Raw genomic sequence first — 131,020 nt, 5'->3', positions numbered from 1 at the left:
AGTGTGTGATGGGACGGTGTAGAGGGAGCTTCACTCTGTGTCTGACCCATGTCGTCCGTGCAACACTACAGATGTTGCTCCTAGCCTTGGAACACGTGGGTGTCTGTCTCCTCGGATTGGACAGAGGCACTCTTGCCGAGGATCGGACTGAATGTTGAATCCGTATTGCTGACACTGATCGGAAGGGAGAGTTTTTTTGTGGTCTCTCTTGTTGCCTTGCTTGTCTCACTGCTGCAGGTCACAGTTACTCTTGGTGCCGGGAATCCTGGCCTCCCTCCCACAGGGCACACGAACTCTGTTGCTTGAATCACATTTAAATAAACCATCAGTCTTTGGAAGAAGCTTCCTCAATGATCTGCTGTTTATTAACCACCAGTGGGACCTGGGCAGGCTTGAACCTTCACGTCAAAAGGCTTCTCATTGCTGTAGGAGGGACTGCGATTGGTTTCTGGGTGTTCGTGGCAAGTTTACCCACCTCACACTTGGCCACCACCTCGGTCTGGCACAGTGGCCCGGCGGGCAGAGCCGCTGCCTCACAGCCCCAGATTCGACCCCGGCTTCTGGCGCAGTGTGTGTGGAGTTTGCACGCTCCCCCTCTGACCGCGGGGGTTTCCCCCGGGGTGCTCCGGTTTCCACTGCCCGCATCCCAACGACTTGCGGGATCGGTGGGTTAATTGAGGCCGCTGTAAATTGCCCCCCCCCCCCGCTAGTGTGTGGGTGAGGGGTAGGATGTGGGGGGCGGAGTTGATGGGAATGTGCGGGGAATGGATGGGAGAGATGGGATTTCTCTGGGAGAACAATGACTAAATCTCTTCTGCCCGCACATGATCCGCATCCCTCCATTCCCTGCACATTCATGTGTCTATTTAAGACTCTTAAACGCCACTATCATATCTCCTTCCACCACCTCCCTTGGCAGCTTGTTCCAGGCACCCACCACTCTGTGTTTTCAAGAAAAAACTCGGCCCACACATCTCCTTTGAACTTACCCCCCTCTAGTTTTAGACATTTCGACCCTGAGAAATAGATTCTTGTCTACCCTATCTATGCCTCTCATAATTTAATTTATAAACCTCTATCGGGTCTCCCCTCAGCCCTCCGCCGCTCCAGAGGAAACAACCCAAGTTTGTCCGACCTCTCCTTATAGCTCGTGCTCTCCAATCCAGGCAGCGTCCTGGTGAACCTCTTCTGCACCCTCTCCAAAGCCTCCACATCCTTCCTGTAATGGGGCGACCAGAACTGCATGCAATACTCCAAAAGTGCGGCCTGAGCAAAGTTTTATACAGCTGCAACGTGACTTCATGACTCTTGTACTCACTACCCTGAGCAATGAAGGCAAGCACGCTGCACGCCTTCTTTACCACCCTATCTACTTGTGTGGCCACATTCAGTGAGCGATGGACTTGGACCCCAAGATCATTCTGTACATCAATCCTGCTAAGGGTCCTGCCAATGACTTTCCCCTTGCATTTGACCTTCAACTCCCCTCCACCACAATGTCCCTTTTCCAGACCACAGGCACCAGTATGACCATCCCAACATCTCCATTGGACCAGCTTGCCCGATCCACTGCAGTCCCCATCCACAGTCTCTCCCCACCCCAACACCCTTTTCCCTGTTGCACCAACTCACACCCCCACTCCCCCCACCCCCTGTCCGTACGCTCCCTCCCACAGCTCAGCACAGTGACGGTGGGGGGAGGGTGTATAGGGCAAAGAGCTGACCCCGACCTAGGGGAGAAGGTTGCACTGCAATGATGTAGATGTGGTCGGTGAGAGGGGATTGACGACATGGACCTTCTGTGACTGGGGAACGTGTCCAGGGGCTCTGGGAGGAAGGTATTGGTATTGGTTTATTATTGTCACTTGTACCGAGGTCCGGTGAAAAACTTGTCTTGCATACTGATCGTACAGGTCAATTCATTACACAGTGCAGTTACATTGAGTTAGTACAGAATGCATTGAGGTAGTACAGGTAAAACAATAAAAGTACAGTGTAAGGTGTCACAGCTACAGAGAAAGTGCAGTGCAATAAGGTGCAAGGTCAAAACAAAGTAGATCGTGAGGTCAGAGTCCATCTCATTGTATAAGGGAACCGTTCAATAGTCTTATCACAGTGGGATAGAAGCTGTCCTTGAGCCTGGTGGTACGTGCCCTCAGGCTCCTGTATCTTCTACCTGATGGGAGTGGAGAGAAGAGAGAATGGCCCGGGTGGGTGGGGTCTTTGGTTATGCTGGCTGCTTCACCAAGGCAGCGAGAGGTAAAGACCAAGGAGGGGAGGCTGGTGTCCGTGATGCGCTGGGCTGTGTCCATAACTCTCTGCAGTTTCTTGAGGTCCTGGGCAGAGCAGTTGCCGTACCAAGCCGTGATGCATCCAGATAGGATGCTTTCTATGGTGCATCGATAAAAGTTGGTGAGTGTCAAAGGGGACATGAGGAATTTCTTTAGCCTCCTGCGGAAGTAGAGGTGCTGGTGAGCTTTCTTGGCCGTGGCATCTGTGTGATTTGACCAGGACAGGCTATTGGTGATGTTCACTCCCAGGAACTTGAAGCTCTCAACCCTCTCGACCTCAGCACCGTTGATGTAGACAGGTGCATGTACACTGCAGCTGACTATGTGGCTTGGCTGCATTTTACAGTGTTGGAGACGATTAAATGTCGTGATCAGTTGGAGAGACTGGCAGAGAAATGGCAGATAGAGTTTAATCCGGCCAAGTGTGAGGTGTTGCACTTTGGGAGATCAAAAGTAAAGGGACGGTACACAGTTAATGGCAGGACCCTTAACAGTATTGATGTGCAGAGGGATCTTGGACTCCAAGTCCATAGCTCACTGAAAGTGGCCGCACAGGTTGATAGGGTGGTAAGGAAGGCGTACGACGCGCTTGCCTTCATTAGTCGAGGCACCGAGTTCAAGAGTCAGGAAGTTATGTTGCAGCTTTATAAAACTCTGGTCAGACCGCATCTGGAGTATTGCATTCAATTCTGGTCGCCCCCATTACAGGAAGGATGTAGAGGCTTTGGAGCGGGTGCAGAAGAGGGTCACCAGGACGCTGCCTGGATCAGAGGGTACGTGTTTATAAGGAGAGGTCGGACAAACTTGGGTTGTTTTCTCTGGAGCGGCAGAGGCTGAGGGGAGACCTGATAGAAGTTTAAGATTATGAGAGGCATAGATAGAGTAGACAGCCCAGGGTTGAAATGTCCTATACTCGAGGACAAACATTTAAGATGAGAGGGGGTAAGTTCAAAGGAGATGTGCGGGGCAAGTTTTTTCACACAAAGAGTAGTGGGTGCCTGGAATGTGCTGCCAGGGGTGGTGGTGGAGGCAGATACGACAGAGGTGTTTAAGAGACTCTTAGATAGGCGGGTGAACGTGCAGAGAGTGGAGGGATATGAACACTGTGTAAGCAGAAGGGATTAGTTTGGTTGGGTATTTAATTACTAGTCTAATTAGTTTAACACAACATCGTGGGCTGAAGGGCCTGTTCCTGTGTTGTACTGTTCTGTGCTCTACGATTAAATGCAGTGTCCGGGCCCACACAGAGCGCACTGGGAATTATTACAGAGAGAGCACTGGCATCAGTTACCCAGTGCGCACAGGATGAGGGAGTGGTTGGTGTCGCCGTCTCACCGCTCCAGAGACCTGGGTTCGATCCCGACCTCCGGGGCCGACCGTGTGCGTGTGGAGTTGGCGCATTCTCCCCGTGACCGTGTGGGTTCCCCCCGGGTGCTCCGGTTCCCTCCCACATCCCAACGACGTGCGGGGTCGGTGGGTTAATTGGCCGCAGTGAATTGTTTCCCTCCCCTGCCCCCGAGTGTGTGGGCGGGTATGGGGAGGGGAGGTGATGGGTGGTTGATGATCAGTGTGGACGGGTCTGTTTCTGTGCTGTATGACTCTGTGCCTGCTGTCCTGTCAGCTAATGGGGAGAGGAGGGGAGGGAGGGGAGGGGGAGAGGAGGGGAGGGAGGGGAGGGGGAGAGGAGGGGAGGGAAGGGGGTGGGGGAGAGGAGGGGAGGGAAGGGGGTGGGGGGAGAGACCAATCCCTATCCTCGGTGACTGACTGCTGGAGATGAAGCTGAAGAACTCATCCTGAAGGGCTGAGCGGAGAATCCGTCTCTGCTCCCTGCGGAGATCCCCACCCTCACCCACCCCGGTCTCCAGTCACGTCGATCGGCTCCCCGTCATATCTGGAGAACCCCGGACTCAGCAAAGGTCCCGGGACCAGACACACCCCGGCTGTAGTACTGAGGAGCTGAGCTCCGGAACTGGCTGTGCCTCTGGCCGAGCTGTTCTAGTCCAGTTACAGCAACCCCCCCCCCCCCCATCCCCCGGGCATCTACCCCACAATGGGGAAAATTGCCCAGGTATGTCCCATCCATGAAACGCAGGGCAGATCCCACCTGGCTAATTACGACCCGGTCAGTCTACCCTCGGTCACCGGCAGAGTGAGGGGAGGTGAGGTCGACAGCGCGATCACCTGGCACCCACTCCCCGGTGAGCTGCTCACCGATGGCCAGTCTGGGCTCTCACCGGGCTCCGGACCCCATCACAGCCCGGGTCCACGCACGGACCGACGAGCTGGACTCCGGAGGTGAGGCGGGAGTGACCGCCCTCAAGCGTTTGACCGAGTGAGGCATCTGGTAAACCCGAGGTCAGTGGGCATTGGGGTGGGGGGGAACGACTCCAGTGGTCAGAGTCAGACCCCACACAGAGGAAGGTGGGTGTGGGTGTTGGAGGTGAGCCATCACAGTCCCGGGACATCGCTGCAGGTGTTCATCAGGGCAGTGTCCTGGCCCAACCATCTTCAGCTGCTTCATCAATGGCCTTCCTCCCATCGTAAGGTCCGGCGTGGGGATGGTTGCTTACCATTCCACAATGGTCAGTTCTGTCCACAGCTCCTCAGACAACGAAGTAGCCCGTGGCTGCGTCCAGAGACCTGGACAACATTCAGGTATGGGCTGACCACCTACCCTTGACGTTCAGTAGCATTGCCATCAGAATGTCCCCCAACACCACTATCCTGGGGATCTCCATTGACCAGAAACTCAACCGGACCAGCCACACAGATCCCCCTGGCCACAGGAGCAGGTCAGGGGGTAGGGATCCCGCGGTGAGGGACTCACCTGTTGCCCCAAGGCCTTTCCCTCGTCAACAAGTCAGGAGTGTGACGGGACACTCCCCACTGGCCTGGGTGAGTGTGGATCCAACTACTCTGGAGGAGCTCGACACTGCCCAGGACAAGGCAGCCCTCTCGATCGGCACCCCACCCCCCAACACTCCCTCCCTCCACCACCGGCGCACGGTGGCCGCAGTGCACACTGTCTACACAACACCCCAAGGTTACTCACCCGGGCTACTCTGACAGCCCCTCCCGAACCCGCCACCTCTCCCACCGAGGGCAGTGGGGGCAGGGGGACACCACCACCCGCAGGTTCCCCTCCCCCTCACACACCGTCCTGACTCAGAAATAGTTCCTTCGCTGTCACTGAGCCGCCTCCCCAACAGCACCGAGGGAGCACCTTCCCCAGAAGGACTGCAGCGGTTCAAGGGGGCGGCTCACTCCCCCACCGTCTCACGGGGGCAGTTAGGGATGGGCGATAAATGCTGGCCTCCATGATCAATGATGATGCTGAGGCCTCAGTTTAGGAGAGCCAATGACAAGGCAGAATCTTTCTTCATGGGGGAGACAAGGAGATGAGACAGAAGCCATGACGGTGGGGAGCCAATGAGATGGCACGGGGATGGCATATGATTAGGAGAGCCAATTATAGTATAGAGGCTGTGTTCAGTGAGAGCAGATAATGGGGCACTGCCCACAGTCAAACTGAGCCAATGATAGGGCAGGGCCATGATTAAGAGCCAATGATAGGGCAGAGCCATGATTGAGGAGAGCCAATGATAGGGCAGAGCCCTGATTGAGGAGAGCCAATGATAGGGCAGAGCCATGACTGAGAAGAGCCAATGATAGGGCAGAGCCATGACTGAGAAGAGCCAATGATAGGGCAGAGCCATGACTGAGGAGAGCCAATGATAGGGCAGAGCCATGACTGAGGAGAGCCAATGATAGGGCAGAGCCATGACTGAGGAGAGCCAATGATAGGGCAGAGCCATGACTGAGAAGAGCCGATGATAGGGCAGAGCCATGACTGAGAAGAGCCAATGATAGGGCAGAGCCATGATTGGGAAGAGCCAATAATAGGGCCGAGTGTAGGATTCCAGAGAGCCAATGACAGCAAAGTGCCCAGGATAAAGGAGAGTCAATGCTGGGAGAGAACATATGATGGAGGTAAGAACGAAGGGGTAGTGATAGGAGCATTTCCATGGAAGTGGGGAACTAAAGGCAGCAGAGAGTCTGTGATTCTGGAGAACCAATGACAGGATAGAGTCCGCAATAGAGGAGAGCCAATGAGAGGGAAATATCCATGATAAACCAGGCCAATGAGTGAAGGGGCCAAGATATAAAGGGGCCAATGAGAGAGAAGAATCTAGGATAGAGAAGGGCCAGTGGGAGAGCAGAGGCCATGTTCATGGAGAGCCAATGATATGGCAGTGTCTCTCCTCACGGTGAACCAATAATAGAGCAGTGTCCATGTTCGTGAGAGCCAATGGGAGGGCAGCGTTCATGTTCGTGAGAGCCAATTGGAGCACAGTGTCCATGTTCGTGAGAGCCAATGGGAGGGCAGCGTTCATGTTCATGAGAGCCAATGGGAGGGCAGCGTTCATGTTCATGAGAGCCAATTGGAGCGCAGTGTTCATGTTCATGAGAGCCAATTGGAGCGCAGTGTTCATGTTCATGAGAGCCAATGGGAGGGCAGCATTCATGTTCATGAGAGCCAATGGGAGGGCAGTGTTTCTGAGAGAGAAAGGCCAATAATATGTCAGTGACCATTCTGAGCCGGGTCACGGGAGACACCACATAGGCAGGCGTACTCAACGAGGTTCAGCAGGATGGGGGATCTCATTGAAACCTACCGGATACTGAAAGGCCTGGATAGAGCGGACGTGGGGAGGATGTTCCCATCAGTGGGAGAGTCCGGGATCCGAGGGCACAGCCTCAGAATGAAGGGACGTCCCTTTAGGACTGAGACGAGGAGGAATTTCTTCAGCCAGAGGGCGGTGAATCTGTGGAATTCGTTGCCACAGAGGGCTGCGGAGGCCAAGTCATTGGGTGTATTTAAGGCCGAGGTTGATAGGTTCTTGAATGGTAAGGGGGTTAAGAGAGAAGGGGGGAGAATGAGGTTGAGAAAAATATCAGCCATGATTGAATGGCGGAGCAGACTCGATGGGCTGAATGGCCTAATTCTGCTCCTATATCTTATGGTGTTATGGAATCCGTGTACTGGGAGCACCACAAAGGCCCTGTGGAAGTGTTAGTAGACACACACCACCTCTCAAACTGACCACCCAACCAGCTCGTCAAGCGACCGCTGTCCCTTCTGTGGAAAAGCCCAAGGAATCCACATCGACCTCATTGTCCACCCCAGGACCCAAAACACCAGCGGGGTCAGCGAGTCGCCCTCGGTCCCGAGGTGTTGGCCTCAGGGCAAGGGGTGTCGGTGAGCAACCAATAGAGAGAGGGTCAGAGAGGGGCAAATGAGACTGTGGTGGGGGAGACAGAGAGAGGGAGGGGGGGAATGAGACAGAGAGGGGGAGAGGGGGAATGAGACAGTGGTGGGGGAGACGGAGAGAGGGAATGAGACAGTGGCGGGGAGACGGAGAGAGGATGGGATTGAGAGGGAGACAAGGACGCACACCACGCCAGGGCTTGGGTGACTGGTGTGGACTAGAGTCTTGGGTACACAGGGATTATACAGCAGGATGGGGATTATTTGGTTCATTTGTGTTGAGGAGAGATGTGTGCCTGGGACGTGTTTGGAGACACAGGAGACGGCAGACGCTGGAACCTGCAGCAACACACAATCTGCTGGAGGAACTCAGCGGGTCGAGCAGCGTCTGTGGGGGGAAATCAACAGTCGACGTCCCCATCAGATTCTACTGTCTGTCACCTCCACCTATCACCTCCCGGCCTCCTTCGCCACTCCCACTCTCCCCTCGTCTATCTGCCCATCGCCCCCTCCTCACCTGGACCCACCCATCACCTGCCAGCTCTTGCTCCATCCCTTCCCCCTCACCTCTGGTATAAGGGGGATGTCAGGGGTAAGTTTTTTACACAGAGAGCGGTGGGTGCGTGGAACGCACTGCCGGCAGAGGTTCTGGGGGCAGGTACATTAGGGACATTTAAGAGACTCTTAGATAGACACATGAATGATAGAGAAATGGGGGGCTATGTGGGAGGGAAGGGTTAGATAGATCTTAGAGCAGGATAAAATGTCGGCACAACATTGTGGGCCGAAGGGCCTGTACTAGCTGTAGTGTTCTATGTTCTATACATTGGCCACCTCCCCTCTTTCAGTCCAGATGAAGGGACTCGACCTGAAACGTCAACTGTCTATCTCCCTCCACAGATGCTGCCCGACCCGCTGAGTTCCTCCAACAGTTCTGTGTGTTGGCTATCATTGGCTCACCACTATCACAGGCACTGCCCTGCCATTGACTCAGGGTCTCTATTCCTACCACAGACTGTGTCTCTGATTGGTTCTCCCTGGGCATGGACTCTGTAGTATCATTGGCTCATGTCATTGGCAGCCCTGGACACTCCCCCATTCATTGGCTGTCTTCTAGGACTCTCTCCTATCATTGGCCCGTGCCTTGCTTCTTGTTCTGTCATTGGCTTGGCTTTACAGCACGGACGGTGGCCTTTCATTGGGTGTGCTCCACCATCGACCCTGGTCTGCCACCGACTCTCCTTCCTGCGAAGCTGTCCCTCAGGATCGAGGGGGACTTGCTTCCAAGCTGGTGTTGTGGGTTAACAGGTAGATTTAGATATCATTATCGTTATTAGTCACGTGTACATCGAAACACACAGTGAAATGCATCTTTTGCGTAGAGTGTTCTAGGGGCAGCCCGTAAGTGTCGCCACGCTCCCGGCGCCAACATAGCATGCCCACAGCTTCCTAACCCGTACGTCTTTGGAATGCGGGAGGAAACCGGAGCACCCTGAGGAAACCCACGCAGACACACGAGGAGAACGTACAAACTCCTTACAGACAGCGGTCGGAATTGAACCCAGGTCGCTGGCGCTGTAATAGCGTCACGCTAACCACTACACGACCGTGCCTGCCCCTAAGGGGTGGATAATGAGGAGGATGTGGGGATCGCTTTCCAGGAGGGGAGGTGTTCTTCTCCGCCCCGAAGAATGGGTCTCACTGGGGGACTGAGGCAGCGACGGTAGTGAGGATGAGTGAGGTTCAGTGTGTGTCTGCTGCACGCCCTCAGTGCTGCCCCTCCCACAGCGCAGGGCTCCCCCCTCACCGCCCCTCCCACAGCGCTCCCTCCTCACTACCCCTCCCACGGCGCAGCTCTCCCTCCTCACTGCCCCTCCCACAGCATGGCACACCCCCCCTCACCGCCCCTCCCACGGCGCAGCTCTCCCTCCTCACTGCCCCTCCCACAGCGCGGGTCTCCCTCCTCACCGCGCCTCCCGCGGCACTCCCTCCTCACCGCCCCTCCCACAGTGAGGTGCTCCCTCCTCACTGCCCCTCCCACAGCGCGGCGCTCCCTCCTCACTGCCCCTCCCACAGCGCGGCGCTCCCTCCTCACTGCCCCTCCCACAGCATGGCACACCCCCCTCACCGCCCCTCCCACGGCGCAGCTCTCCCTCCTCACTGCTCCTCCCACAGCGCGGGGCTCCCTCCTCACCGCGCCTCCCGCGGCGCTCCCTCCTCACCGCCCCTCCCACAGTGAGGTGCTCCCTCCTCACTGCCCTTCCATTCCCCCGTCTCCTCTCTAGTCCCCCCACCCGTTCACTGCAGCCCGTGCCCCCAGTTACTGCCCCCTCTGCCAAGGGAGATCGGCCCTTCCTGTCCCCCCTATCCCGTCCTCTCAGGGTCTGACCCACCTCAGTTCAACCCCTTCGACCCAAGGAAGACTCCCCACCACCACCACCCAGCCCGGCTTAGCTCGGCTATTCGACTCTTGGAGGCTGCACACCCACTCCCCGGCTGCGCTGGTTGGATTGCTTCAGCCCCTGGTCACTGTCTAACCCCACCAGCGCCCCCCCCAAAGATCACACCACCATGACCCCCCCACAGGACCCAGGCTGGGGTCTGACCCCCACGGGCAGTGGGAGTGAGACGGGCTGGGAGAGGGAGAACCTCTGCAGGAGGTGGTCACTGAGGGCAGTTCCAGCCTCTTCCCCACCTCCCTCTCTCTCCCTCTATCCCCCACCCTCGATTCTCTCCCCCTCCCTCTTTCCCCCTCCCTCTTTCCCCCTCCCTCTCTCCCACTCCCTCTCTCCCACTCCCTCTCTCCCCCTCCCTCTCTCCCCCTCCCTCTCTCCCCCTCCCTCTCTCCCTCCCTTTCTCCCCCCTCTCCCCCTCCCTCTCTCCCTCCCTTTCTCCCCCTCTCCCCCTCCCTCTCTCCCATCCTCTCTCCCCCCCTTTCTCCCCCCTCTCCCCCTCCCTCTCTCCCCCTCCCCCTCTCTCACCCTCTCTCCCTCCCTCTCTCCCTCCCTCTCTCCCCCTCCCTTTCTCCCCCTCCCCCTCCTCCGTCCCTCCCTCCCTCCCCCTCTCCCTTCTCCCCCCTCTCCCCCTCCCTCTCCCCCTCCCTCTCTCCCCCTCCCCCCTCCCCCTCCCCTTTCTCCCCCTCTCTCCCCCTCCATCTCTCTCCCCCTTCTACCTCCTCCCTCTCTCCCCCTCCATCGCTCTCCCCTTTCTCCCCCCTCCATCTCTCCCCCCTCAACCTCTCCCCCTTTCTCCCTCCTTTTCTCCCCCCTCCATCTCCCCCCTCCTACCCCGCTCCTCCCCCCTCCTTCTCTACCCCCCCTTTCTCTCTTTCCCTGTGATCCTCTCTCTTCTCTTTCTCCCTCTGTGACTTTCTCTCTCTCTCTCTCTCTCTCTCTCAGCTCTTCATCCCTCCCTCTCTCCCATCCTCCCCCACACTCCCTCTCCCATGTACTTCCTCCTCTCCGTGTCGGGAGGGAACACCCAGCAGCTCCAACAGCCCCAAACCCGGGACCCGGTCGGTGTGCCCACCGCAGGCTGTGGTCTCTGCCTCCCTCTGGTGGCCCGGGGAACCAACACGACGAGGGGTCAGAGCCTGGCAGTGATGGGAGTCTGTCTCTGCTGGACGGTAGCATAGATGGGCAGTGCCAGTCCAACTTGTGTGTGTGTGTGTGTGTGTTATAGACTCACAGAATCATACAACATGGAACCAGGCCCTTCGGCCCATCATATCCATGCTGGACATCAACCTATCCACACCAACCCCATTCACCGGCACCTGCTCCACTGTACCTCAGTGATTCAAGTGCTCCCCAAATACCGTGAGGGTCTCTGCCTCCACCACCCCCTCAGGCAGTGCGTCCCCGATTCCACCCACCCTCTGGGGGAAAGAAGTCCCCCCTCAGATCCCTCAAAATCCCTCACCCCCGCCCCATGCCCTCTTGTTTCAGACAGCTCTGCCAATGGGAAAAATATTACTATTTCCTACCCTATCTCTGGCACTTATAATTTTGTGTACTTCAGCCGGATTTTGTGTGGGAGCACGTGTGTGTGTGTGTGTGTGTGTGTTTGAGTAATGCTGTGTGTGTGTGTGTGTTTGAGTAATGCTCTGTGTGTGTGTGTGTGTGTGTGTCTGTGTGTGTTTGAGTAATGCTCTGTGTGTGTGTGTGTGTGTGTGTGTCTGTGTGTGTTTGAGTAATGCTGTGTGTGTGTGTGTGTGTCTGTGTGTGTGTGTTTGAGTAATGCTGTGTGTGTGTCTGTGTGTGTGTGTATTTGTGTGTGTGAGATGCTGTGTGTGTGTGTAATGCTCTGTGTGTGTGTACAAATATTTCTGGGTGTGAGGCTCTGTGTATGTATATGTGCACAAATATTTCTCTCTGTGTCTGGGACTGTACATGTGTGCAGACAAATATTTCTGTGTGTGTGTGTAACACTGTGTGTGTGTGTGTAATTGTGTGTGTGCACAAATATTTCTGTGTGTGTGTCTGTGACTGTGTGTATGTGTGTGCAAATATTTCTGTGTGACTGTGTGTACTGTGTGTGTGTGGCTGTGTGAGTGTGTGTGTGTGTGTGTGCGCGCACAAATATTTCTGTGTGTGTGTGTCTGTGACTGTGTGTATGTGTGCAAATATTTGTGTGTGTGTGTGTGTGTGTGTGTGTGTGTGTGTGAGTGTGACACAGGGAGATGTAGAGCGAGGGTGGTAGTGTTGTGTTACTCCTGTGGTTCAGCCTAGGTCACTGAGCCACCCCTGAATGTCAAGCTGCCAACGCCACCTCAGGGAGCCGGGTGAGCTTTTGTAAATGAAGAACGTTAACAGGAACTGGCAGAGGGTTCTGATCCGGAGCCGGCTGTCCGAGGGAAGCGGAGTCGGGAGGAGAGGGGAATTGGATGTGTGGTGGGAGGGGAGAGGAATTTAAAGGCAGCTCTGTGTGGGACTAGTTGGTGGAGATTTCAAAGAGTCAACACAGGCAGAAGGGCTGAATGGCCTCCTGTTGGACTGTGAGGTCTGAGGTGTGAGGGCAGGGAATGGAGGAGGGGGAGGGGTGGTCCGGCCCGGGACTGGAAGGGGGAACGTCTCCCTCCCCGACTCCCACCTGCACCGGTCCTTGAGCGGACCATCCCCTGACCCCGCTCCCTGGCCCCCGCACTCTGACCCTGCCCCCAACCCCGTGCCCTGACCCTGTTCCCTTGGGAGGACAGAGGCTCTGTCCGGAGGTTCCCGGGTCAGGATCAGAACTAAGGGGGGGGTGGGGGATGTTCAGATGCCGGGAGTCTGCGGGGAGATTTCTGGGCAGGGATCGGGGGAGTGAACCTTGACCAGGATGTCTGTCCCGGCACTGACCGCAGGTCACTGGGAGGATGTGTTACCCAGGCCCCTGTCTCCACGGGCACTGCCTGACCTGGTTACCTCCTCCCTGACCTGGTTACCACCTCCAACACCCACACCCACCTTCCTCTGTGTGGGGTCTGACTGCAACCACTGGAGTGGATCCCTCCCACGCCCCCCCCCCCCACCCCGATGCTCACTGACCTCTGGTTTACCAGATGCCTCACTCGGTCAAACGCTCGAGGGCGGTCACTCCCGCCTCACCTCCGGAGTCCAGCTCGTCGGTCCGTGCGTGGACCCAGACTGTGATGGGGTCCGAAGCCCGGTGGTCCCAGTGAGACCCAGACCGGACATCGGTGAGCAGCTCACTGGGGAGTGAGTGCCAGGTGATCGCGCTGTCGACCTCACCTCCCTTCACTCTGCCGGTGACCGAGGGTAGACCGACCGGGCCGTAATTAGCCAGGTGGGATCTGCCCTGCGTTTCGTGGACGGGACATACCTGGGCAATTTGCCCCATTGTGGGGTAGATGCCTGGGGGAGGGGGGGCTGTAACTGGACTGGAACAGCTCGGCCAGAGGCATAGAAAATGCGGGGAGGTGTCACAGCCCTGGTGGACCCTGCAGCGGGGTGGATCCGTTGGTCAGGGTCAGAGCTTGCGGTCGGCGGAACCCAAGGAGAGTGCTCCGCAGTCTGACAATCCCACGGGGTGTGGCTATTCTGAAACACTAATGGGGAACTGGTCCTCCTGTTTCCCATGACCCAGATCACCCGAAGTTCAGGGGTCGTGCTACAGAGTGAGAGGTCTACGATAATAACCGGGGGGAAGCTGCACCAATTGGACGTTAGCACATCTGTTTCCCCCTCAGCACGGCCGTCATCTTCCTCATGATGTCACGAGCCGCGTACTGCACGTCTCCTCCTTATATCGGGGTAAATTGGATCTCCTGGGCGCAGCCTACTACCTGCGTTGAATACTCACACAAAAAAAAACAGGAGTGCATCACACTGTAGCTGCCCAATGAGACATCAGTTAAAGAGTCCGCACTATGCCCACCGCAGCTGTAGTCTCAACACTCGGGATATCTTCCCCCTCCCCCGCCTCGTCACTGGAGATTCCCACGTCCTCCTCGACTCCAGACTGTCCACTTATGATGAGAACTGCTATGTAAACGGTCACACTGCAGTTACACCCACCGGCCAGCGGTGGCGCCAGAGGTGAAATCGGCGTGACGCGTTTACATTGAATTTTCCACTTACTTTGGATTCAGGAACTGACGTTTGAAAACGATCCACCTCAGCGCCTCAGAGACAGGAATCCGTGACTGACTTTAAGAGACACATTTTGAGAAATTTCCGATGTTATTTCTCAGCTCCCTCTGGAAGTCATCTGCTGAAACAAAAATAAAACAGAAGGTGCGGATTTTAACAACTGAGCTGTCTTCACTCGATATTTGCGTACATTCTGATAGTAATCTAGGTGCCTGGATTTTTTTTAACAATTAACAACCCAATAGGGCTTTGAGCATGCATTCACCTTTAAAGGTATTGACCTACAGACTTTATGTAAACATCACTTTAAGGCCTTGGATTACAGTCATACAGCACGGAAACAGGCCCTTCGGCCCAACTGGTCCATGCCCATCTCAGCCATTTACCCACGTTTGGCCCATATCCCTCTAGAACATAGAACGGTACAGCACAGGAACAGGCCCTTCAGTCCACCAGGTTGGGCCGAACTAATTAAACTAGTAATTAAATGCCTAACTAAATTAATCATTTCTGCCTACACAATGTCTTCTTTACCACCCTATCGACCTGTGTTAGCCACATTCAGTGAGCTACGGACTTGGATCCCTCCGTACCTCAACGCTGCTAAGGATCTAAACCTTTCTTATCCATGTACTTATCGAAATATCTCTTAAATGTTAAGTGCTTCCACTACTTCCTCTGGCAGCTCGTTCCACATACCCACTCCCCTCTGTGTGAAGAACTTGCCCCTCAAGTCCCGATTAAATCTCTCCCCTCTCAACTTAAACCTCTAGTGTTTGATTCCCTTTCTCTGGGAAAAAGACCGTGCGCATTCACCCGATCTATGCCCCTCGTTATTAAAAATAAAGCCAAACAGGGTGACACGGTAGTGTGGCGGTTAGCGTGACGCTACTACAGCGCCGGCGACCCTGGTTCAATTCCCGCCGCTGTCTGTAAGGAGGTTGTACGATCTCCCCGTGTCTGCGTGGGTTTCCTCCGGGTGCTCCGGTTTCCTCCCACATTCCAAAGACGTACGGGTTAGGGTACTTTTTCCCAGGGCGACAATGGCTAACACGAGGGGACATAATTTTAAGGTGATTGGAGGAAGGTATAAGGGGGATGTCAGGGGTAAGTTTTTTACACAGAGAGTGGTGGGTGCGTGGAACGCACTGCCGGCAGAGGTTGTGGGGGCAGATACATTAGGGACATTTAAGACTCTTAGATAGACACATGAATGATAGAGAAATGGAGGGCTATGTGGGAGGGAAGGGTTAGATAGATCTTAGAGCAGGATAAAATGTCGGCACAACATTGTGGGCCGAAGGGCCTGTACTGTGCTGTAGTGTTCTATGTTCTATGTTAGGAAGTTGTGGGCATGCTATGTTGGCGCCAGGAGCGTGGCGACACTTGCGGGCTGCCCCCCCCAGAACACTCTGCGCAAAAAGATGTATTTCACTGTGTGTTTCGATGTACATGTGACCAATAAAGAAATATTATTATTGAAAACAGAATTGCCTTTAGGGTGGAGGACCTGCCCTTGGTGTACTCCACTCCCACACCAGCCTTCTGAGGTGCTCTTCGAACGGACAAGGCCAACCTGATGATCAGAAGGAAAATACACTTTGAAAAAAAAAGAACGAGACGGAAACTCGTTAACTGACGAGCCGATTTAGATTAAGCTCAGGGAACAACTCGAAGGTGGGAAATCAGACCAGGGACTTCATCGAAGGGAGGCAAAGAGATTATGGCTGGATCCACTTGGAAGGAGCCCTGCTAACCGCTGATAAGAGGACAGCCCTCCCTTCTTCGGAGATTTGCAGGGAATCCGTCACAATGTATGAGGGATGGGGTGGGTCCTCCCCCTTTACATCGGGGACCTGGGGTGGAGGGTGCTGCACTGGGCGGTGGCGTGCAACCATTTTCTGAGCCGGTTCACCAACACCCCAGCTGCCTGTCACTTCTGCAGCCGGGAGGAGACGGTGTACCACGTGTACGCGGAGTACAAGAGCTTGCAGCCCCTCTTCGCGTATCTGAAGGGGCTGCTGCTCAGGTTCTGGCCGATGCTGCTGATCTACGGTAACCCGGTGCGACGCGGGGCGGGTCGCGCTGGGAATCTCCTGGTGGGTCTCCTGCTGGGCCTGGCCAAGCTGGCCATCCACGGGTCCCGGCGGCGGGCGGCCGAGGGTTCCGGCCGGTCCGCCCGCCTGCCCGTCTTCCGGGCTTACGTCCGCGCGCGGGTGTCCTTGGAGAGGGAGCGCGTGGTCTCCACGGACACCCTGGTTGAGTTCCGCGCTGGGTGGGGCCCCCCATGGGATCGTGTGTGTCGTGGACGGTGAGAATGCGATTCTTCCCTGAAGTGTTGCTTGGTGCATTTAGCGAGTGTTTAGTTCACGTTATTTTGCTGTAGTTATGTAGATACTTAGTTTGCTTTCTTCTCTTGTAGTGTTTTGACACTGGTTGTCCTTCTGTAGGGCTTTTAGTTAATAAACATTTATATTAAAAAAAAGGACAAGGTGGGAAAAGATTTCTTTATTAGTAACATGTACATCGAAACACACAGTGAAATACACAAAAATAGAGTGTTCTGGGGGCAGCCCGCAAGTGTCGCCGCGCTTCTGGCGCCAACACAGCACGCCCACAACTTCCTAACCCGTACGTCTTTGGAACGTGGGAGGAAACCGGAGCACCCGGAGGAAACCCACGCCGACACGGGGAGAACGTACAAACTCCTTACAGGCGGCGGCCGGATATGAACCCGGGTCGCTGGCGCTGTAATACCACCGCGCTAACCGGACTTGCTCAGCCTGACGGGAGCAGGAAGAGTCCATTTAAGCCCTTCGAGCCCGCTCTCTCGTTCAATGAGACCTGTCCCGCAACAATTAACCCCGCCCTCACCCCCCCTCCTCTAATCCTTGACCGTGAGTATATCCATTGACTGACCCACCCAAGATATTCCTCCTCCTTTCCACACCAAATCTTCTGCCCAAGTTGTGGCCGCGCTGGAGAGAGTGGGGAGGGGATGCTTCAGTTGGAGGACTTTAGTTCGGGGAGAGATTGGATGGGCCGGGATTGTTTTCCCCCGGAGCGTTGGAGGCTGAGGGGAGACCTGATAGGGTAAATGTTCAGAATCTTTCTCCCGCAGCAGGGGCATCAAAAACGAGGGGGTGGGAGGGGGGATGGCAGAAGTTTAAGGTGAGAGGAAGGAGTTTTAAAGGGGTAAGTTTTTTGTGGGTGATATCTGGAACTTGCTGCCGGAGGAGGAGGTGGAATCAGATACAATCGCTGCGTTTAAGAGACATTTAGACGTACGCTTGAATAGGCAAGGTATAGAGGGATATGGTCCTAATGCGGGCAAACGTAGGCCACTCCCTGAAGTGGCCACACAGGTCAGCAGGGTGGTAAAGAAGGCGTACTCATGCTTGCCTTCATCAGTCGAGGCACTGAGTTCAAGAGCCGGGAAGTTACGTTGCAGCTTTATAAAACTCTGGTTAGGCCGGATCTGGAGTATTACATTCGGTTCTGGTCGCCCCGTTACAGGAAGGATGTGGAGGCTTTGGAGAGGGTGCAGAAGAAGTTCACCAGGATGCTGCCTGGATTAGAGGGGATGAGCTATAAGGAGAGGTTGGACAAACTTCGGTTGTTTTCTCTGGAGCGTCGGAGGCTGAGGGGAGACCTGATAGAGGTTTATAAGATTATGAGAGGCACAGATAGACAGCCAGTATCTTTTTCCCCAGGGTCGAAATGTCTAATACTAGAGGGCGTGCATTTAAGGTGAGAGAGGGGTAAGTTCAAAGGGGATGTGCGGGGCAAGTTTTTTTACACAGAGAGCGGTGGGTGCCTGGAATGTGCTGCCAGGGGTGGGGGTGGAGGCAGATACGATAGAGGCGTCTTAAGAGGCTCTTAGACACAGGGATGTGCAGGGGATGGAGGGATAGGGACATTGTGTGGGCAAGGAGCGATTAGTTAGGCATCTAATTACTAGTTTAATTAGTTCAGCACAACATTGTGGGCCAAGGCGCCTGTTCCTCTGCCATACCGTTCTGTATTCTACATCGGGTTAGTGTAGATGGGTGAAAGGGTCAGCATAGACAGGGTGGGCCGAAGGGCCTGTTCCTGTGCTGTATGACTATGACAATTCTAGATATCCCCACTGGGGTAACACCCTCTCGGTGTCTAACCCTGTGAGTCTGATATCTTTCAATAAGATCTCCCGTTTGTCTAAACTCCCATAACTCCAGGTCCAAGCCTGAGGAGATCAGGAGACTCCTCAAAGGAATTATAGTATTAATGGTAGGACTCTTGGCGGTGTGGAGGATCAGAGGGATCTTGGGGTCCGAGTCCATAAGACGCTCAAAGCGGCTGCACAGGTTGACTCTGTGGTTAATACGGTGTATTGTCCTTCATCAATCGTGGAATTGAATTTAGGAGCCGGGAAGTATTGTTGCAGCTATATAGGACCCTGGTCAGACTCCACTTGGAGTACTGTGCTCATTTCTGGTCGCCTCACTACGGGAAGGTGGGGAAGCCATAGAGAGGGTGCAGAGGAGATTTGCCTGGATTGAGGAGCATGCCTTATGAAAGCAGGTTGAGGGAACTCGGCCTTTTCTCCTTGGAGCGACGGAGGATGAGGGGGGACCTGATAGAGGTGTATAAGATGATGAGAGACGCTGACCATGTGGATAGTCAGAGGCTTTTCCCCAGGGCTGAAATGGTGGCCACAAGAGGACATAGGTTTAAGGTGCTGGGGAGCAGGTACAGAGGAGATGTCAGGGGTAAGTTTTTTACTCAGAGAGTGGTGAGTGCGTGGAACGGGCTGCCGGCAACGGTGGTGGAGGCGGATACGATAGGGTCTTTTAAGAGACTTCTGGATAGATACATGGAGCTTAGAAAAAAATACAGGGCTATGGGTAAACCTAGTAATCTCTAAGGTAGGGACATGTTCGGCACAGCTTTGTGGGCCGAAGGGCCTGAATTGTGCTGTAGGTTTTCTATGTTTCTATGACTGCCTCCCACCCTCCGCACAGGAAACCCTCCCTCCCCAGAATCGGCTGAGCCGACCTTGCCTGGACTGCTTTCAAGGCAGTGAAGAGACCGAAATGGTGCACAGTGACCCCCGTGTGGTGTCGCCAGCTCCCTGCACACGAGGAACAAGATTTCACCAGAGTGCACACCTTGCACCGAAGCTGACCCTCCACGTCTCTTCCTTGTTCAGTAGGCAGTAACGGGGCAAAAGTGTGGAGAGCAAGGGAGGGGCATCGATTTGGAGGGGCAGTGTGGGAACCCAGGCTGGCTCGATGACGTCTCTGCCTCAGCCAGGCCGAGAATTTCTAGCCTGTCCCAACCGAGATCTGGATGTCCTGTGCTGGGATTGACCCTCCAAACTTCAGACACAGACCCGGTACGTCCTAGTCTTCTCTGGGTGGAGGTGGGCTGGGGGGGTGGGTTGGTGGGGGGAGAGAGGGCCCGCAGTTGTAGGCCCAGTTGGGACCTCACTTGGCAGTTGGGCTGGGGATGAGGAGGCCGTGGGCTCCATCAGGATCGTTGGGAGGTCGGTGGGGAGCTTGATGGGATGTCCCGTAGTCATCCCAAGACCAGTGTTGAGTCGCCGGGAGGAGGAACATTCAACCGATCCTCAAGGAAACTCATCCCGCTCTCTGCATGATGCACCTCCCCTCCCAGGAATCAGTCCGGCAATGGGTGAACGAGGTCTAATATCACACCCGCCCCCCCACACGCCCCTTGAACACTGACACTGTGCCACTGTGCAGGCTGTGGGGAACACATGGAGATGTGGAGGGCAAGATCAGCTCAGACGTGATGTTATTTTATGCAAATCTAAGGGGCCAACTTCTGCTTCTCTTAACCTGGTGATCTGTTCCCCTAAAATGGGGGGTGGATTCACCGTCCCTTTGTTATCCCTCTGCTGGCCGTTCTGATGATGGTCTGTCAGTGGTTTGTGCTGGGGTGCAGAGAGTACTGGACTCAGCCCCAACACATCACGGGCACATCCCTCCCCACCATCGGGAGTATCTACAGGAGCCGCTGCCTCAAGAAGGCAACATCCGTCATCAAGGATCCCCACCATCCGGGCCGCGCTGTCTTCCCGCAGCTCCCATCGGGCGGGAGTTGCAGAAGCCTGAAGTCCCCACACCACCAGGTTCAGGAACAGCGACTTCCCTTCAACCATTCGGTTCTTGAACCGACCGGCACAACCCTGATCACTGCCTCAGTACAGCAGCACTGGGACCACTTTGCAATGCAATGGACCTTGTTTTTTTTTGTTCTAATTGTGTTCTTTCTTGTAAAAATTGTGTATAATTTATACTTAATTTGTTTTTCTTGTGAATGTTGTGTATCTGACGCTCTGTGCCCGTGATGCTGCTGCAAGTAAGTTTTTCATTGCACCCGTGCACACACGGACTTGTGGGTGTGACAATAAACTCAACTTTGACTTTTGAATCTGACTTTGCCATTGGTCGGCATGGATGAGTTGGGCCGAAGGGCCTGAATTACTTAGAGCCATTGAGTCCCACAGCACGTCGACAGGCCCTTCAGCCCATCTTGTCCATGCCGACCTTTTTCCCCATGTACAGGCTGTTCCCAGGTAACAAGCAGGTTCTGTTTTTACAGCTATCTATGAGTCGATTTGGTCCAGAAGTACACAAGGATCGCTCACATGGTAACTACACCTCTACACTCGTGACTGTGTGACCAAGCACAGCTCAAGTGTCATCTATAAATTCGCCAATGACACCACTGCTGTTGGCAGAGTCTCAGCTGGCGACGAGGAGGCATACAGGAGTGAGATCGGCTGGTTGAGTGATGTCACAACAACCTCGCACTCAACGTCAGCAAGACCAAGGAACTGATTGTGGACTTCAGGAAGGGGAAGTCGGGAGGACACACACCAGTCCTCATTGAGGGGTCAGCGGTGGAAGGGGTGAGCAGCTTCGAGTTCCTGGGCGTCAGCATCTCAGAGGATCTGTCCTGGGCCCAACACGTTGATGCAATCACGAAGAAGGCACGCCAGTGGCTCTACTTCATTAGGAGTTTGAGGAGATTTGGTACATCACCAAAGACTCTTACAAATTTCTACAGATGTACGGTGGAGAGCATTCTGACTGGCTGCATCACCGCCTGGTACGGAGGCTCCAATGCGCAGGATCGAAAGAGGCTGCAGCTGGTTGTAGACTCAGCCAGCTCCATCACGGGGCACAACCCTCCCCACCATCGAGGACGTCTTCGAGAGGTGGTGCCTCAAGAAGGCGGCATCCGTCACTAAGGACCCTCACCACCCGGGACAGGCTCTCTCCTCGTTACTACCATCGGGGAGTCTGAAGACCCACACTCAACGATTCAGGAACAGCTTCTTCCCCTCCGCCATCAGATTTCTGAACGGTCCATGAACACTACCTCATTATTCCTCTTTTGCTCTATTTATTTTTTTAACTTATAGTAATCTTTAAGCCTTGCACTGTACTGCTGCCTCAAAACAACAAATTTCACGACACGTCAGTGGTAATAAACCTAACTCTGATTCTAAAACTGATTAGAAAGAACGATTACTAACCTGGAGAGAGAGGAAACTGGTTCTGCCATTTGGAGGAACGAACGCGTGTATGTACGTCGGACTTTTGAACAATAATATTACGGGAGCTCGTCCGTACGTACAGGGTGCGCAGAAGTCGTGTGTTTGTAACTCGGGGACAGCTTGTACATTAATACCAGTTGCCTGCATCGAGACTGTATCCTCCTACACCCTGACAGAACCAGTCCCCTTCCACTAACACGCTCCTCCACCTGGCTGAACGTGTCCCCGCCCTAAACAACTTCACTTTCGATTCCTCGCTCTTTCTACAGACCAAGGGCGTAGCTCTGGGCACTCGCATGGGCCCCAGCTATGCCTGCCTCTTCCTTGGCTACGTTGATCAATCTCTGTTCCAAGCCTACTCCGGCCCCATTCCTCAACCCTTCTTCCGCTGTATTGACGATTGCGTTGGTGTCACCCCGTTGCACCCGTGCAGAACTCGACAGTTTCATAAATTTCACCACTAATTTTCACCCTGCTCTGCAATTCACTTGGACTATCTCTGACACCTCCCTCTCTCCTTCCTTGATCTTCGCATCTCCGCCTCAGGAGATTCCTTATCTACCCACATCTTCTACAAACCCACTGACGCCCACAGCTACCTCGGTGACAGCTCCTCCCACCCTGTCCGTCGCAAGGACGCGATCCCTTTCTCTAAATTTCTCCGCCTCCGCCGCATCTGCTCCCATGATGAGGCTTTCCTCTCCAGGACATCCGAGATGTCCGACTTCTTTTGTAACCGGGGCCTCTCCCCCCCCCCCCCCCGACTGTGGTCGAGAGAGCTCGCACCACATCTCTGCCATTTCCTGCACCTCTGCTCTCACCCCCACCTCTCCCAGACCCAACAGGGATAGGGTCCCCCTTGTCCTCACATTTCATCCCACCAGCCTACGTATCCAACACTGCCGCCATCTCCAACGGGACCCCACCACCGAGCATATCTTCCCCTCCCCGCCCCTTTTTACCTTTTGCAGGGACCGCGCTCTCCGCGATTCCCTCATTCATTTCCCCCCCCCCCACCGGCCAACCCATCCCGCTCCCACCCCGGGAACTTTCCACTGCCCCCCCCCCCGGCATAGGTGCAACACCTGCCCCTACACCACCTCCATCCAGGGACCCAACCAGTCCTTTCAGGTGTGACAGAGACTCAGCTGCACCTCCCTTAATACCATCGATTGCATTCGGTGCTCCAAGTGTAGCTTCCTCTACATCGGTGAGACCAAACGCAGACTAGGTGATCGTTTTGCAGAACGCCTGCGCTCTGTCCGTAACCGTGATCTGCATCTCCCCATTACCAGTCACTTCAAATCCCCCTCCCACACTATCACTGATATGTCAGCCCTCGGCCTCCTCCACTGCCAGGAGAATCCCAAGCGCAGACTGGAGGAACAGCACCTCATTTTCCGTCTCGGAACCTTGCAGCCTAACGGCACGAACATTGAATTCTCCCACTTCAGGTAACCCCCCACCCCCCTTCCCCACAACACTCCCACCATGATTCTGACTGCCCTCTCTAAGTCTTTCAAATTCATGGATACAGCTATCCAAACACCTAATGCCAGGGAGACCCCGTTAGGTGGATTCAAAATCGGCTCGGAGGTAGGAAGCAGAGGGCGGTGGTTGAAGGTTGTTTCTTGGAATGGAGGCTGGTGACTAATGGTGTGCCGCAGGGGTCAGTGTCGGGACCCTTGTTATTCGTTATTTATGTAAATGATTTTGATGTGAATGCACGAGGCTTGATCAGTAAGTTTGCAGATGACGCAAAATTAGGAGGTGTTGTTGATAGTGAGGAAGGTTATCGCAGATCACAGGGGATCTTGATCAGTTAGGGAAGTGGGCCGAGGAGTGACAAATGGAGTTCAATACAGATGTGAGGTGATGCATTTTGGACAATCAAACCAGCATAGGACTTGTACTATGAATGGTAGAGCACTCGGGAGTGCAATGGAACAGAGGGACCTAGGAGTACAAGTGCATAGTTTGTTGAAAGCAGCGTCACAGGTAGACAGGGTGGTGAGAAAGGCGTTTAGAACGCTGGCCTTCATCAGTCAGGGCACTGAGTTGGGACATTATGTTGCAGTTGTATAAGTCGTTGGTGAGGTCACACTGTGTACGGTTTTGGTCACCCTGTTATACGAAAGACGTGGTTACACTGGAAAGAGTACAGGAAAGATTTACGAGGATGTTGCCAGGACTAGAGGGCCTGAGTTATAGGGAGAGGTTGGCCAGGCTGGGTCTTTGTTCCTTGGAACGGAGGGGAATGAGGGGCGACCTTATAGAGGTGTTTAAAATTATGAGAGGCAGAGATAAGGTGGACGGTAACAGTCTTTTCCTCAGGGTAGGGGAGTCCAAAACTAGGGGGCATAGATTTAGGGTGAGAGGAGAAAGATTTAAAGAGACCTGAGGGGCAACTTTTTCCACACCGAGGGTGGTGAGTAGATGGAACGAGGAGATGGGAGAGGTAGGTACAACATTTTCAGTTAAGAAACACTTGGACAGGTACATGGAGGGGTGGGGCTTAGAGGGATATGGGCTGAATGCAGGAAATTGGGACTAGCTGGGCAGGCACCGTGGTCAGCATGGACTGGTTGGGCAGAAGGGCCTGTATCCGTGCTGTGTTGCTCGATGACTCTCACTTCGTAAGGTCACCTCTCAGCCTCCTTCGCTCCAGGGAAAACAAGCCCAGCGGTCCAGTCTTCTCTCCATAACTAAAGTCCTCCAATCCGGGCAACACCCTGGTGAGTCCCCTCTGCACCCTCTCCAGAGCAACACATCCTTCCTGTTAGTGCGGTGACCAGAACTTCACACAGTGCTCCAAGTGCGGCCTGACCGGTGTGTAGTACAACATCAGACTTGCTTCAACTCTGGTTCTGGGGGCCCCGAGGTGATTGATGAGGTCAGTGTGGGACTTACTGTCTGATGGGACAGGAGGTGGTGACCGGGTGGGTGGGCAGTTTGTGAGGGGGTGAGCTCCTCCTACCTTGGACCTGAGCTTCTCAACACCATCCCAAGCGCTCCGGACCCTCTTTTCCAAGCTCTTGTCTCGGGAAGGGATCGCCGGGAGGACAGAGGAGAAGACTCAAAGTTGAGCTCGAAGCTTCCTTGAGGAAGTGCCCTGTCCCCACTGACTTCTGAAAATCTCTGTCCCACCGCAAAGGAGCGTTGGGATTGGGATTGAGAACCTCGAGTCCGTGCGCCGGGACCTCACAGAGACCCAGTGTGAATGATAGGAGGGCACCACCCTGCCACCACCTCCAGTGGAAGAGACAGTAAACCCCACACTGACCTCATCAGCCACCTCAGGATGGTTGGGGGGGAGGTGGGGGGGGGGGTGGTCCCAACTTGACCTCATCTGCACCAGAGTGGGAAGGAAATCACCCTTGATCCCGAGGGGAAGGAAGGGTCCGGAGAACAAACGTAGAACATAGAACAGTACAGCACAATACAGGCCCTTCGGCCCACAATGTTGTGCCGACCTTTAAACCTCACCTAAGACTATCTAACCCCTTCCTCCCACATATCCCTCTGTTTTAAATTCCTCCACATGCTTATCTAGCAATCTCTTGAATTTGACCAACGTACCTGCCTCCACCACCACCCCAGGCAGCACATTCCACACCCCAACCACTCTCTGGGTAAAAAACCTTCCTCTGATATCTCCCTTGAACTTCCCCCCCATTACTTTAAAGCCACGCCCTCTTGTATTGAGCATTGGTGCCCTGGGAAAGAGGCGCTGGCTGTCCACTCTATCTATTCCTCTTAATATTTTGTACACCTCTATCATGTCTCCTCTCATCATCCTCCTCTCCAGAGAGTAAAGCCCTAGCTCCCTTAGTCTCTCCTCATAATCCATACTCTCCAATCCAGGCAGCATCCTGGTAAATCTCCTCCGCACCCTCTCCAACGCCTCCACATCCTTCCTATAATGAGGCGACCAGAACTGGACACAGTAAGTGTGGTCTAACCAGAGTTTTGTAGAGCTGCATCATTACCTCGCGGCTCTTAAACTCGATCCCACGACTTATGAGATCTAACATCCCACAAGCTTTCTTAACTACCCTATCCACCTGTGAGGCAACTTTCAGGGATCTGTGGATATGAAGCCCCAGATGCCTCTGCTCCTCCACACTGCCCAGAAGAAAGGCATCAGGCACCAGGAGGGAGAAGGGAGCGAGGGGCACTGAAATCAGGTGGGGGAATTCGGGAATGTGCTGGGGGTGTCCGTGGGGAGGCAGGAGGCACGTGAGGGGACGAGGTTGGTGGGTTCCCAGAGAAAGGACGATGTTATGTTGACAAGAGGGGCCTGTGGAGGCAGGGTCCGCTGGTGAGCTACTGACAAGAGCACCCACCCTTCCCTGAGGACTCAGGCTGACGGACCGCTCTCCACCACGGACACAGTGACCCATCCATCAGATCCCCTAGTACATCCCACCCGGAGACTCCGGACCTGACAAGCAGTAAAGGGAGAACACGATCCCTCAGGATAAAAACCCCTTCCCATGCACAGAGGTCAGCGTGTCCCCCCCTTGACCCTCCCCGCAACCCCCCCCCCAACAACGGGCCAGAGAAGGTCCCAACGCCACATGCACGCCCACGGACGTCCCGACATTCTGGTCCTTTCCCCAGCCAGGAGACATCGGCCGCAGTCCGACCCCCCCCCCCGGCTGGATCCCCAGATACCACAACCCCCATCGGAAATAAAAAGCACAGGCAAGTCTTCCTCATCTACACTGGGCAAACTCTGATAATCCGGGCATGCTCCAAGCTCCGGTGGTGACAGGCGGTCAGATTTTCCGGACCGTTGGATGTTTGAGCACACGCTCAAAGTAAGTTTTCCAGTGAAACCAGTGAGTTTAAAGGGAATGTGTGGGAATGGGGTCTCATTGAGTTTAAAGGGAGCGGGAAATGGGGTCCCGGTGAGCTTAAAGGAAATGTGTGGGAAATGGCTGCGCAGGTTGACCCTGTGGTTAAGAAGGCATATGGTGTATTGTCCTTCATCGATCGGGGAATTGAATTTAGGAGCCGTGAGGTATTGTTGCAGCTATATAGGTCCCTGGTCAGACCCCACTTGGAGTATTGTGCTCAGTTCTGGTCGCCTCACTACGGGAAGGATGTGGAAGCCATAGAGAGGGTGCAGAGGAGATTTACAAGGATGCTGCCTGGAATGCGGAGCATGCCTTATGAAAGCAGGTTGAGGGAACTCGGCCTTTTCTCCTTGGAGAGACGGAGGATGAGGGGGGACCTGATAGAGGTGTATGAGAGACATTCATCGGGTGGATAGTCAGAGGCTTTTCCCCAGGGCTGAGTTGGTGGCCACAAGAGGACACAGGTTTAAGGTGCTGGGGAGTAGGTAGAGAGGAGATGTCAGGGATAAGTTTTTCACTCAGAGAGTGGTGAGTGTGTGGAATGGGCTGCCGGCAACGGTGGTGGAGGCGGATACGATAGGGTCTTTCAAGAGACTGTTAGATAGGTACATGGAGCTGAGTAAAATAGAGGGCTATGGGTAAGCCTAGTAATTTCTAGGGCAGGGACATGTTCGGCACAGCTTTGTGGGCCGAAGGGCCTGAATTGTGCTGTAATTGTTCTATGTTCTGTGGGGTCCCGGTGAGTTTAAAGGAAGCAGGAAACTGGGTCCCGATGAGTTTAAAGGGAGCGGGAAAAGCAGTCCCATCGAGTTTAAAGGAATTCAGAAGAACGAGAGGGGATCTTATAGAAACATATAAAGTTATGAAAGGGATATTCAGATAGAGGCAGGGAGGTTGTTTCCACTGGTAGGTGAGACTAGAACCAGGGGACATAGCCTCAAGATTCAGGGGAACAGATTCAGGATGGAGATGAGGAGAAACTGTTTTTCCCAGAGAGTAGTGAATCTGTGGAATTCTCTGCCCAGGGAAGCAGTAGAGGCTACCTCATTACCTCATATAATATATTTAAGACACAGTTAGATAGATTTTTGCACAGTAGGGGAATTAAGGGTCATGGGGAAAAGGCAGGAAGGTGGACCTGAGTCCACGGCCAGATCAGCCATGATCTTATTGAATGGCGGAGCAGGTTCGACGGGCCAGATGCCCTCCTCCTGCTCCGATCTCTTATGTTCTTATGAGTGGGAGACAGGGTCACGGCAAATTTAAAGGTAGCACAGGGAACAGCATCTGTCTCACCAGATGTTGGACCATCCGAACAGCTGGATAGCGGATTATCGGAGTCAACACCTCAGGCCGAGGAAGTTACCTTCCTGATGCCCCTGGTGGGACCGGGATCCCTGTCGACAGCAGCGCCACAGAAGGAAAGGTTGCAAAGGGGCTTGGCACAGTTGAACAATTAAGGACCGCTTGACGTTTAGGAACTGTGGCTCTTGGACAGTATCTACGATGTGCCCCTGCAGTACTGGATGTAGACAATGACCACCATATTGGGGAGGGCAGGAGGTGGGGGAGGAGGAGGCATCAGAGCAGTGATAATAGGGGACTTGAATTTCCCCAACAGGGCTGATGTTAAGAACAAAGGGGGGGGGGGGGAGAGAAGTTTCCTGAAATATGAATAAGAATTTTCTCCCAGGAAGGAGAAACACTAGATCTGGTTCTGACCAATGTACCAACAATGTGACCTATAAAGGGCTGGTTCTGACCAATGTACTTAAGTAAAGGGTGCACGTCCAGTGGGGAGCATCTGGGTAACAGCAATCATATTGCATAGAACATCGAACAGCACAGCGCACGAACAGGACCTTCAGCCCACCGTGCCTGTGCCAACCCTGATGCCAATCTAACTAATCCCACCTGCCTACACAAGGGTCCCTAATCCCTCCATTCTTGGCCTGTCCATGTGCCAGTCTAAATGTCTCTTAACCAGCACTGTCATATTTGCTTCCACCATCTCCCCTGACAGCCTGTTCTAGGCACCCACCACTCTCTGTGTAAAAAAAAACGAGGTCTTAACCTTTACCCCTTAGCTCCAACCTTTATCCCTAACCTGAAATTTAAATCTAATCCCTAACCCTAAAATTAGTCTTAACCCTTAACCCAACCCTAACTTTGCTTCTCTTTAAGTATATATTAACCTTGCCATCTGCAAACTGACACCCCCTCTGGTAACCCTCAACCCCGAAGACAAGATCCCTTAACCCAACCTGATCTAAGTACAGGCTCAATTCTAAATGTTTTACCCTGACTCCAACCCCTAATTCCCACCTCTTCCCCCCCCCCACCCTTCTGCCAACACCTTTGGAGAGGAGGAGGATGAGAAGTGACTTGATAGGGGTGTATAAGGTGATAAGAGGCATAGATCGAGTGGACAGTCAGAGACTTTTTCCCTGGGCTACAATGGCTAACACGAGGGGACATAATTTTAAGGTGATTGGAGGAAGGTATAAGGGGGATGTCTGGGGTAAGTTTTTTTACACAGAGAGTGGTGGGTGTGTGAAACGACTGCCGGCAGAGGTTGTGGGGGCAGATACATTAGGGACATTTAAGAGACTCTTAGACACATGAATGATAGAGAAATGGGGGACTATGTGGGAGGGAAGGGTTAGATAGATATCAGAGCAGGATAAAATGTCGGCACAACATTGTGGGCCGAAGGGCCTGTACTGTGCTGTAGTGTTCTATGTTCTATGTTCTAACCTCAGACCGAAACACCACTAGGGTCCTGACTGTAAGCCCAAATCTGCTCCTTCATCATTATACCCCCTCTTTTTGATATCTGGATAGTTACCCTGAACCCCACAATGTTAACCCCAGCTGGGGGTGGATAAGGGCAAGTATGGGCCAGATCAGAGAAGTGGTTACCAGGGAATTAAACCTCAGGAAATGAATGTATCTAAGAAGAGGATTGTTGTCCTCAAAGTCTAACCCTAAGCCCTCAGGGTACACTGGAATTCCCAGCCAGATGTTCATACACATCTGGGAGCCCTCCGAGCAGGGAAGCCAGGGCTTGTGGGGCAGTTGTTGGGATGATATATTTCCCAGTCGGGATGGTGCGTGGGGAAGGGAATGGGTAGGGTGTGAGGCGTGGGAGGCGACAAATAATGTCATTGCATCCTCCAGTCTGTCCCGCATCAGTTAACCAGAGCCATAGACAGATACAGCACAGAAACAGGCTCTTCAGCCCATTGAGTCCATGCTGACCATCAACCACCTGTTTACAGTAATCCTATATTAATTCCACCCACCCATTCTCCCTCCCACCCCCACCCACACCCCCTCCATCCCACCCCCAATCCCCCCCACCCCCCCCCCACACTCCCCCTCCATCCCACCCCCAATCCCCCCCACCCCCCCACACTCCCCCTCCATCCCACACCCAATCCCCCCACCCTCCCCCTCCGTCCCACACCCAATCCCCCCACCCCCCCCCCACACTCCCACTCCGTCCCACACCATCCCCCTCCCACCCCCCACCCACTCCTCCTCCGTCCCACACCCAATCCCCCCACCCCCCCCACACTCCCACTCCGTCCCACACCATCCCCCTCCCACCCCCCACCCACACCCCCTCCATCCCACCCCCAATCCCCCCCACCCCCCCCACACTCCCCCTCCATCCCACACCCAATCCCCCCCACCCCCCCACACTCCCCCTCCATCCCACACCCAATCCCCCCACCCCCCCCCACACTCCCCCTCCGTCCCACACCATCCCCCTCCCACCCCCCCCACACTCCCCCTCCATCCCACACCCAATCCCCCCCACCCCCCCACACTCCCCCTCCATCCCACACCCAATCCCCCCACCCCCCCCCACACTCCCCCTCCGTCCCACACCATCCCCCTCCCACCCCCCACCCACTCCTCCTCCGTCCCACACCCAATCCCCCCCCACCCCCCCACACCTCCTCCATCCCACACCCAATCCCCCCCCACCCCCCCCCATCCGTCCCACACCATCCCCCTCCCACCCCCCACCCACTCCTCCTCCATCCCACACCCAATCCCCCCCCACCCCCCCACACTCCCCCTCCGTCCCACACCATCCCCCCCACCCCCCCACACTCCCCCTCCATCCCACACCCAATCCCCCCACCCCCACTTCACTCCCCCTCCGTCCCACACCGTCCCCCTCCATCCCACACCCGATCCCCTCCCACTCCCCCTCCGTCCCACACCAGCCCCCTCCCACCCCCCACCCACTCCCCCTCCGTCCCACACCCGATTCCCCCTCCCACCCCCCACCCACTCCCCCTCCATCCAACACCTGATCCCCCCTCACCCCTCTCACCCCCACCCAATCCCCCTCCCAACCCCACCCACTCCCCCTCCGTCCCACACCCGAATCCCCCTCCCATCCCCCCCACTCACTGTCCCACACCCGATACCCCCTCCCTCCTACCAATCCACCTAGTCCCCACCCACCTCCCACTCAATCAGCCCCTCCCACCAACCGTCCATCTATTTTTCCTCCCTCCCCTCCAGCCCATTCTCCCTCCTTCCTCTTCCCCCCAACCTCCTCTCCCACTCTCCCTCTTTCCGGCCAATCCCCCACCCACTCTCCTTTCCTCCCTCCCACACCCCAGCCAACTGTAGATGAGACAAACTCGGAAACATACGAAGCAGTGAGGAGGCCGTGAACGAAACACGCACTGATTGGTGAGATGGGCAGTCGAGGGGCAGATGCAGTTTAACAGAGAGCGGTGCTCTGGTAAGAAGACATGAGCAGTCTGAAAGCAGGGAGACCCAGCACACTGTGCGTACTCTAGTCTTTGAAGATAGCAGGAGACGGCAGTGGAGAAAAAAAGATGGGATCTCAGGATTTCTTGGTAGAGGAGACAGGGAACAAATGCAAGGAGGTTTTGCTTAAATCTTTCCAAGTCACTGCTTGGCTGCAGAAGAAATGAGATCCATCTTGGCCTTCACAAGGACACAGGGCAGAGAATTAGCGGAACTGTCCCAGGGATGAAGAGTTCAGTGCTGCAGAGAGACGAGAAGATTGGGGATACAGCAGAGAGATTAAGGGGCCAGCAAGAGTGGTTCCTTTATTCAAGAAGGGCTGCGGGGATAAGCCGGGGTTATTACAGGTCAGTGAGTCTAACGTCAGTGGTAGGAAAGTTATAAAATATTCTGAGGGGCAGGGTTTATGCACACTTGGAAAGGCAGAGATTAGTCGAAGGTAGTCAGCAAGGCTTCCTGTGTGAGAGATGCTGTCCTACCCTTTTGGTTGAAGGTTTTTTTGAAGGGCAGTGCGGTTGATATAATCCACATGGTCTTCAGTAAGACCTGTGCCAAGGTCCCACATGGGAGACTGGCCCAAAAGCTTAGAGCCCATGGAATCTCGGGCAAGTTGGATCTAAACTTGGCTTCCTGATGGGATGAAGCCGATCTTGGACGAAAGCCCTGGATCCAGTGGACGTGGACAGGATGTTTCAAGTAGTGGGAGAGTCTGGGACCGGGGGGGGGGGGCAGCTTCAGAATAGAAAGACGTCCCTTCAGAACGAGGATGAGGAGGAATTTCTTCAGCCAGAGGGCGGTGAATCTGTGCAATTCGTTGCCACAGACGGCTGTGGAGGCCAAGTCGTTGGGTGTATTTAGAGGTTGGTGGTGTCAAAGATTACAGGGAGAATGGGGTTGAGAGGGAAAAATAAATCAGCCATGGTGGGCCGAAGGGCCTGTTTTGTGCTGTATGGTTCTATTGGATGGCGGAGCAGACTCGATGGGCCAAATGGCCCAATCCTGTTCCTATGTCTCATGGTCTTGACGGAGGGTTGACTTTGGTATTGGGAGCCTGTAACCAGTGGGGTACCTCACGGGTCGACGCTGGGACCCTTGCTGGTTGTTACAGTCTATCAACAATTTGGATACGGATGCAGGAGGTATAACGTTGCAGTTGACACAAGGATAGACGGTGGCGCAGGAAGTGACAAGGACAAGTCTGAGGTTCCAGGGAGGCGTTGAGCAGCTGGTAAAATGGGCAGGGCAACGGTAGATGGAATTTAACCCTTACGTGCAAGGTGAGGGAGGACTATTAGGTGCAGGACACACACAATGAACGGTAGTGCCCCAGGGAGTATTCAGGAACAAAGGGACTGTGGTGTACAAGTCCCTGAAGACGGTGGAGAAGGTGTACAGGATGCTTGCCTACAGGATGCAGAATATAACAGCAGGAAGGTTATGGTACAACGTTATAAAACACTGGCCAGACCACAGCTGGAGTATTGCGTGCAGTTCCGGTCACCAGACTATAGGAAGGAGGTGACTGCACTGGAGAGGGTGCAGAGGAGGTTCACCAGGATGTTGCGTCTCAGTTATGTGGAGAGGCTGGGTCTGGAGTGCAGGAGGCTGGGGGGGGGGGGGGGGGGGGGTGGTGTGGTGGGGAACATCCACCTATCACTGGTCTGCTTTTCCCTCCTATATATCGGGCTTCCCCCTTTTCCTATCTTCAGTCCTGAAGAAGGGTCCTGATGCCGAAACGTTGACCGCCTGCTTTTCTCCACGGATGCTGCCCGGCCTGCTGAGTTCCTCCGGCATCGTGTTTTTCCAGCATCTGCAGTCCTTTGTACACGTCCTACCAGATCCGTAGAGAAACAAAATTACGAGGGGCAGGGAGAGGGTGGGAAGGTGAGAAACTTTTCCCCAGAGCAGAGACATCCGGAACTGGATCCCAATCCCCAGCCTCTCCCACTGAAGGCGGGGGTGGGGGGTGGGGACACCATCTCCTGCAGGACCCTCTCCGGTCAACAAAACAAAAGAGCTGGTCATTGACTTCAGGAAAGGGGGCGGTGTACATACTCCTGTCTACATCAACGGTGCTGAGGTCAAGAGGGTTGAGAGCTTCAAGTTCCTAAGAGTGAACATCACCAATAACCTGTCCTGGTCCAACCACGTAGACGCCAAAGCCAAGAAAGCTCACCAGTGCCTCTACTTCCGCAGGAGGCTAAAGAAATTCCTCATGTCCCCTTTGACACTCACCATCTTTTATCGATGCACCATAGAAAGCATCCTATCTGGATGCATCACAGCTTGATATGGCAAATGCTCTGCCCAGGACCGCAAGAAACTGCAGAGAGTTGTGGACACAGCCCAGCGCATCACGGAAACCAGCCTCCCCTCCGTGGACTCTGTCTACACTTCTCGCTGCCTCGGTGAAGCGGCCGACATAATCAAAGACCCCACCCACCTGGGTCGTTCGTTCTTCTCTCCTCTTCTATCAGGTAGAAGGTACAGGAGCCTGAGGGCACGTACCACCAGGCTCAAGGACAGCTTCTATCCCACGGTGATAAGACTATTGAACGGTTCCCTTATATGATGAGATGGACTCTGACCTCACGATCTACCTTGTTGTGACCTTGCACCTTATTGCGCTGCACTTTCTCTGTAGCTGTGATACTTTACTCTGTACTGTTATTGTTTTTACCTGTACTGCCTCAACGCACTCTGTACTAAGGCAATGTAACTGCACTGTGTATTGAATTGACCTGTACCTCACTGTACCTCGGTACAAGTGACAATAATAAACCAATACCAAGTCACACACCGCCCCGACTCAGGAATACATCGCCGTTCCTTCACCGTCACTGGGTCCCCTGGAACTCCCTCCCCAACAACACCGTGGGAGTACCCTCCCCAGAAAGACTGCAGTGATTCAAGGGGGTGGCTCACGCCACCCCCCCCCGCCCCCACCCACCTTCTCAAGGGGCATTCAGGGATGGGCAATAAATGCTGGTCTTGCCAGCCTCTAGCAGATCCTGAAAAATGAATTAATAGACTGGAGGTTGGGGCTGTTCTCCTTGGAGCAGAGGAGGTTGAATAGAGATGGACTTTTTTCCCTGGAGCGTAGGAGCCTGAGGGTTAATCTTATAGAGGTTTATAAAATCATGAGGTGTATCGATAAGGTGAACAGCCACAGTCTTCTCCCCAGGGTAGGGGAGTCCAAGTCTAGAGGGCATAGGTTTGAGAGGGGAAAGATTGATGAGGACCTTAGAGGTCCCCATAAATCTTACAATGCCAGTAAATGAAAAACAAATAGCAAAATCCTTTGCAGAGACACATATCAGACATCAGTCAGAGATCACCTTTGATTAAACGCAGGAAGCCATCCAGACGTTTACCTGAGGCTCCAGTGGGAACAGGAGAGGCGTGGACAAGTCCAGCAAGGGTTGAGCCTGGTTGGGTCATCGCTCCGATGGGCGCAGTGGATGCTGGTGGATTTGCCGTCTTCCGGGACAGCCTGGGGAATTAACGTTCCCATCTGGGGCTGGAGAGAGCGGGATTTGGCGACAAAGCCAAGGCCACCAAAGGAAAGTGTGTGGAGATGGTGGGGGGCAGGGAACGTGGATGTGTTTGAGGGGGGGGCAGGGGGGTCCGGTCATCTGGATTGGGCAAGGAAGAGCCCAGAGACCTTCCGATTGGCTGCGGGGACACGGGATTCACTGGGTACGAGGGGTGTAGGTCGAAGATCACGTGTCAACCCCTCCAGCGCCAACGGCCCGCCCCTTCCCGCTCCCTGCCCCACAGGAGTCTGACGTCAAGATGGAGGTGACGGTACCAGCAGCAGCAGCCCCGGCGCAGCGGGTACAGCCGCTGCCTTGCAGTGCCAGAGACCCGGGTTCAATCCCGACCTCCGCCGCTGTGTGTGTGTGTGTGTGTGTGTGTGTGTGTGTGTGTGTGTGTGTGTGTGTGTGTGTGCGCGCGCGCGTGCGTGCGTGTACGGAGTCTGCACATTCTCCCTGTGATCACGTGGGTTCCCCCGGGGTGCAGGGGTCGGTGGGTTAATTGGTGTGTAGGTTTGGGATACAAACTGGGGGGGGGGGCAGTTGATGGGATGGGGGCAGAGGGGAAATAAAATAGGTTTGGGTAGGATTAGTGCAAAAACGAGTGCATGACGGTCAGTACAGACTCAGTGGGCCGAAGGGCCTGTTTCCGTGCCGTATCTCGCTACCGCTACCTTTGACCCGATCCCAATGCGGGGCTTTCTGGCGGTTCCCATGGCAACGCTTCCCGCTCCAGCTCAGGCCTCCTTTCCAGGATAGCGGAAATCCCATTAGCCTATCAGTTGACGGCCCATCTGGGGATCTGCTTGACCTGAGTGAGGCCGGGTCTTTAATGAAAAGAGGTGCGGGAAGGAACCAAGTACAAATCAGGTACAATCCACATTTTAAAATAAAAAAACAATTGGCAATCTCTACAGTTAACCTGCTAAACATCCACTGTTAACTAGTTATAGCAATAGTTAAGAGGTCCATAAATGGGGCCAGGAATTGCAGCACTCTGGTGCCCTCTCCAACGCTGGCATGTTCTTGGTGACGTCGCTGCCGTTGTGGTCGGAACCCCAGGTCAGCTTCAAGGAACGGACGTGTTAGACGTGGTCTCCGAGATTTGGCCCAACGGCAAGTTTGCCCACAACTCGGCAGGGAAGAGGCTGCCCCTCTTGAACCTGCAAATGACCCCGCTTGCCGCGTGTTCCGCGTCCTGTGTAATCCCAGGCCCCACTGACGCCCCGTCAGTTGACGTCAGGCCTGGGGTTAAAAGCTGACCAGTGTGTAGACCATACTGTGGTAGCGAGAGAGAGAGAGACAGAGAGAGACAGAGAGAGCAGAGTGAGTCACAGCTACAAATCGATGCGGAGCAGGAAGGGTTGGGATGGGGATGAGGGGCAGGAATACGATCGGGGGGTGGGGGGAGAGAGAAGAGGAAGGGGGAAGGGGAGGAAAATCAGAGAGAGACAGAGAAAGGGGATAAAAAATCGAACCCAGACCCTTCGGCCCACCATGATGCCAGTGCGATCGATCCCATCGACCAGCACATGGTCCCTCTCCCTGCACCCCCTGCGTGTTCATGCGCCTGTCCAAATGCCTCGTAAGCACCATCGGATCTGCCTCCACCACCTCCCCTGGCAGCCCATTCCAGGCACCCACCGCTCTGGGTGTAAAACAAAACACTTGCTCCGCACATCTCCTTCAAACTTTGGAGGGGAGAATGCTTCTTGCTGTGTTACCCTATCCTCGTCTCTCATAATTTTACATACCACCAGGGTTCTGTCCTCAGTGTGTCATGGGATCATATTGTTCATTGTGAGTGTCTCAGCATTGAAAGCCCTCCATGATGTACAGTAGCATGAGAGTGAGGGAGAGAGAGAGAGAGAGGGAAGGGGGGGAATGAGAGAGAGCAAGCAAGACAGACAGAGAAATGAGAGATGCAAGGCACGGTGTGTGAGAGGGAGATTGAAAGAGGGAGACCCAGAGAGGTAAGTGAGATGGAGGTGTGTGTGTGCCTGTGTGTGTATCTGTGTGTCTGTGTGTGTACGTCTGCATGTGTGTGTGTGTGTGTCTGTGTGTGTGTGTGTGCCTGTGTCTGTCTGTGTGTGCGTGTGTGTGTGCCTGTGTGTGTATCTGTGTGTCTGTGTGTGTACATCTGCATGTGTGTGTGTGTGTGTGTGCGCCTGCCTGTGTATGTGCCTGTGTGTCTGTGTGTGCGTCTGTATGTGTTTCTGTGTGTGTATGTCTGTGTGTGCGTCTGCGTCTGTGTGTGTGCATCTGTCTGTGTATGTGCCTGTGTCTGTGTGTGGTTCTGTGTGTCTGCGTGTGCATGTCTGTCTGCGTGTGCGCCTGTGTCTGTGTGCGCGCGTCTGTGTGTGTGCGTATGTGTCTGTGTGTGTGTCTGTATGTGTGTCCGTGTGTGTGTCCGTGTGTGTGTGTGTGTGTGTCTGTGTGTGTGTGTCTGTGTCTGTGCGTGTTTGTGAGAGAGAGAGAGAGACAGTGAGAGACACACAGAGAGCCATAGCCCAGTGTGTGAGGGAGAGAGGGGAAGGCAGTGTGAGGCAAGAACAGATGCCATTTGAGTCCCGAGCAATGTACAACAGGGAGGGCCCAGCACTGTCTGTGGAATGTTCTAGACCTCTCTCCGACAACCTTCGAGTTAAGATTTCACAGCTCCAGACTAACACAACACCTGAGTGAGAGGGAAAACTAACCAAAGAGTCTCAAATGGAGGAGATATTTTTGAAACATCAGCAATTTGGGAAAATAATTTCTCTGCCGTGAATTATCTAAAGAACACTTGGATAAAATGTCACACTTTGATCTTAAAACTATCGTGGAGATTGGGTTGATTAAACCTACATCACCTTTAGTTTATTAATATTTATCATTTATTTTCATTTTGAAGGCATGTTGCAAAATGAAATTAAGGAATCATTAAATACGGTTTATTACAGCAGGGATCTCACCACCTGCCCCTGCAGTGTGGGGAACCGCGGACTCTTGTATTGAGCGTTTACATCGATGTTCCTGAATTTTATAAGCTTCTCCATCTTAGACCATGGCAAATGGTCAACAGCCAGTTACTTGGTATTGATTGCTGCCATAGTGTTGACAGCACAGGAGGATCCCACAGTAAATGCAACGATGACGATTGGATTGGATTGCAGTGCAGTTTGGGCCTGAGTGGACAGCAGGGGCACTGGAAAGAAGGCACCTCTGTTGGTGCACCAGGAGCGTGGTCTGAAAATCTGGCTGGGGTCTGGAGCGGGGCTTGAACCAACGACCTTCTGACACAGAGGGAATATCGAGGGATTGTCACTGAGCCAAGGTGGTTCTACATCATATCATCCATGGGCTGTGCGGAGGGAACTTCACTGTGTGTCTGACCCCAGGAGTGTGTGGTGGGATGGTGTGGAGGGAGCTTCACTCTGCGTCTGACCCCGGGAGTGTGTGACGGGACGGTGTGGAGGGAGCTTCACCCTGCGTCTGACCCCGGGAGTGTGTGACGGGACGGTGCGGAGGGAGCTTCACCCTGCGTCTGACCCCGGGAGTGTGTGACGGGACGGTGCGGAGGGAGCCTCACCCTGCGTCTGACCCCGGGAGTGTGTGACGGGACGGTGCGGAGGGAGCCTCACCCTGCGTCTGACCCCGGGAGTGTGTGACGGGACGGTGCGGAGGGAGCCTCACCCTGCGTCTGACCCCGGGAGTGTGTGACGGGACGGTGCGGAGGGAGCTTCACCCTGCGTCTGACCCCGGGAGTGTGTGACGGGACGGTGCGGAGGGAGCTTCACCCTGCGTCTGACCCCGGAAGTGTGTGACGGGACGGTGCAGAGGGAGCTTCACTTCACTCTGCGTCTGACCCCGGGAGTGTGTGACGGGACGGTGCGGAGGGAGCTTCACCCTGCGTCTGACCCCGGGAGTGTGTGACGGGACGGTGCGGAGGGAGCTTCACCCTGCGTCTGACCCCGGGAGCGTGTGATGGGACGGTGCGGGGGGAGCTTCACCCTGCGTCTGACCCCGGGAGTGTGTGACGGGACGGTGCGGAGGGAACTTCACCCTGCGTCTGACCCCGGGAGTGTGTGACGGGACGGTGCGGAGGGAGCTTCACCCTGCGTCTGACCTCGGGAGTGAGTGACGGGACGGTGCGGAGGGAGCTTCACCCTGCGTCTGACCCCGGGAGTGTGTGACGGGACGGTGCGGAGGGAGCTTCACCCTGCGTCTGACCCTGGGAGTGTGTGACGGGACGGTGCGGAGGGAGCTTCACCCTGCGTCTGACCCCGGGAGTGTGTGACGGGACGATGCAGAGGGAGCTTCACTTCACTCTGCGTCTGACCCCGGGAGTGTGTGATGGGACGGTGCGGAGGGAGCTTCACCCTGCGTCTGACCCCGGGAGTGTGTGATGGGACGGTGCGGGGGGAGCTTCACCCTGCGTCTGACCCCGGGAGTGTGTGACGGGACGGTGCGGAGGGAACTTCACCCTGCGTCTGACCCCGGGAGTGTGTGACGGGACGGTGCGGAGGGAACTTCACCCTGCGTCTGACCCCGGGACTGTGTGACGGGACGGTGCAGAGGGAGCTTCACTTCATTCTGCATCTGACCCCGGGAGTGTGTGATGGGACGGTGTGGAGGGAGCTTCACCCTGCGTCTGACCCCGGGAGCGTGTGACGGGACGGTGCGGAGGGAGCTTCACCCTGCGTCTGACCCCGGGAGTGTGTGATAGTGGAGCTGAACAGAAAGGTCCTCAGTACTTGAAGTGTCTGTTGTTATCCTCCCCAGATGAGAACACCTGATGACATCTTAATGAAACCCTGTCCTCAGTGACACTGTAATAAATAAAACGAACCACATGCGTGACTGACTTTTTTGACAAATGAACCCATTAAATTCTCTGCCCAATGAGCATAGCCCGAAAAATCTCAATGCAATCATCGAAAGCAGACAATTGGACAAGTGAATAGTTATGTGGGCTCCTTGCCTCTACTTGTTTGTTTTGCCATGTATATTTTATGAATGTGTTAATGTCAAACCAGAAGCCCTGAGATTTGGATTGTCGGTGGGGCCCACCAATTCACGAGCTTCCCCAGTCGGCATTTAAAGGGGAAACGCTCTATCATGGCTCACCCTGGTGACAGACTGTGGAAGGGGGTCGCTCTGCTCTCCGGGAAGAACGTGTGGACCCTTGGACTATCCCGGAGTGGCATGGGGGTCGGCCAGAGTCTCCCCACCCCCAAACTGGCCCTGGGTTTATTACCTAAGTATCAATGCCTTCCCCATCCGAATTGCCAAGGAGCCAATGACCGATCACAACAACTTTCTTTTATCTAGCGCTCATTAATTCTCGCGTTTCACAGCAGGGTAACAGGCCCTTCAGCCCATCGAGTCCATGCCGGCCATCGACCACCCTTATACACCCAATCCCATTTTATTCTCCCCACATTCCCATCGACTCCCTCCCCAGATTCTACCCCTCACCCACACACCAGGGGGGCCGATTAACCCACCGACCCCGCACGTTTGTTGGGATGTGGGAGGGAACCGGAGCACCCGGGCGAATCGTTGCCAGGACCGGAGGGCTTGAGTTATGAGGAGAGACTGGACAGGCCGGGACTGTTTCCCTGGAGCGAAGGAGGCTGAGGGGTGACCTTATAGAGGTTTATAAAATCATGAGGGGCATCAATAAGGTGGACGGTCACGGTCTTTCCCCCAGGGTAGGGGAATCCAAAGCTAGAGGCCATGAGTTTAAGGTGCTAGGGGAAAGGTTTAAAGGGGACCTGAGGGGCAAGTTTTTCACACAGAGGGCGGTGGGTGTGTGGAACGAGCTGCCAGAGGAAATGGTGGAGGCGGGTACAGTTACAATGTTTAAAAGACATTTGGACAGATAGGAAAGGTTTGGAGGGATCTGGGCCTTAATGCAAACAAATGGGACTTGTTCAGAATGTCACCTTGGTCGTCATGGACAAGATGGGCCGAAGGGCCTGTTTCTGTGCTGTAATTTACCGGTTTCAATCATGATGCTTTTACTCCATTGCCTTAGTTTATGTTTCCCAGCTGCTGTGGTAGGACTCGAACTCGTGCCCCCGTATCCAAGGGACATGAGTTCAATTGCCAGCCACTGCGCCACCATAGTCACTGGGTATCATGTGGGCTTTTGTGCCGGGTGAGTAAAAGCCGGAGAGATTAGGGAGGGAATTCCGGGGCTCGGGACCCGGGCAGCTGAAGGAGCGGCCAGGGGCAGTGGGATTAAATCCGGGAATATACCGAAGGCCAGGTGTGATGAGAGCTCAGACTACTCCCTTTAAACCCACCGGGTTCCCAATTCCCACACTCCCTTTAAACTCACCGGATTCCCAATTCCCACACTCCCTTTAAACTCACCGGATTCCCAATTCCCACACTCCCTTTAAACTCACTGGGTTCCCAATTCCCACATTCCCTTTAAAACTCACGGGGTTCCCAATTCCCACACTCCCTTTAAATTCACCAGGTTCCCAATTCCCACACTCCCTTTAAACTCACTGGGTTCCCAATTCCCACATTCCCTTTAAAACTCACGGGGTTCCCAATTCCCACATTCCCTTTAAACTCACCGGGTTCCCAACTCCCACATTCCCTTTAAACTCACTGGGTCCACTGGGAAATACTCTGCTGTGTAGCATCTAAATAAAATGTGAATCAAAAGTGTGCCGGGACACTAGAGCAACATCCAACAATCTAGAATATCCATCAGTCCGTCCGCTATCGGAGGTTTGACAGGGAAACGTTCTGGAAGCAGAACCGTAGAGGTTTACAAAATGATGAGGGGCATAGACAGAGTTAGTGCAAGTGGGCTCTTTTCGCCTAGATTAGGAGAGATAAGTTCGAGAGGACATGGCTTTAGGGTGAAAGGGGAAAGGTTTAGGGGGAACGTTAGAGGGACCTTCTTCACTCAAAAGAGTGGTGGGAGTGTGGAACGAGGTAAATGCAGGCCTTACTTTTAAGAGTAAATTGGATAGATACATGGACGAGAGAGGTCTGGAGGAGTATGGGCTGGGGGCAGGTAAATGGGAGTAGCAGAATAATGTTTCGGCACAGACTAAAAGGGCCGAATGGCCTGTTTTCTGTGCTGTAGTTTTCTATGAGAGAAGCCTTGAGAGGCAACAGAAGTCCTGGTTACAGAGTTAAGGAGGAGAGGGGGAGGCGTGGTGGCTGCGGGTGGGGGAGACAGGGTGGAGCTGGGAGCTGCCGGGGATGACACTGGGGAGCTCGCATCGAGATCAGAGGGAGGGTAAAGTTTTGTGGGAGGGAGTGAGATGGCCAGAGGGTGGGAAGAGAGTGAGTACATGAAAGAACGAGGCTCACACACAGGACAGCAGTAGAATTCATGACCATACATATTCACTATATAATAATAGATTCCTGAAATACCCCTGTGTGTTCATTAACAAAGCACTGCTTCATTTGATTGTATTGCATCTGTTATCAATATCTGTCCCTTGAATTACCATAAAATATGTTCTCTGTACACTTACTAATGACCTGAGACGATTCTGGGTCAACAGAGGAACAGCTTACATAACAAAAGCTGCTTCACATATTCATATTGCAGAGGGTTCATCTACTGCACAGACAGGGAGCATGTGGGTGGGGAGAGTGAGGGAGGACAATGTTTGTGGACTGTGGGCCATTGAGTGGGTGGGGAGAGTCCGTGATGGGGAGAGTCCGTGATGGGGAGTGACCGTGCGCTGTGGGACGGTCAAATGTCACCAATAGCCTGTCCTGGTCCAACCATGTAGTCGCCACGGACAAGAAAGCTCACCAGTGCCTCTACTTCCTCAGGAGGATAAGGAAATTCGGCAAGTCCCTGTTGACCCTCACCAATTTTCATCGATGCGCTACAGAAAGCATCCTATCTGTATGCACCCCGGCTTGGTACGGCAACTGATCTGCCCGGGACCGCAAGAAACTGCAGAGAGTTGTGGACACAGCCCAGCCCGTCACGGAAACCAGCCTCCCCTCCACAGACTCTGTCTACACTTCCCGCTGCCTCGGTAAAGCAGCCGACATAATCAAAGACCCCACCCACCCCGGACATTCTCTCTTCTCCCCCCCCTCCCGTCGGGCAGGAGATACAAAAGCCTGAGAGCACGTACCACTAGGCTCACGGGGGGAGAGTGTCCGTGGGCTGTGGGAGGGGATTCAGTTGGTGGGGGGGAGAGTCGGTAACAGGGGAGAGTGTCCGTGGGCTGTGGGAGGGGATTCAGTGGGAGGGTGGGGGGGGTTGGGAGAGATAACTGTACATTGGTCCTAATTACAAGCAGCTCATTTCACGGAGAATTTAAACCATTAATTGTGTTCAGGGCTCAGACCTCATTAGCTTAGTAAAGGGTGAAAATATTTGTGATTGGTATTTAGATATAATTTAAGCCTTATTACTTCAGCAGGAAGATTTAAAATGTCACCACTGACTGCAGGGCCTTTGTGCTGTGTCCTCCTCCTACGAGTGTCACTGCTGAGCTGGTCCTGGTGTTGGGGCTGTCTCTGTCGTTCCCCCCACCCGGGGGAGGCTCCCTCACCAGCTCCCTCACCACCACCCAGGGCAGAGCTCCCCTCATGATGCACCCCAGTGAGACAGGCAGCTACACTCCTCTCGGGGGGGGGGGGGGGGGGGGGGGTGGGCACGGGGGCTCCTACACACAGGCAGATGCACACAGGCGCAGACACGCACACGCATACATACATACCCCACACACACACACACACACACACACACACACACACACACACACACACACACACACACACACACACACACACACACGAGTTGGAAGTATCCTGATTGGTTGCATCATGGTCTGGTATGGCAATTCAAAGCTGCAGAGAGTAGTGGACTCAGCCCAATACATCACGGGCACATCCCTCCCCACCATCTGGAGTATCTACAGGAGGCGCTGCCTCAAGGCGGCAACATCCGTCATCAAAGATCCCCACCATCCGGGCCGTGCCACCTTCTTGCAGCTCCCATCGGGCAGGAGGTACAGAAGCCTGAAGTCCCCACACCACCAGGTTCAGGAACAGCTACTTCTCTTCAACCATTCGGTTCTTGAACCAACCAGCACAACCCTGATCACTACCTCAGTACAGCAACACTGGGACCACTTTGCACTGCAATGGACTTTGTTTACGTTGCTCTAATCATGCTCTTTCTTGTAAAAATTATGTATAATATATTTTTCTCTTGTGAATGTTGCTTATCTGATGCTCTGTGTCTGTGATGCTGCTACAAGTAAGTGTTTCATTGTACCCGTGCACACACGGACTTGTGCATCTGACAATAAACTCGACTTTCACACACGCACACACAGACACACATGCACAATGTATACATATACACACAAACACACACGCATGCACACACACACACGTGCATAAAGCAACACATGCACACAGAAATTCATGCACGCACATGTGCGCAAACACACGCAAGCATACACACAACACACACATGCATGAACAGATGCACAAATATTCATACATACACACACACACACACACACACACGTACGTTCCCACAGGCACAGACACACAAGTATACCACACGCATGCACACACACACTGTGTGCACACTTATACACACAGGAACACACACACTCCACTCTCAATTACACATTCAAACAGACTCATTCACACACAAACACACATACTGACACTCACAAATACATACGTACACATGCATTATACATATACATGGACAGCTACAATCAGCCTCACACACACACACAAAACCTCTCTCACACACACACACACACACACACACACACACACACACACACACACACAGTCCCTCTCGCACTACTGGCCAGCCACGAGTAACACACCCCTGGGAACTACAGGACGGTGTGGACACTCTTTAACCTGAGGAATGATTGCACTGCGTGCCAAGTTCAAGTCCCCTCCTTGAGCCACCAACCACTTCACCCGGGGGGGGGCAGGGAGAGACGGAGAGGAGGGTGCTGATCTCCAGCGTCAGTTCTGGTGTGAACTTGCCCTCACTCACTGCCAACCCATCACACTCCTCCTGCCCCCCGGACTGAACTCTCCTAGGATGAGGGAGCTGTCTCCCAAAGCCCTGCCAAAGATGCAGGGTCATGGAGTCACAGCCATAGAGAGGCATAGCATGGAGACAGGCCCTTCAGCCCATTGAATCTGTGCCGGCCCATTTACACCAATCCCATTTTTTTATTCTCTCCACATTCCTATCAACTTCCCCCAGATTCTACCTCTCACCCACACACTGGGGGGGCAATTCACGGCAATTAAAAAGGGCAATGTTACGGTGGTCATAGGGGACTTCAATATGCAGGTAGATTGGGAAAATCAGGTTGGTTCTGGATCCCAAGAGAAGCTTTTTGGAGCAGCTTGTGATCTAGGGAAAAGGCAATCCAGGATTTGGTGTCATGCGATGAACCAGATTTCATTCGGGAGCTTAAGGTAAAGGAACCTTTTAGGAGGCAGTGATCACAATATGATAGAATTCACCCTGCAGTTTGAGAGGGAGAAGCTGAAATCGGATGTACCGGTATTACAGTTGAGTAAAGGTAACTACAGGGGCATGAGAGAGGGGCTGGACAACGTTGATTGGAAGGGAACCCTGGCAGGGATGACGGTAGAGCAGCAATGGCAGGAGTTTCTGGGAGTAATTCGGGAGACGCAGGATCAGTTCATCCCAAAGAAGAAGCAGCATTCTAAAGGGAGGATGAGGCAACCGTGGCTGACGAGGGAAGTTAAAGACAGCATCAAAGCAAAAGAAGGGGCATACAATATTGCAAAGATTAGCGGAAAGCTCGAGGATCGGGAAGCTTTTAAAAATCAACAGAAGGCAACTAAACAAGCAATAAGGGGAGAAAAGATGAAACATGAAGGTAAGCTAGCCAGTAATATAAAAGAGGATACCAAAAGTTTTTTCAGATATATAAAGATTAAAAGAGAGGCAAGAGTGGAAGTCGGACCGCTGGAAAATGACGCTGGAGAGGTAGTAATGGGGAACAAAGAAATGGCGGGCAAACTGAATAAGCATTTTGTGTCAGTCGTCACTGTGGAAGACACCAGCAAGATGCCAGAGATTCGAGAGAGTCAGGGGGCAGGAGTGAGTGTAGTTGCTATTACTAAGGAGAAGGTGCTTGGGAAACTGAAAGGTCTGAAGGTGGATAAGTCACCTGGACCAGATGGACTACACCCCAGGGTTCTGAAAGAGGTAGCTGAAGAGACTGATCTTGCAAGAATCACTAGAGTCAGGAATGGTTCCAGAGGACTGGAAAATTGCAAATGTCACTCCGCTCTTTAAGAAGGGAGGCAAAAGACAGGAGATTATAGGCCAGTGAGCCGGACTTCAGTGGTTGGTAAGGTGTTAGAGTCCATTATTAAGGATGAGGTTTCGGGGTACTTGGAAGCTCATGATAAAATAAGCCGAAGTCAGCATGGTTTCCTGAAGGGGAGATCTTGCCTGACAAATCTGTTGGAATTCTTTGAGGAAGTAACAGGCAGGATAGACAAAGGAGAGTCAGTGGATGTTGTTTACTTGGATTTTCAGAAGGCCTTTGACAAGGTGCCGCACATGAGGCTGCTAAAGATAGGAGCTCATGGTATACCAGGAAAGGTACTAGCATGGATAGAAGATTGGCTGACTGGCAGAAGGCAAAGAGTGGGAATAAAGGGGGCCTTTTCTGGTTGGCTGCCGGTGACTAGTGGTGTTCCCCAGGGGTCGGTGTTGGGTCCGCTACTTTTCACGTTACATGTTAATGATCTGGATGACGGAATTGAGGGCTTTGTGGCCAAGTTTGCGGATGATACAAAGATAGGCGGAGGGGCAGGTAGTGCTGAGGAAACAGGGAGTCTGCAGAAGGACTTGGACAGGTTGGGAGAATGGGCAAAGAAGTGGCAGACGGAATACAGCGTAGGGAAGTGTACGGTCATGCACTCAGGTAGAAGGAATAAAGGCGTAGAATAGTTTCTAAATGGGGAGTGAATTCTGAAATCGGAGGAACAAACGGACTTGGGAGTCCCAGTGCAGGATTCCCTAAAGGTTAACTTGCAGGTTGAGTCGGTAGTAAGGAAGGCAAATGCAATGTTCGCATTAATTTCAAGAGGACTAGAATATAAGAGCAAGGATGTAATGCTGAGGCTTTACAAGGCGTTGGTCAGACCACATTTGGGATATTGTGAGCAGTTTTGGGCCCTGTATCTACGGAAGGATGTGCAGGTGTTGGAGAGGGTCCAGAGGAGGTTCACAAGAACGATCACAGGAATGAAAGGGTTAATGTATGAGGAGCGTTTGATGGCTCTAGGTCTGTACTCACTGGAGTTCAAAAGAATGAGGGGGGGATCTCATTGAAACCTACCGAATGCTGAAAGGCCTGGATAGAGTGGATGTGGGGGGGGATGTTCCCATCAGTGGGAGAGTCCAGGATCCGAGGGCACAGCCTCAGAATAAAGGGACGTCCCTTTAGGACTGAGATGAGGAGGAATTTCTTCAGCCAGAGGGCGGTGAATCTGTCGCCACAGACGGCTGTGGAGGCTGAGTCATTGGGTGTATTTAAAGTGGAGGTTGATAGGTTCTTGAGGGTATCAGACGTTATGGGGAGAAGGCAGGAGAATGGGGTTGAGAGGGAAAAATAAAATCAGCCATGATCGAATGGCAGAACAGACTCAATGGGTCGAATGGCCTAATTCTGCTCCTATATCTTATGGTCTTATTACTGCGGGGAGGTTACATGGAGACAGGTTTTCTTTCAAGACTGGTTATCGTTTGAATGAGCTCCCTTAAACTGTATTAACGATACTATTTATGGGAGCTCATTTGTGTGTACAGGGTGTCCATAAGCTGGGTGTTTCTAACCCGGGGAGGTCCTGTATATACATTTTTGGGAGATCTGGGGATCGAGGGCTGTGGGGAACTGGGACAGGAGGTGAGGTCTGGGGCAGATCAGCCACAATCATATTGAGCGACTGATCTCAGCGCCTCTACTTTCTCAGGAGGCTAAAGAAATTCGGTTTGTCACCTTTGACACTCGCCGACTTCTATCGATGCATCATAGAAAGCATCCTATCTGGATGCATCACAACTTGGTACGGCAAATGCTCTAGCCAGGACCGCAAGAAACTACAGAGAGTTGTGGACACAGTCCAGCGCGTCACGGAAATCAGCCTCCTCTCCATGGACTCTGTCTTTACCTCTCGCTGCCTTGGCGAAGCAGCCAGCATAATCAAAGACCCCACCCACCCGGGTCATTCTCTCTTCTCTCCTCTTCCATCAGGCAGAAGATACAGGAGCCTGAGGGCACGTACCACCAGGCTCAAGGACAGCTTCTATCCCACTGTGATAAGACTATTGAACAGTTCACTTATACGATGAGATGGACTCTTGACCTCACGATCTACCTTGTTGTGACCTTGCACCTTGTTGCGCTGCACTTTCTCTGTAGCTGTGACACTTTACTCTGTACTGTTATTGTTTTTACCTGTACTACATCAATGCACTCTGTACTAACCCAATGTAACTGCACTGTGTAATGAATTGACCTGTATGATCGGTATGCAAGACACGTTTTTTTTGGTGTTGGTTTATTATTGTCACTTGTACCGAGGTACAGTGAAAAACTTGTCTTGCATACCGATCGTACAGGTCAATTCATTACACAGTGCAGTTACATTGAGTTAGTACAGAGTGCATTGATGTAGTACAGGTAAAAACAATAACAGTACAGAGTAAATGTCACAGCTACAGAGACAGTGCAGTGCAATAAGGTGCAAGGTCACAACAAGGTAGATCGTGAAGTCATAGTCCATCTTATACAATGTACCTCGGGACAAGTGACAATAATAAACCAATACCAAAGTTCCAGAGATTCACCATTCTCTGCGAGAAGTTCCTACACACCTCAGTTTTAAATGACATCGTGTAACTATCCCCTCAGTTGAGACTCTCCCACTAGTGGAAACATCTCAAGATCAACACCATAGGATCTAATATGTTTCAGTAAGGTCACCCCTCATCCTTCTGAACTTCTCAAGGACACCGACCCAAGTTAATTAGTCGCTTTTGACAGGACAAGCCTCTCATCCCAGCACAGAATGGATGGGCAGAATGGTCTTCTTCCATGCTGATCACCATCCTGGTTTGATGTAGGACTCGAGCAGATGGAGAGATGTTGGTGTATGCTCTCCACCAGAATGAGGCGCTGATGGTGAGTTAGGATCTCTCTCTGATGTACGGATGGACCTTAGACTCCCTGAGGGTGACTGCACAAGTAGATAGGGTGGTAAAGAAGGCGTACGGCACACTTGCCTTCATCGGTTGGGGCTTTGAATCAGGAAGTCGCGTTGCAGCTGTATAAAACGTTGCTCAGGCTGCACCCCTGTGTGCAGTTCTGGTCGCCCCATTACAGGAAGGATGTGGAGGCTTTGGAGAGGGTGCAGAAGAGGTTCACCAGGATGCTGCCTGGATTAGAGAGCATGAGCTATAAGGAGGGGTCAGACAAACTTGGGTTGTTTTCTCTGGAGCGTCGGAGGCTGAGGGGAGACCTGATAGAAGTTTCTAAAATTACCAGAGGCATAGATAGACAAACCTTTTTCCCCAGGGCAGAGGTGTCAAATACTAGAGTGTAACGGTTAGCGTAACGCTTTACAGAGCCAGCGACCCGGGTTCAATTCCGGCTGCTGTCTGTAAGGAGTTTGTACGTTCTCCCCATGTCTGCGTGGGTTTCCTCCATGTGATCCGGTTTCCTCCCACATTCCAAAGACGTATGGGTTAGGAAGTTGTGGGCTTGCTATGTTGGCGCCAGAAGCGTGGAGACACTTGAGGGCTGCCCCCAGAACACTCTACGCAAAAGATGCATTTCACTGTGTGGTTCGATGTACACGTGACTAATGAAGAAATCTTATCTTGTCTTATTTAAAGTGCGAGGGGGAAATTTAAAGGAGGCGTGCGGGGCAAGGTTTTCTCCCCCACACAAGAGCATGGTGGGTCCCTGGAACAGGCTGCTGGGGACGGTGGTGGAGGCAAATTGGTTTATTACTGTCACATGTACCGAGGTACAGTGAAAAACTTTGTTGTAGATACGACAGTGGTGTTTAAGAGACTGTTAGACACAAGAATACACAGGGAACGGAAGGATATGGATCACGTGCAGGCAGAAGGGATCGATGTTAAATTCGACACCATGTTCAGCACAGACATTGTGGGCCGAAGGGCCTGTTCCTGTGCTGTACTGTTCTATGTTGTATGAAGCCAGCTCCCCTCCCCTGTCCCCACCGTCCCGTCCGCTGGCACTCACCTGTACAGGTAATAAAAGAAGGAGATGAGATAGAAGGAGAGTTTGCACCACGATTCCTTCTGGTAATAGTTTAGGATTTCCGCGCTCATTACTGAGGCGGGGTCATACAACAGCTCCGACCCGTCAGCAGGGCGGTGAAAGTATCTGCGGGGGGCACGAGAGAGGCCGGGTTACGGCAGAAGCAACACGCTCCCCGGCGTCACAGAACACAGCAACGCTGCCCGAACCGCCGCACAAATCCCAGGTGTTTCATGTACCTCCGATGGCAGAAGAGGTCATTTGACCCGTCGAGTCTATGATAGTGTTTCGAGACACTCCGACCCCTTATACCCCCTGCAACCCATTCCCCACCCCCCAAACAATATCCCCATCTCTCCCTCACCCACACACGAGGGGGACAACTTACAGTGGCTGATTGACCCACCGACCCCCCGCACGTTGTTGGGATGTGGGAGGGAACCGGTCCCACGAGGTCACAGGGAGACCATGCAAAACTCCACACACAGACAGCGCCGGAGACGGGGATCGAACCCGGGTCCCTGGTACTGCAAGGCAGCTGATCTGCCCGCTACACCACTGTGCTGCCCATCTCTGGGACCTTAAGAATGAGGAACAGGAGGTTGTTCGTTCCGTCAAGCCAGCTCCACCGTTCCAACATTCCTTGAGTCCACATTCCATAAGCCCGGAACACCACACTAATTGGAAATCTTTCTATCTCAGTGTTAGATACAGTCAGCCTCCACTGTTTTCTGGGGCAAAGAATTCCTAAAATGTGCAACACTTTCAAGAGAGAAGAAACTCCTGTTCGTAGTTTAAACAGGTGCTCCCTTATTCTGAGACCATGCCTCAGGTCCAAGAGGGAAATATCATTTCTGTGTCTACCCAGCCCAGGCTTGTGAGAATCCCATACATTTCAATAAGATGGCTTCTCCCAATGAGGACAAGTGATGCAAACCTCACCCTGCCAGAACAACCGAACTTTAACTTCCAAGGAATATGTGGTCCATCATCAAACATGTACGTCAGAAGAGCTTCACGCTGTGTCTGACCCTGGGAGTGTGTGATGGGACGGCGCGGAGGTATCCAAGTCCAGCAGACCACAGCTCTGCCGACCTTCTCCAGCAGACACTCACCTCCAGAGATGGTAGAAGAGCAGAGGAATGTTGAGTCCCAGGGTCACCCACTCTCCCGCACAGGTGAACATGACGCAGAACAGGCCATGGATGGAATATTCCGGTAGAACCAGCTGAAATGGGAAGTCAAGGAGACAGACAAGAATTAACGCTGTGCAAATACGTATATCAGTGAGTGAGTCCTGGTGTCTGGGACATCCTGAGTACAGGTGGCAGAATGGGAGGTAAACACTGTGGATGGGGTCACCACAGACCAGCCTCATCAATCTCCTGGCCACAGGAGCAGGTCAGGGGCTGGGGATCCCGCGGTGAGGGACTCACCTCCTGACGCCACAAGGCCTTTCCCCCATCAGGTCAGGAGTGTGATGGGACACTCCCCACTGGCCTGGGTGAGTGCAGCTCAACAACCCTCAGGAAGCTTGACACGGTCCAGGACGAGGCAGTCCCCTCGATCGGGACCCCACCCACCCCCAAACACTCCCTCCCTCCACCACCGGCGCACGGTGGCCGCAGTGCGCACCGTCTACACAACGCCCACCGGTTACTCGCCCGGGCTACTCTGACAGCATCTCCCAAACCCGCCACCTCTCCCACCGGGGGCAGGGGGGGACACCACCACCCACAGGTTCCCCTGCGCCCCCTTTAAGGAGGAGAGAGGAACCATCTGCGGTTACAGTGAGGGTCACACGTCCCTAGACACGTGTAATCAGACGCTGAGCAGCCAAACTCGAGGAGAGCCCTCCACAATGGCCAGAGGCTTCAGTGCTGACCGCAACCCCCCCCCGCCTTTCTCTATTTTTTAAATTTGTTTATTACAAAATACAATCTACAATACTACACAACTACATCAAACATGGAGACAATAACAGTGATTAAACGCAGTCACTAACAAACTAAATTAAGTTAAAATATCCCCATCCCTACCAAGGATGGCACTTATCTCCTGCAGTGCCCAACGGTCCCGGAACGCCTCCATGGTACCCGTGGACACCGCATATTCCCTCTCCACAGTTACCCGGGCACGGACGTAACCCCGGAACATCTCGAGGCAGTCCGCCCGGGCAGCACCTCCCGCTACCTGCTTCCAGTACCCACGGATAGCCACCTTAGCTAGCCCCAGGAGCAAGTTCACCAAGATATCCTCAGCCCTCCTTGCCCCCCTCCTTACTGGATGACCACAGATAAACAGGGTGGGGCTAAAGTGCAGCCAGAAGGCCATGAGCAGCCCCCGCAGATATGCAAAAAGGGGCTGCAACCTTACACACTCCATGTACATGTGGTACACGGTCTCCTCCAGCCCACAGAAGTGACAGTCGGCTGGGAGATCTGTGCACAAACTAAGAAACTTATTACAGGGCACCGCCCTGTGCAGCAGCCTCCACCCCAGGTCCCCGATGTACATGGGAAGTACACCCCCGCAAAGGCACTTCCACTGGGGACCCCCCTCACTCCCAGGTGGAAAATCCGACCGCCGTGGTGTGTCGGGACGGTGGACAAGGGCTAGGAGGTGGAAGGTGTGGAGCAACAGCCCATACAGGTACCTCCAACCAGCATCTCAGAAGGGCGCAATGAAAGGCGACTCTTGTTGTGTGGGGCCGGCTCAGGTATAAGATCCGGCCTCTCTTGGGGAGCTGTCTCCTGGCGAAGGTGAGGTCCCCCGGCGCCGCGAGATAGACGCAACCCCAGGAGCTGGTCTTCGGCCACTGGGAAGCGATGTCCGAGGAGGACCCCGGCAATGGCTTTCATTGTGGCAGACAGCACGGAGACCCCCACATGTAGTTAGCACAAGAGGGATGGTGTCCTTGCTTGAAAATGCTCACGACGTACACACGGGCTGCCGTTCCCCATAATACACACGGGCTCCCGTTCCCCATAATACACACGGGCTGCCGTTCCCCATAATACACACGGGCTACCATTCCTCATAATACACGCGGGCTGCCGTTCCCCATAATACACGCGGGCTGCCGCTCCCCGTAACGCACACGCGGGCTGCCGCTCCCCGTAACGCACACGCGGGCTGCCGCTCCCCGTAACGCACACAGGAGCTGCCGTTTCCCATAATGAACACAAGCTACCGCTCCCCATCATGTACACACGGGCTGCCGTTCCCCATAACGTACACAAGAGCTGTCGCTCCCTATAACGTACACGCGGGCTGCCATTCCCCATAAAGTACACAGGAGCTGCCGTTTCCCAGAACGCACACGCGGGCTGCCGCTCCCCATAACGTACACACAAGCTGCCGCTCTCCTTAATATACACAGGAGCTGCCATTCCCCATCATGTCCACAAGAGCTACAGCCTCCCTTAAAACACACGGGTGCTGTAAAATCCCCTTTCATGCAGTGCTGTTCCTTACAACTTCCATCCCTTTTCCCTGCAACATACACAGGGGATGCCCTTCCTTGGGATATAATAAGGGACAACTATTCCCTCTCACACACGAGCACAGCCAGTCACTACAGTGCAAGCTGGGACACGAGAGATTCTGTGGATGCTGGAATCTGGAGCAACACACACACACAAAGTGCTGGTGAACTCAGCGGGTCAGGCAGCATCCGTGAAGGGAAATGAACAGACGACGTTTCGGGCTGAGACCCTTCATCGGGACCGGAAAGGAAGAGGGCAGAAGCCAGAATGTGGGGGGAGGGGGAGGAGCGCACGCAGGCAGGGGAGAGGTGAGTCCAGGTGAGAGGGGGAAGGTAGGTGGGTGGGGGGAGCGGTGAAGATGTAATAAGCAGAGAGGTGATCGGTAGAAGAGGCAAAGGGCTAAAGAAGGAGGAATCTGGTAGGAGAGGGCAGTGGACCATGGAATAAAGGATGAAGGAGGGGAGGAGAGGAGATGGGCAGGTCATCAAGGCGGGGGACAGGAGCCACAGGAATAAGAGAAAGGAGTTGGGGGGTGGTGAGGGGTTACCGGAAGTTAGAGAAATCGATGTTGAGGCCGTCAGGTTGGAGACTCCCAAGGCGGATTATGAAGTGTTGTTCCTCCGACCTGCGCCTGGCCTCAACGTGGCAGTAGAGGAGGCCGTGGATAGACATAGTGCAAGCTGTGGCTGGGACTGGGACCCTCTATAAGCTCTACCCCTCAGAAGAGCAGCTCTTCTCTTTAACAATCACTGCAGCTACCTTTCTGTCCAATGCACAGTGCAGCCGATGATTCTTCATGCATTCAGGATGTTATTCCCAATGCTGTAAACGGTTTACAATTTCCACAGGGGCTCTTATTCCCCATAATAGAACGCAGAACATAGAATAGCACAGGAACAGACCCTTCGGCCCACCATGTCTGTGCCGAACACGATGCCAAATTAAACTAAATCCCTTCTGCCTGCACATGATCCACATCACTCCTTGCGTATTCATAAAAGCCTCTTAAACCCCTCTATCGTATCTACCTCCGCCCCCACCCCTGGCAGCACATTCCAGGCACCCACCGCTCCCTGTGTAAAATAAAAACTTGCCCCGCATATCTCATTTAAACTTTCCCCCCTCCCTCACACCTTAAATGGATGCCCTCTGGTACTTGACATTTCTACCCTGGGGAAAAGATTCTGACGGTCTGCCCTATCTGTGTCTCTCATAACTTTATAAACTAATTTTATAGTAGTACAGGAGATGCTATTCCCTATAATTCAAGCAGGCAGCCACACCAATGTACACAAAGCAACCATCTGCTATAACATTCACATGGGCTGCTATTTGAAAGAATATGCACAGGTAACGCAGAGAGAGCCTGCTATTGTCTATAATATGCACAGTATCTCTTGTTGCCTAGAAATATACTCAGAACAATCCCATTCCCGTAACTTATTGAAGCCATAGATTTATATGGCAAAGAAACAGGCCCTTCAGCCCAACTTGTCCATGTTGACCTGAGCTGGTCCCATTTACCTGCATTTGGCCCATATCCCTCCAAATCTTTCCTACCCGTGTCTGCATGGGTTTGCTCCAGGTGCTCTGGTTTCCTCCCACGTTCCAAAGACGTACGGGTTAGGAAGTTGTGGGCATGCTATGTTGGCGCCGGAAGCGTGGCGGCACTTGCGGGCTGCCCCCCCCAGAACACTCTACGCAAAAAGATGCATTTCACTGTGTGTCTCGATGTACATGTGACTAATGGAGATCTTACTTATCCATGAACCTTTCCAAATGTCATTTAAACGTTGTAACTGTACCCGCCTCTACCACTTCCTCAGGCAGCTCGTTCCATATCCCCACCACCCTCTGTGTGAAAAAGTTGTCCCTCACGTCCCCTTTAAATCTTTTCCCCTCTCACCCTAAACCTCTGCCCCCTAGGTTTGGACCCACCTACTCTGGGGAAAAGACTGTGACTGTCCACCTTCTCTGTGGCCCTCATGATTTTATAAACCTCTGTAAGGTCACCCCTCAGCCTCCTACACTCCAAAGTAAACAGTCCTGGCCTGTCCAGTCTCTCCTTATAACTCCAGCCAGTGATATCCTCGTGGATCTTTTCCACACCGTCTCCAGCTAATCACATCCTTCCTATAGCTGGGTGACCAGAACTGCGCACAGTCCTCCAAGTGTGGTCAACTTGTACAGTCGGAACAGGACGTCCCCACTCCTGTACGCAGTGCCCTGACCAATGAAGGCCAGCATGTCAAACCCCTTCTTCACTACCTTGTCTACCTGTGTCGCCACTTTCAGGGAACCGCGTACCTGTGCCCCTAGGTCTCTCTGTTCTACAACACTCTTCAGGGTCCTACCATTTACTGTGCAAGTCCTGCCCTGGTTTAACTTACCAAAGTTCAACACCTCGTACTTGTCCGAGTTAAACTCCATCTGCCATTGCTTGGCCCACTTTTCCTGTAGACCTAGATCCTGTTGTAACCTTAGACAACCTTCTCGACTATCCACCACACCATCGATTTTGGTGTCATCCTCAAACTTACCAACAATGCCAACTCCATTCTCGTCCAAGTCATTGACCTAGATGACGAACAACAGCAGACCCAGCACTGATCCCTGGGGCACACCGCTGGTCACAGGCCTCCAGTCTGAAAAGCAACCCACCACCACCTCCTGACTCCTTCCACCAAGACAATGTTGTATCCAACAGTCTAGCTCACCCTGTGATCTAATCTTGCCCCCAGATTCTACCCCTCACCCACACACTAGGGAGGCAATTTACAGCATCCAATTAACCCACCGACCCCGCACGTCGTTGGGATGTGGGAGGAAACTGGAGCACGGGGGGGGGGGGGGGAACCCATGCGGTTGCAGGGAGAAGGTGCAAACTCCAAACACACACACACACACACACACACACAGGTTATGGTCGAACGGGGGTCTCTGGGGCTGTGAGGCAGCCACACTAATCCACAGAAAGGGGCATGTTCCCTTTAGACCTGGCGACTGCCGGATCGACGGAGGCTACTCGACTCGTGTTGATCCAGTGCCTGGTGTGTGGGGATTCCAAAAAGGGAATTTGGGAACTCAGGCAGCCCGATTTTTGGGAGAGATTGTAAAGCTGACAGCTCACAACATTAACAGACTATAATTTCCCACCCATGACCTAGGACCAATCACCTCTGTAAGATCATGGCTTATCGATGTACAACAGAAGCATTATGGAACAGAGGTACCTAAGAGTACAAGCATATACTTCACTGAAAGCGGCGTCACAGGTAGACAGGGTGGTGAAGACAGCGTTTGGCACGCTGGCCTTCACTGGTCAGGGCACTGAGTACAGGAGTTGGGACGTTATGTTGCAGTTGTACAAGTCATTGGTGAGGCTGAACAGAGTTCTGTGCACAGTTTTGGTCATTCTGTTATAGGAAAGTGTCATTAAACTAGAAAGTGTGCAGAACATTGCTTGGACTTGGGGGCCTGAGTTACAAGGAGAGGTTGTGTAGACGAGGACTTTATTCCCTGGAACGTAGGAGATTGAAGGGGTGAACTGATGAAGGTATAAAAGATCATGAGGGGCATAGAAGGGGAGAAGGCACACAGACTTTTTCCCAGGGAGGGGGAGCTAAATACAAGAGGGCAGAGGTTTAAGATCAGAGGCGAGAGGTTTAAAGGCGACATCAGGGGCACCGTCTTCACGCAAAGGGTGGTGCATATTTGAAACGAGCTGCCAGAAATTGTGGTTGAGGCAGGCACGTTAGCAACGTTTAAAAGCTGTCTGGATAAGTACATGGACAGGAGAGGTTTAGAGGGACATGGGCTAAATGTGGGCAGATGGGACTGGCTCACTGGGCAACACAGTTGGCATGGACGAGATGGGCCGAAGGTCCTGTCTCCCTGCTGTGTGACTACGACTCTCTGACTTTGAAGGTGAGGACAGTCTCACAGGGAGCTCGCAGGAGAGAGAGAAACCCTGGAAATAGAAGCTAAAGTAAGGTCGGGCTCAGTAAAGTTAAGGAACGTTGACAATCCTTAAATTAAGCCACAACATCCACATCCCAATGATGTTGTTTGAAAGGTCCGTCACCTTCTGGTTGGAAGGCTGTGCCGAGGGGTGTGTTGCAGGGAGCGATACTGAGTGTTCCTTCAGTCCAGTCACGGAGCTGTTCAGCATTCCTTCCGTACCGGGCACTGGAAGTAGGGAATGTGGCAAGTGCTCACAGCAACTGCAGAGAGGGAGGGAGGGAGAGAGAGAGGGAGGGGGAGAGAGAGAGGGAGAGGGAGAGGGAGGGGGAGGAGAGGGGGAGGGAAGGGAGGGGAGAGGGGGAGGGGGAGAGGGGGAGGGAGAGAGGGGGAGGGAGGGGGAGGGAGGGGGGAGGGAGGGAGGGGGAGGAAGGAGAGGGGGAGGGAGAGAGGGGGAGGGAGAGAGGGGGAGGGAGGGAGGGGGAGGAAGAGGGGGAGGGAGGGAGAGGGGGAGGGGGAGGGAGAGGGGGAGGGAGAGGGGGAGGGAGAGGGGGAGGGAGAGAGCGAAAGGGGAAGAGGAGGGAAAGGAAGAGAAAGGGAGACGGGGAGAGAGAGCGCGGGAGAGAGCAAGACAGGGAAATCGGGAGAGGCAAAAAGGAGAGACAAAAGATCAAAGAAAGCGAGAGAGAACAAGGAGAGGCAGACAGGCTCAGAAAGAGAATCAGAGGCAGAGACTGCAAGGCAGGAGGAATAGATTAAGAGATGCAAATAACCTCTAAGGGAGAGACAGAGAATCAGAGAGCGACGAGAGAGCGAGGTAGAGACGGAGGGAGGGAGACAGACAGAGCAGGAGACAGAGAGAGAGAAAGACAGTGTGGAACCCTAGCTTGGCAGGTGGACGCACCGTCTGTCACAGCCAACAGCTGACTGAGAAATACAGAGGTTACTTGGTGCAATGCTCCATTCAGTAAAACAACACATTCCTCAACCCTCCCGGCCCAACTCGACGGGAGTTCTCCGTAATTATTGTTGCCTTGTGTCTGACATTTCCTAGCGAGGTCACCCACCCAAATGTGAACATGCACTCTGGAGTTTGTAACTGTGCTTCCAAGGTCCCCCAGGGTGACTCCCGCCTCTTTCATGCTTGGACAACCCTCGTCACGAGGCTATGCCTTGCTGGTCTTCACTCCTCTGCTCTTCTCGCTGGTACCACCCTCCTGAAGTCCACCGTCTCCAAGGCGTTCTGCCGCTGAGTTCCAACAGCGGTCAGTCCCATTGGCGTACCATCTGCTCCGATGGGCAGTTGGCACTGCCTTAACCCAAGGGTGAGCTCATCCCATCGCCCACCACGGGGTCATGGACCCATTGGCACCTGCCTCCTCTGCCAGTAACAATCTGTCTCGTCGCTAATGGTGTGGAACTCCAGGAGTTATAGAACGTAGAACAGTACAGCACAGGAACAGGCCCTTCGGCCCATCATGTCTGTGCCGAACACGATGCCAAATTAAACTAATCCCTTCTGCCCGCACATGGTCCACATCCCCACATTCATGTATGTCTAATAGCCTCTATCGTATCTGCCTCCACCGCCACCCCTGGCAGCCCGTTCCAGGCACCCACCACTCTCTGTGTACAAAAGCTTGCCCCCCCCCCAGCCCCCCACACATCTCCTTTGAACTGTTCCCCCCTCTTACCTCAAAGCTATGTCCTATTGTATTTGACATTTCTACCCTGGGAGAAAAATTCTGACTGCCTGCCGTATCTCTGCCTCTTATAATTTTATAAACCTCCATCAGGTCTCCCCTCAGCCTCCGACGCTCCAGAGAAAACAACCCAAGTTTGTCCAAACTCTCCTTATAGCTCATGCCCTCTAATCCAGGCAGCATCCTGGTGAACCTCTTCTGCACCCTCTCCAAAGCCGCCACATCCTTCCTGTGATGGGGCGACCAGAACTGCACGCGATATCCCAAGTGCAGCCTAACCAAAGTTTTAAATGTCTATAAAACCTCACTGTTCCTATCTGCCCATGACCCACACACCCCTCCCACTGGGTCCCCTCCCCCCACTGTTCCCACCTGCCCTCCCCACCTCCCTTATTTGGTTCTGTGATCCAACTTCCTCTCCCATCAGATCCCACCACCTGCAGCCCTCTGTCACCTCCACCCATCACCTCCCAGCCCCCATCGCCACTCCCGCCCTCCCCTCCCCCATCTGCCCATCGCCCCCTCCTCACCTGGATCCACCCATCACCTGCCAGCCCCTGGCCCACCCCTTCCCCCTCACCTCTTTATACCGGCGATCTCCCCTCTATCTTTCAGTCCAGATGAAGGGTCTTGACCCAAAACGTCGACTGTCCATCTCCCTCCACAGATGGAACTTAACTCAGACAAGTGGGAGGTGATGCAATTTGGGAAGTTAAGCCAGGGCAAGGTTCACACAGTAAATGGTTGAGCCCTGGGCAGTGGTGTAGAACAGGGAGACCAAGGTATACAAGTGGATGCATTTAAGGTGAGGGGGGGGGTAAATTCAAAGGAGATGTGTGGGACAAGTTTTTTTTCCACACACAGAGAGTGGTGGGTGCCTGGAAATGTGCTGCCAGGGGTGGGGGTGGAGGCAGATACGATAGAGGGGTATAAGGGGCTCTTAGTAAGGCATATGAATATGCAGGGAATGGAGGGGTGTGGACATTGTGTACGCAGAAGGGATTAGGTGTCATTATCTTAATTAGTTTGGTACAACATTGTGGGCCGAAGGGTCTGTTCCCATGCTGTACTGTTCTATGTTCGATATCCTATGTTTTATGTACATAGATCCCTGAAAATGAAGACACAGGCAGACAGGGTGGTGAAGAAGGCGTTCGGCATGCTGGCCTTCATCGGTCAGGGCACTGAGTACAGGAGTTGGGGCGTCACGTTACAGCTGTACCAAGACGTTGGTGAGACCACACTTGGAGTATTGCGCGCAGTTCTGGTCGCCCAGCTATAGGAAGGACGTCATTCAGCTGGAGAGGGGGCAGAAAAGGTTCACGAGGATGTTACCGGGACTGGAGGGCTTCGGTTAAAAGGCGAGACTGGATAGGCCGGGACCGTCTTCCCTGGAGTGAAGGAGGCCGACGGATGACCTTGTAGAGGTTTATAAAATCACAAGGCGGGGAAGGATAAGGGGCACAGCCACAGTCTTTCCCCGGGGTAGGGGAGTCTGAAACTAGAGGCCATAAATTTAAGGTGAGAGGGGAAAGATTTAAAGGGGACCTGAGGGGCAAGTTTTTCCACACAGAGGGAGGTGGGTGTGTGGAACGAGCCGCCAGAAGAAGTGACAGGTACAATTACTATGTTTAAAAGACATTTGGACGGGGACGTGGACAGAAAAGGTTTAGAGGGATATGGGCCAAACGCAGGCAAATGGGACTGGCTTAGTGGCACCTTGGTCAGCATGGAAGAGTTGGGCCGAAGGGCCTGTTTCTGTGCTGTATTACTCTATTACTCCAGTAAACCTGCTCCGAACTGCCTCCAATGCATTTCCATTTTTCCTTAAATACGGAGACTGATACTGTACTCCAGATGTAGTCTCACCACTGCCCTATATAAATGAAGCAAAACCTTCCTATTTTTGGATTCAATTCCCCTTGCAATTAATTCTGTTGGCTTTCCTAATTACTTGCTGTACCTGCAACCCAGCCTTTAGTGACTCATACAGCAGGACACCCGCATCCCTCTGCTGCTCAGAGCTCTGCAGTCTCTGACCTTTCCGAACATTGTCTTACAACGGTGCGTCTGCCTTCTGAAAGTGCTTCCCTCCCCTTCACATGGATCCAACCACGAAGAAGGCGCCTCGGAGACTCTACTCTCTTAGAAGCTTGAGGAGATTTGGTCTGTCACCAAATATTCTGGCAGACTTCTACAGATGCGCTGTAGAAAGTGTCCTGACTGGTTGCATCGTGGCCCAGTACGGGAATTCCAATGCACAGGAAGGCAAGAGCAGTTGACACAGCCGGGTCCATCACGGGCACATCCCTCCCCACCACCGACAGCATCTACAGGAGGCCCTGCCACAAGAAGGCAGCATCCGGCATCAAGAATCCCCACCATCCGGACCACGCCATCTTCTCGCAGCTCCCATCGGGCGGGAGGTACAGAAGCCTGAAGTCCCCACACCACCAGGTTCAGGAACAGCGACTTCCCTTCAACCATTCGGTTCTTGAACCCACCGGCACAACCCTGATCACTGCCTCAGCAACGGGACACTACGGACCACCTCTTGGACTTGTCTCTGACTGCATTTGTTTTCACCAATGTCTTGTTTTGTACAGTTTTTCCCTTCACTGTCTTGTATAATTTATGCTCTGTGTGTTGTCTGTACCTAGGTGCCTGTGATGCTGCTGCAAGCAAGTTTTTCACCGTACCTGTACCTCACTGTACCTGTGCACAACACAACAAACTCGACTTTGGACTTAAATCTTCCCGGGTTCATACCGTGCTCCGCATTCAATGTCCGTCCACTCTTCCTGTTTTCCCGCTGCCGTTCCGTAGTGCTGAGGGCCCCCCACACTCCCCTTCCAGTCTTACGTACTTCCTGCACCCCTCTTGTTCAAAGAGAAATAGGAGCAGGGGTAGGCCATTTGGCCCCTCGAGCCTGCTTCCTCCCCAATCATTGCTGATCTTCTCCCTCAGTGCCACTTCCCTGCTCTTTCCCCGTACCTCTTGCTCGCCTTCGCATCCCGAAATCCACCCACCTCAGTTAGAACATAGAACATAGAAAACCTACAGCACAATACAGGCCCTTCGGCCCACAAAGCTGTGCCGAACATGTCCCTACCTTAGAAATTACTAGGCTTACCCATAGCCCTCTATTTTTCCAAGCTCCATGTACCTATCTGACAGTCTCTTAAAAGACCCTATCGTATCTGCCTCCACCGCCGTTGCCGGCAGCCCGTTCCACGCACTCACCACTCTCTGAGTAAAAAACTTACCCCTGACATCTCCTCTATACCTACTCCCCAGCACCTTAAACCTGTGTCCTCTTGTGGCAACCATTTCAGCCCTGGGGAAAAGCCTCTGACTATCCACACGATCAATGCCTCTCATCATCTTATACACATCGATCAGGTCACCTCTCATCCTCCGTCGCTCCAAGGAGAAAAGGCCAAGTTCACTCAACCTGTTTTCGTAAGGCATGCTCCCCGATCCCTCTCGATGGCTTCCACATCCTTCCTGTAGTGAGGCGACCAGAACGGAGCACAGTACTCCAAGTGGGGTCTGGCCAGGGTCCTATATAGCTGCAACATTACCTCTCGGCTCCTAAATTCAATTCTCAATGAATTCAGTGATGGAGCCTCTGGGAGAGAGAATTCCAAAGATCATCCACCCTCTGGGTGAAGGAACAACTCGTCACCTCTGTCTGAAACGAGCAACTCCTCATTCTGAGACTGGGACGTGGGAAAATATCCTCCCCAAGTCTAATGATTTTGTAAGACTGCCTCTCATCCTTCTCAACTCTAAAGAACACTGCCCTCGTCCACTCAATCCCTTCTCATCTGAAAGACCACCGTCACTGGAACCAGCCCAAATAGACCTTTCAGTTGAGACAGATTCACCTGCACCTCCCTTAGTATCATCGACTGCATTCGGGGCTCCGAGTGCGGCCTCCTCTACATCGGTGAGACCAAACGCAGACTCGGTGACCGTTTCGCAGAACGCCTGCGCTCCCGTCCGTAACCGCGATCTGCATCTCCCCGTCGCCGGTCACTTCAACTCCCCCCTCCCACACCATCACTGATATGTCAGTCCTCGGCCTCCTCCAATGCCGGGAGAATCCCAAGCGCAAACGGGAGGAACATCTCCTCATTTTCCGCCTTGGAACCTTGCAGCCTAACGGCACGAACATTGAATTCTCCCACTTTAGGTAATCCCCACCCCCCTTCCCCACACCCCCGCCCCCCCACCACCACCAGGCCTCTTCTCTTCTTCCCTTTCCTAGCCTCTCTCTCTTTTTTCTACCCCCCCCCCACCTTTTCCCCTCTCTCTCCTTACCTTTGACCCATCCCCCAGTGGATCTGCCCTCCCCTCCTCCCCCCCACACCTGCCCATCACTGTCTCTTACCTGCATCTACCTATCACCACCCTGTGCCCACCCCGCCTCCCCTCTTTTGTCCACCTATCACCGCTCTGCTTTTCCCTGCTATAAACTGGGCTTCCCCTTTTCCAATCCTCAGTCCTGAAGAAGGGTCCTGACTCCGAGACATTGACCACCTGCTTTTCTCCACGGATGCCACCTGGCCTGCTGAGTTCCTCCAGCATCGTCGTGCCTTTTCAGGTGTTCCCGAGTTCTTCCCTCCACCCTCCGAGCTTCTACGAGTCTCCTCCTCAGGGATGTGACAGCGCTGGAGAGGGTGCGGAGGAGACTCACCGGGAAGCTGCCTGGGACAGAGTGTTTCAGATACGAGGAGAGGCTGGGTCTCTTCTCCCTGGAGCAGAGGGGATTAGGAGGGGACCTGACAGGTGTATAAAATTACGAGGGGTACAGACAGAGTAGACTGCAGGAGACTTTACTCCTTCGACAGCACCTCTCAAACCCAGCACCTCCACCAGCTAGAAGTCAAACAAAAGAGCTGGTCATTGACGTCAGGAAAGGGGGCAGTGTACATGCACCTGTCTACATCAGTAGTGCTGAGGTCGAGAGGGTTGAGAGCTTCAAGTTCCTAGGAGTGAACATCACCAATAGCCTGTCCTGGTCAAATCACGTAGATGCCACGGCCAAGAAAGCTCACCAGCGCCTCTACTTCCTCAGGAAGCTAAAGAAATTTTGTTTGTCCCCTTTGACTCTCACCAACTTTTATCGATGCACCATAGAAAGCATTCTATCTGGATGTATCACGGCTTGGTACGGCAACTGCTCTGCCCAGGACCGCAAGAAACTGCAGAGAGTTGTGGACACAGCCCAGCACGTCACGGACACCAGCCTCCCCTCCTTGGACTCTTGTCTACACTTCTCACTGCCTCAGTGAAGCAGCCAGCATAATCAAAGACCACCCGGGTCATTCTCTCTTCTCTCCTCTTCCATCGGGTACAAGATACAGGAGCCTGAGGGCATGTACCACCAGGCTCAAGGACAGCTTCTATCCCATGGTGATAAGTCTATTGAACGACGAGATTCCCTTATAGGATGAGATGGACTCTGACCTCACGATCTACCTTGTTGTGACCTTGCACCTTATTGCACTGCACTTTCTCTGTAGCTGTGACACTTTACTCTGTACTGTTATTGTTTTTACCTGTACTACATCAATGCACTGTGTACTATTGGTATTGGTTTATTATTGTCACTTGTACGGAGGTACAGTGAAAAACTTGTCTTGCATACCGATCGTACAGGGCAATTCATTACACAGTGCAGTTACATTGAGTTAGTACAGAGTGCATTGAGGTAGTACAGGTAAAACGATAAAAGTACAGTGTAAGGTGTCACAGCTACAGATAAAGTGCAGTGCAATAAGGTGCAAGGTCATAATAATGAATTGACCTGTATGATCGGTATGCAAGACAAGTTTATCACTGCACCTCCGTACAAGTGACAATAATAAACCAATACCAATACCACCTGAGTAGGGCCGAATGGACTCCACTGCACGGTCTGCGCAAATCAGCTGCTTAATTGGGGCCCGTCTCGATCTGACACTCAACATTTAGACAGCGAGACTGAAACGACCCTTGGCTGACAGGAGCTTTGGTGAAATTTGAAAACTAATCCTCGCGTTCCCAGAGGCGCCTCAGGCATCAAACTGTCCAGCAGATAAGGGAACTGTCTGGATTCCTTCCTGCAGGAGGCTCACCTTCCTAATCTCTCAAACCGCCTGACTACGCCACCTGTGAGGCTCCAAGATCTGCTGTGTCGGGAAGAGGTGGGAGGGCAGAAGACAGGACCCAGCGGAATACCAAGCAACCGCATACCGTCCCCCTGACACTGATCGGAGGTCATCCCCACTCCAGCCAATCACCTGGAATGATGACGAGGAGGGGGGTTGGACCCTGGCACCGTTGACGGACAGGTGGATGGAGCAATCAGAGAATGGGGGCGGGGAATTCTTCATTTCGGTCACTCTTTTTGGGGAGCCAGGAAGGCCAGCATTTATCGCGCATCCCCAATTGCCCCCCCCCCCCCCCCAGAGCCACCCCTTCGAACCGCTGCAGTCCTTCTGGGGAAAGTGCTCCCTTGGTGCTGTTGGGGAGGGGGCTCCAGGGTTTGGACCCAGTGAGGGTGAAGGAACTATTTCCGAGTCGGGATGGTGTCCCCCTGCCCCCGCTGCCCTCGACGGGAGGGGTGGCAGGTTTGGGAGGTGTTGTCGGGGTAACCGTGGGGCATCCTGTAGGCAGTACGCACTGCAGTGGAGGGAGGGGGTGGGGTGCTGATCGAGCGGGCTGCTTTGTCCTGGACCGTGTCGAGCTCCTCGAGAGTTGTTGGAACCGCACTCAAGTAGGGAGTGTCCTGTCACACTCCTGACTTGTAGATGGGGGAAAGGCCTCAGGGCGCCAGGAGGTGAGTCCCATACCGCGGGATCCCCAGCCCCTGACCTGTGCCTGTGGCCAGGGGATTTGTGTGGCTGCTCCTTCTGCAGTATTATCTAAACCCACTGCAGGGACAGGCATCTGCCAACACCCCAGGACCGAGACCCCGGTTACTCTCGGTTACCTCCGCTGGGGAGGAGCGCGCCACCCCACAGACTGCCCACCCGCCCCGTCACCACCAGCTGCCCCCGCCCGCGGAAGGGTCAGCGGCTCCCACATTGACCTCAGGCCCCGCAGAACCGGAGTGGGAGTGAGTCGCCCTCGATCCCCAGGGATGGCTGGAGGGAGAGGGGGTGGATGGGGGTGTCCGACTGTCAGTGGAAGGTGGTTGGACGTGTCGGGAGACTTGAGGTGGAGCCTTGTTCACCCGTCACTCCTTCTGTGGGCTCCAGCCTGTGGCATCCTCCTCACCCACAGCACCCCAACACACACACACACACACACACACACACACACACGTGGACATACATATACACATACACACAATCAGACACACACACACACGGACATACATATACACATACACACAATCAGACACACACACACACACACAGTGGACATACATGTACACATACACACAATCAGACACACACACACACACACACAGTGGACATACATGTACACATACACACAATCAGACACACACAAACACACACACAGTGGACATACATATACACATACACACAATCAGACACACACACACACACACACAGTGGACATACATATACACATACACACAATCAGACACACACACACACACACACACGTGGACATACATATACACATACACACAATCAGACACACACACGTGGACATACATATACACATACACACAATCAGACACACACACACACACACATGGACATACATATACACATACACACAATCAGACACACACACACACGTGGACATACATATACACATACACACAATCAGACACACACACACACACAACGGAAAGACATACACACTATTGGACACATACACACACACACACACACACAGACTATTGGACATACACATATACACACACACACACACACACACACACAATTGAACACATGCACACCCCTTACCTTGCGCAGGAGGCTGCAGATCCTCTCGATGTTCCTCAATCTCTCTCTCTGTTGGGGAAACAGAAGTAGAAGGGAAATGAACAGGGTGGAAGGGAGCCGGGTGAAGTGAGGTCCAATACGAGCAGGGTCACCGCCAGGGAACATCGAGCATCACCAGAGTTGCTCATCTCTGCCCCCACTGCACTGTGGAACGTCCGAGATACGGGGGGGGGGGGGGGGGGGGGGGGGGGGGGGGGGGGGGCCTGACCACAGTCACCCCCACCCCGTCCCAATGCCAACCCCCAACCCAGGATAACAGCCAACAGTGTCTGAGGCGGTGTGTGGTGGGAGGGGGAAGAGAGAGACAGAGAGAGAGGGAGAGAGGGAGGGAGAGAGACAGACTGAGAAAGAGAGACAGAGAGAGAGACAGACAGACACAGAGAAAGAGACTGAGAGAGAGAGAGATTGAGAGAGAGAAAGAGACTGAAAGAAAGAGAGAACGAGTATATGAGATGAGACTTTGACCACGTGAGGCAGTGTGAAAGAGAATATGTGTGTGTGTGTGTGTGTGTGTGTGTGTGTGTGTGTGTGTGTGTGAGAGAGATATTTCGTGTGAGAAACAGCACACGTGTCTGTACATGAGAGTATGGGTGTCAGTGAGTGAATGACTGTGTGTGTGCTCTTGAGTGAGTGGTTGTGTGTGTATACGAGTGCTTGTGCCTGAGTGTGTATGCATGAACGTGTGTATGCACGAACGTGTGTATGCACGAACGTGTGTATGCACCCAGTGCGCGAAATCCCAGGGAACATGTCCCTTTCTCCCTCCCACCTGATCCGGCCCCACCAACTCCCCACGACAGCGGCCGCGCCGTTAACTCAGGAAAACTCTACGATGACCACAGCACCTTAAGGCTCATCCCTCCAAACACCAGCAAGTTACAATAACGGATGATAATTATTTTATAATAATATTTTAATGATAATAGGTAGCATCCATCATCAACGATCCCCACCATCCAGCCCGTGCCATCTTCTCACAGCTCCCATCGGGCAGGAGGTGCAGAAGCCTGAAGTCCCCACACCACCAGGTTCAAGAACAGCTACTTCCCTTCAACCATTCACCTCTTGAACCGACCGGCACAACCCTGATCACTGCCTCAGTACAGCAACACTGGGACCACTTTGCACGATAATGGACTTTTTTTTGTTCTAATTCTGTTCTTTCTTGTATAGTTTATGTTTAATTCATGTTTTTCTTGTGAATGCTGCTTATCTGATGCTATGTGCCTGTGATGCTGCTGCAAGTAAGTTTTTCATTGCACCTGTGCACACGTTTGCATTGTGTGCAATGAAAAACACGCGTGCAATGCACCTGTACATTGTGTATACGACAATAAACTCAACTTGGCTTGACTGGCCCCGTGATAAGTGCTGCCACTAATATAGCCCCAGTTTTCTTGTTGGGATCACAGTGAATTCACAGTGTAGGAATCTGTTCAGCCAATCCTATCCGTCCTGTCTGAAAACCTCCTTAAATGAATTGACCCCACCCCACCTGCTCTGGGTCCGTACCCTGTGGGTCCTGGCTCTCCGAGGGCCTGTCCCGGCACTGTGTAAATGCGGAGAGGATTTCTGCCTCCACCCTCCTCTCAGGCAGCGAGTTCCAGACCCCCGGCGCCCACAGAATGAAATAATCTTCCCCCGTCTCCCCTCTAATCCCGCCCACCCGTTCACTGCAGCCTGTGCCCCCAGTTACTGCCCTCTGTGCTGTGGGAATTCGGACCTTCCTCTCCCCCTCTATTCCGGCCTCTCAGGGTCTGACCCACCTGTTCAACCCCTTTCAGCCAAGGAAAGGACCCCCCCCCCCCCCCCCAGCCCGGACAGTCCCTCCTGCTGTCAGGAGTCCCCCAGCCCTGAGCAGGGCCCAGTAAACCCCCCCACCCCCCCGGCACCCCCTCCACTGCAGACACACCCTTCCTGCAGTGTGGGGACCGGGACGGGGCCCAGAGCTCCAGCTGTGGTGCTTCCGACAGCTCCAGATGTGGCCTCCCTGCTCTGGCCCTCTCTGCCGCGGCCGGTTAAGGCAGATGCCCCACACGCCTTCTAAAACCCCCCTTGCCCACCCGTCCCGCTGCCTCCAGGGACCTGTGGACACCCCCCCCCCCCCCCCGCAACATCCCTCAGACCCTACACACTTGGAAAGATCACCAAGATCCAGATATGGGCGGAGAAGTGGCAGATGGAGTTTAATCCGAGCAAGTGTAAGGTGTTGCACCTTGGGAAATCAAATGCAAGGGGACAGTACACAGATAATGGCAGAACCCTTAACAGCACTGATGTACAGGGGGATCTTGGGGTCCAAATCCACAGCACCCCGAAAGCGGCCACACAAGTAGACAGGGTGGTAAAGAAGGCGAGCGGCATGCTTGCCTTCATCAGTCAGGGCGTTGAGTACAAGAATCCAGAAGCCACGTTGCAGCTGTATAAAACTTTGATCAGGCGGCACTTGGAGAATCGTGTGCAGTTCTGGTCGCCCCGTTACAGGAAGGATGTGGAGGCTTTGGAGACGGTGCAGAAGAGGTTCACCTGGATGCTGCCTGGATTAGAGAGCATGAGCTCTAAGGAGAGGTCGGACAAACTTGGGTTGTTTTCTTTGGAGCGGCAGAGGCTGAGGGGAGACCTGATAGAGGTTTATAAATGAGAGGCACAGATAGAGTAGACAGTCAGAGGGTAGAAATGTCAGATACTAGAGGGCACGCACTTAAGATGAAAGTCCTCTATATCTGACGTTTCCTCCCTGGGAAAGTTCAAAGGAGATGTGTGGGGCAAGTTTTTTTTACACAGAGAGCGGTGGGTGCCTGGAATGTGCTGCCGGGGGTGGGGGTGGAGGCAGATACGATAGAGGGGTTTAAGAGATAGACATGGGAATGTGCAGGGAATGGAGGGATATGGACGATGTGCGGGCAGAAGGGATTTAGTTTAATTTAGGATCATGTTCAGCACAGACATTGTGGGCCGAAGGGCCTGTTCCTGTGCTGTACTGTCCTGTGTTCAATATCCCACAAGAAGCAACACAAATGGTATTAGTTGAGATGACTATTGACCCTAAGTTCCAAGCGGAGGAGTTGGGGAGATGTCCCCTGCTCTTCCTCCTATTGTGGCTGTGGGACTCAGCCATCTCACAGGCCGTGGGACGACCCATCGATGGGAAGGGCCCCTCCAGTGGCACGGTGCTCCCTCAGCGCCGCAGTGAGAGTGTTCGCCGAGACTACATCCAACTTGGGAGCAGGAGCTGAGGTTACAATCAGATCGTCCTCGGTCACATTGAATGGCAGAACGGGCTTGAGGGGCCAAGTGGCCTACTCCTAATTTGTACATTCGTGAGCCAATATTTATCTCAAACCAACGCCACTTAGAATCACACAGAATGGAAACAGGCCCTTTGGCCCAACTCCTCCATGCCGTCCAAGGTGCCTACCTGAGTTAGACCCATTTACCAGCGTTTGGCCCATATCCCTCTGAACCTTTCCTATCCATGAGCCTGTCCAAGAGTCTTTTGAAGTGATATACAGCAAGGAAACAGGCCGTTTGACCCATCGAGTCCATGCCGACCATCAACCACCCATTCACACTGATCCCATTTCACCCTCCCCACATTCCCGTCAACTCCCCCCAGATTCTACCCCTCACCCACACACTAGGGGGGCAATTTACAGCGGCCGATTAACCCACCGACCCTCGCATGTCATGGGGATGTGGGAGGGAACCGGAGCACCCAGGGGAAACCCACGCGGTCACAGGAAGAAGGTGCGAACTCCACACACACACACACACACACACACACACACACACGCCAACCTCAAATGTAGCTGTTTGTGGGATCTTGCTGACCTTTCCAAGTGCGGAGGCACAGAGGGGTCTGGGTGTAGGCTCACCAGTCCCGGAGGCAGGGGACAGGTGGAGGGGAGCGTTCAGACTTCCCTCCGTCAGCTGAGGCAGGGAGTGCGTCCAAATGTGCTGAGCCCTCACAAGAGACGGGCACACTTCATCCACGACGTCTCGAGAACCACCTTCGAGTCTCTGAGAGACCCTGAGAGAGACACAGACCACCCTGAGGAAACCCCCCCGGGACAGTTTGCCCTGCCCCAGTGAAAGAGTCACAGAGTAATACAGCAGGGATACACGCCCTTCGGCCTAACCAGTCCATGCCGACCACGGTGCCCACCCAGCTAGTCCCAATATTGACCCATATCCCTCCTAGCCCCGCCCCTCCATGTACCTATCCAAGTGCTTCTTAAATGTTACTGTTGTACCTACCTCACCCACTTCCTCTGGCAGATCGTTCCATGTACTCACCACCCTCTGCGTGAAAAAGTTGTCCCTCAGGTCCCCTTTAAATCTTTCCCCTCTCACCCTAAATCTATGCCTGCACTGTGTAATGAATTGACCTGTACGATCAGTACGCAAGACGTTTTTCACTGTACCTCGGTACAAGTGACAATAATAAACCAATACCAATACCCTGGGAAAAAGACAGTGACCGTCCACCTTATCCATGCCTCTCATAATTTTAAACGTTTCTATAAGGTCGAATAAAGACCCAGCCTGGCCAACTTCTCCCTGTGACTCAGGCCCTCGGGTCCTGGCAACATCTTTGCAAACCTTCCCTGTGCTCTTTCTAGTTTAACCATGTCCTTCCCGTAACAGGGCGACCCAAACTGCAGGCCCAACTGGACACACGTCAGCTTGACCTGAGCCACTTGAACCTTTGCATCGCTGCCTGTCTCAGACGGAGGTGAAAGCGATTCAATTTATTCACTAGAACGGCTCTGTTTACACAGGCAACCTCGCTGAACGGTTGCTGTTAATTTGGGACAAACTAGCCCGGCTGTGGGGATTAGTTTGTGCAGAGGTGAGTTCCTGAGACACGTTCCCCGCATCTTCAGAACATCATCCATACCCGATCTGACACCATTTTAAAAGAATGCCCTCATATTTCCTCAGGTTTTTTTCTCTGCAAGACATTTGGACCAGGTACACAGATAGGAAAGGTTTCAAGGGATATGGGCCAAACGCGGGCAAATGGGACTGGCTTAGATGGGGCATCTTGGTTGGCATTTGGGCCGAATGGCCTGTTTCCGCGCTGTGTGACCCTCAATACGCCGCAGTTACTCGCCCGGGCTACTCCGACAGGCACCTCCCAAACCCGCCACCTCTCCCACCGAGGGCAGCGGGGGCAGGGGGACACCACCACCCACAGGTTCCCCTCCCCCTCACACACCGTCCCGACTCAGAAATACATCGCTGTTCCTTCACTGTCACTGGGTCTCCCTCCCCAACAGCACCGTGGAAGCACCTTCCCCAGAAGGACAGCAGCGGTTCAAGGGGGTGGCTCACCCCCACCCCCCCAACCCCACCTTCTCACGGGGGGCATTTAGGGATGGGGGATAAATGCTGGCAATGTCCAGATCTCCAAAACAAAAAAAAACACCAAAAAGAAAGTTCCTGCTGGGCCGTCACACGCCGGATGGGACGCCAGATTTCAATCTGCCTCCCTTTCAAGTGCAGGAACACAGCAGCGCAGAAAGAAGGGGGTTATTTCTCAGTGTGAGATCCGACAGCTCCTCAAAGCTGCCTGACTGCAGCTCCAGCTGTTCAATTAGATTCTCAGCCCTGTGGGACCGGTTCTGACACTGAACGCCAACACATCACCCGTCAGCCCCAGTTCTGCTCATTCCCCGGTGGGTCTCAGCCCATCAGCTGTCTCCACACAGGGCAGATGTTTGCTTAATGAAGCAGGGACCCACCCTTTGCGTCAAGTCGATCCCACTGACTAATTCCATCTCCCTCCGATTCCCATGGCAACACTTAGAGATGTACGAGGCAGAATACTTTGGTGGCAGGATAAAAGGGAAACCACGTGTCCCCGCGATACGCGTTCACGAGTCGTCGGAGACAACGGTGTAGGTGGACCGCTGGGGCAGGCGCGGTGGTGTGGCGGTTAGCGCGACGCTATTACAGCGCCGGCGACCCGGGTTCAATCCCGGCCGCTGTCTGTGAGGAGTTTGTACGTTCTCCCCATGTCTGCATGGGTTTCCTCCAGGTGCTCCGGTTTCCTCCCACATTCCAAAGACGTACGGGTTAGGAAGTTGCGGGTGTGCGATGTTGGCGCCGGAAGCGTGGCGACACTTGTGGGCTGCCTCCGGAACACTCAACGCAAAAGATGCATTTCACTGTGTGTTTCGATGTACATGTGACTAATAAAGAAATCTTATCCCATCATTTCCAGCCAGTTGCAGACAGGCCATTCAGTTGCACCCTGTGCAAATGCCACCCCCCCCAACCCCGCCCCCACCCCCCACCCCACCCCTGCTCTTGGCCTTTCTATTCATCCTCTCTTACACACATCTGATTGCAACCCCAGGGCAGGATTCACTTGTCCACTTGTGAATTACGGAGCCACACAGCACGGGAACAGAGGCCCTTCAGCCCATCGAGTCCGCACCCACCACCCACTTATGATCCCATTTTATTCCCCGCACCTTCCCATCAACTACCACCACCCCGCCCCCTTCCCCCACCCCCAACTTGCCCAGATTCTACCCTTCAGCCACATGCTAGGGGGGTGATTTACAGCGGCCAATTAACCCACCAACCCCCGCATGTCGTTGGGATGTGGGAGGGAACCGGAGCACCCGGGGGAAACCCACGTGGTCACAGGGAGAAGGTGCAAACTACACACACACACACACACACACACACACACACACACACACACACACACACACACACACACACACACACACACACACACAGCCAGAGGTCAGGATCGAACCCGGGTCTCTGGACCGTGCGAGGCAGCATCTCTAACCACCGCACCGTCCGTCTGTCATTGCTCTGTTGGCATCCCTGCAGTCTCAAGGGTCCACAGATGTCCCACAATCAGTGTGAGGTCTCACTGTGCACAATTTATCTTTCTTTGTCCTGCATTACAACTGTGACAACACTTCCAAATGTACTTTGTGGACTGCAGGTATGAAAGGCGCTATAGAAACAGGAGTAAATGACAGTGTGGCATAGCGAGGCAGTCCCCTTGCCATTCACCCCCCCCCATGGTACAGAACCCTCCTTGCCACTCTGAGCCAGAACAGTGGGCACAGAGAGTTTACCAGCGAGCAGAGAGTTGGACACTTACCGCTCGGATGGGATTACACTGGTCGATGGGGTTCTTGAAGTCGGTGCCCAGTTCATCGAAGGCAATGATCTGTAACAGAGATACAGGGGAGAGTGAGTGACCGGGGGACCAGGCGCCATATTGGGTTGGTGCAGATGCTGGTGGCTGTGGAGATGGTAGGCTGGAGGCTGGTTCTGTGCTGTAGAACTCTGTGTTGTACAGAGGCTTCACTTCGCCACTGTAGGTTCCCATCTGTAACCAGAACTGTGCTCAACCTTCAAGGGGGCTCTGACAGGATAACGGTTATCGTTTCTTTCTGGGGGGGGGGGGGGTGTATGTGTGTGTGTGTGTGTATGCTCCTGTCTCTTTGTGTATGTGCATTGTGTATCAGGGTGTGTGTGTGCGTCTTTGAGGGTGTGTGCGTATGTGTGTGTGTTTGCATGTGTAAGCATGAATGTGTGCACTTGTGTGCACACCTGAGTGTGTGTGTGCACTTTTGTGTGTCTTTGAGCGTGCACGTTTGCACTTGTGTTTCTGTGTCTGCATGTGTGTTTTTATTTGCGTCTGTGTGTGTCCGTGTGTGTGTGTGTGTGTGTGTGTGTGTGTGTCTGTCTGTCTGTCCAGGTGTGGATGTGTGTCCATTTCCCAACGTCCAATCCCCATCAGACTCAGCTTCCCCTCTGCACTTTCCCAAAGGATAGAACAGGAATGGAGACGCAAGGAGTAACTGGGGCTCACCAGTTGGGTGGGGGGGGGGGGGGGGTGGGGTGGCGCGGGGAATACGGTGAAACCGGTTGTTGGGGTCCACGGCAGGCGAGCATCCCACCGCTCCATTCATGCTGCACCGGGGTCCCGGGCCCTCACCCCGTCCGGGCAAGTGCTGGGTGTCAGGTCGATAAACCTCCGGGGTCACAACCCTGCCCCCACTGAGGAGACCCTCCCTGTCCGGGTCTCCGTGTGACGTCTCCAAGCTCACTCCCACTGGACAGGAACCTGGTGGGCAAAGCCCTTCCCAGTCCCTCCCACTGTACATGGTCCCAATGGATCAAGTCCTGCCCACTCACACCCAGACAGAATCCCAACGGATGAAATAAACCTTTCCCATCCGACGTCCGCTCTGTGCCTCTGGTGATCCCAGCACTAATCCATCTGTGCCTCACATTACTCCAGGATTACTCCATCTGCTTGCGATGGTGGCTGTGTGACAACACTTCCCTGTTTTCCTTCTCCCCTGGTTCCGAGCTGCCTTCCCTGTCTCCGGAATTGATGAATGAATCATTAATCTGACGGTGATTCAACAATTTGTAGAGCGGGTATTTATATCTACAGTCCTGCGCAAACATTCCCCAAGAAGCGACGGCCTCTTCCAAGATTCCTGATTCCCAGGGAGCCCAGAGACAGGGGGTGTCAGACCTGGGGCGACTTTTTGGGTGGGGCTCGGGGAACTGGGGGGGGTGGGGGGGGGGTGACAACAAGGTCCCTGACCTGTCACATTAACTGTCTCTCTCCCCTCACAGACGCTGCCTGACCTGCTGACTGTTTCCGGCACTTTCTGCTTTTATTCAGATTTCCAGCATCTGTAGTTCTTTGGTTTTCAATTATTTGCTTTTTTTTTAGATATAAATGGGACACAGTCGTGTGAGCTTCACTCTGTGTCTGACCCCGGGAGTGTGCGATGGGACGGTGTAGAGGGAGCTTCACCCTGTGTCTGATCCCGGGAGTGTGTGATGGGACGGTGTAGAGGGAGCTTCACCCTGTGTCTGACCCCAGGAGTGTGTGATGGGACGGTGTGGAGGGAGCTTCACCCTGTGTCTGATCCCGGGAGTGTGTGATGGGACGGTGTAGAGGGAGCTTCACCCTGTGTCTGACCCCGGGAGTGTGTGATGGGATGGTGTAGAGGGAGCTTCACTCTGTGTCTGACCCCAGGAGTGTGTGATGGGACGGTGTGGGGGGAGCTTCACTCTGTGTCTGACCCTGGGAGTGTGTGATGGGACGGTGTAGAGGGAGCTTCACCCTGTGTCTGATCCCTAGCTGCTCTTTCACATTTTCCCCCTCCAGTCCACCTGTCCCATCAGTGTCCTCCCCTCTGGAGTCCGCAACACCATTATTGGTAGCTGATCAGCCCATCGAGCTGGGGAATTCCTCAGCCAGTCCCACTCTGAACCTTGACCGTGCCCATGCACCCCTTCCTGCATTTGCCGTTGAACGTTTCTCCCGATCCCATCGTGGCTCCAGGCACTACGTCCTGCGTCACTGGGTAAAACTTATCTCCTCCTGACCCCTCTTCAACCTCTGTTACCTGGTTCCAGACCTCCCTGTGTAAGTAGTCTCCACTGCGTGCAGTTCTGGTCGCCCCCATTACGGGAAGGATGTGGAGGCTTTGGAGAGGGTGCAGAAGAGGTTCACCAGGATGCTGCCTGGATTAGAGGGCATGAGCTACAAGGAGAGGTTGGACAGACCCGAGTTGTTTTCTCTGGAGCAGAGGGGAGACCTGATAGAGGTTTATGAGAGGCATAGATAGAGCAGGGTCTTTTTCCCTAGGTTGGGAATGTCAAATACCAGAGGGCATAGCTGTAAGGTGAGCGGGGGAAGATTTAAAGGAGATGTGCAGGGAAAGCTTTTTTTTTAAACACAGAGGGTGGCGGGTGCCTGGAATGGGTGGTCAGGGGTGGAAACAGATACGATAGTTCTGCTGGAGTTTAATCCGGAGAAGTGTGAGGTGGTACACTTTGGAAGGACAAACTCCAAGGCAGAGTACAAGGTAAATGGCAGGGTTCTGTGCAGTGTGGAGGAGCAGAGGGATCTGGGGCTTCATATCCACAGATCACTGAAAGTTGCCTCGCAGGTGGATAAGGTAGTTAAGAAAGCTTATGGGATGTTAGCTTTCATAAGTCAGGGGATCGAGTTTAAGAGCCGTGAGGCAGCTCTGGTTAGACCACACTTAGAGTACTGTGTCCAGTTCTGGTCGCCTCATTATAGGAAGGATGTGGAGGCATTGGAAAAGGTGCAGAGGAGATTTACCAGGATGCTGCCTGGATTGGAGAGTATGGATTATGAGGAGAGACTAAGGGAGCTAGGGCTTTACTCTTTGGAGACGAGGAGGATGAGGGGAGACATGATAGAGGTGTACAAAATATTAAGAGGAATAGATAGAGTGGACAGCCAGCGCCTCTTTCCCAGGGCACCAATGCTCAATACAAGAGGGCATAGCTTTAAAGTAATGGGTGGGAGGTCCAAGGGAGATAGCAGAGGGAGGTTTTTTACCCAGAGAGTGGTTGGGGCATGGAATGCGCTGCCTGGGGCGGTGGTGGAGGCAGGTACATTGGTCAAGTTCAAGAGATTGTTAGATAAGCATTTGGAGGAATTTAAAATAGGGGGATATGTGGGAGGAAGGGGTTAGATAGTCTTAAGCGAGGTTTAATGGTCGGCACAACATGGTGGGTCGAAGGGCCTGTACTATGCTGTAATGTTCTAGGTATCTATGTATAGTAACGTTTAAGAGGCACTTACATGAACAGGCAGGGACCACATGGAGTTTAAAATCGGCATCAAGGTCAGCACAGACATGGTGGGCCGAAGGGCCTGTTCCTGTGCTGTACGGTGTTCCTCCTTCGATCCCCACAGGCTGAGTGGGTGGGGAGGCAGGCGGTCTCACAACATTTAAGAAACATCTGCTCATGCGGTTAAAAGCATAGCGGGTCCTGGATCAAGAGCTGGTGAATGGGAAGAGCGCAGACAGGTGCTTGGTGGCCGGAACGCAGACAATGGCCTGCTTCCGTGCTGTATGAGGCTATAACTCTCCACGCTGACAACGCTCCCGTCCGTGGTGGAGCCAGCCACATTGAACTCATCTTAGTGAAAGAGGGAGCGGCACTTATTGTCACAATCTCTTGGGCGTCTAAACACTGCGACGCCTGCGGGGTGCTTTTTGAAATGTAGCTGCTGTTGGCACTACAGGTCCACAGCAGTTAACTTGTACACGGCAAACTCCCACTCCCAGCAATGTAATGGTCACTGGGTAAGCTTGCTTCACAGATGAAGGATGTGTTGCTCCGAGAGTAGTCTGTGCCTTGGTTTAATCTCTCAGCCAGATGACAGCGTTACTCCCAGCGCTGGAACACCAGCCTTGGTTTCTGTACACGAGAGTTTCTGTTGAGGAATTTGAACCTGCGATCTGGGACAGGAATGGGTGGAGATTGGTGCAGGATTAGTTGCAACTGGGTGGTTGAGGGTCGGCATGGACTCAGTGGGCTGAAGGGCCTGTTTCCCTACTGTATCGCTCTATGACGCTATGAATTTAGAACACAGAACAGTCCATTCGGCCCACCATGTTGTGCTGATCCTGATGCCAATTTATACTGAATGTTCTACTACTGTGTACCTCCCACACCCCTCCATTCCCTGCAATATTCATGGGTCTATCTAAAAGCCTCTTAAACTCCACCAAACTGCCTGCTACCCCTGGTGACCCATTCCAGGCACCCACCACTCTGCGTAAACAACTTGCCCCTCACCATCGCCTTGAAGCTTCCTCTAACCTTCAAACCACGTCCTCTGGTGTTTGACATTTCTACCCTGGGGAACAGATTCTGACCTGTCTACCCTATCTATGCCTCTCATAAATTTCCAAACCTCTACCAGGTCTCCCCTCAGCCTCTGACGCTCGAAGGAGAACAACCCAAGTCTGTCCAACCTCTCCTGATAGCTCATGCTCTCTAATCCAGGCAGCGTCCTGGTGAACCCCTTCTGCACCCTCTCCAAAGCCTCCACACCCTTCCTGTAATGGGGGGGGGGGGGGGGGGGGGCGACCAGAACTGCACGCAATACTCCAAGTGCGGTCTGACTGAAGTTTTGTACAGCTACAACACCATTTCCTTTCTGTTTTTCTCAACGCCCCTACCGATGAAGGCAAGCGTGCCGTAGGCCTTCTTTACCACCCTATCCACTTGCGTAGCCACCTTCAGTGAACTATGGACTTGGACCCCAAGATCCCTCTGGACCTCTGTGCTATTCCGGGGCCTACCAGTAACTGTATACTTTCTCTTTTCATTTGACCTCCCAAAATACTAATACAAGGGCAAAATCACAATCATCTGAGCCAAGACTCTGCAAACCCAGCTCTCTTATATGCTCCCTTGCAAAATCCCACCTTCCTCTCCCCTCCTTCCATTTACAACTTGACAAAAAACTTTCCCGTTCCTTTCATGTTACCCTTCAATCGTTTTTGTTATACATTTTTGGGATGTAAACATCCCTGGCCAGCATTTATCACCCATCCCTAACTGCCCCGTGAGAAGGTTGGGGGGGGGTGTGGGGGTGTGAGCCATCCCCTTGAACCCCCGCAGTCCTTCTGGGGAAGGTGCTCCCACGGTGCTGTTGGGGAGGGGGCTCCAGGGTTTGGACCCAGTGACGGTGAAGGAATTATTTCCGAGTCGGGACGGTGTGTGTGACTGGGAGGGGAACCTGAGGGTGGTGGTGTTCTCCCTGCCCCCCCCCCCCCCCGCTGCTCTCGGTGGGAGGGGTGGCGGGTTCGGGAGGTGCTGTCGGAGTAGCCCCGGGCGAGTAACCGCGGGGTGTTGTGTAGACGGTGCGCACTGCGGCCACCATGCGCCGGTGGTGGAGGGAGTGAGTGTTTTGGGGGGGGGGGGGGGGGGGGTGGATGGGGTGCTGCTCGAACGGGCTGCTTTATCCTGGATGGCGTTGAGCTTTCTGAGGGTTGCTGGATCCGCATTCACCCAGGGAAGTGGGGAGTGTCCCGTCACACTCCTGACTTACACTAAGCCTCACGATCTCTCTTTATCCCTCTTATTCCCCAGAAACTTGGTTCCCTCCTGCGTTAAGCTCACATTTGTTTTAAGCCTCCTAGTACCTCTTCCATTTCAATCTCAGCACCTTCAGTCTTGCTTTGGACATCAAAGTTCACACACTTGTCTATTCTCCACTCAACTCTGAACCATCTCTTCTTTGAAGGTTTCCCAGTTCATATAGTGTGCTGCCCCCAAATTCCAATCCAGCATTATCTGTTTTCCAGCCCTCCTCCCAAGACTGATTGACCCTTCCTTTTCTTTGCCGACTCTAGATATCCGTTATGCTCGCTGTTGCACACATGCTCCCCACTGCTAAAAGTAAATTTCCCGGAAGCAATCGAACCTTGTTCCCTTCATCACTGGGCTGAAAACACATTGATTAACAAAATCCTCGTCCATAGTTGCAGCCCTCTTGAATTAAATTGTTCAGAGAGATTTCAGGAACACAGAAAGATACTGTGTACACCTAGCAACTAATAAGGAAGGCAAAAGGGATTAGCAATTTCTTGCAAAGGAGATGTATAAGAGAACTGAACTTTGATTGCCTGGAATCTATTCACAGTTTTGACTGCCTTTTTTCAGGAAAGAAAAAGCCTTAGAGTTTCGCTGTTGCTTCCAGATATGAAACAATTAGCTTATATGGAAAAGATTAAACACATTGGGTCTCCACTCAGAGTTTAGAAGCTCTGAGATAGAGTCACAGAGAGATGTAGCACAGAAACAGGCCCTTCGGCCCACCGAGTCCGTACCCACCATCAACCACCTGATTACACTAATCCTATTTCATTCTCCCCACATGCCGATCAACTTCCCCTCCCCCCCCCCCCAGAATCTACCCCTCACAAGGGGGGGGGGGCAATTAACCCACTGACCCCACACATCGTTGGGATGTGGGATGTTGCCAGGACTTGAGGGACTGAGTTACAGGGAGAGGTTGGACACACTGGGACTTTATTCCATGGAGCATAGGAGACTGAGAGATGATCTTACAGAAGTATATAAAATCATGAGGGGCATAGATAGGGTGAATGTGCACAGTCTTTCCCCCGCCCCCCCCCCCCCCCCCCCAGGGTTGGGGAATCAAGAACTAGAGGGCATAGATTTAGGGTGAGAGGGGAGAGATTTAACAGGAATCTTGAGGGGGTAACTTTTTCACCCAGAGGGTGGTCCGTATATGGAACGAGCTGCCAGAGGAAGTTGAGGCAGGTACATTAACAATGTCCAAAAGATACTTGGACAGGTACATGGATAGGAAGGGCTTGGAGGGATATGGGCCAAATGCGGGCAAGTGGGACTAGCTTGAATGAGGCATCTCAGTGGGCAGGGAGCGGTTGGGCCGCAGGGCCTGTTTCCGTGCTGTACGACCCTAATATCCAGCAGTCAGCGAAAAGGCGGATGGGAAAGAAACGAGAAGGATTCTTCTCCGCGTCGAATGAGGTGGGAAGGATTGGGGGTGAGTTGGCAAATTGAATCCAAAGTTGGGTTGGGGAAAGGGCTCAGAGTGTGATGGCGGAGGGCTGTGTTTTTGGGACTGGAAGCCTGAGACGAGCGGTGTACCATCGGCCCTGGCGCTGGGATCCTCAGCGTCTGCTACGTGCGTGAACAATTCGGATATGAATGTGGGAGGTGTGATTAGTGACCGCAGATGACAGGAAAATTGGTGGTGTAGCTGATAGTGGGGAGGATCGTTGCAGGCTACGGAGTAATATTGATCAGTTAGTAACATGGGCAGGGTAATAGCAGATGGGATTCAATCCTGGTACAGCTGAAGACTTATAGGGGCAGAACATACACTGTGAACGGTAGGCCATGAGGGAGCACTGAGGAACAGAGGGACCCCAGTGTACAAGTCCAAGGGTCCCTGAAGCAGGCAGCGAAGGGAGATAAGGTGGTGGATGAGGCGTGGGGGATGCCTACCTTCATTAGCCAGGGCACAGAATGTAAGAGCAGGGAGGTTATGGTACAACTTTATAAAACACTGGTTCGGCCGCAGTTGGAGTACTGTGTGCAGTTCTGGTCAGCACACTGTGGGAAGGAGGTGATTGTAGAGACGCAGAGTTATACAGCACAGACACAGGCCCTTCGGCCCAACTGGTCCATGCCGACCAAGATGCCCATCTAAGCCAGTCCCATTTGCCTGCGTTTGACCCGTATCCCTCTAGACCTTTCCTATCTATGTACCTGTCCAAGTACCTTTTAAATGTTGTTAATTCACCTGCCTCAACCACTTCCTCAGGCAGCTCGTTCCATATACGGACCACCCTCTGTACAAAAGAAGTTGCCCTTCAGATTCCTATTAAGTCTCTCCTCTCTCACCCTAAACCTATGCCCTCTAGTTCTCAATTCCCCAACCCCGGGAAGAAGACTGTATGCATTCACCATATCTATGCCCCTCATGATTTTATACACCTCGAAAAGATCACCCCTCATTCTCCTACACTCCAATGAATAAAGTCCCAACCTGCTCAACCTCTCTCCATAACTCAGTCCCTCGTGTCCCAGCAACATCCTCGTAAATCTCCTCTGCACTCGTTCCAGCTTAATGGCATCTCTCCTACAGCAGGCTGACCAAAACTGAACACAATTTCCAAATACGGCCTCACAAGCGTCTTGTACAACTGCAACGGAACATCCCAACTTCTATACTCAGTGCCCTGAATAATGAAGGCCGGCGTGCCAAACGCCTTCTTCACCACCCTGTCTACCTGTGACACCACTTTCAGGGAACCGCGTACCTGTACTCCAAGGTACCTCCGTTCTACAACACTCCCCAGGGCCCTGTCGTTCACTGTGTAAGTCCTACCCTCATTTGTGTTCCCAAAATGCATCACCTCGTACTTATCCAAATTAAACTTCACCTGCCATTCCTCGGCCCACTTACCCAGCTGCTCAAGATCCCCCTGTAAACCCTGATAACCACCTTCACTGTCAACGACACCACCTATTGTAGTGTCATCTGCAAAATTACTAACCATGCCTTGTACATTCTGATCCAAATCATTGATACAGATGTCAAACAACAATGGACCGACCACCGAGCCCTGGGGAAAACCACTAGTAACGGGCCTCCAGTCCGAGACACAACCTTTCACCATCCCCCTCTGCTTCCTACCTTTAAGCTAATTAGTTAGCTCTCCTAGTACCGGAGAGGGCGCAGAGGAGATTCACCGGGATATGTGGGAGGGAGAGGTGACATGAGGGAGAAGTGGTGAGGCCTTGGCTGTAACAACAAGCTGAATAAAAACCAAACTTTTATTTATAACAAGCCTTTCACAATCTCAGGATCTCACAAAGTGATTTACAGTATTACTGCAGTTGCAGTGCAGAAAATGCAGCAAGTCATCTCCACACAGCAAGGTCCCACAAAGAGCAGACGGGATAATGACCAGGCAATCTGTAGATATTCGCGGGGACGTTTCTGGAGGCTCTGGGGGTTTTGAACATCCAGGTGGAGCGTCAGTTTGTTGAGGTATCTGAATGATGGACCCTCCAACTGTTGCATCACGCACTCAGAACTGGAGTGTGGGCCTGGACTCTGGGGCGCGCACCCCTCGAGCTAGGCTCAGACCCATGGATCTGAAGCAAGGACTTCTTGGTGAGTGAGAGAGAGAGGAGGAAGGGGGGGAAGAGAGAGAGGGGGCAGAGAGAGCTAGAAAAATAGGGGGCAGACAGAGAGAGAGGGAGGCGAAGGGGAGGAGGGAGGGAGGGAGGGAGGGGGGGAGGAGGGAGAGGGAGAGGGAAGGGAAGGAGGGGGGAGGGGAGGGAGGGAGGGAGAAGGGAGGGAGAGGCAGAGTCTGGGACCCTCCTTTGGGGCAAAATAGAGCAGAAGATGAAAATTAAGGGCCGGAGTCAGCTGCGTTTTAAATGACATTGGGCCAGGGACATGGGTAGGGAAGGTTTAGGGGAATATGGGCCAAATGGGACTGGCTTAGATGGGAATCTTGGTCAGCATGGACCAGTTGGGCCGAAGGGCCTGTTTCCGTGCTGTGTGACTCTGTGCAGCTCCTGCAGCCAGTCAATGATATCATGGCCTTGGATCCACCTTCCCCGCCTGTCCCCCACAACCCTCAACCTCCCGCCACCCCACACATCCCCTGCCTCCGCCTCACGCACGTTCAATGATACCCCCAGCTCTCCAGGGTCGAGAAGTCCAAAGACTCACCACTGTGAGCTGAAATTCCTTCTCGTCTCTGTCTTAAATGGGGAAGTGCCCTAATCCAAAACCCTCCTCCATTTTAAACTCTCCCGCACAAAGGAAATGCACTCAGCGTTGACTTTGTCTGAGCCCCTTAAGAATGATAAACACTTCACTACAATCAGCTCCGTCTGCTGAACTCCTGCTTGCTGGCTGATGGCTGAGTGTGGGAGAGCACGGGGGTTGTAAGACCGCAAGACATAGGAGCAGAATTAGGCCATTCGGCCCATCGAGTCTGCTCCCCCATTCCCCATTTCTATTTCCCTTTCCTTGGAGCAGACTCGATGGGCCGAATGGCCTGCTTCTGCTCCCTTGTCTTGTGATCTTGTGATCATGGCTGATTTACTTTTCTCTCTCAACCCCATTCTCCTGCCTTCTCCCCATAACCTTTGACGCCCTTACTAACCTACCAACCTCCACTTGAAATACACCCAATGATTTGGCCTCCACAGCCCTCTGTGGCAACGAATTCTACAGATTCACCACTGAAGAAATTCCTCCTCATCTCAGTTCTAAAGGGACGTCCCTTTGTTCTGAGGCTGTGCCCTCAGATCCTGGAGTCTCCCACTGATGGAAACATCCCCCCCACATCCACTCTATCCAGGCCCTTCAACAATGAAATGGGGATCGGATGGATGGGGTGACTTCTCTGGGACCCCCAGCATGGACCCCCTTTCTGTTTCATTTGAGACCACCTCGTGATCCCAGGGATCAGCTTAGTGAACCTTCTCTGACCTTCCTTGGGAGACTGGACGGGCTGGGACTGTTTTCCCTGAAGTGAAGAAGGCTGAGGGGTAACCTTACAGAGGTTTATAACATCGTGAGGGGCATCGATAAGGTGGACGGTCTCAGTTTTTTCCCCAGGGTAGGGGAGTCTAGAACAAGAGGGCAAAGGTTTGTGAGAGGGGGAAGATTTAAAGGGGACCTGAGGGGCAAGTTTTTCCACAGAGAGGATGGTGGGGATATGTCAGAGGAAGTGGCAGAGGTGGGTACAATTACACTGTTTAAAAGACATTTGGATGGATGGGAAAGGTTTAGAGGGATATGGGCCAAACGCGGGCAAATGGGACTAGCTCGTGTAGGCACCTTGGTCAGCATGGATAAGTTGGGCCGAAGGGCCTGTTTCCGTGCTGTATAACTCCGTGACTCTAAGAACGGAGGTCCTAACTACAGAGGTAGCCTCTCCAAAGCACTGGTTTTGTACTCCAGGAATATCTGGGAGTAATCCGTGTGCCTCAGTGCCCTGCGGGTGGGGGGGGGGGGCGGGGAGGGGAGCAGGAGATGAGAGACAGCAATTAAACCCCCGAGCTCAAACTCAGCCTGATTTCCACACAGGTGCCTGACGCTGGCTACTGAATAAACATGAGCACAAGCGGGGCACATTAACATAATCTGAGTAATTAAAATGATGGGCAGATGAGCAAAGTGTTCTCCAGCTGCCGAGTGCGAGTTATTTTGGGAGGTTTTTGATCAAATTGCAGTTAATTGTGTCCACGTGTGTGTGTCTGTGTGTGTCTGTGTATGTGGTATGTGTGGGGGAGAGAGGGGAGAGAGAGGGCGCGGGGAGGGAGGGAGGGGGGAGAGAGGGAGGGGAGAGGAGAGAGAGAATTTGTGCATGTGTGTGTACCTGTGTTTGTGTGAGTGACTGTTTTTCTGTGTGTGTGCACCTGCGTGTCTTTATGTGTCCATACACGAGTGTGTGTGTGTGTGTGAGTGAATGAGTGTGTAGGTGGCTGTGTATGTCTGTGCATGTGTGTGTGTGCATGTGTGGATGTGTGTGTGAGTAATAGGATATCTTTATTAGTCACGTGTACATCGAAACACACAGTGAAATGCATCTTTTGCGTAGAGTGTTCTGGGGGCAGCCTGCAAGTGTCGCCACGCTTCCGGCGCCAACATAGCACGGCCGCAACTTCCTAACCCATACATCTGGTTACCCGTCCGGTAACCAGAGCACCCGGAGGAAACCCACGCAGACACAGGGAGAACGTACAAACTCCTTACAGACAGCAGCTGGAATTGAACCCGGGCCGCTGGCGCTGTAATAGCATCACGCTTACCGCTGCACTACCGTGCCTGTGTGCATGACTCTGTGTGAGTGTCTATATCACAGAGTCATACAGCACAGAAAGAGGCCCTATACCTCTATCAAAGTCACCTCTCATCCAACTTCTCTCCAAAGAGAAAAGCCCCAGCTCGCTCTACCTATCCACATAAGACATGCTCTCCAATCCAGGCAGCATCCTGGTAAATCTCCTCTGCACCCTCTCTAAAGCCTCCACATCCTTCCTATAATGAGGCGACCAGAACTGAACACAATACTCCAAGTGTGGTCTGGCCAGAGCTGAAACATCACCTCGCGGCTGTTGAACTCAATACCCCGACTAATGAAGGCCAACACTCCATACGCCTTCTTAACAACCCTATCGACCTGTGCGGCAACCTTGAGGGATCTACGGACGTGGACCCCAAGATCCCTCTGTTCCTCCACGCTGCTAAGAGTCCTGCCATTAACCTTGTATTCTGCCTTCAAATTTGATCTTACAAAGTGTGGGGGCACTCCAGTGGCCAGGTGCCATACACACAGACAACCAATCACTTCGCCGGGAGGGCAAGGTCCCCGGGATCCTGCTGTGCCTCAAGTGGTCAGACACCCAATCGACGAGGGTGCCTGATTACAAAGGAAACGGGAATAACGACCCTTCCCCTTCGCACTGACAACCAACTGCTTCCTCGAGGCTACGGGCAGTTCTGACAGTCAGGAAGCCTTGCCTACAAGCAGGTCAGGCACTCTGATCCATAGGCACATTTCCACCACCATTACACCATCTACCTACACCTCCCACTGCCTCAGTAAAGCAGCCAACATAGAAGTAGACCCCACCAGATCAGCCATGATCTTATTGAATGGCGGAGCAGGCTTTTATGTTCACCCACCCTGGACATTCTCCCTTCTCCCCCCCCCTCCCATCAGGCAGAAGATACAAAAGCCTGAAAGCACGTACCACCAGGCTCAAGGACAGCTTCTATCCCCCGTCATATGACTATTGTATGATAAGATGGACTCTTGGCCTCACAATCTACCTCGCCATGGCCTTTGCACCTTGTTGTCTGTCTGCACTGCACTTTCTCTGTAACTGTAACACTTTATTAGGTACAGAAGCCTGAAGTCCCACACCACCAGGTTCAGGAACAGCTACTTCCCTTCAACCATTCGGTTCTTGAACCAACCGGCACAACCCTAATCACTGCCTCAGTACAGCAACACTATGACTACTTTGCACTAAAATGAACTTTTTTTTGTTCTAATTGTGTTCTTTCTTGTAAAATATTGGGTACATTTTACGTTTAATTTATGTTTTTCTTGTGAATGCTGCTTATCTGATGCTCTGTGCCTGTGATGCTGCTGCAAGTAAGTTTTTCATTGCACCTGTGCACACATGGACTTATGCTTGTGACAATAAACTTGAAGGGGCAGACACGGTAGTGTAGCAGTTAGCGTAATGCTATTACAGCGCCAGTGACCCAGGTTCAATTCCGGCCGCTGTCTGTAAGGAGTTTGTACATTCTCCCCATGACTGCGTGGGTTTCCTCCGGGTGCTCCAGTTTCCTCCCACATCCCAAGGACGTATGGGTTAGGAAGTTGTGGGCGTGCAATGTTGGCGCCGGAAGTGTGGTGACACTTGCGGGCTGCCCCCAGAACACTCTATGCAAAAAGATGTATCTCGCTGTGTGTTTCGATGTACATGTGACTAATAAAGAAATCTTATCTCGTCTTATTTTGCACTTTCCACTTTCTATTCTGCATTCTGTTATTGCTTTTCCCTTGTACTACACCAATGTACTGATGTGATGAAATGATCTGTATGGATGGCATGCAAAACAAAGTTTTTCACTGGACCTCGGTACATGTGACATGAAGCAATTGCCTTCTACAGTAGGCATTGCTACAACTCAGGGACTAGAGGGGCAACCTCTGTGTGCAGCCGGGAGTAGGGGGAAATGAGCTAAATGTATATTTTTCTTTGGTGTTCACCGCAGGGGGGGAAACAATATGGAGGTAGGAGAGGGGTACACTGACATTCTAGAGCATCTGTACATCAGGAAGGGGGAAGTGTTAGAAATATTTGGTACACAGTAGACTGGATAAATCCCGAGGGCCGGATGGAGTCTATCCAAGGATTCGAAGGGAAACATGGGAATATGCTGTGGCTCTGATGAAGATTTCTGCATCTTCGTTAGCCACAGGTGAGGTACCAGCAGACTGGAGAACAGCTAATGCTGTTCCCTTGTTCAAAACAGGACAGTAAAAGGACAAACCAAGAAACTACAGGCCGGTGAGCATGGTAGGGAAGTTGTCGGAGAGGGTTCTGAGGGACAGGATTTCTGTTCACTTGGAACTGATTAGGAGTCAGCACAGTTTTGTGCAGGGGAAATCACGTCTCACAAATCTGAGTGAGTTTTGTTTTGAGGGGGTAACCAAGAAAATTGATGAAGGCAGGGTGATAGATGTGCTATACGTGGACTTCAATAAGACTTTTGACAAGGCAGGCTGGTCCAGAATGTTAAGGCACAGAGAAATGGTGGCAAACTGTTTCCAAACCTGGCTTGGTGATAGAAGGCAGGGGAGTGGTGGATGAGTGTTTTCCTGACTGAAAGTCTGTAACCAGTGGTGTACCACAGGGAGACAAAGGACCGCAGATGCTGGAACCTGGATGAAAAACACGACGATGCTGGAGGAACTCCGCAGGCCAGGCAGCACCCGCGGAGAAAAGCAGGCGGTCAATGTTTCAGGGTCAGGACCCTTCTTCAGGACTGAAGATAGGAAAAGGGGAAGCCCGATATATGGGGGGGGGGGGGGGGGGGGGGAAAGCAGAGCCGTGATAGGTGGACAAAAGAGGGGAGGTGGGGTGGGCACAGGGTGGTGATAGGTAGATACAGGTAAGAGACAGTAATAGGCAGGTGCGGGGGGTGGGGAGGAGGGGAGAGCAGATCCACCGGGGGATGGGTCAAAGGGAAGACAAGATCTCTTTATTAGTCACATGTACATCGAAACACACAGTGAAACGCATCTTTTTTTGCGTCGAGTGTTCTGGGGGCAGCCCGCAAGTGTCGCCACGCTCCCGGCGCCAACAGAGCATGCCCACAGCTTCCTAACCCGTACGTCTTCGGAATGTGGGAGGAAACCGGAGCACCCGGAGGAAACCCACGCCGACACGGGGAGAACGTACAAACTCCTCACAGGCAGTGGCCGGAATTGAGCCCAGGTTGCTGGGGACTGTTGCTGTTTGTAATGTGTAAAAGTGACTTGGATGAGAATGTAGGTGGTCTGATTAGCAATGGTCTGATTAGCAAGTTTGCAAACGACATGAAAATCAGTAGAGTCGCAGATAGCAAAGAAGGCTGTCCAAGGATACAGGGGGATAATAGATCAGCTGGAAAGTCGGCCAGAGTGGTGGCAGTTGGAATTTAATCCGGATGCTTTGGGGCATCAAATTCCGCTAGGTATTGGTATATTAGTGGAGGACAAACCCAGCCCACCCAATCTCTTCTTATAACTACGTCCCTCCATTCCAGACAACTGGTGAATCTCTTCTGCACTCTCTCTACTGCTACTACATCCCTCCTGTTCCCATCCAGGAAAAACATCATCCCTGCATCCACGCTATCGAGCACTGCATTGTTTTCTTTTTACGGCCTCAATGTACTTATGTACGGTGTCGGTTTGGTTTATTATTGTCACTTGTACCAAGGTACAGTGAAAAACTTGTCTTGCATACCGATCATACAGGTCAATTCATTATACAGAGCATTGCGGTAATACAGGGTAAAAACAATAACAGAATACAGAGTAAAGTGTCACAGCTACAGGGAAGTGCAGTGCAGGTAGACAATAAGGTGCAAGGTCACAACAGGTAGATTGTGAGGTCAAGAGTCCATCTCAACGTATAAGGGAACCGTTCAATAGTCTTATCACCGTGGGATAGAAGCTGACCTTGAGCCTGGTGGTACGTGCCCTCAGGCTCCTGTATCTTCTGCCTGATGGGAGAGGAGAGAAGAGAGAATGACCCGGGTGGGTGGGGTCTTTGATTATGCTGGCTGCTTCACCAAGGCAGCGAGAGGTAAAGACAGAGTCCAAGGAGGAGAGGCTGGTGTCCGTGACACGCTGGGCTGTGTCCACAACTCTCTGCATTTTCTTGTGGTCCTGGGCAGAGCAGTTGCCGTACCAAGCCGTGATACATCCAGATAGGATGCTTTCTATGGTGCATCGATAAAAATTGGTGAGGGTCAAAGGGGACATGCCAAATTTCTTTAACCTCCTGAGGAAGTAGAGGTGCTGGTGAGCTTTCTTGGCCGTGGCGTCTATGTGGTTGGACCAGGACAGGCTATTGGTGATGTTCACTCCCAGGAACTTGAAGCTCTCGACCCTCTCGACCTCAGCACCATTGACGTAGACAGGCGCATGTACACCACCCCCTTTCCTGAAGTCAATGACCAGGACATATAGAGTAAATGGCGGGGTGCATTTTTGTGCAGAGGGATATTGGGGCGCAAATTCATGCTTCCTGAAAGTGGCAACAGAGGTAGATAGGGTAATGAAAGAGGCATTTGGTATGCTTGCCTTCACAGGCAGCAGCATCGAGTCTAAGAGTTGGGATATCATATTGCAGCTGCACAGAACATTGGTTAGACCACACTTACAGTATTGTGCACAGTTCTGGTCACCACACTACAGGAGGGATGTGGTAGCAGTAGAGAGTGCGGAAGAGATTCACCAGTTGTCTGGAATGGAGGGATGTAGTTATAAGGAGAGATTGGGTCAGCTGGGTTAATTCCCACTGGAACATCAAAGGCTGAGAAACCTTACAGAGCTTTATAAAATTACAAGGGGCATAGACAGTCTTTTCCCCAGGGTAAGGGAGTCTGGAACTAGAGGGCACAAGTTTAAAGTGAGGGGGAGAAATCTGAGGGGTAGGTTTTTCCACACGGAGGGTGGGGGTTATGTGGAACGAGCTGCCAGAGGAGGTGGTGGAGGCAGATACACTTACAACAGTTAAAAGGCATTTGGCCTGGTACTTGGTTAGGAAGGGTGTAGAGAGATATGGGCCAAACGCAGGTGAATGGGACCGGTGTAGATAGCATCAGGGTCAGGAAGGGTAGGGGAGGATGAAGGTCCCGTTTCTGTATGATTCTAACTAGTCAAGGTCCCTACAATGTCGAGGGGTAGAGAGAAATGAGCTCGAGGGAACCCATCCCGTGACAGTGGTTTGTCCGTTGTCTCAGTTGAGGGGAGATGGGAAGTTTATGCCCTGTGAGGTCTCTACCTGGCACCAACCTTGTCCGTGCTAACAGGCTGTGCCTCACCTCCTCCCTCTCCCCGAAGTCCGAAGGTCACGCACTACAGCCGCATTAAGCCGCAAAACTCCAGACAAAATTCCAGCGCCGTACAGGGGGAGTAGTGCGCTGTGGGAGGGGTGGCCTGCAGGAAGAGCGGCGATGGGGGGAGGGCAGAGCTCCGCGCCGCAGGAGGGGTGGTGAGGGGGGTGATGGTGGGGGTGAGGAGAGCTCCACGCCGCGGGAGAGGCAGCAATGGGGGGGGGGGGTGCGGGAGGGAGGGGTAATGCAGAGGACATTTTGACTCCAATACTGCCGGCGTTTCAAAGATCAGTCCCCCAGAGAAGCAGCGTGGGCCCAGAGGCACCGGCACCCAGACATTCCCGGGAAAAGCTCATCCCAGAATGTTTGCTGGCACGCACGGAATCCCAAGTAACACGAGCGGGCCCCACGCCTCAGTCCCAGGCCCACTTTTTTAAAAAAATCACACGACATGGCAGTGTTGCCCTTTTAAGGCTGCCATGGAAACACTGTTCAGACAGAGAATGGGAGGGGACCACAGCTGCTTAGCACATTCTCTGCTCTTCATCTCCCTCTCTCAACTCCACTCCATCTCCTCTCCTCCCTCTCTCTCTCTCTCTCTATTCTTTCTACCTCCCTCTTCCTGTCCCCCACTGCCCCCCTCCATTCCTAAATCCCATCTCCCCTTCTCCCTCCTCTATTGCCCTCCCTCTCACCCTCCTCTCCCCCTCACTCCACTTCCTCCCTACTCCTTCCCTTCATCCATCCTCCCTCCGTCCCCCCTCCCTCCCTCCGTCCCCCCTCCCTCCTCAATCCCTGCCTGGTGGCTCCTATCAAACTCTACTTTCCCCTTCCTCCCGCACTCATTTCCAGGCAGCGAGTGAGAGACCCGGAGAGCTTGACCCTCACCCCTGCCCCACCCCCCCCACCCACCTCCCCCAATCTGACCCCCCCCCTGCTCTGTCTCGGAGCCCTAGGTCGACACCTGGGCAGCCTGTGGGCACGCCAGGGTGTCCGGCTCAGTCCACAGTCAGCGGGACCTCGGTCCTCCTCACTCAGCCACACGTCAGCTGAAAACTGAGGCAGTCTCGAGGGCACAAGTGTCTCCCCACCCACGTGAACCTCCTGCAACCCCTCCGCAAAATCCTCCAAATCCACAGCGAGGGGGGATTTGAACTGTCATCGGTGCCCCGTCCCACTCCCTGCACTGAGGTCCCAGTTACCCTCTGCCGGCAGTGTAGAGCAGACCACATCGTTCACACACCGGACTCCAAGCTCTCCCCTGGGAAGGGGGGGGGGGGGGGGGGGGGGGGGGAGGGGGGGGTCACCGGGCGGAAAGAGGTGAAGGTTCGAGGATGAGGAGGTGCTCCCTCCCCTCGGACTGCTGGGAATCTCTGCCCTCCCTGCCGCCACCGCTCGACATGGGGGGTGGGACTGGGAACCTCGAGTCCGTGCATCGGGAGGGCACAGAGTTTGCGCTTGGACTTCTCCTGGCAGTGGAGGAGGCCGAGGGCTCCTGCGTAGAACGCCTGCGCTCTGTCCGTAACCGTGACCTCCATCTCCCCGTTGCCGGTCACTTCAACTCCCCCTCCCACACTATCACTGATATGTCAGTCCTCGGCCTCCTCCACTGCCAGGAGAATTCCAAGTGCAAACTGGAGGAACAGCACCTCATTTTCCATCTCGGAACCTTGCAGCCTGATGGTATGAACATTGAATTCTTCCACCTTAGGTAATCCCCACACCCCTTCCCCACACTCCCCCCCCCCCATGCCTCTTCTTCCCTTTCCTAGCCTCTTTTACCCTCTCTCTTCTTGTCTGTCACCCCCCCCCCCCCGGTGGATCTGCGCTCCCCTCCTCCCCCCGAACCTATCACTGTCTCTTACCTGCATCTACCTATCACCACCCTGTGCCCACCCCGCCTCCCCTCTTCTGTCCACCTCTCACTGCTCTGCTCCCCCCCCCAATATATCGAGCTTCCCCTTTTCCTATCTTCAGTCCTGAAGAAGGGCCCTGACCCCGAAACGTTGACCGCCTGCTTTTCTCCACGGATGCCGCCTGGCCCACTGAGTTCCTCCAGCATCGTCGTGTTTTTCATCTAGATTCCAGCATCTGCAGACCTTTGTTTCTCTGGAGGCTTCTGTCTACACTTCCCGCTGCCTCGGTGAAGCAGCCGGCATAATCAAAGACCCCACCCACCCGGGACATTCTCTCTTCTCCCCCCTCCCATCGGGCAGAAGATACAAAATCCTGAGAGCACGTACCGCCAGGCTCAAGGGCAGCTTCTATCCCGCTGTTATAACACTTTTGAATGGACCTCTCATACACTAAAATGGACCCTTGACCTCACAATCTACCTTGTTATGACCTTGCACCTTACTGTCTGCCTGCACTGCACTTTCACTGTAGCTGTAACACTTTATTCTGCGTTCTGTTACTGTTTTCCCTTGTACTCCCTCAATGTACTGTTGTAATGACCTGTATGGATGGCATGCAAAACAAAGTTTTTCACTGTACCTCGGTACATGTGACAATAATAAACTAATTTACCAAGAGGCCATTCAGCCCTTCGAGACTGCCATTCAATTAAACTGCGGCTGTAACCTCATTTCCACCTACCCCTGGCAGGTAACCTTTCACCACCTCATATAACAAAAAGGCACGGTGGCACAGCGGGAAGAGCTGCTACCTCACGGCACCAGAGACCCGGGCTTGATCCCAACCCCCAGCGCTGTGTGTGTGTGTGTGTGTGTGTGTGTGTGTGTGTGTGTCGAGTTTGCACCTTCTCCCTGTGACCGTGTGGGTTTCCCCCGGGTGCTCTGGTTCCCTCCCACATCCTAACGGCAAACGACGTGCGGGTTCATCACCCCCCCCACCCCCCCGCAGTGTGTGGGTGAGGGGGTAGGATCTGGGGGGGGGGGTTGATGGGAATGTGGGGGCAATAAAATGGGATTAACGTAGGATTATATAAATGGCTGCTTGGTGGTCGGCACAGACTCAGTGGGCTGAAGGGCCTGTTTCTGCACCTCTACCTTAAAGACTCTGCAAGGGAGAACTCTTGGAAGAGAGTTCCAAAGATTCACGGCCCTCTTAGAGGGGAAAGAAAAATTCTGCTCATCCCTGCCTCAAACAGGCAACCCCTCATTGATAAACAGTGACCCCTGGTTCTGGAATTTCCAACAACAGGAAACGCCCACCCTGACCCGAGCCTTTGGGATGTTATTTGTTTCAATGAAATCCCCCCCTAATTCTTATTTGTATCTCTATAGGTGTGTGTGTGTGTGTGTGTGTGTGTGTGTGTGTGTGTGTGTGTGTGTGTGTGTGTGTGTGTGTGTGTTAGTTAATCTTTCTATGTTCACGTGTTTCTTTCTTTACCTGTACACATATATACAGGAGTGTATACAAGCAGAAGGGTTTGCATTTGCCTGTGTGTGTTCAGGTATGTGTCTGTGTGTATCTGTGTGCGTGTATGTGTCTGTATGCCCATGTATGTGCGTGTTATATGTATAGATATCCACATACATACATGCAGGCAGATCTATGTGCACGTGTGTGCCATTGTATGTAAGGGTATTTGTGTTTATATGCATTCATGTATGTGTTCCATGTGCATGTATACCTATGTGTCATAGAGTCATACAGCACGGAAACAAGCCCTTCAGCCCAACCTGTCCATGCCAACCAAGGTGCCTTCCTGAGCTCGCCCCATTTCCCTGCATTTGGCCCATGTCCCTCTAAACCTTTCCTATCCACGTACCTGTCCAAGTGTCCTTTAAACACACAAAGCTCTGGAGGAACTCAGCGGGTCAGGCAGCATCTATGGAGGAAAATGGACAGTCGACGTTTCAGGTCGGGACCCTTCATCAGGACTGGTCATCAGGACTCTACCACTTCCTCTGGCAGCTCGTTCCACACGCCCACCACCCTCTGTGGGAAAAACTTGCCCCTCAGGTCCCTTTTTAAATCTTCCCCCTCTCACCTTAAACCTGTGTCCTGTAGTTCTAGACTCCCCTACCCTGGAGAAAAGACTTGTGACCATCCATCTTATCTCTGCCCCTCATGATTTTATAAACCTCTCACCCCTCAGCCTCCTTCGCTCCAGGGAAAACAGTCCCGGCCCGTCCGGTCTCTCCATATATCTCCTTGTGAATCTTTTCCACGCCTTCTCGAGCTTAATCACATCCTTCCCATAGTCTGACAACCAGAACTGCACACAATACTCCAGGTGCAGTCACCAACGTCCTGTACAACTGTAACGTGACATCCCAACTCTTGTAGTCAGTGCCCCATCCGATGAAGGCCAGCATGCCAGTGTGGCCTCCTCTACGTCGGTGAAACCCAACGCAGACTAGGTGACTGTTTCACGGAACACCTGCACTCCGTCCGTAACCGCGATCTGTATCTCCCCGTTGCCGGTCACTTCAACTCCCCCTCCCACACTATCACAGATATGTCAGTCCTCGGCCTCCTCCACCGCCAGGAGAATCCCGAGTGCAAACTGGAGGAACAGCAGCTCACTTTCCGTCTCGGAACCTTGCAGCCTAACAGCATGAACATTGAATTCTCCCACATTAAGTAATCCCCACCCCCCCCCTTCCCCACCGCCCCCCCCACCCATGTCTCTTCTCTTCTTCCCTTTCTGAGCCTTTCTCCCCTCTCTCTCCTTACCTGTGACCCATCCCCCCGGTGGATCTGCTCTCCCCTCCTCCCCCCCCCCTCACCTGCCTATCACTGTCTCTTACCTGCATCTACCTATCACCACCCTGTGCCCACCCCGCCTCCCCTCTCCTGTCCACCTATCACTGCCCTGCTTTTCCCTCCTGTATATCGGGCTTCCCCTTTTCCTATCTTCAGTCCTGAAGAAGGGTCCTGACCCCGAAACGTTGACCACCTGCTTTTGTCCACGGATGCTGCCTGGCCCGCTGAGTTCCTCCAGTGCCATCGTGTTTATCGTGTGCCATACACCTTGTTCACTGCTCTGTCTATCTGTGTCACCGACTTCAGGGAACTATGTAGCTGTTCCCCCAGGTCCCTCTGTTCTATCACACTCTCCAGGGCCCTGTCATTTACTGTGCAAGTCCTGCCTGGTTTAACTTCCCAAACTGCATCACTTTGCACTTGTCCGAATTAAATTCCATCCACCATTCCTTAGCCCATTTTTCCCAGTTGATCCAGATCCCGCTGCAACCTCAGACATAGAACACTACATCACAGTACAGGCCCTTTTAGTGCACAATGTTGTGCTGACATTTTATCCTGCTCTATGATCTATCCAACCCTTCCCTCCCACATAGCCCCCCATTTCTCTATCATTCATGCGTCTATCTAAGAGTCTCTTAAATGTCCCGAATGTATCTGCCCCCACAACCTCTGCCGGCAGTGCGTTCCACGCACCCACCACTCTCTGTGTAAAACTTACCCCTGACATCCCCCTTACACCTTCCTCCAATCACCTTAAAATTACGTCTCCTCCTGTTAGCCATTGTCGCCCTGGGAAAGTCTCTGACTGTCCACTCGATCTATGCCTCTTATCATCTTGTACACCTCTATCAAGTCACCTCTCATCCTCCTCCTCTCCAAAGAGAAAAGCCCTAGCTCGCTCAACCTATCCTCATAAGACATGCTCTCCAATCCAGACAACATCCTGGTAAATCTCCTCTGCACCCTCTCTAAAGCTTCCACATCCTTCCTATAATGAGGCGACCAGAACTGAACACAATACTCCAAGTGTGGTCTGACCAGAGTTCTATAGAGCTGCAACATCACCTTGCGGCTTTTGAACTCAATACCCCGACCAATGAAGGCCAACACACCATACGCCTTCTTAACAACCCTATCAACCTGCGCGGCAACTTTGAAGGATCTATGGACGTGGACCCCAAGATACCTCTGTTCCTCCACACTGCTAAGAGTCCTGCCATTAACCTTGTATTCTGCCTTCAAATGCGATCTCCCGAAGTGTATGACATCACACTTATCCGGGTTGAACTCCGGACAACCTTCTTCACTGTCCATCGCACCTCCGATTCACAGACTTACGATGCCACCTATAAACTCATCAAAATCATTCATCAAAATATAACGAACAGCAGAGGACCCAGCACCATCCCTGCGGCACACCACGGGTCACAGGCCTCCAGTCTGAATGACAACCATCTCCTGACTCCTTCCACCAAGACAATTGCCCACCCTGGACCCCATGTGATCTCACCTCCCAGACCAGTCTACCATGCGGGACCTTGTCAAAAGCCCTGCTCCTGTCCACGTAGATGACATCTACCACCCCACCCTCATCGACCCTCTTGGTCACCCCTTCAAAACTAAATTCATGAGACACGATCTCCCACGCGCAGAGCCATGCTGGTTATCCATGATCAGTCCCTGCCTTTCCAAATGCTGGTAGATCCTGTCCCTCGGAATCCCCTCCAGTAACATTCCCACCACCGATGTTGGGCTAACCGACCTGTAGTTCCCTGGCTCATTCCTTGCAGCTCTTCTTAAATAAAGGCACAACATTAGCCACCCTCCAGTCTTCCTGTACCTCACCTGTGGCGAAAGAAGCTTCTACCCCACTGTGATAAGACCATTGAACGGTTCCCTTATACAATGAGATGGACTCTGACCTCACGATCTACCTTGTGACCATGCACCTTATTGTCTACCTGCACTAAACTTTCTCTGTAGCTGTGACACTTTACTCTGTACAGTTATTGTTTTTACCTGTACTACCTCAATGCACTCTGTACTAACTCAATGTAACTGCACTGTGTAATGAATTGACCTGTACAATCGGTATGCAAGACAAGTTTTTCTCTGTACCTCGGTACAAGTGACAATAATAAACCGATACCAATACCAAGATTCAAGTACCTCTGCCAGGGCTCCAGCTATTTCTTCCCTTGCTTCCTACAATGTCCAAGGACACACTTGGTCAGACCCCGGGGATTTATCCACCTTTATTCATCTCAATACTGCCAACACCTCCTCTTTTGTAATATCGATATGCTTCAGGACATCACTGTTCTCTTCCGTGAATTCCCGAGCTTTGCCACAGTAAATACAGACGAGAAATATTCATTTAAGACCTCGCCCATCTTCCATGACTCAACATAGATGACCACACTGATCCATGAGGGGGCCTTTGTCTTCCTGGTTTCCCTTTTGCTCCTAATATACTTGTACAATCTCTCAGGATTCCCATTTACCTTATCTGCCAAGGATATCTGTGTATTGAAATCAGTTTATTATTGTCACGTGTACTGAGATACAGTGAAAAGCTTTTGTTTGTGTGTCATCCGGACAGATCATTCCGTACATAGTGTGAGGTCTGTCTATGGACATGCATGTATGTGTTTATAAGACCATAAGACATAGGAGCAGAATTAGGCCATTCAGCCCATCGTCTGCTCCGCCATTCGATCATGGCTGATTTTTTTCCTCAATCCCATTTTCCCTGTAACCCTTAACCCCCTTACCAATCCAGAACCTATCGATCTCGGCCTTAAATACACCCAATGACTTGGCCTCCACAGCCCTCGGTGGTAGCGAATTCCACAGATTCACCGCCCTCTGGCTGAAGAAATTCCTCCTCATCTCAGTTCTAAAGGGATGTCCCTTCATTCTGAGGCTGTGCCCTCGGATCCTGGACTCTCCCACTGATGGGAACATCCTCTCCACGTCCATTCTATCCAGGGCTTTCAGTATCCGGTAAGTTTCAATGAGATTCCCCCCTCATCCTGAACTCCATCGAGTACAGGCCCAGGGACATCAAACGTTTCCTTTATGCAGGTATTTCTGTGTGTGGTTCAGTTACAGGGTGTGTGTGTGTGTGTGTGTGTGTGTGTGTGTGTGTGTGTGTGTGTGTGTGTGTGAGAGAGAGAGAGACAGACCCATCCCCCAGGTCAAACGAGCAGCCACCACTAAAACCTCTGGATTCACACAGGACAAATGTTCATTTCTGACCTGGCTGCTCATCAGTCTGCTCTGCTGCAAGTGCTCCCCATTGCACCTCAGCATTAAATCACGCCCTCCGCCATCGGGTGGGTTTTAGCAATGGGGGTGGGGGGGTGGGGTTCCTAGTGATTAAACATCTAGCCTTGCACTGGAATCCTGCAAAGCTGTTCAGCAAATGTGAGGGGGAACAAGGCAGGAGGTGAGTTAATCCATTAGCAAGGGAGAGCTGTAACCTATGCACGCTGTAAACAGAGGCTGTTGCCATGACAACTCAGAACTCACCTCTTACAGAGCAGAGATATTAGCTGCAAATAAAACAAACGGCTTGGTGCCTGCTCCCCAAGCAGCTAATTCCGACGTCTGTGTGATGGTGTGGGTCGTGCTGGTGACTGTCTGAATGCAGCGTGTGTGTGTGAGAGAGAGAGAGAAAGAGAGAGAGATTGATTGAGAGAGAGAGAGAGAGAGAGAGAGAGAGAGAGAGAGGGAGAGGGATTTGTATCTGAATGCATCACTCCATGTATTTGTGCTTCTGTAAATATGTTTCTGAAGGTATGCGTGTGTGGGTTTTGAATGTGTGTGTCTGTGCCTGTGTGCACGCACAGGGTTGTGTGTGTGTGTGTGTGTGTGTGTGTGAATGTATCTTTACGCCTATATGTTTGTGTCTGTGTGTACGTATCTCGGTCTCTGTGCGAATTTGTCTGGGTGTATACATCTGTGGGTGTGCGCCCTAGTGTGGATCTACGCTCCGTGGGGACGTACGTGTGTCATTCTGTGTTGTGTGTCTTGTTCCTGTGTGTTTCCGTCTGGGGTCATATATGTCTGCGTGTTTCACTGTGGACGTCCATACATGTGTCTGAGAGTCTCTGCGTGGGGTCGTGTGTGTGCCTGCATTGAATTGCATTTATGCCTCTGCCTACATCCATGTTTCTGCGTGGGCTTTGTGAGCATGTGTCGTGTGTGTGTGTGTGTGTGTGTGTGTGTGTGTGTGTCCCTCTCTCTCTAATGTGTAGGTCTCGTGTGTGTGTCTCTCTCTCTAATGTGTAGGTCGTGTGTGTGTGTGTGTGTGTGTGTGTGTGTGTGTGTGTCTCTCTCTCTCTCTCTCTCCATGTGTAGGTCTCTTGTTTGTGTGTGTCTCTCTCTCAAATGTGTGGCTCTCTCTAGCCTATGTATGTCTCTCTCATGTGTAGGTCTCTCTCTCACTCTCTAGTGTGTGTGTGTCTCTCTCTCTATTGTGTGTATGTCTATTGTGTGTGTGTGTCTCTCTCTCTCCCTAATGTGTAGGTCTCTCTCTCTCTCGTGTGTGTCTCTCTCTCTGTAGCCTGTGTGTGTGTGTGTGTGTGTGTGTGTGTGTGTGTGTGTGTTAGTGAGTATGTGCCGGTCAGCTGTGTGTGTTTCGGTGTGAGGTGTGTGCCTTTACAATGCACCCACCGCCCCCACCTCCTCTGAGACAGAATCCCCTACACTCCGTGTCCCTCTCACACACTCCCGCACCTCTCCACCACCGTCAGCCGCGCAGTAAAAACGACATTCGGGGGGGGGGGGGGGGGGAAGGAATTGCTTTTAACTCACATGCCAGATCACGAAGAAGATGAGGGAAGCGCACAGCACCAAAGTCAGCATGTAGCAGAAAGCAGCGAAGGTGAAAGCCATAGTGGAAGCGGTCGTCCCACCTGTTCCTGCCCGCCGCCGACACCGTTCTCCTGTCTGTGGGGTGTCCTCGCCCTCGGAGAAGGGGGAACAGCCCTGGGCTCCTCTCCCTCGCTCCCCCTTCAGCCTCGGCTCCCCTCTCTCATCGACAACTTTTGTTCGGGCTGAGGGAGGGAGGGAAGGAGGGAGGGAGGGACGCGCTCTCCCCACCAGCCTGTGTGTTAACGCTGCCGTCTCCAGCCGACGCTTCGCTCAACTGACGCACTTGCAATTTGTCGCCCGTTCCGAGACTCCAGCCCCGGGAGCGCAGGGGAGCAGCCCACCCCGCAGCGACCCCTTGTTCGGGCGGGGGGAGGGCAGGGCGAGGGGAGGGAGGAGGGGGCGGGGGGAGGGAGGGGCAGGGCGAGGGGAGGGAGGAGGAGAGGGAGGGCGGGGCGAGGAGCGAGAGGGAGGGGGGAGAGGAGGGAGGGGAGGGGCGAGGGGAGTGTGGAGGGGGGAGAGAGGAGGGAGGGGGGAGGGAGGGGGGAGGGAGGGGGGGGAGGAGGGGGGAGAGAGGGGGGAGGGAGGGGGGGGAGGAGGGGGGAGAGAGGGGGGAGGGAGGGGGGGGAGGAGGGGGGGGAGAGGGGGGGAGGGGGGGGAGAGAGGGGGGGGGAGAGAGGGGGGGAGGGGGGAGAGAGGGGGGGAGGGGGGAGAGAGGGGGGAGGGGGGGAGGGAGGGGGGGGGAGGGGGGGAGGGAGGGGGGGGGAGAGAGAGGGGGGAGGGGGGGAGAGAGGGGGGGGGAGGGGGGGAGGGAGGGGGGGGGAGGGAGAGAGGGGGGGGAGGGGGGGGGGGAGGGGGGGGGAGGGAGGGGGGGGGAGGGAGAGAGGGGGGGGAGGGGGGGGAGGGAGGGGGAGGAGGGGGGGAGGGGGGGAGGAGGGGGGGAGGGGAGGGGAGGGGGGGGAGGGAGGGAGGGAGGGGGGGAGGGAGGGAGGGAGGGGGGGAGGGGGGGGAGGGGGGGAGGGGGGGGAGGGGGGGAGGAGAGGGGGAGGGAGGGGGGAGAGGGGAGGGAGGGGGGGGAGGGGGGGAGGGGGGGAGGGGGGGAGGAGAGGGGGAGGGAGGGGGGAGAGGGGAGGGAGGGGGGGGAGGGGAGAGAGGAGAGAGGGGGGAGGGGGGAGTGGGGGGGGAGAGAGAGGGGGGAGTGGGGGGGAGGGGGGAGTGGGGGGGGAGAGAGAGGGGGGAGTGGGGGGGAGGGGGGAGTGGGGGGAAGGGGGAGAGAGGGGGGAGGGGGGGGAGGGGGGAGAGAGGGGGGAGGGGGGAGGGGGGAGAGGGGGGGGAGGGGGGAGAGAGGGGGGGGAGAGAGGGGGGAGGGAGAGGGGGGGGAGGGGAGAGAGGGGGGGAGGGGGAGGGGGGGGAGGGGAGGGGGGAGGGGGGGGAGGGGAGGGGGGAGGGGGAGGGGGGGGGGGGGAGGGGAGAGGGAGAGGGGGGAGGGGGGAGGGGAGAGGGAGAGGGGGGAGGGGGGAGGGGAGGAGGGAGAGGAGAGAAGAGAGGGGGGAGGGGGGAGCGGGAGAGGGGAGAGGGGAGGGGGAGGAGGGAGAGGAGAGAAGAGAGAGGAGGGGGGAGAGGGGAGGGGGGAGAGGGGGAGGGGGGAGAGGGGAGAGGGGGGAGAGGGGAGGAGGGAGAGGAGAGAAGAGAGGGGAGGGGTGAGGGGGGTGTGGAGGGGGGAGGAGCGAAAGGGGGGAGGGCGAGAGGGGGGAGGGGGAGAGGAGAGGGGAGAGGAGGGAGAGGAGAGGGGGGAGGAGGGAGAGGAGAGGGGGGGAGGAGGGAGGGGAGAGGGGAGGGGAGAGAGGGGAGGGGACGGAGAAGGGGGGGAGGGAGGGAAAGGGGATGGAGGAGGGAGAGGGGGAAGAGGGGAGGGAGAGGGGGAAGAGGGGAGGGGAGAGGAGGGGGGGAAGGGGAGGGGGAGAGGAGGGGAGAGGGAGGGAGGGGAGATGGAGGGAGGGGGAGGGGAGAGGGAAGAGAAGGGGAGGGCAGGGAGGGAAAGGGAGGGAGGGGGGAGGAATGGAGGGGAGGGGAGAAGAGGGAATGGGGAGGGGAGGGAGGGGGAGTTGGGGGGAAGGGTGAGTCAGGGGGAGGGTGTCAGGGTAGGGGAGGGGGAGATGGGGGAGGGGTGAGTCAGGGGGGCAGGGGGAGTCGGCAGACTGTGTGTGGCTGTGACAGCTGGGCTGTTGGTCCCCCGTAGTGAGGGGGCAAGGCTGAGAGGGGCAAATGTTGACAGCGTCGAGGAATAAACGGGGCGGGGGCAATGCTGGTGGATCCGAGCTCTCCCCACCCCCACTCCCTTTGTTGCTCTGTGTGTGATGCACTCTCATCCTCTGCGTCTCTCTCTCCATCTGCCTCTGACTCTCTCTCTATGAAAAAGTCTCTCCCTCATACTCTGCATCTCTCTCCCTCTGTCTGTGACTCCCCCCATGCACATTCTCTCGCCAACATTTTTTGCATCTCTCTCTCTCTCTCCTCTCTCTCTCTCTCTCTCTCTCTGTCCCTCAATCTCCACATCTCTCAGGCTCTCTCCATCTCTCTCACTCCCCCCTCCTTCACCGTCTCTCTGTTTCTCACTGCATCTGTCTGGTCTCTGTCTGGCTCGCTCGCTCTCAGCTCAGCCTCGCTCCTCGTATCCAACCACTGCTCCCCCCATCTCCTTCGCCCTCTCTTTCTCTTCGTCTCATTCTCCCCAAACATCTCTCCCTCTCGCTGTCTCTCTCTGTCCATCTCTCTCCTTCAGTGTGTCTCTAATTTTCCATTATTTATGACGAGTGTTCACTTCTGATGATGCCAATTAAAATATTTTATCCTCTTCTGTGTAGTAAGTTATACTGGAAGTGTGTTGGGCTAAGTGTTACTTCGACGTAAACTGTGGCTCAGTGTTTCACCCAGACACTAATTTGCTTGGAATTAAAAGGTGCTACTGATTTAAATTCCAATTAAAACGGACACATTAAACATCTTACTTGTTGCATAAACCCTGGTTATCTTGTACTTCACCTGTCACTGTTGCCTGTACTCGTGACCACCTGTACCTGCGGCCACCTGTCAGCCGCTGCCTGTGTCCGCGGCCACCTGTCAGCCGCTGCCTGTGTCCGCGGCCACCTGTCAGCCGCTGCCTGTGTCCGCGGCCACCTGTCAGCCGCTGCCTATACCCACCGAGTGTTTCCCGCATCTCGCGCCTACGTTACGGACGGACTTCCGTCTGTCCCCGTCTGCTTCTCCACACCTGGCCGCTCTCCGGGCGCCCCATCGCCCTCGCGCGGCATGGAAGCAGGCCCTTCGGCCCACCGCGTCCGCACCGCCCGTCACGCACCCGTCCGCGCCCACCCCACTTGCCGCCACTTGGTCCGCAGCCTTCTCTGCCTTGGCACTCCAGGCAAATGCTGTGAGAGGCTCTGCCTCCACCTAAGGCAGTGCATTCCAGATCCCGACGCCTCTCTGGGGGGAGAAAAAAATTCCCCCTCAGATCCCCCCAAACCTCTTCCCCCCCCCTTACCCTACACATGCCCCCTCTGGTTTTAGACACCGCTCTGTCTGCCCTCCCCATCTGTGCCTGTACTGTGCCGTCTCTTACTGTGTGAAGCAGCCTTCTTGTACCCACTCCTGTCTCTTCCTACCTGTGTCTCTCTGTTCCCTGTCTTTGCTTTTCTCATTCACTGTTTTGCGATCTGGGTATCACAGGCAAGACCAGCATTTATCACCGATCCTTAACTGCCCCGTGAGAAGGTGGGGGTGTGAGCCGCCCCCTTGAAACCACTGCAGTCCTTCTGGGGAAGGTGCTCCCACAGTGCTGTCGGGGAGGGGACTCCAGGGTTTGGACCCAGTGACGGTGAAGGAACTATTTCTGAGTTGGAACGGTGTGTGTGTGAGGGGGAGGGGAGCCTGCGGGTGGTGGTGTCCCCTGCCCCCCCCCCCCGCTGCCCTCGGTCGGAGAGGTGGCAGGTTTTGGGAGGTGCTGTCGGAGCAGCCCAGGTGAGTAACCACAGGGTGTTGTGTAGACGGTGCACACTGCGGCCACCGTGCGCCGGTGGTGGAGGGAGGGAGTGTTTGTGGGGGTGGGGGTGAGGATGGGGTGCCGATCGAGTGGGCTGCTTTGTCCTGGACGGTGTCGAGCTCCTCCAGAGTTATTGGAGATGTACTCATCCCGGGAAAGTGGGCAGTGTCCCGTCACACTCCTGGCCCGTGCCTTGTGGACGGGGGAATGTGCCCGATGCCATTCGAGAAGGAAAATTAAAATAAAATACTGCAGATTCTGGAAGTCTGAAATAAAAACTGGAAATGCTAGAAACACTCAGCAGGTCAGGCGGCAGCTGTGAAAAGATAGGTTAGTATTCGAGGCTGAAAACCCTTTATCATAACTAAGAAAGAAACATCGTCACTAACCCCATACGCTTTGATTCCCTTAATATCCAGAGATATATCAAACTTTATTTTGAATACATTCAGAGACTGAGCTTCCACAGTCCTCTTTAGTGGAGAATGCCATCGATTCAACACCGTCTGGGAGAAAATAAAACATCCTAACTATTTTTTTATTATAAATTATCATATTATGATCACTCTTCCCCCAAATCATCGAATCAACCCTTTCTCACTACTAGAGCTAACTCAAGATCTTATTGAGGGGCATAAAGTGGATGGTCACAGGGGTAAGGGAGTTTAAAACTTAAGGTGAGAGGGGAAAGATTTTAAAGATTTTGAAGGGCAACTTCTTCACAAACAGGGCGGTGGGTGTGTGGAACGAGCTGCCAGAGGAAGTGGTAGAGGCGGGTACAGTTACAATGTTTAAAACACATTTGGACAGGTACATGGATAGGAAAGGTTTGGAGGGATGTGGGCCTAACCCAGGCAAATGGGACTGGCTCAGGTAGGGGCAGGCACGGTAGTGCAGCGGTTAGCGTGATGCTGTTACAGCGCCAGCGACCCAGGTTCAATTCCGGCTGCTGTCTGTAAGGAGTTTGTAGGTTCTCCCCATGTCTGCGCGGGTTTCCTCCCACATTCCAAAGACGTACGGGTTAGGAAGTTGCGGGCGTACTATGTTGGTGGCGGAAGCGTGGAGACACTTGCGGGCTGCCCCCAGAAGGCTCTACGCTAAAGTGCATTTCACTCTGTGTTTCCATGTACATGTGACTAATAAAGATATCTCACCTTGGTCAGCACAAACGAGTTGGGCCGAAGGGCCTGTTTCTGTGCTATGTGACTCTGAAACAGCCTGTTTCCTGGTTGGTTCCTCAATGCATCCCTTATACTCAGCATGGACTTTAGCAAGGCCTTTGACAAGGTCCCTCATGGCAGGCTGGTCTGGAAGGTTAGATCGCGTGGGACCCAGGGGGAGGTAGCAGATTGGATTCATCATTGGCTCAGTGGTCGTCGTCGTGGCTATCCCTCAAGGTCGAGGATGATGGTCTTCGTTCCGTTGATCAGAAGTAGCCCACAGAACGAAGACGCCTGTGCGTGTATTTGTTTAACGTGTACTTGATGTTGCACTGCAAAAAGCACACGAAACTTCACAAATCAACTGATTCCAGTGGCATAGAAACCACGACGATTGGAGCTGATGGATTTGTTGCAGCCTTCACAGCCGTTGAGTTTGAAATAACTTCGTCCGCCTGTTCCGCCGTTGAGGTCTTGGTTGGATTGTTCTTTGTCAGGGACCACACCACCGACCTTACCGCCATGGGTGACCCTACCAGGAGCATCGTTCCAGACGGCATCGCTCTCGGGATCTCAGGATCCCACGCAAGCTTCTCCACCACGACAAGGTGACAATCCACGGAGAAGTGGCTCGGCGGTAGGAAGCAGAGGCTGATGGTCGAGGGTTGTTTCTCAGACTGGAGGCCTGTGTCCAGTGGTGTGCCACAGGGCTCGGTGCTGGGACCTTGGTTGTTTGTAATTTGTATAAACGATTTGGATGGGAATGTACAAGGCATGGTTAGTAAGTTTGTGGATGATGCTACAATAGCTGGTGTTGTAGATAGTGCAGAAGGTCATAAAAATTGCAGGGGAATCTTCATCGGTTGGGTACATGGGCTGAGGATTGGCAAATGGCTTTCAATGCGGATAAATGCAAGGTGCCTTTTGGGAGATCAAAGCAGGGTAGGACTTATACAGTGAATGGTTGGACCCTGGGGAGTGTTATGGAACAGAGGGACATAGTAGTACAGTGCATGGTTCGCTGAAAGTGGCATCACAGGTAGACAGGGTGGTGAAGAAGGCGTTTGGCACGCTGGCCTTCAGTCAGGACATTGAGTATAGGAGTTGGGAAGTTATGATGGCGTTATATAAGTCATTGGTGAGGCTGCACTTGGAGTTCTGTGCACAGTTTTGGTCACCCTGTTATAGGAAAGGTGTTTTTAAACTAGAATGAGTTCAGAGAAGATTTACCAGGCTGTCGCCTGGACCTGGGGGCCTGAGTTACAGGGAGAGGTTGTGTAGACTAGGACTTTATTCCCTGGAACGCAGGAGATTGAGGGGTGAACTGATGGAGGTATATAAGATCATGAGGGGCATCGACAAGGTGAAAGCCCATTGTCTTTTTTACCAGGGAGGGGGAACTAAAAACAAGAGGGCAGAGGTTTAAGATCGGAGGCAGGAGATTTAGAAGGGACATCAGGGGCAGCTTCTTCACGCAAAGGGTGGTGCGTATTTGGAACGAGCTGCCGGAAATAGTGGTTGAGGCGGGCACATTAGCAACGTTTAAAAGCCATCTAGATAAGTACATGGACGGGAGAGGTTTAGCGGGTTAGGGGCCAAACGCGGGTGGATGGGACTAGCTCGCTGGGCAACAGTGTCGGCATGAACGAGTTGGGCCGAAGGGCCTGTTTCCGTGCTGTGAGACTCTATGAGTACATCCTCCACATAATTCTGCTAACTTGTTCTGCCCAGTTTTAATGTTGACTGAAGTCCCCCATGTTTATCACATTACCCTTGTTACACACACCCCTAATTTCCTGGGTTTTACCATGCCCTACATTAGCATGGCTGCCGTCGGCAACACCCGCCAGTGTTTCCTGTCCCTTGCTGTTCCTCGGTGTTAGATCTGGAGGAGATGTCGTCCAGGAGGTTCTTCAGAAGTCAAGAATGAGGCGCAAATTTCATGGTTACAGCCGCTTTATTAGATGTTCATCACAGTACAGGTCAGACAGGGTCAACCTGCACAATCGAGGGAGGCAAGTAAAGAAGTAACAAAAGAACTTGGCCACATGCTCTCCCTTTGTACTGCAAACTGGTCTAAACCAGGTAGATGGGGAGCAACAGACAATCTGCCAGAGAGGAAGTCAGGGGATCCGGCAGCTTCTGTGGGAGGAAAGGTATTGTCGACGTTTCGGGTTTCGACCTTCCAGCATGGTCGAAAATTGTGACTCTATGACTTTACTGGTGTCGATGACGGTGGGGATCTCAGGAGGGATCAGAGACGGATCACCCAACTGGTGCTTCAGGCCGAGCGTGGTTGCGAGTGCATCAGCCCCGTCTCCACCGACCTGTCGGTCCTGAGACCCGTTTACGCTGGAGACACCGGAGGATGCCGACACTGGAATCCGGAGCAACACACAATCTGCTGGAGGAACTCAGCAGGAAAGGCAGCGTCTGTGGGTGGGGGGGGGGGGGGGGGGGAGAGGAATTGTTGACGCTTCAGGTCCTGAGGCCGAGTCTCGACCCGAAACATCGACTGTTCCAAACGTCGCTGCTGCTCGACCCGCTGAGTGCCTCCGGCAGATTGGTTGTGGCTCCAGAACTGATGACACATCTTTGCTGTTCAGCCCACAGACAGTCCCAAGTTACACCCTCACTTTACCGACACCTTGTCGTTATTAGCTATGCCTACACCCAGCATGACCCAGGGCAGATCCCCTGGTCTGAGTTAAGGATGCATCGGGCTGTGAGGTCACAGGTTGTGTGGGTGCACATTTCTGTTCCTACTGATGGTTCATAGTGGCCCAGGGATGCCCAGGTTTGAGATGGTGGCTCCTACATAGTGGCCCAGGGATGCCCAGGCTTGAGATGCCGGATTTGTTCTAGATCTGACCCATTGAGCACATGTTTAGTGCCACACAACATGACCTCGGCATCAAGACAGGACTTTATCTCCACAAGGACTGTGTGGTAGTCACTCCCCACCAGTTCCATCACGGATGGACGTATCTGCCAATGGTAATTGGTTTATTATTGTCACGGGTACCGAGGTACAGTGAAAAACTTTGTTTTGCATGCCATCCATACAGATCATTTCACACATAAGTACACCAAGGTAGTACAAAAGGAAAACAGCGTGCAGAATATCGTGTTACAGTTACAGAGAAAGTGCAGTGCAGGCAGACTATAAGGTGCAAGGGCCACAAATGAGGTAGATTGGGAAGTCAAGAGTGCATCTTTATGGTACAAGAGGTCTGTTCAAGAGCCTTTTCACAGCAGGATAGAAGCTGTCCTTGAGCCTGGTGGTACGTGCTTTCAGGCTTTTGTATCTTCTGCCCAATGGAAGGGGGCAGAAGAGAGAATGTCCGGGATGGGAGGGGTCCTTGATTATGTTGGCTGCTTTCTGGAGGCAGCGGGAAGTGTAGACGGAGTCCATAGAGGGGAGGCTGGTTTCCGTGATGTGCTGGGCTGTGTCCGCAACCTTCTGCAGTTTCTTGCAGTCCTGGGCAGAGCAGTTGCCGTACCAAGCCGTGATGCATCCAGATAGGATGCCTTCTATGGTGCATCTGTAAAAGTTGCTGAAGGTCATCAGGGACATGCCGAATTTCTTCAGCTGTCTGAGGAAGTAGAGGCGCTGGTGAGCTTTCTTGATCATGGTGTCCATGTGGTTGGACCAGGACAAGCTATTGGTGATGTTTAAACTGAGGAACTTGAAACTTTCAATCAACTCCACCTCAGCACCTACCTCCTGAAGTCAATGACCTACAGGTTGACTGGCACGGTCAAGGTCCAGTGTGTTCATCCTGTGGTGGTTCCGTCCATCAGGACTCGACCAGCTCAGTCAGTGCTGGTGCTACCAGGCCGCTGCTGCGGTTGGACATTGAAGCCCCCACCCAGGGGACATTCTGCGTCCTTGCTGCCCACAAGAGCTGTTCAACATGGAGGGGGCACCGGTTCCTCAGCTGAGGGAGGACGGCAGGCGGGAATCAGGAAGAGGATTTCCTTGCCCAGTTTTCACCAGACTCCCCGAGACCTCAGTCCATTCTCCATTGCTGGCTGATAGCCTGGGCAAGGTTTCAGATTCAGATCGGTTTACTGTCACACACACCAGGTTGCCATGAAATTCCTTGCTCGTGTGCTCACAGGTGGTGCACAAGAAATGCTAAAGTGACAGTAATGGAAGAGGGAGAGTTCAGAGTCTGAGAATGTGGCAGCCCCACCGGGAAGGGGGTGTGAGGGAGGTGACTGGTTCAGGAGTCAGACAGCAGTGGGGAAGAAGCTGTTCTTGAGTCTGGATGTCCGGGGCTTTCGAGCTCCTGTATCTTCTCCCCAAAGGTAGAAGAGAGAACAGGGAACGGCCGGGGTGGGGCAGGCATCCCTGGCGATACCATCGGGCATCCTGAAGCAACGCACGGTGAGGACGGACTGGATGGGAGGAGGGGACGAACCGGTGACGGAATGGGCCACATTTACCGCTCTCTGCCAGTTCCGTTGGTCTGGAGCAGAGCGGTCGCCATCCCAGGCTGTGATGCAACCTGTCAGGACACTTTCTGTAGCACATCTGTGGAAGTTCGAGAGAATCCTTAGGGGCAGGCATGGTAGTGTAGCGGTTAGCGTGACGCTATTACAGCACCAGTGACCCGGGTTCAATTCCAGCTGTTGTCCGTAAGGAGTTTGTACGTTCTCCCCATGTCTGCGTGGGTTTCCTCCGGGTGCTCCGGTTTCCTCCCATATTCCAAAGACGTACGGGTTAGGAAGTTGTGGGCGTGCCATGTTGGCACCGGAAGCGTGGCAACACTTGCGGGCTGCCCCTAGAACACTCTACGCAAAAGATGCATTTCACTGTGTGTTTCGATGTACATGTAACTAATAAAGAAACCATATCTTAATCTTCTCAGATGCCAAAGTACATATGCTGATGTGCTTTCTTGACTTTGCCCAGAATATGCATCGCCCTCCCCACGGCATAGACTGAATCCAGAGGAAGGGTACATAAACACTCGTCTGGAGATTGCTGAGTCTCTGGGAGGTGCCTACATAAAGGATTCACTAGCAGTCCATGAGACTCTACTATGTCGTCCTTGACTCTTCTGACCCAGACCCTCAAGGCAGTGGGTGCTAGTTCACTCACAGCTGGGACTTGGTTCAAGCTCGTTTATTATCACAGGCATACCTACACGGGGTAGAAATGTCATGAAGATCAGCTTTTGTAGCAGCAGCACAGTATATTACACACATGACCAAAAGTTCACATAAACTTAAATTAACACAAATTATGCATAACTTAGTAGTATAGTCTGAGGTAGAATTAGGGTTTTTCAGGTTGGTTCAAGAACCTGACAGCAGTGGGGAAGAAGCTGTTGTTGAACCTTGAGGTGTGGGGTCTTCGGGCTCCTGTACCTCCTGCCTGATGGCAGCGTCGAGAAGAGGGCACGGCCCGGACGGTGGGGGGTCCCCGATGGTGGATGAGATGTCGCCTTTTGTCGACGTCCTCGACGGTGGGGGGGGCTTTGCCCATGATGGAACTGGCGGATTCCCACCGCTCTCTGTAGCCTGTTGCGTTCCCGTGAATTGGAGTTTCTGTCAGCCTTGACGGACGAACGTCAAGGCCTATCTGCAGATTGGTGGCTGCTTTCTAGTGTCCTGCACATCAAATCTCCCATTGCCAAGGTTCCTCTGAGATCTTTAAGTCATCATCTGTCGCTGGAGGGGACACTACAAGTGATGCAGAGGCTATATTTGGGCAGGGGAGACTTACCCACCCAGCTCCCACTTTGCAGTAAGCCAGCCAGTGGCAGTAGATCAAATCACCAACAGACCAGACACTTGACCTCTCCATGTGGCAGAACCACAGACATTAAGGTAGATAATTGAGCCACGTTCAGAATCTCTGATTCAGAATCTTTTTCCTTGTCTAGAACTAGATGACGTGCATTTAAGGTGAGGGGGGGGGGGAGTTCAAAGGAGATGTGCAGGACAAGTTTTTTACACAGAGAGTGGTGGGTGCCTGGAACGGTATTGGTATTGGTTTATTATTGTCACTTGTACCGAGGTACAGTGTAAAGCTTGTCTTGCATACCAATCGTACGGGTCAATTCATCCCACAGTGCAGTTGCATTGAGGTAGTACAGAGTGCATTGATGTAGTACAGGTAAAAACAATAACAGTACAGAGTAAAGTGTCACAGCTACAGAGAAAGTGCAGCGCAATAAGGTGCAAGGTCACAACAAGGTAGATCATGAGGTCAGAGTCCATCTCATTGTATGAGGGAACTGTTCAATAATCTTTTCACAGTGGGGTAGAAGCTGTCCTTAAGTCTGGTGGTACGTGCCCTCAGGCTCCTGTATCTGTATCCTGTAGGCGGGCTGCCAGGGGTGGTGGTGGAGGCAGATACGATAGTTGTTAGACACATGAACGTGCAGGGAATGGAGGGATTATGGATCACGTGCAGGCAGAAGAGATTTAATTTAATTTGGCATTGTGTTCAGTGCAGACGTGGTGGGCTGAGGGGCCTGTTCCTGTGTTGCACTGTGTTCTATGTTCTATTGCTACTAGTGGGATGATCCTGTGCAGAAATTGGCTGTCATGTTTTCTACCATGCAACAGCGATGACAAGTATTTAATCAGCTGTGAAGGGTGTGCAATTTGCTCTGTGAATGCATGTCTCTCTCTTATCCTGGTGTGCGCGGTCCCCTCCACCTCAACAGCACATCTGAGTTTCTCCCAACAGAGACACAAGTGATTCTGCAGATGTTGGAATCTGGAGCAACACACACACAAAGTGCTGGAGGAACTCAGCGGGTTGGGCAGCATCCGTGGAGGGAAATGAACAGACGACGTTTCAGGCCGAGACCCTTCATCAGGACTGGAAAGGAAGAGGGCAGAAGCCAGAATGAGGTGGGGGGGAGGGGGAGGAGCACACGCAGGCAGGGGAGAGGTGAGTCCAGGGGGAAGGTAGGTGGGTGGGGGAGGGAGGGGGAGAAGATGTAATAAGCTGAGAGGTGATCGGTAGAAGAGGCCGAGGGCTGAAGAAGAAGGAATCCGGTAGGAGAGGGCAGTGGACCATGGGATAAAGGATGGAAGTGGGGAGGAGATGGGCAGGTCATCAAGGTGGGGGAAAGGAGCCACAGGAATAAGGGAAGACAAAGGAGTGGGGGGGGGGGGAAGAAAAAGAAGGGGAGGGGTTATCAGAAATCGATGTTTGAGGCCGTCAGGTTGGAGACTCCCAAGGCGGAATATGAGGTGTTGTTCCTCCGACCTGCGCCTGGCCTCAACATGGCAGTAGAGGAGGCCGTGGACAGACGTGTCAGTGTGGGAGCGGGATGTGGAACTGAAGTGGGCGGCCACCGGGAGGTCCCGGCTGCTGCGGCGGACGGAGCGAAGGTGCTCGGCGAAGCGGTCGCCCAACCTGCGTCGGGTCTCACCGACGTACAGGAGGCCGCACCGGGAGCGCCGGATGCAATAAACGACACCCTCGGACTCACAGGGGAAGCGCTGCCTCACCTGGAAGGACTGTCTGGGACCCTGAATGGTAGTGAGGGAGGAGGTGTAGGGACAGGTGTAGTTGCAGGGGGGATTATCAGTGGGGAAGGGACGAGTCGACAAGGGAGTCGCGGAGAGAGGAGGTGAGGGGAAGGCGTGCCTGGTGGCAGGATCCCGTTGGAGGTGGCAGAAGCAGTGTTCTCCCAACAGTGCTGTGGATGTTCACCTGGCTGCGGCCTAGGCTTTGGGAGTTGTGCTGTCGGGAGCTTCCAAGTACAGGAGGTGGCACTTTGGTGTAACCGGTAGAGCTGCTGCCTCGTAGCTCCAGCGACGCAGGTTCGATCCCAACCTCCGGAGTCTGCACGTTCTCCCTGTGGCCGCGTGGGTCTCCTCTGACGATGCGGTCTCACCAAGGTCACCTGTAGTCATACCGTTTGCCCTTCCAATCGCTTGCTTCAAGGATGTGGAGGTGTTGGAAAGGGTGCAGAGGAGATTTACCAGGATGCTGCCTGGATTGGAGAGTATAGATTATGAGGAGAGACTAAGGGAGCTAGGGCTTTACTCTTTGCAGAGGAGGATGATGAGGGGAGACACGATAGAGGTGTACAAAATATTAATAGATAGAGTGGACAGCCAGCGCCTCTTTCCCAGGGCATCAATGCTCAATACAAGGGGGCATGGCTTTAAAGTAATGGGTGGGAAGTTCAAGGGAGATATCAGAGGGAGGTTTTTTACCCAGAGAGTGGTTGGGGCATGGAATGCACTGCCTGGGGCGGTGGTGGAGGCAGGTACGTTGGTCAAATTCAAGAGATTGCTAGATAAGCATATGGAGGAATTTAAAACAGAGGGATATGTGGGAGAAAGGGATTAGATAGTCTTAGGCGAGGTTTAAAGGTTGGCACAACATTGTGGGCCGAAGGGCCTGTATTGTGCTGTACTATCCTATGGTTCTATGGTTCACCTGCATGTTGATCCCAGCCCATCACAGGAACCAGACTCCCCTCCATTGACTAGGTCTACACTTCCCGCTGCCTCGGGAAAGCAGCCGACATAATTGAGGACCCCTCCCACCCCGGGCATTCTCTCTTCTCCTCCCTTCCATCGGGCAGAAGATACAAAAGCCTGAGAGCACGTACCACCAGGCCCAAGGACAGCTTCTATCCCGCTGTTATCAGTCTCTTGGACGGACCTCTTGTACGAAAAGGATGAACTCTTGATCTCAGAATCTACCTCATTGTGGCCCTTGCACCTTATTGTCTGCCTGCTCTGCACTTTCTCTGCACGGTAACACTATATTCAGTATTCTGCTATTGCTTTTCCCTTAGTACTACGTCGATGTACTTACGTATGGAATGATCTGTCTGGATGGCACGCAGACAAATGCCTTTCACTGTATCTTGGTACATGTGACAATAATAAGCCAGTCACCTGTGTAAAAGCACTTCCAGGTCACTTTGAACACCACCTTGTCCGCGAGTCATTGGCAGTTAATTTACAAGGACAGCAAGCCATTAGGGAACGAAATGGTACGTTAGCCTTCAAGACCGGGCACGTCCCATTGGAATTATATGGGACACGTGGAATTGCAACTGGATTCATGTTTCCTCATCGGCAGACCTCAATCAGTGAGGATTGGTAACAACATCTCCTCCTCGCTGATCATCAACACAGGCGCACCTCAAGGCTGTGTGCTTAGGCCCCTGCTCTACTCTCTATACACACAACTGTGTGGCTAAGCACTGCTCCAACGCCATCTCCAAATTCGCCAACGACGCTATGGTTGTTGGGCGGATCACAGGTGCCGATGAGTCAGCGTACGGGAGCAAGGTAGGACACCTGGTTGGGTGGTGCTGCAACAACCTCTCGCTCAACCTCAGCAAAACTAAAGAGCCGATTGTTGACTTCAGGAAGGGGAAGGAGGGCGAACACGCGCCAGTCTACACTGGGGGATCGGCGGTGGAGAGAGTCAGCAGCTTTAAATTCCTGGGCGTTAACATCTCGGACGACCTGTCCTGGGCCCAGCATGTAGATACAATCAAAAGGAAAGCACGCCAGCGTCTTTACTTTCTTAGGAGGTTAAGGAGGTTCAGCTTGTCACCAAACACTCTGACAAGCTTCTACAGATGTGCTGTTGAGAGTGTCCTGACTGGTTGCATCACAGTCTGGGCGGCAATTCGAATGCGCAGGAATGTAAGAAGCTGCAGAGAGTAGTGGACTCTGCCCAATACATCACGGGCACATCCCTCCCCACCCTTGGGAGTATCTACAGGAGGCGCTGCCTCAAGAAGGCGACATCCATCATCAAAGATCCCCACCATCCGGGTCGTGCCATCTTCTCGCAGCTCCCATCGGGCAGGAGGTACAGAAGCCTGAAGTCCCACACCACCAGGTTCAGGAACAGCGACTTCCCTTCAACCATTCGGTTCTTGAACCAACCGGCAAAACCCTAATCACCGCCTCAGTACAGCAACACTGGGACCACTCTGATCACTTTGCACTAAAACAGACTTTGTTTTTTTTGTTCAAATTGTGTTCTTTCATGTAAAAATTGTGTACAATTTATGTTTAATTTATGTTTTTCTAGTGAATGCTGCTTATCTGATGCTCTGTGCCCGTGAGCTGCTGCAAGTAAGTTTTTCATCGCACCTGTGCACACACAGACTTGTGCATGTGACAATAAACTCGACCTTGAGTTTGGCGTGATTCCAAAGATGGGATATTGTACACTGATCTGGTGTCCCTTTCTAAGGAAGGATATACTTGCAATAGACAGAGACCGCAACAACAGTTCACAGGATTGATTTCTGGGATGGGTGGAGGTGGGGGTGGATTGCTGTATGAGGAGATATTAGAGTCATACAGCACGGATCAGGCCCTTAGGCCCAACGGGTCCATGCTGACCAAGATTCCCATCTAAGTTAGTCCCATTTGCCTGCATTTAGCCCATATCCCTCCGAACCTTTCCTATCCATGTACCTGTCCAAGTGCCTTTTAAATGTTGTTAATGTACCTGCCTCAACCACTTCCTCTGGCAGCTCCTTCCATATACGGACCACCCTCCGGGTGAAAACGTTGTCCCTCGTGCTCCTAGTAAATCTCTCCCCTCTCACCTTCAACCTGTGCCCTCTAGTCCTTGAGTCCCCAACCCTGGGAAAAAGACCCATTCACCCTGTCGATGCCCCTCATGATTTTATACACTCCTATAAAGTCACCCCTCATTCTCCTACGCTCTAATGAAAGCCGTCCCAACCTGCTTACGGAGACACAAGAGATTCTGCAGAAGGTGGAATCTGGAGCAACATACACAAAGTGCTGGAGGAACTCAGCAGGTCAGGCAGCATCTTTGCAGGGAAACTAACAGTCGACGTTTCGGGTTGAGACCCTTCATCAGGACTGCTCAACCTCTCTCCACGACTCGGTCCCTTGAGTCCCAGCAACACCTCGTAAACCTCCTCTGCACTCTTTGCATATTAAGCAAACTGGGCCCGCAGTCCCTTGAATTTAGAAGAATGAGAGATAATCCCATTGAAACATTAAAGTTATTACAGGTATTTGTATTGGTTTATTATTGTCACATGTCCCGAGATACAGTGAGAAGCTTTTGTTTGCGTGCCTTCCAGACAGATCATTCCATGCATTGATGCACCATAGAAAGCATCCTATCTGGATGCTTCACAGCTTGGTACGGCAACTGCTCTGCCCAGGACCGCAAGAAACTGCAGAGAGTTGTGGACACAGCCCACCGCATCACGGAAACCTGCCTCCCCACCTTGGACTCTGTCTTTACCTCTCGCTGCCTTGGTGAAGCAGCCGGCATAATCAAAGACCCCACCCACCCAGGACGTTCTCTCTTTTCTCCTCTCCCATCAGGTAGAAGATACAGGAGCCCAAGGGCACGTACCACCAGGCTCAAGGACAGCTTCTATCCCACGGTGATAAGATTATTGAATGGTTCCTTTATACAATGAGATGGACTCTTGAACTCACAATCTACCTTGTTTGACCTCGCACCTTATTGTCTACCTGCACTGCACTTCCCTGTAGCTTTGACACTTTACTCTGTACTCTGTTATTGTTTTTACCCTGTACTACCTCAATGCACTGTGTAATGAATTGATCTGTACGATTGGTATGCAAGACAAGTTTTCCAGTGTACCTTGGTACAAGTGACAATAATAAACCAATACCAATTCCAATACTATACATAAGTACATCGAGGCTTTAAAAAGAAAACAGAATGCAGTGCTTGATCGCGTGGATGCAGGGACGATGCTTCGCTGGATGGGGTTCGTAGAACCACAGGTCACAGACTAAGGACTGAGACGGGAAGAAGTGTCTTCACCCAGAGGGTAGTAATTCTTTGGAATTCTCATGACGCTGCGGATGTTCGGTTGTAAAGTTTATTTACGACAGATATCAATGAACACCTTTGGGAATCAAGGGCTAAAGGTCTTGTGCAGGAAAGATGGACTGAGATATAAGTTTGGCCATGAAGAGTGCTGCAAGGTTGAGGGGCAAATGGTCCTATTTCTTATATACTTGTGGGAGACTGGTTGTCAGGAGACAAGAAGGCAGATAACTGGTCGTCTATGGACTGGTTGCCGGGAGACGGGTTATCTGTGAACTGGTTGCCTGGAGACCAGTTGCCAAGTAACAGATTATCTAGTTGCTGAGTGACTGTAGACTGATTGTGGAAAACTGGTTGCCAGGAAACTAATTGGCATGTGACAGGTTGTTTGAACACTGGTTGCCTGGAGATGGTTGTCAGAACAATAGTTGCCAGGTGACAGGACATCGATGGACTGGTTTCCAGGGGACTAATTGCCAGGGGCCTGGTTTTCTGTGGGCTAGTTGCCTGGACACAGCAGTCTGTGGTCTGGTTGCCGTGGGATTATTTGCCAGGTGGCACGTTGTCTGGAGACTAACTGCCAGGTGAGAGGTTGTCTGGATGCCAAGTGACTGGTTGTCATGACAGTAGCGGCCAGGTGACAGGACGTCTGTGGGCTGTTACCAGACCAGTTGTCTGTGCGCTGGGTTGCCAAGTGACTGGCTGTCATGACAATAGTTGCCAGGCGACAGGTGGTCTGTGAGTTGGTTGTCTGCACACCGGTTGTCAAGCGACTGGCTTTCATGACAACAGTTGCCACATGACAGATATCTGTAGAATGATAATTGGAGACAGATTGCCTAGAGACCAGCTGCCAGGTTACTCTCACTGGTTACTTGGTGACTGTCTGTCTGTAGACCAGTTGATAGGAGAGTGGTTGCCCAGAAACTGGTTATCTGAGGGCTGATCGCCTGTAGACTGTTTGCTAGGGGTTTGGTTTCCTATGGACTGGTTGCCTGGAGGCAGGTTGTTTGTGATCTAGTTGCCTTGGGATAGGTTGCCAAGGGCTAGTTGACCAGACACTGGTTGTCGGGTGACTGATTGTCATAGAGTCATGGAGAGGTAAAGCACAGAAACAGGCCCTTCGGCCCATCAAGTCCATGTCGTCCATCAACCACCCATTTACATTAATTCCATTTCATCCTCCCCACAGTCCGATCAACTCTGCCAGATTCTACCCTCAGTCACGCACTAGGGGGGCAATTTACAGCAGGCAAATAACCCACCGACCCCGCACGTCGTTGGGATGTGGGAGGGAACCGGAGCACCCGGGGGAAACCCACGCGGTCACGGGGAGAAGGTGCAGACTCCACACCCTCACGCACGCACGCAGAGCGCCGGAGGTCAGGGTCGAACCGTGTCACTGGAGCTGTGAGACGGTGACTCTACTTGCTCTGTTAGTTGGCAAACAGGATTCAGGTTGTCTGGGGAATGGTTGCCAGGACAATGGTCGCCAGGTGCTAGATGACTATGGATCGGTCGCTAGGAAACTGGTTGCCTGGAGGCTAATTTCTAGATGACAACTTGCCTTTGGACTGGGTTCCAGGCGGCTGATTGTCTGTGGGCTGGTTACCAAGTGATTGGTTGCCAGGGTGATAGGATAACTGCAGACTGGTTGCCGGGAGACTATTATCTGTTGTCTCATTGCCCAGAGACATTGTCTGTAAACTGGATGTCAATTGATTGGTTGTTCGGACATTAGTTGACAGGCGGCAGGACATCAGTTGGCTTGTTGGCAGGAGACTGGTTGGCCAGAGACTAGCCTTCAGGTTGGTGGACTGGTTACCAGGTGATTTAATGCCTGGAGACTAGTTACCAGGTGACCCATTACACTGTTACACGGAGAAGAGATGCCAGGTGAAAGATCATCACTCTAGTTTCAACTCCCGCCTCTCTGTATATTTATCCAATTCCCTCTTGAAGCCCACAATGGAACCTGCTTCCACCACATCTCCAGACAGCATGTTCCAGATTCCGCTGCATACAAAGTTAGTTTCTCCCATCACTCTTAATCCTCTTCCCCCTGTTTAAACCTATGACATATTGTCTATGGAGTGGTTGCTCAGAAGCAGCTTGCCGGAGACTGGTTGCCAGGAGACTATTTCTCTATGGGCTGGATGCTGGTAGAATATTTACCCGGAGACAGGTTACCAAGTGCCTGGTTTTCTGTAGACCAGTTGCCCTGGGACAGTTTGCCAGGAGGCGGGTTGCCTGGTGACAGGTTGCTTCTGGGCTGGTTGCCAAGAGAGAAGTAGTCCTTGGCAACTGGTTGCTGAGTGGTTGTCTACGAATGAATTGCCAGGTGACAAGGTTGCCTGTGTACTGGCTGCCAGGAGACTGGTCGCTTGTGGATTTGTTGCCAGGAGGTTGATTGCTTCTAGACTGTATGCCAGGTGTCAGACAACCTGTCTCCAAGCAACCAGTTACCTGCTAACCTGTCTCCAGGCAACCAGCCTACAAACAACCTGTTTCCTAGCAACAAGTCTCTAGGCAACAACCCACAGACAACCAATAACCAGTTTCCGAGCAATCTGTTTCTGGGCCACTGTCTCCTGGCAACCAGTCACACAGCAACTTATCTCTCAGCCCATTCTCCCGATCACCTGTTTCTAGATAACCGGACACACAGCCCACAGTCAAATAGTCTCCTGGTCCTGGCCCACTAGTCAACTAACTCCCAGCAACCTAACCCCAGCTTCCAACCTACACACAACCGGTCACCCAGCATCCAGTCTCATGGCAACCAATCTCTTGGCAACCTGTGCCTCAGTAATCAGCCTACAGACAAACCTGTTACCCTTCACTCAGTCTCCCAGCAACCCTGTCTTTAGGCAACTTACTCACAGTCGATCAGTCTTCTAGCCACCTGTCTCCAAGCAACCAGCCCACAGACAAACTGTCCCCGGGCAACTAGCCCACAGAAAACCAAGTGTCTGGCATCCCGTCTCCAGGCAATCAGTTTCCTGTCAATCAACCCACAGTCAACTTTTCCCCTGGCAGTTTGTCTCTGAGCAACTAGTCTGCCAGCCACCAGACCGCAGACACCCGTAATCAGGCATCTGGAGACAGGATGTCTGATAGTTGGTTTGCCGGGAGACAGGTTGACAGGTTGTCCGGAGACGTTGATGGGAGATTGGTTGCCTGGAGACAGGTTTCCTGAGATCTGGTCACCTGGAGACAGGTTGTCCGAGATCCGGTTGCCTGGAGACAGGTTAACAGGTGACCAGTTGCCTGGAGACAGATTTTCTGAGATTCAGTTGCCTGGAGAAAGGCTTTCTGAGATCTGGTTGCCTGGAGACAAGTTAACAGGTGACCGGTTGCCTGGAGACAGGTTGACAGGTGACCGGTCACCTGGAGACAAGTTTTCTGAGTTTCGGTTGCCTGGAGACAAGTTGACAGGTGACTGGTTGCCTAGAGACAGGATGTCTGGGGTCTGGTTGCCTGGAGACAGGATGTCTGGGATCTGGTTGCCTGGAGACAAGTTGACAGGTGACCAGTTGTGTGGAGACAAATTGTCTGAGATCTGGTTGCCTGGAGAAAAGTTGACAGGTGACCAGTTGCCTGGAGACAGGTTGTCTGAGATTTGGTTCCCTGGAGACAGGATATCTGGGATCTGGTTGCCTGGAGACAGGTTTACAGGTGACCGGTTGCCTGGAGACAGGATGTCTGGGGTCTGGTTGCCTGGAGACAGGTTGACAGGTGACCGGTTTCCTGGAGACAGGTTGACAGGTGACCGGTTGCCTGGAGACAGGATGTCTGGGGTCTGGTTGCCTGGAGACAGGTTGACAGGTGACCGGTTGCCCACTATGTTCCTTTTCTGGTGACGTCATAGGCGGGTCTGTGGCGTCACCGGGCACCTGGCGGAGGGGGTAGGTGACGTCACGGCGCGGTGACGCCAGCGCGTTGTTTTGATGACGCGCCGCGCCGAGTCGGGGCCCAGTCCGGGAGCTGCGGACCGCGGCCTTTCCTTAGCGCCGCCCAACGCAGCACTCTGGCCTCTTCGTCGGACTCGGAGCCCGGTGGAGCGTCTCCGCCGCCGCCGCCCAGGAAGAAGCAGCGAGTGTCCGCCAGCGGGCCCGGGCCCCGCCGCCGCCGCACCGTCATCGCCATGCAGCAGGCGGCCTCCGGCTCGGCCTCGGCCCCGGCCCCGGCCCCCAGCACCAACGGGGCCCAGCCCGCCTCCCCGCCCGCCGCCAACGGCCAGCTGCCGCACCCCGCCCTCGGCCTGCAGCCCGACGGCCCGGCCGGGCCCGACTCCCACGGCACCGCCCCCGGACCCGCCGCCGTCGCCGGCCGCAAGAAGAAGCGGCTGTCCCGGGCGGACGAGGACGTGATCCGGCTGATCGGGCAGCACCTGCGGGGCCTCGGATTCAAGTGGGTACCGGGACGGGGGGGCCAGGGGGACTCATCCCCTTTGTATGTGGGGCCGGCACCCTGACACCCCTGGGTGAGGGGGTGAGGGGACCCCCGCCCCTAGTGAGGGGGTGACGGGGTAATTGGACCCCCCCACCCTGGTGATGGGGTAATGGGACCACCCTGGTGAGGGGATAATTGGGACCCCCCCTGCTGAGGGGGTGATGGGGTAATTGGACCCCCCTACCCCGGTGATGGGGTAATGGGACCTCTTGCTGAGGGGGTGATGGGGTAATTGGACCCCCCCACCCTGGTGATGGGGTAATGGGACCACCCTGGTGAGGGGATAATTGGGACCCCCCCTGCTGAGGGGGTGATGGGGTAATTGGACCCCCCTACCCCGGTGATGGGGTAATGGGACCTCCTGCTGAGGGGGTGATGGGGTAATGGGACCCCCCCCCCACCCTGGTGATAGGGTCATGGGTCCCTCCCTGGTGAGGGGGTGACGGGGTGATGGGACCCATGCCCTGGTGAGGGGGTATTGGGGGTAATGGGACCCCCTGGTGAGGGGGTAATGGGACCCCCCACACTGGTGACGGGGTAATGGGACCCCCCTGGTGAGGGGGTGATGGAGTAATTGGACCCCCCTGGTGAGGGGGTAATGGGACCTCTCCTGTTGAAGGGGCAATGCCCCCTCCCGTGAGGGGGTAATGTGACCCCCCCCCCGGTTGATGGGGTAATGGGATGCCCCCGGTGAGGGGTGACAGGGTAATGAGACAATCCTGTGAGGAGGGAAAGTGGGGTCGCAAGCCCTTTGGAGTGGCAAATTTGGATGATGAGCCCCTCCTGTGTATAGAGGGGGGAATGGGAAAGTGGGGCAGTGAGTCCCTCCTGTGAGGGGGGAGATTGGTGGGAAATTGGGGCAATGAGCCCTTCATTTGTGGGGGGGGGGGAAGCTGGGATGAGCCCTTTTGGGGTAGGAGGGAGTGGGGTGATGAGCCCCTCCTGTGTGTGAGGGAGTGGGGTGATGAGCCCCTCCTGTGTGTGAGGGAGGGGGGTGATGAGCCCCTCCTGTGAGATTGGGGGGATAAGTGGGGTAACTAGTCCTTCCTTTGGCGGGGAGTGGGGTGATGAGCCCTTTCTTTGTGTGTGTCTGTGGGGGGGTCGGTGGAGCAGGACAGTGAGGAAGATCAGGGCTTTGATTCCCCTCCCTTAAGGGGTCTTTAATAACCCTGTAAGTGGGCAAAACCTTCCTTTGTGCAGGGGGTGTGAGGTGGGGCAGCTGAGTCCCTCTTTGACCCTGATTCCCTGTGACGCCCTACGTACGTGGGATTTGATCCCCACTCTGTAAGAAGGAAGCAGGCTTGTTTGTCCCCACTCTGAGGGGAAGGTCACCACTTTTATCTACCAATGGGGGCATCAGTGTTGCAGTAACCCCTGTGAGTGGGCAGATCCGGGCTATTAATTCCCTTCTGCATGGAGAAATGAGGGCTGTGGCTCCCTTTGCGTTTAGGGTCCTATAGTGGCCCTGGTCCCCTCTATGTGTGGGGGCCATGGGAACAGTGGACCCTTTTGTTCAGAGCTGTCACCTCTTGGTCAGGTGTTGGAACTGTGATGCCCACTTTGCGGAGCTCATTGGGACTGTCGATTCTCTTTGTCTGAATGCCATTGGGGCTGTAATCCTCTTTGTAAGGGCCTGGATCTCCTTTGTGTGTGGGTTTGTTACTACGAAAGGTTTTGTGTGGGGGAGTTTGAGCTGTGCTACCCATTGTGTTTGGAGATCGGGACGCTTATCGCCATTGTGTAGGGGGAATTGCGCTTATGATCCCCTTAGTATGGGGGGGTGGGGGAAGAAATCAAAGCATGACCCTTTGCAGGGGTTGGAATATCATCCACTTCGTGTGTGTGGTCTGTGATAACTGTTTATGTGGTGGGCATCATATCCATAATCCCCTTTGTGCGGGAAGGGGGAGTTGGAGCCATAATTCTTTTATAGAGAGGGGACTGTATCTGTCATTCCCAAAATATTAAGATTGATCCACAACTATTGTTGGAGGACATCAGGACTGGAATGCCGTTGATACATGGGGATCAGGGCTGCTAATACAAAGACCGTCAGAGCTGTGGTAATGTTTGTAGGGACGGTTCAGAGTGATCGCCCTCATTGTATGAGGGTCAGGGCTGCGGTCTGCAAGGAGGGCATTACAACTGTGATCCCTGTTGCCTGGAGGTCCTCAGAATGGTGAACCATGGAGCTGGCATCCCCTCGGTGTTGGGGATTCGCACTGGGGTTCATAGCTGTGATCTCAGTGGGGCTCGAGGCTCTGACAGCTGTTGAACAGTCGGGTTTCTATCCACTTTTGTAAGCGTTGGTGGTGTCTGTGGGTATCAGGGCTGTCACCACATCTTGCACTGAGTGGGGTGGAATTGCTGCCATCATCCCCACGGTGTGAGGGAATCGTGGCCGTGATCTCTCCTGTCTCGCGGACAGAATTGTGGTCCCATTGAGGCTGTGCTGCACCTCGGGGAAAGTTGGAGCTGTGAGCCCCATTGTATGCAGGACGTTAGGGCTGTGATCGTCTCTATCAGTGGAGATTGGGGTTTGTATGTGGTTGGGCGCTGCGACGACCTATGTGTGGGGTGGGGTGTTGGGGTCTGTGTTCCCATTGGTTCAGAAGGGTTGGAGCTACGATCCCCTTTGTGTGAGATTGTCACCTTTGTGAAAGGGGGAAGAGCTGCTATCCCTCGAGTTTGATTCCAATCCCCTTCACATGGGAACTCAGCGGGTCCAGCTGCATCTGTTGTTGGTGGGGGTGGGGGTGGGAGGGGTGGGCCGCCTGATGCAGGGTTTCGACTCGAAACGTCAACAATTCCTCTAGCAGCACCCCCCCCGCCCCCCCCCAGCGCGCGCGTGCGCGCGCGCGCGCACACACACACACACACACACACACACATATTCCTATGGAGGGCATTGGGGTTGCATTGTACATATTGGTCAGGGCTGTGACCCACTCTGAATGGGGGCATCAGCAGGGTGAATACCCTGTGGGGAGATCAGGACTGTGGGAGGATTGGGGCTCTGCTCCCTGTTGTATGCAAGGGTCAGGTCTGTGATACCCATTTAGAGGACACTGGAAGAGCAATTCCCCTTTTCAGAGCACTGGGGTTCAGCGCCCCCTTTCTATAGCGAGGGCGGGCACCTCCCAGTCATCAGTGGAAGCAAGTCATCCTCGATCCTGAGTTACTGACGGGGAAGAAGGTAGGGGCTGTGATCCCCATTTTTGTTGGATTGCAGCTTTGACCTTATTTGCACATGGATTAAGACCGTGATCACTTTTTGTATTGGTGCATGAGAGATGTGATCATCTTTAATTGGGGAGTGAGGGCAGTAATCCCTTTGTATGGGGAGGGGGGGAATCAGAGCACGAAAACCCTTGGAGCAAAAAAAAACAAGCTAGTGGAGGAACTCAGCAGGTCAGGCAGGGGGATGGTCAACATTGCCTTTGCATCCGCGGGTGCTGAGTCCCCCCACTTCACATTCCGGCATCTGCAGTCCCGTCTGTGTCTCCGTGATGACCTGCGACCCTTTGTGAAAGGGGGAAGAGCTGCAGCCCTCAGAGTGTGCAGGGGGTCATAACTGCAGCCCCCTTTATGTGGATGACTTTGGGATAGTGATCTGCTTTGTAAGGGAGGAATCAGTGTTGTCATAATTACCGTATGGGTAACAAAGTCTGTAAAGGGCATGATCCCTGCTGGATGCAGGTGGGTCGGGACATTGATCCCTTTATTTTGAGGGTGGTCTGGGACCCTGGGCCCTTTGTTCCTGTGTCTGGGAAAGTTTGAGACAGCACTCACCTCTGTGGGTCATTGGAGCTGTTACACATTTGAGCAGCTGCGTCAGGACTGAGATCTGTTCTGTATGAAGGGCGCTGGGGCTGTGATTCACCTAGTACGGTGGATTGGTACTTGATCCGCTAAGGAGGGCTTTGGCTCTGATCTGGGGGAATCAGAGCTCTGAGCCCTCCTCTCTGAGGGGATGGGAGCTGTGGTCACCTTTGGAGTGAATTGGGTTGTAACATCTTCGTGGGGTGAAGGCGTTCAGTCAGCGGCCACCCCAGAGGCAGGATTATGCAGCCCTCGGCAGTTGAACATCAGGGCTATGGTGCATAGCTGCTGGGGTGGTCACCCTCCAGTGTGGGTGAATGTGCCTCCCGTCCCCTTTGTGTGAGAGACCAGGCAGTGGGCCTGTTGTGCAGAGAGGATCGGGATAATGGACTCTGTGTGTGGGTGGGTGGGTGAGAGTGGGGCTGCAGACCTTTCTGTGTTGGGTTGGATACAGGGGCTGAGGTCCCCGCTGTGGGTGAGAGCACCGAGGCTGACGTCCCCGCTGTGGGTGAGAGCACCGAGGCTGACGTCCCCTCCTGTATGGGACGGTGCAGATACAATTGCCTCCTATATAGTAGTTATTTGGGAAGAATTCTGAGACGTTGTTGGGGGTTTTGGGAGCTGCAATTTTTCCCTTCTCTTTTTGAAGGGGATTAGCAATACTACGTTGATAGCATGTTGGTTGATCTATGATCCTGTTTGTCTGGACCTGCAATGGACTGTAATTCCCTTTGATTGGTAGTTGAGTTTTGATCCCTTCCTTTTGTGGAAGGGACGTGGGTTGTGATTTCCTTTGTATGGAGGAGATCCGGGCTGTGATCCCCTTTGAACATCAGATGGGCTATGATCCCCTTTGTAAGCACAGTGATTTTCTGGAAGGAATGTTGAATGGGCCGTGATCCTCTCTGAACAAACGTACATGGACTGTGTCCTATTTTGAGTGATTTTTTTTTTCTTACTACTATTCAATCACTTTTTGGGGATCTTGGCATCATTATCAAGGGCAGCGTTTATTGCCCAGAAGAAGGCTGACCTGCCATCTTGATCCATTGTTGAATGTACTTCTGCAGTGTTATTGGTTGAGGCGTCCCCGGATTTAGACCCAGTGTGACTGAGAGTCTGCAATGTATTTCCAAGTCAGGATGGTGAGGAATGTGTGAGATGTTCCCCTGCACCTGAAGCCCTTGACCTTGGTGGTAAAGGTGGCAGGTTTGGGAGGTGCTGTCAGAGTAACCTGGGCGAGTGACTGCAGCACAGTTTGTAGGCGGTTTATACTACGGCTAATGTGTGCTGGTACTGGAGGGGTGAATGTCTTGCAATTCCAGATAGGATACCAATCAAGTTGTCCTGGATGTTACAAGGATATTACCTGGATTGGGGAGCATGCCTTATGAAAACAGGTTGAGTGAACTCGGACTTTTCTCCTTGGAGTGACGGAGGATGAGAGGTGACCTGATATATGATGAGAGGCATTGATCATGTGGATAGTCAGAGGCTTTTCCCCAGGGCTGAAGTGGTTGCTACAAGACGACACAGGTTTAAGGTGCTGGGGAGTAGGTATAGAAGAGATGTCAGGGGTAAGTTTTTTACTCAGAGAGTGGTGAGTGCATGGAATGGGCTGCCGGCAACGGTAGTGGAGGCAGATACAGTAGGGTTGTTTAAGAAACTTTTGGATAGGTACATGGAGCTGAGAAAAATAGAGGGCTATGGGTAAGCCCAGTAATTTCTAAGCTTAGGACATGTTCGGCTCAACTTTGTGGGCCGAAGGGCCTGAATTGTGCTGTAGGTTTTTCTATGCCCTGAATAGGATACCAATCAACTTGCCCTGAATGCTGTTGAGCATGAGAAATTTACAGCAAAACAACAAATTTCACTTGTATGTGTTAAGTCCGTGATTAATAAGTCGGTTTATTATCACTGACATCGCATACAAGTCAGTGATGATAACCCTGATCCTGAGCTGATCAGCACAGAAACAGGCCCTTCACCCACCAGGACAACCCTGACTATTTTGCCCATCTACACCAGAGTCATTTGCCCACATTAAACCCTTCTCTGCCTTGCCTGTTCAAGTGCCCGTCTAAATGCCTGTTGAACGTAGCGATTGTATCAGGTTCCCCCACCTCCTCTGGGGGAACCCTCCTGGAATCAGGGTGTTCCAGATATCAACCACTCTGTAAAAGATAAACTTTCCTTTTAAATCACTTTTTAAAACTCCTTCTCGCCTTGCAAATATGCCCTCTTGTTTTTGATATCCCTACCATGAGGTAAAAAAAAGGTTTTGGCCATCTACCTTATCGATTGCCTCTCTTAATGTTGTATACCTTCGTTAGGTCACCCCTCAGCCGCCTTCGCTCTGGGGAAAGCAAGACCAGCCTGTCCAGTCTCTACCTATATCTGAAGTCCTTCAATCCTGGAGAATCTCGTGTTCCACCACATTCCTGTTGGTGAATGTACTCTCACCGTGTTGTTGCTTAAGGAGTTCTAGGGTTTAGACCCATCCTGTTTAAGAGACTGCAACGTATTTCCAAGCCAGGATGGTACAGGGTGTTATGGAATGTGCAGGTGAGGGTGCTTCCCCGTGCCTGAAGTTCTTGTCCTTGGGAGTTGTAAAGGTTGTAGGGTTGGGAGGTCCTGTCGGAATAACCTGAGTAAGTGACTGTGACACAATTTGCAGATGGTTCATTCTACAGCTCCCGTGTGCCAGTGTTTGAGGGGTGAATGTTTCCTAATTGAAGATAGGGATGCCATTCAAATATCCTGTTTTGTCCTAAATGGTGTCAAGTATTGCAGGCAAATAGGACCAGCTCGGTCAGCATGGACGAGTTGGGCCGAAAGGCCTGTTTCTGTGCTGTATAGCTCTAGGACGCTATTGTTGGAACTGTACTCATCCAAGCGGAGAGTGTTCACCAGCTGCTGACTTGTGCCTTATAAATGGTGGAAAGGCGTTTGGGGGGGCTAGAAGGTGAGGAACTCACTGCAGGGTAACCCGGTCTCTGACCTCTTATAACCACGGCACGTGTGTAGTTGGTCCAGTTAAGTGGAGATCTCGATGTTGTTTATGGTGGAGCTCGACGATGGTCGTGCTATTGAATGTCAATGATTGATGGCTAGACTTAACTGGAGATAGTTATTGCAGTATTCATTGGTCAAATGTTACTTGTTGGCTGGACTGCTTTGCGATGGTCTATGGTCCTCTTTGAAGGAAGATTGGATGGGCTGTGTTCCTATTTGAAAGAACATTGAATGTGTGAGTAAACACATGAACATGCAGAGAACGGAGGGATATGAACCATGGGGAGGCAGAAGGGATTAGGTGTCATTAGTTTAATTAGTTTGGCGTAACATCGTGGGCCATAGGGCCTGTTTCTGTGCTGTGCTATGATCCCCTTTAAATAAATGCTGCATGGTCTCTGGACCCCTTTACCCAGGATGTTGATTGGCTGTGACTATATTGTCTATGGGGCAAGAGTGTTGAGTTGAGTATTGGAGCTGTGAACTCTTCTGTATGGGATGGGATTGGGTCTATGGACCTCTTGGTAGCAGGGTGGGGCTGGTTGGATTCCCTCTGCACATGTAAGACAGTAGGTGGATCGTGATCTGTCTGTAGGAGGTTTGGACTAGGTGTGATTCCTTTTATTCAGCGTGAGTGGGTGGACTGTGATTCCATTTATATAGTGTCAGCCATGAACCAGAATGCGCTCTCTTGCATCTTGAATCCAAAAATACATATGTGCTCAATTTGACTGCCATGCTTTTTTTTTCCCTCTCATGAGAGCATTAATTGAACAGCCCGAAAAGATGTGAAAGGTATATAAAAGCAAGTTCTCTGTGTCAGAGCTGGACGGCTTTCAGATTGTGGCTGAGGGGAGATTTAATTGAGGTCTATAAAACTGAGAGGTCAAGGTGAACAGGACCTGTTTCTCTTCACTGAGGTGACAGAAATCAGGAGGTACAGATTTAGGGTAGAGAGATAGAACATAGAAAAACTACAGCACAATTCAGGCCCTTCAGCCCACAAAGCTGTGCCGATCATGTCCCTACCGTAGAAATTACTAGGCTTACCCATAGCCCTCTATTTTACTCAGCTCCATGTACCTATCCAACAGGCTCTTGAAAGACCCTATCGTATCCGCCTCCACCACCGTTTCCAGCAGCCCATTCCACGCACTCAGCACTCTCTGAGTAAAAAAAACTTACCCCTGACATCTCCTCTATACTTACTCCCCAGTACCTTAAACCTATGTCCTCTTGTGGCCACCATTTCAACCCTGGGGAAAAGCCATCAGAGGAGAGTTAATGAAAAAAGAATCACTTCAAGGCAG

General features: G+C 53.2%; 2 protein-coding genes across 3 annotated transcripts in view; one reads left to right on the top strand and one right to left on the bottom strand.

The window, feature by feature from the left end:
* Positions 1 to 35,787: 35,787 nt before the first annotated feature.
* Positions 35,788 to 101,803, bottom strand: cnih2 (cornichon family AMPA receptor auxiliary protein 2). Of its 2 annotated transcripts, none has more exons than XM_052045068.1 (6): positions 101,354 to 101,803; positions 74,495 to 74,563; positions 67,321 to 67,368; positions 51,351 to 51,463; positions 50,218 to 50,361; positions 35,788 to 36,200 (listed from the first exon to the last, which is right to left on the bottom strand). In XM_052045068.1, the coding sequence occupies exons 1-6, from the start codon at positions 101,432 to 101,434 to the stop codon at positions 36,173 to 36,175; spliced, it is 483 nt and encodes a 160-aa protein (XP_051901028.1). In that variant the 5' UTR covers positions 101,435 to 101,803; the 3' UTR covers positions 35,788 to 36,172. The 2 variants fall into 2 exon arrangements, with proteins under 2 accessions (XP_051901028.1, XP_051901027.1); XM_052045067.1 differs by lacking the exon at positions 35,788 to 36,200 and adding an exon at positions 39,607 to 39,732.
* A 20,578-nt stretch (positions 101,804 to 122,381) lies between these two features.
* LOC127586936 (WD repeat-containing protein 26-like) overlaps positions 122,382 to 131,020 on the top strand; it is a 71,975-nt gene continuing 63,336 nt past the window's right edge. The window contains exon 1 of the mRNA XM_052044966.1: positions 122,382 to 122,831. Coding sequence (XP_051900926.1) covers positions 122,566 to 122,831 — 266 coding nt within the window. The 5' untranslated portion in view covers positions 122,382 to 122,565. The remainder of the gene's footprint in view (positions 122,832 to 131,020) is intronic.

Source organism: Pristis pectinata, chromosome 38, assembly GCF_009764475.1.
Source record: "Pristis pectinata isolate sPriPec2 chromosome 38, sPriPec2.1.pri, whole genome shotgun sequence".
NCBI lineage: Eukaryota > Metazoa > Chordata > Chondrichthyes > Rhinopristiformes > Pristidae > Pristis > Pristis pectinata.
The sequence above is the reverse complement of the archived record's forward strand: the minus strand, read 5'-3'. Positions and strand labels throughout refer to the sequence as shown.

Coding starts and splice junctions, on each gene's coding strand:
- cnih2 (XM_052045067.1), bottom strand. CDS start 101,434: ATGGCTTTCACCTTCGCTGCTTTCTGCTACATGCTGACTTTGGTGCTG. Junction 74,564..101,353: donor TCTTCTTCGTGATCTGGCAT/GTGAGTTAAAAG, acceptor TCTCTGTTACAG/ATCATTGCCTTCGATGAACT. Junction 39,733..50,217: donor TTCTTTTATTACCTGTACAG/GTGAGTGCCAGC, acceptor TATTTATTACAG/TGTCACTGAGGACAGGGTTT.